Raw genomic sequence first — 144,179 nt, forward strand, 5'->3', positions numbered from 1 at the left:
TTATTGCCTTTATAATTATTATTTCTGAAGCTTGGGAGACATTGCTGGAGGTCTCCTACACATTAGGATCAAAGGCAGCCTGAGGTTAATTTTTGCACTGCGCCTTGGGAGGGAAAAAGTTGGAACCCGGAATATCTCTTGCATCAGACTGAGTCAAGATTTAGAGCAGGGAAAAGGGTGAGTGGGTGGGGAAGGCTTGCATAAATTTATTGCCACTGCAGCTTTGGTCTTCCAATAGCTTTTGGCTTCTAATCAGTTAGCTGAGGAGGAGAGAGGAGCACTCACAAGAAAGGTGCAGAAGGCAGAATGATCTCTCTGGTGGTTCTGCTTCTACTTTTGCTGCTAATTCCTCGTGGAATCTGTGGGCACCTGAAGACAAAATGCCCCTTGAATCTGATCAGGGATCAAAATGATGTAAACAGTTACTACCGCCCTGGAGACTTCCTCATCAGTGGAAACACATCTCCAAATAAAATTCTTCTACACCCATACAACTTTTCCCAACCCCCATTAATGAAGGTTAAGAGGTAAGTTAGTAGGTGCAGGTGGATGTCTTTGTTTCTGCAGCCTCTGCTCCAGGTGTTCCTATTTACAAGGGAAACAGTCCCTATTTCAGCTTTCTCCATGATCACCAGCATTACTACCTAATACAAAGGTTGCAAGTGTGGTTGAATGTGTGCAGACCCTCCGAGTGTCTCTGTTTTCCAGGGAAAGTCCTGGATTTACACAAGACATCTCAGTTTCTGTTTTGACCCAGGAGTGTCCCACTTTTCCTTAGGATGTCCCAATTTTCATCGGAGAAATGCTAGAGGGTATGGAATTATCTGACCCCGAGCCAAGGAGATAAGTAACTATACAACCTTTAGAAGACATCTGAAGGCAACCCCGTATAGGGAAGTTTAAAAACTTTTGCCGTGTTTTTATATAGGTTGAAAGCTGCCTGGAGTAGCTGGGGCAACCCAGTCATTTTATAAATATAATGATACTAAAACTAATACTAATAATACTACTAATAATGGTCGTCCCTATTTTCATTGGAGAAATGTTGTTAGGTATGTGTGTGTGGATTATATGTATTCTATAGCAAGAAGATCTGCATGCATTGTACAACTGAACATTTGGAGAGAGGGGAAGGGAGTGTGAGAGTTCAGCCAGTGCTCATTGATGTTCCTCAGTCTGAAATAGTCCTGGATCAGCCAACGGGGGCCCATATATTCCATATATTCCAGTATCCTGCTCTCACCAGTGTGGTGTAGTGGTTAAGAGTGGTGGACTCGTAATCTGGTGAACCGGGTTCGATTCCCCGCTCCTCCACCTGCAGCTGCTGGGTGACCTTGGGCCAGTCACACTTCTCTGAAGTCTCTCAGCCCCACTCACCTCACAGAGTGTTTGTTGTGGGGGAGGAAGGGAAAGGAGAATGTTAGCCGCTTTGAGACTCCTTAGGGTAGTGATAAAGCGGGATATCAAATCCAAACTCTTCACAATGGCCAACCAGATGGGAGCAACCAGAAAGCAGGATTTGAGCAGAAGAGCTCCGTGAATTTGTCTAATTCTCTTTTAAGGCCATCCAGGTTGGTGTGAGTTCCATAGCTTATCCATGCGTGTTGCACAAAGTTTTCTCCTTCTACCGATCTCTCCATTATAGCTGGGTGCAATGTCAGTTTGAGAGAACATTCCCCCCCCCCCCCATTGCATGCTTAGGCAAGTGCAATGCATCTGGTGAATATATTTGGGTCTGAGCATCAGCCCACTTTATGCTCACTGTTGACTTCACTTGCACAAAGGAGACTCAAAGTGAGAGCAAAAGTAGTCCTTCTGGCCTCGTGATATCTTTTTATTTTTAAACCAAAGGACTCAATCGCCCACAATTTGCTGGGCTGAAAGTGATATTTACCGACTTACAGTGCAATCAACCCATGAAAAATAAGTCTGAATGATTGAACAGGGTTTCCTGCCATGCAAGTAGGTTTGGGATTGCATCCTTATTCCCTTTCTAGAACACAAACTGAGCACTCAAAGGGGCATTTTTGTGCCCACATTGTTCAGAGTTATATATTGCCCAGAAAAGCCCTTAGATTGATAAAGCAAAAGATGTGACATTTTGTTTTCATGTACTGGCGAATAGCAGCTTTACACTTTTTAACGTATCTTTTTATTACAGCGCAACGAGAAAGTTCTACTGGCACATCTTGTCCTTCCTGTTCACCATCCAGGAGATCAACAGTGATCCCAGGCTCTTACCCAACATCACCCTGGGCTACAACCTCTATGATAACTATTTTGATGCCAGGATCACTTCTGATGCCTTGCTAGACCTGGTCGCAGGCGGGGAAAGCAATATTCCCAACTACCGCTGTGGAAGACAGAATAACCTTTTGGCTGTTCTTGAAGGGGGCAATTCTGTAAACTCAAAACAGATTTCAGCCTTGTCAGGCGTCTACAAAATCCCACAGGTATGAAGGGTGGGGCCTGGAGGGGCAGAGAAGTTCAACTGCAGAAAATTCCACTTTCTTTCCAGTGAAGTCGAGACAGAACCCCCCAAATTAGATAATGCTTAGCTATAGCCAGTGCTATTTTTCTAGAAAAGAGGTGTTGGAGCTCACCATCAACTTCTCCCTTGTTTTCTTAGAATGGCAATGGCACCCACCTGAGAGGTGCTGGAGATGAGCTCTGATGAGTTCTGGCGGGGGGGGGGGGAGCCCTGGCTATATAGCATAAGATGACTGCAAGAAGATCAAACCTCTCCATTCTGAAGGAAATCAGCCCTGAGTGCTCACTGGAAGGACAGATCCTGAAGCTGAGGCTCCAATACTTTGGCCACCTCATGAGAAGAGAAGACTCCCTGGAAAAGACCCTGATGTTGGGAAAGATGGAGGGCACAAGGAGAAGGGGACGACAGAGGACGAGATGGTTGGACAGTGTTCTCGAAGCTACCAGCATGAGTCTGACCAAACTGCGGGAAGCAGTGGAAGACAGGAGTGCCTGGCGTGCTCTGGTCCACGGGGTCATGAAGAGTTGGACGTGACTAAACAACTAAACAATAGCATGACTGGATCCAGGGATCTTACTTTCAACCTTCACCCACCTGGTGAGAGCCAGTGTGGTGTTGTGGTTAAGAGCGGTAGTCTTGTAATCTGGTGAACAGGGTTCAAGTCTCCGCTCTTCCACATGCAGCTGCTGGGTGACCTTGGGCCAGTCACACTTCTTTGAAGTCTCTCAGCCCCACTCACCTCACAGAGTGTTTGTTGTGGGGGAGGAAGGGAAAGGAGAATGTTAGCTGCTCTGAGACTCCTTAAAGGGAGTCTTCTTCTGGTGCCCTCCAGAACTTTCTTTTTTTTAATATAATTTTTTAAATTCAGTTTTACACTAGGCATTTGAATTCAAACATTAATCATAATCATCAACATTTAGGATTCCCTGAATCCTTAGACTTTCCTCTACCCCTCCATGGTTTTCATGGAGGTACCACTGTGCATTACAATCCTGTCAAAGTTTTTAGTTGTTTACAGTATTCTCTTAAGTAACTTCTATCCCCCCATTCCTTATTAAAGTTTCTATCTTCCTGGTTTCTGATTTTCCTGTCATTTTCACTATTTCGGCATAGTCCATCATCTTCACCAACCATTCGTCTCTGGTCGGGTCAGGTGTCATTTCCCAGAATGCTTTTGTTATTTTGCACGTCCAAATCTTTCAGCCTACAACTCCAGCCAGACCAACCAGGACAAATTGTGTATTACAATGATAATAATAATTTCAGGTTACTAAATATCTGTTCATTATCCTGGAAGCAATATAAAACACCAATCTCTTCCATTCCTCACTAGATCAGTTTTGGCTTGGTTACTCAACTTCTTGACGATAAAAGAGAGTTCCCGTTTCTCTACCAGATACTCCCCAGAGAAGAAACTCAGTGCTGGGGGATTGTCAAGTTCCTCCTCTATTTCGGATGGACGTGGATTGGCCTCTTTGTTTCAGACAATGACAACGGTGAAAGGTTCTTGAGTGCCTTGACTCCTCTGCTGATCAGCCATGAAATTTGCATTGCCTTGTTAAAAAGACTACCAGAAAAATATACAATAGACATGCTCATCCAGAGTGAACCCTTTGCCAAATGGAGACAAGTCAATGTATTTGTTTACTATGAAAACACTCACTTGGCATGGATAACCATCACGATACTACAAAGAAAACTGGAGGAACAAATTGGGGCAAAAGTCTGGATCTCAACAAATTTTCAGGACATTAATTTGAATTTTTCTCTTCCTCCTGATTACTTCCAGTACATCCATGGCTCTTTTGCCTTTGTCATGAAGCCCCCAATAAAGAAAGAATATCAATTCTATAAACCAGATTCTGTCCTTCTTAAACAGTTTTGGAGTGAAGCATTCCATTGTTTCTATTCAAAGCATTTGTTGGCTGTAAGAGGTTGGAGAAGATGCACAGAGAATGAGAAACTGGAGATGGTGCCTGAAGAGGAGCTGGAGAGAGTCCTGTCTCAAGACAGCTACATCACTTACTTCAGTGTCCAAGCTGTGGCTCAGGCTTTGAATGCTGCATATTCATCCAGATCTAAGGTCATGCTGATGGCAAGTGGAGGAGACAGGTTGGAACATCTAAGGCTGCAGCCATGGCAGGTATTTCCTCCCCCACTTAATTTATTTATTATTAATGTTGCAATACATATATGAAACCTTTACATATTGATACATATACATTATATTTGTAAATTCACATTTTCACATTTCATTATGTACCAACATTTATCCATTTCTTATTTCTTGCCCTATGTCTTCCCTCCACCCGTGCATGACTTCCTTGTTATTATTTTGTAACTTTATTATTGAGATTGTAATTCTGTATCTTAATAATTAAGCATTCAATCTTATGTATCTGCTTAGCTTAACTTGACTTAACTTTGTGAACTCAGTCTATACATATCAATAAGTTCTTGTTGGAGCATCTTTTGGTCATGTATTCTTCTAGACATTTCCATTCTTCTTTGAGATTTTGATTAGATTGCATACTAATTGTTGCCATCATTTTTGCTAATTCAATCATTTCAAAAAATTATATTGCCAATCTTTCAATGTTGGTACTTCTTCTGATTTCCAATTTTTTGCAATCCATAACCTTGTGGCAGCTGTTGCATATAAAAAAGATTCACTTCATGTCTTTTGGGATGTCATTCGTTATAATTCCTAAAAGGAATGTTTCCGGCTTCTTACCAAGTGTTGTTTTAAACATTTTTTTTCCAGTTCCTCGTGTATATTTCCCCATTTTTAAATTTTTTTATCACATCCCCACCATACATGATATAAGGATCCCTCTGATACCTTACATCTCCAACACAGATTCAATTTTAGTTTATAAATTTTAGCCAGTTTTACAGGGCAGGTATTTCCTTTCCTTTGTTGTTTCCCTTGTTTCCCATTGCAACCTATTTTCCCATCTCCGGAATCAAATTTGGTAGTCAGATATTCTTTTTTTGTTTTGCCCATTTTGGACGAAAATCTAAATAGTGACACTCTTGGTGGAGGTAAATCTTCCTGCCTATTCTGGTTATGACAGAACACTCCCCTACCATAAAGTTCTTGCGCTCTGGTGCCCTGAGAGAGATGCAAGTTGTAAATGGCCTCAGCCTAGTATACCTGAAGGAGCATCTCCACTCCCATTGTGAGATGCAGCACCAAGGGCCTTCTCACTGCGAGAAGTGAAGCTGCAGGGAACCAGGCAGAGGGCCTTCTTGGTAGTGGCACCCACTCTGTGGAATGCCCTCCCGTCAGATGCCAAAGAAATGAGTAACCATATAACCTTTAGAAGACATCTGAAGGCAGTTCTGTATAGCGAAATTTAACATGTAATTTTTATTATGTTTGTATGTTTTTAGGGCATCCTAGTCAGATGGGATAAATAATAAGATTTTTATTCAAAATAAAAAAAATTCCTTCCAGTAGCACCTTAAAGACCAACTAAGTTAGTTCTTGGTATGAGCTTTCGTGTGCATGCACACTTCTTCAGATACACTGAAACAGAAGTTGCCAGAACCTTCTATATAGTGAGAAGGTGGGAAGGGGTGTTACTCAGAAGGGTGGTGGGAATGGGGGATAGGCAGATAGCTGAGAGAGCCTGTTGACGACTCTTAACGACTGTAATAGGTCTTACAGGAAGAGGCAAGGGGTGAGAAGGTGAGAAATGGTTTAGTCATGTATAGTGAGATTTTTATTTTTATTATTATATTATTATATTATTATATTATTATATTATTATATTATTATATTATTATATTATTATATTATTATATTATTATATTATTATATTATTATATTATTAAGATTTTTATTATTATTATGCAGCCTTCATGTATGACAGTCTACAGGGCTGAGATATTCAACACGGTTTTCTATTTCCTTAATGCTGGTGTTTTTCCTGCCATTTCAGCTTCATCCTTCCTTAAGAGAAATCCAGTTTTTGAACACTTCCATGGGCAGCCTCAGACTGGACGAGAATGGGGAGCTGCCAGGCAACTATGATATTGAGAACTGGGTCATGCTTCCCAATAAGTCTTGTTTTAGAGTGAAAGTTGGGAGTATAGAGAAAGAGACACCTACTTATTTCAAGTTCACCATTAATTCAGAAGCCATTGTGTGGCCCAAGGGTAGTAACAAGGTAGGAGACAACTTAAGCCACATGGTAAGTGTTGAGCTTGAATAACCTGTCGAGTAGTTCCAAGGGAACTTCAACTGTAACCCGGGGCACAGTTATCCAGGCGTAAGTCCTTTTGAATAGGTAGAGCAGTGGTTGGAACCTGCAGGCCCCCTCATATAGCAAATCAGAACTCTTTTGTATAATAATGATATTATTATTATTATTATTATTATTATTATTATTATTAATAATTCAGAAGGCATTTTAAAGTCAACTTCTTCAGGTGATGGCTTGTTTAGCTGCTGCTCTTCGTAAGTGTGTTTGCTTATTGCAGTCTTGGATTGCTATATTGTTTTTGTATCTTTTGTTCTCTACTTTGATGCAAATAGGGACATGTCTCACTCCCCTCCAACAGGCCCTTCTCAACCGCCCTATCTTTGTATCCACCCAACAGGACACAGCACACACCCTCCACCGTCATGAGAAAACCCCTTAATCCATGTTTTAGTTTATTTTACTCTTTGGTAGATTTACAAAAAGAAACACACACCCACACCAATAAATACATTTTAGAAAGGGGCAAGATTAGACATGGACGCACAAAGCATTTCTTTTTGACTACTGCAATGCGCTCTTTGTGGGGCTTTGAAGGTGACCCAGAAACTACAACTAATCCAGAATGCGGCAGCTAGACTGGTGACTGGGAGTGGCCGCCGAGACCATATAACACCGGTCTTGAAAGACCTACATTGGCTCCCAGTACGTTTCCGAGCACAATTCAAAGTGTTGGTGCTGACCTTTAAAGCCCTAAACGGCTTCGGTCCAGTATACCTGAAGGAGCGTCTCCACCCCCATTGTTCTGCCCGGACACTAAGGTCCAGCTCTGAGGGCCTTCTGGCGGTTTCCTCCCTGTGAGAAGTGAGGTTACAGGGAATGTTCTCGGTAGTGGCGCCTGCCCTGTGGAATGCCCTCCCATCAGATGTCAAGGAAATAAACAACTATCTAACTGTTAGAAGACATCTGACGATAGCCCTGTTTAGGAAAGTTTTTAATGTTTGATGTTTTATCGTGTTTTTAATATTCTGTTGGGAGCTGCCCACAGATGGGTGGGGTACAAATTTATTATTATTATTATTATTATTATTATTATTATTATTATTATTATTATTATTATTATTCAAGAGTATTTGTGCTCCTCTCCACTTCCACTTCCTTCCTTCCCAGGGCACCTCCGCCCTCTACCTGCAGCAAGAGCCAGCACATCACACAGGACTGGGCCTCAGTGGTGGCAGCCTTTCCTCCTCCTCGCCTGCTCTTCAGAAGCCACTATGAGCTGCCAAAGGGAGGATGCTGGCAGAGGCAGCCATGGAAAGGCCACAGAGAGGCAGCAGGATGCTCCCTCACTGCCCCCGCCACTCAGAATAAGCACCGACTCATCCTCTTCCCTGAGATCGGCAGCGGTGGCACTGGCAGGGAAAATTAGGACATTCCAGGATTAAATCAGACTTTTGTAATTTTGGCACTGTCCTTGGAAAATCGGGACACTTGGAGGTTGTGATAGGAAGGTCAGATACAGTGGTACCTCAGGTTAAGTACTTAATTCGTTCCGGAGGTCCGTTCTTAACCCGCAACTGTTCTTTTTTATAATTTTTTAAAATTAATTTTACAACAAAACAAAATGTACATACTAATTTCACATCCAATTTTTCACAAAATGTTTCTTTTCTGGACTTCCTTCAGCTTTTCCGTAAATCATCCATAGTCATTATTTTAATTGTGCATTCCCTAGTTTGTATTCTCATTGTTTATACCCTTCATTTCCTTTAACTTTAGACAATACTTCTCAGTTTTTCACAGTGCTTTTTAAAACCCCTCTAGCGTTACCTGTCCCTCACTTATGCTTTCCAGATATTCCACAAATTTCCCCCAGTCCTTGATGAACTTTTGGTCTCTTAAGTATCTAATCTTCCCAGTCAATTTGTCCAACTCAGCATCGTCTAACAACTTTATTCTCCATTCTTCCACCGTCGGTATTTCCTGTTGTTTCCATTTCTGAGCCAGCAACACCCTTGCTGCTGTCACTGCATATTGGAAAAATTTACAATCCTTTCTCTTTATCTCATTTCCTAGTATTCCTAACAGAAAGGCCTCAGGTTTCTTTGTAAATGTATATTTTAAAATATTCTTCAACTCACTGTATATCCTTTCCCAGAAGCCTTTCACTTTCTTACATTCCCACCACATATGATAAAAAGAACCTTCTTTATCTTTACATTTCCAACACTTATTACATGTCTTATACATTTTCGCTAATTTCACCGGTGTTATATACCATCTATAAAACATTTTCATAACATTCTCTTTTAACGTCATACATGCTGTAAATTTTAAATTTTCTTTCCATAATTTTTCCCAATCCTCAAATTGTATATTATAGCCGACATCTCTGGCCCAATGTATCATTACTGACTTGACTTCCTCATCTTTCAGATTCCATTCTAACAACAACTTGTACATTTTGGATAGAATTTTGTGGTCATTATTTATTATTTCAATCTGAAATTTTGAATCTTTGTCGGCATAACCGCCATCTTTGATATCTTTCCTAAACATTTCATTTATTTGAAAATAATGCAACCAATCATATACATATTCTTTAACCTGTTCATATGGTTAATTTTCCATTTCCCCCTTCTTTAAATAACAATTGACCATATGTGATCCAATTGCCTCTCATATTAATTTTCTTTATGCTCATAACTTCTAACGGAGATAACTAGTGTGGTACTTTAGGTTCTAATAGGTTTTTATACCTATCCCATACTTCAATTAAAGGACCTAACATGAAAATGTTCTTAACCTGAAACTGTTCTTAACCTGAAGCACCACTTTAGCTAATGGGCCTCCTGCTGCTGCCGCCGTGTGATTTCTGTTCTCATCCTGAAGCAAAGTTCTTAACCCGAGGTACTATGTCTGGGTTAGGGGAGTCTGTAACCTGAAGTGTATGTAACCTGAAGCGTCTGTAACCCAAGGTACCACTGTATATAATTTTGGAACAAGCAAGCAAACGTAACCAGGAGGTTTCCCTACCATGTCATTCTGCATCAAAAGTGCTTCCCTGAAAAAAGTGCATGTGAGAAGAAGGACAAGAGATCCTGTAGGGTCATTTCCAAACTCTGTAAGTGAACTCTGTAGACACAGATACTCCCTTTATTGTCCCTTTAATGCAGCATCTTCTCTTTATGATTAGACCAGGCCTCGCTCCAGGTGCACTGAAAGCTGTCGCCCGGGATACGCCAAGGTAGTTCAAGAAGGAGAGGCAGTTTGCTGCTATGGTTGTGCTCCATGTATGGAAGGGACCATCTCCACTTGGGAAGGTGGGTGACTCCAAGGGAGAAGTAGAAAGAGGTCAGCGATTAATTCAGAGGCATTTTCTGATAGAGATATTTTTAAATGTGGATCATTTCTTGACATCTCTATTTTTAATCACCTTCATAAATTACAGGAAGTAGGTTGAAACAAATGACCTCAAGGAAACGAACTGTGGGCTATTCCCCTGTTTTAAAATTCAGTGGCCAGATATATAATTTATATTAAATGAATCCATTTCAGGTGGAACAGGGCATAACAACAACAACAACAACAACAACAACAACAACAACAACAACAACAACAACAACAATTTATTATTTGTACCCCGCCCATCTGGCTGGGTTTCCTCAGCTGCTCTGGGCAGCTTCCAACAAAACACTAAAATACAATAACCTATTAAACATTAAAAGCTTCCCCAAATAGGGCTGCCTTCAGATGTCTTCTAAAAGTTTGGTAGTTATTTTTCTCTTTGACATCTTGTGGGAGGGCGTTCCACAGGGAGGGCGCCACTACCGAGAAGGCCCTCTGCCCGGTTCCCTGTAACTTGGCTTCTCGCAGTGAGGAAACTGCCAGAAGGCCCTCGGTGCTGGACCTCAGCGTCCGGGCAGAATGATGGGGGTGGAGACGCTCCTTCAGGTATACTGGACCGAGGCCGTTTAGGGCTTTAAAGGTCAGCACCAACACTTTGAATTGTTTAGTAGAACAGTTACGCCCCACAAAATAAAACACCATAAATGTCAAGGGTCAAGGTAAAGAGGCGTGTATTCAGGATTTGCAAAAGCTGTACAATCAAGACACCAGAAGCATCTCTGGCGGACAGTCACTGCCTTTCATCTTTATCTACGTCACAAGAAATTTCTGGCAATAAAATTTGAGGAAAAAATTATGTGCCACCCCTGTCACCTGAGGGGAAAGGAATGGTACAATACGCAAATTAAGAAACCAATGTTGTTCATTCCTTATTGCACATTCTTACCTCCTGACTTCAGCATATTTTTTCAAAATGCAATAGAACATAGATTGTTATGGATTTAAATGACGCTTAAGCACTCCTTTTCCCTCCTTAGATGCAAAACACTGTACCAAATGTCCAGAAGATCAGTATCCAAACAAGGGTCAAGTTCAATGTGTTCCCAAAGTTATCACTTTCCTGGCCTATGAAGAATCTTTGGGGATCCTCCTGGCTTCCTTTGCCGCCTTCTTTTCCATCACCACAGGCTGTGTGCTAGGAATCTTCCTTAAATTCCTAGAAACTCCAATAGTCAAAGCCAACAACTGGGACCTCTCTTTCATCCTTCTCATCTCCCTCCTGCTTTCCTTTTTGTCCTCCTTCCTGTTCATTGGCCGGCCAAGGAAAGTGACCTGCCTTCTCCAACAAACAGCCTTCAGCATCATTTTCTCAGTTGCCGTCTCTTCTGTGTTGGCTAAAACAATCACTGTGGTCCTGGCCTTCATGGCCACAAAGCCAGGGAACAGAGTGAGGACATGGCTGGGGAAGAGTCTGGCCAACTCCATTGTCATTTCCTGTTCCAGTGTCCAAGTGATCATCTGCACCATCTGGTTGGGAATCTCTCCCCCATTCCCAGACTCTGACATGCACTCCCAGGCTGGAGAGATCATCGTACGATGCAATGAAGGATCTGCTGCCATGTTTTACACTGTCCTTGGCTACATGGGCTTCCTGGCTGCCATCTCCTTCACGGTGGCTTTCCTAGCCAGGAAGCTGCCTGGGGCCTTCAATGAAGCCAAGCTGATCACCTTCAGCATGCTGGTCTTCTGCAGCGTTTGGGTCTCCTTTGTGCCCACCTACCTGAGCACAAAGGGGAAATACATGGTAGCTGTGCAGATCTTCTCTATCTTGGCTTCTAGTGCTGGGCTTCTGGGCTGCATCTTCATTCCCAAGTGCTACATTATTGTGCTGAGGCCTGATCTGAATACAAAGGAGCACCTGATAACAAAAACCAAACAGTGAAACAAAACACCAGGAGGTTTTATTTCATTCAGCTACTCTTTTGCAAGTGACACCTGTTGAGGGGCACAACAGTGCAGGAGGAAATCTTAGGAAACTGGGTTGATGCTGCAGATGAGAGATCTCCCCAGAACCTAATTGATCACCCAGATACATTATACCTGCCTAACCATGCAATTGCCAATACCAACTGGGTATCTGGGATCTGGGGGGTAGGTGGGGATTTTTGTGTATTTCTAGTTGGGAATGTTCTCTCAAACTAACATTGCATCCAGTTATAAAGCAGAGAAAATGAGTTCCTGTCATTATCTCACCTGTGTGATCTGTTGTCTCCTCAATTTCATTGCAATGACAATTGCAGTTTGTGGAATAACTAGTCACATATAACTGACCTAAACACTTTGTTCATCATCTGAGGCCATTCTTTGTTTTCCCACTCCATGAGAGATCTGGTAGTTGGCAGCAGGAGAACAGGTATTTTCTGCAGTGACCCCCCATTTGTGGAATGCTGTCCCCAGGGAGACTTGCCTGGTGCCATCACTATATATCTTTACGTTCCAGGCAAAAACATTCTTCTATAACCTGGCCTCATTTCTTTAACTATCTTTTAAATGTCGGTGGGATGTTTTAATGTATTTATTTTTCCTCTTGGTTTTAATGTATTTATGCGGGGTTTCTTCACTCGTTTGTTTGGTTGTAAGTTGTTTTGGGTTGTCCTGAGCAAGATAAAGTGACTAACAAATTTAATAAATCATAAAAATCGCAACACTGGCTGTGGTTGATGATGGTTGCAATCCAAATCTACCATCAGCATCATAGCCCCTCCTGGTCTTCTCTTCCTAATGGTTCAGCTTGCTCAGAGCTAACCACCAATTCTGGTACACTATGAACCACTGATGCAGTTGCTGTGGATACTGGCATATCTTGTATCAAATCCTGGCCGCACTCTGAACACAAGCCTTTCATAACAACAGGATGGCTGCATCCTCCTAGCCACACCAGAACACTTCTGATTCTCCCCTTTCCTGAATTCAGTGCCAGATCCATTGGATTTCCTAATGTGCTTCAGTGGAGACCCAAGGAGGGCAGGTGGGCTGAAGGGCCGGTGGAGACCATATTGCATTGGGGCCTTTTTAAAACTGGGGCTGCAATTGGGGTAGAGGAGGGATCTGGGCTGTCACAGGAACCACAGTGGAAGAGAGTGAGGAAGGGACCGACTCCTCTTCATATTATTTCCTGCCTCTCTTCATCTTGTCCTGCAATCCAGACCTTTGGAGGACAAGGGCAGGGTGGGCGCTGGTGCGCTTCAAGCTGTCATCCCAGATACAGGAGGCACCTCCCAAGTCCAGGTGGAGAAGTTAGAGGCAGAGGTCATCATCACTTTGAGGAACCAAAGGTGGAGCTTTCCCCTGCCCAACCCAAGAGCCAGCTGTCCCCTCTGCCACCACCGCCTTCTCACTTTGTAATCCAAATGTTATATGTAGGGTCACCACTAAAGATGTGGTGGAAACTGGGAGATTTTTCAGTCAGACCTAACAGTGCATGTCTATGCTAGTTAGTAAATGAAAGGGTTAAGGACCACAGAGCTGTAAATTTATAGAGGAGGCATGGCCTGGACACCCCCACCTCCTTTGGGGAGGGAGGGAGGGAGGCATTACAGTGGTACCTTGGTTCCCGAACAGCTTTGATCCTGAATAAATCGGCCCCCAAACACCGCAAACCTGGAAGTAAGTGTTCTGGTTTGCGAACGATTTCTGGAAGTTGAATGTCTGTTTCGGCTGTTGGCATTGTTTCCCGGGCCAATTAGCCAATCAGAAGCTGCACCTTGGTTTTCAAACAGATTGAGTTCGAGAACCAAGGTACCACTGTATTTGTTTCCTGTTCCTCTCTTTTTCTTCTTTTTGACCCATGTAAGCTGAGCTGGCATGTGAGGCAGGGGCTCCAGACTCTAGACTCAGGCTGAGACTAACTTCTGTATTTTGCAGCAAAATTATCTTCTTGTTTCTGCTGTAGCATTGAACTGTGTTGTTTCTGCTGTAGCATTGAACAATGTGTGAGTGAGACTTCTGATTACTGTAAGTAAAGCATTTAAATTTACTTAGGTTTGCAGAAAAAGAAGAAGAAGAGTTTGGATTTGATATCCCGCCTTTCACTCCCCCTTCAGGAGTCTCAAAGCGGCTAACATTCTCCTTTCCCTTCCTCCCCCACAACAGACACTCTGTGAGGTGAGTGGGGCTGAGAGACTTCAGAGAAGTGTGACTGGCCCAAGGTCACCCAGCAGCTGCATGTGGAGGAGCGGAGACGCGAACCCGGTTTCCCAGATTACGTGACTACCGCTCTTAACCACTACACCACACTGGCTCCAACGAATTACCAACGATTGAGGAGTGGCAGACGAAGATGATGGACTATGCGGAATTGGCCAAACTGACAGGCAGGATCCAGAATCAAGACAACCAAAAGTTTCAAAGAGATTGGAGTAAATTTATTTGGTATATTGAATAACTATTGTAAAAATGTGAAGACACAAGTGGGATTGATATAAATTCTGCAACGAAAAAACTGCAATCTCAAAACTTTATAGACCATTGAGACAGTTGATCATAAGGATATAAAGATCTGAAGCAGAGGATATAAAGTGCGACACAAAGATTCGAAAATTAAAAACCGGTTGAAGGGATGGAGGGAAGTCACGAGCTCAGTGGAGCAAAGAATTTATTTGTTTTGTTATTGGTATGCTGAAATATTGTGTAAAAAAGAAATTAATGAAAATCATATTAAAAGAAAGAAAGAAAAGAAATGTCAAGTGAAGGGTTGTTGGGGTGACACAGATTGACCATAACAGCCATACAGGTCTAAAGGGGAGGGGGATATGATGGGCCTAATCAAACCTATAGAGCAGAGTTTCCTCCCCACTGTCTGAAAACCAAATGTTGACCCTGACTCTTGTGAATGTGCTTTCCCACAAAGTTTAGATATGTTCAGCTGCCCCTTCTCTTCGCCAGCTCAGAGTCTAGAGTGATATCTGAGGGCTGTTGCAAAACATGTTTTTCTCCAGCCCTGCACCTGCGCATGGAGCCATGTAAAGATTGCAGGATGTTGCAGAGCCAATGCTTATCTGGCTTATGATTATCAAAATCGTAGTGACCCTCATTTCTACACACCAAAACTCCTGGGATTTGTCCAAAGATCATATCTGATGCCATTAAAATAAAAACCAAAAACAAGAGCTACGTGAGGTGACATTGTGCATTCAAGGTGGAAAGGACAGGGACATAAATGTCATCAACAGCTTGGACAGAGGTTTAGGGCAGGTGAGTCAGAATATATAGTCATGAGCTTGTCTTCTATACCTTCAGATGTGAAGTCTTGTTTGGACTCCATCAGCTTTACAAGAAGGGTTTGGCTTTATTTAATGAACTGAGGGGAGCATTCACAAGGGAGAGGGCTGTTCCAGGCAGTTCCAGAATGACAGTGATTCTTCTTCTTGTTGTTCTTCTTCTGCTGCTGCTACTGCCTTATGCAGACTGTGAGATGCAGAAAGCAAAATGCTCATTAACTTTGGAGAGGAGTCAGATAGACCCATTCAACTATTACAGGCCAGGAGACCACCTCATTAGTGGGATCATCTCTCCCACAAAAGCCGTATTTCATGAACAAACCTTCAACAGGACTCCCTCTACCAGCTTTAAAGAGTAAGATATTTTATGGGGAAGGAGTTATTTTCCCCACAATCATACATTCGAGCTACATTTGATTTTAGACTGTAGGTCCATAAACATACTAAAAATCAAAGAAGAGTCAGATGACTGCCAACCAAGATTTGTCCTAGAAAACAAATCAACCCCAAATGTCCCAAAATAAAATAAATACAATACGTTTATTCCTTTTTAGCAGTGCAGTTCCTTCACAAAGGCTATCCTCTCTCTCATCCAATGATATATAATTAGGTGAGCTTTTGAGCTGCTGGCTTTGTTTCTGAATCAGTGTAAGCACAAGTAAAGTTCTGGAAATAAAATCCAGGTTTTTATATCACCGGTTAAAGCTTGCCTTAAAAATCCCTCAGATAAATCTGCTACTTCACTAACTGCAGGATGACGACACAATCTGTATATTTTTGCAGGAAGGGAAACACAAAGTACTGGGAGGTGCTCTCCTTCTTGCTTGCCATTCAAGAGTTCAACCGGAATGCCAGGCTCTCTTTCAACATCACCCTGGGCTACAGCATCCATGAGAACTTTTTTGATGGAAGGGTGACCTATGACGCTTTGCTAGACCTGCTGTCTACCGGGAAGGCAAATATTCCAAACTACAAATGTGGAAGACGGAATGATTTACTGACTGTTCAGGAAATGGCTGGCTCTCAAAACTCCTTCTTGCTTTCAGGCACATTGGGCATCTATAAAATCCCACAGGTAGGAATGGAGAGGGATATGGCATTTTCTGGCTGAGCCTCATTACAGAGAACTAAAAGGGGGGGGGGGTTAAAAGAGATGCGCAAAGTGAGACAGAAGAGTGATTTGGGAGGGATTTCCCTTGGTGGACAGACACATATCTAGATTCTCTTGGATGATCACCTCTTCTCAAAGGAGTTCTTTCAGAATTTGTAGCAGAACCACAATGCTGACTTTATTAAAATAAACAAGATGATATCCCACTGGCGATAGTTGTGCTGCAGACTCCTTTGGAGACAATCCTCTTCAGTGGCTTTGAGGTTCCTGCTACATTCATTTCCTCTCGCCTATTTTCCCTATGTTTTTAGCTGTTTGTATCCATTAAAAATGAAGCTACAAGACAATCAATCTCATTAGTTTGAATTATTATGGGTTCCTTGGGCCCCATTAAAGGCTTAGTTATATTCTTTAAAAATTCTATTAAATCCAACTTCTACTTCAAATCAAAATCATAGGTACAGTGGTACCTCTGGTTAAATACTTAATTCATTCTGGAGGTCCATTCTTAATCTGAAACTGTTCTTAACCTGAAGCACCACTTTAGCTAATGGGGCCTCCTGCTGCCACTGCACGACTGGAGTACAATTTCTGTTCTCATCCTGAAGCAAAGTTCTTAACCCGAGGTACTATTTCTGGGTTAGCGGAGTCTGTAACCTAAAGCATATGCAACCTGAAGCATATGTAACCTGAGGTACCACTGTATGGTTTTAATGATTTTTTCCTATGTTTTTAGCTGTTCTTATTTTATCTGGAAACCACCTTAAGTTCTCATCAGTGAAAAAGATGGATAATTAAAATAGTAGTAGTCATACTAAGAACACAACTGAGGAGTTCATGTAGAAGAAGCAATTTAGAGTAAGCTCTGCTTCAAGGCATTCTTTGGTTCAAACTAGGGAACACTCCATGAAAAGAATACATGGCTGGTACAGTGGTGCCTCGCAAGACGAAAAAAATCCGTTCCGCGAGTCTCTTCGTCTAGCGGTTTTTTCGTCTTGCGAAGCAACCCTATTAGCGGCTTAGCGCTATTAGCGGTTTAGCGGATTAGCGGCTATTAAAGGCTTAGCGGCTTAGCGGCTAAAAGGCTATTAGCGGCTTAGCGGCTTAGAAAAAGGGGGGGAAAGCGGAAAAAAAATCGGAACACTCGCAAGACGTTTTCGTCTTGCGAAGCAAGCCCATAGGGAAATTCGTCTTGCGAAGCAGCTCAAAAATGGAAAACCCTTTCGTCTAGCGGGTTTTCCGTTTTGCGAGGCTTTCATCTTGCGGGGCACCACTGTACTTCACACCACAATTGATACCTTTTGCATAAAGGAGTGCTTCCCCCTCATGCTGGAGGGGCTGTCAAAACATTATAACCTAGTGGCATACGTGGCAGGACTGCTCCAAAGTAAAAGAATTCTGGACAAAAGTATTTTCTGTGATCTCCTTCATAACTAGACACCCCACCGCTTCTCTGGGTCTTCTGAACTTGTTTGCAGATTTAGATGGATACCTAGAAACATTGTGGTACAGGTGTCTGTGTTTCTAAATACTAAGGAAAGTAGACTGGCTTCCTCTGAGTGAAACACTGAATTTTTATTCATTTAAAACTTTTATAACCCACTTCATTTTTTTAAAAAAACCATTCACTTCATATTTGAAAAATATCTATGTGTTGCCCAACATCAAAACGGTAACAATGTCATTAAATTAGAAATGCAAGATGAAAGTAGTATAAAAAGCATATAAAAACAGAAATTCAAGAAATCCATACAGATAAAAGCGGGCTTCTGTTTTCTGGGTCTGGGAAGATTTATCTCTACATGGGAAGTGTTTGTTATCTGGGGTAGGAAATATGTGGGCTTTGAGCCAAAACAAGCCAACCATCTTTCTTTTCTTGCCAGGTCAGCTATGCTTTTGTCTCTCATGGTGTGAATGATAAGAGGCAGTTTCCTTTTTTCTACCGGATGGTCCCCAAAGAAGAAGCCCTGTACCCAGGGATTGTCAAGCTGCTCCAGCACTTCCGATGGACGTTCATTGGTCTCCTTGTGCCAGAAACTGACAATGGAGAGAGGTTCAAGAAGACCTTGATGCCTGTTCTCATTGAAAGGGGGATTTGTGTTGCCATCCTACAAAATATCCCACTGTGGAATAAGAATGGGGCAGTGATCAATTATCTTTCCTTCTTCAAGTGGAGTCAAGTCCATGTATTTGTTTACTACGTGGACACGAATTATATCTTAATTGGAATACAAATGATACAATTTGTATTTGGCATGTTAATAAAACCTCTTGCAGGGAAAGTCTTGATCACAACAGCTATGGGGGAACTCACTTTGGACTTAATGCACAGTAGCATATCTTTCCAGCATATCCATGGTTTTCTTTCCTTCCCTATTATGAGAAAAGAATGGAGAAACTACAATATTTTCCCTCACCTTTTCCCTGTAATTAAAAAGATTGTGGAGACAGATTATAATTGTTTCTATTTAAGGCATGCACCATCAGTGAAAGGCTGGACCAGATGCAGAGAGAGAGAGAAACTGGAGATGCTGCCACAAGATGTTCTGCAAAGAATCCTCTCTCTAGACAGCGGCAAGATTTACAATACTGTCCAAACTGTGGCATATGCCATAAATGCTGCGTATTCTCAGCAGAGGGCGATGAAGCTGGAAGCTCAAAGGCTACAGCCATGGCAGGTATTCCCTTTTCCAATATTGACACTAGTCACTTTTTTCCAAGATGACAAGGAGCCATTAGTGAGCTCTCTTTCAGTACAGTCAGCCAACCAGCTCCAATCACACCTAACAGTTAGCTCAGCCAGCCCACATTTAATGCTGAAGGAAGGAAGAGAGTTGTGTCTTGCTGTGTAATAAAATTACAGGTTTTCCTTCATATACAGGACGGCAGCCTTAGTCTTTCTTACCTGTATGTTCCCTTGAATTAATGTAGCCAACTTTTTAAGGACACACAACTCTCAGCCACTGGTCAAAGGAGAGCCAAGCAAGAAATGGGCGAAATGGAGTAGCCATGGTGGGTTCCTGTCTTCCAAATGCTGCTGTTCTCTTTGCCATTCTAGCTCCACCCTTTCATGGGAAACTCCCAGTTCTACAATTCTTCCATGGACAGAGTGTACTTGGATGAGAATGAAGAGTTGGCAGCTGACCTGGACATTGTGAACTGGATGAAGTCTACCAATAAGTCCATTTCTAAATTGAAGCTTGGGAGTATCAGCAGACAGGGATCCTCAGATGTACAGTTCACCATCGATCAGAACGCCATTGCATGGCTCAATTGGAACAATAAGGTGGGACAAATTATCTCTTTCATTTCACAGTTTTTCCAGTTCTTCAAGGTCTAATAAGTGTACCAGGTTGTTTGTTTGTTTGTGTGTGCGTGTTCCTTCAAATGCTTTCCAATGCCAACATTCAAGATCTAACAGTGAGGCTTGGGGCGGGGTATGTGTTTATTTAGGATGCGTGTAAAATAGGTAATGAAATATTCTATTGAATGCAAACTTGAAAATAGCAGTTTCCACTGTGTTCACCCTGACCACATCTATTTTGACCTTAGAGGACAGGTATGCACTATAAAATTGGACCCAGGAGAATCAAGAGAAGTAGGGAAGTGGACACAGGAATGAACAGGGAAGCAGTATAATTATTTATTATACTTTTAGCTTGCCCTTCCTTAGAATTCCCACATCCAAGATGCCACAGAAGACAAGGCCCTGTTGTGTGTTAGCATGCAGATTGTTCTGCTAGTCTGCTGGTCTGCAAGCAAGGCTTCTCTTATACATCTCATTTAAGTCCTTGGGTCCTGAACATTTAAGGACCTTTCATACAAGTTCCAGCAACATGGATTGGGTTCCATACCAAACAGGCAGCCAGTGCAGCTCTTGGAGGAATGGGGCCATGTGACCCCATTTGGCTGCACTGCACTGAACAGACCTCAAGTGGCAATGGAGTTGTTATAGTTTTGCACATTTACAGGATTATAGGTAAACCATGGTTGTGGAGTCCGCATTGAATCCCTCCCAACCCTGTGCCTTATTTCAATAGATAAATTAGCTCTAACACATTTCCCTTGGCACTCCTTGTTTTTTTGTCTAGCCTCTGCCACCTTCCAGGTGTGTGGAAAGATGTCACCCTGGGTTCCTCAGGATGGTTCAGGAAGGAAAGCCACTTTGCTGCTATGACTGCATTCCCTGCCCAGAAGGGACCATCTCCACTCAGGAAGGTGGGTGGCTTCAGTAAAGGACCACCCTTCAGGAAGAGGGCATAGGTCTGAGGTTACTTATGTCTATTTTCATGATCTCTTCTGAGTTGGATTAACATTGGATAGCCACCATCTATAGGAAGAGTTTTCTTATGGACTTGGGTTGCAGTCCACTTCTTTACAGATTAGTATTTTATTTGTTTGCTAATATTACAATCTGCTTGAAAAGCAGGATAGAAACACATAAATCAATAAATGCCTGTCCATCGAGAAGCAGGAATGAATGCATAAATTCACAAAAGCCTACGTTTCTCACTATAAATCATCTGATGGAGTTATTGAGAGGTGTGCAGAAGAATCCTCTCAATTGTGATACCATTATGCATGCCCCGCCCCAAGATTTCCTTCTTTAAAGTAAAAAAGGTCCTGTTAGATATAAGGCTGTTATTAGTCTTGTTTTTTGCAGATGCAGAGCGTTGTGTCAAATGTCCAAACTATCAACATCCAAACAAGGCCCGAGATCTATGTGTCCACAAGATCATCACCTTCTTGACTTATGAAGAAAACGTGGGGATTGTCCTATCTTCCTTTGCCCTCTTCTTGTCCTTAACCATAGGCTTTGTGTTAGGGATCTTCATAAAATACCAGGAAACTCCCATAGTCAAAGCCAACAACCGGGACCTCTCCTACATCCTCCTCCTCTCACTCCTGCTTTCTTTTTTGTCCTCCTTCCTATTCATTGGCCGACCAAAGAAAGCCACCTGCCTTCTCCAGCAATCTGCCTTCAGCATCATCTTCTCAGTTGCTGTCTCTTCTGTGTTGGCCAAAACCATCACTGTGGTGCTGGCCTTTCTGGCCACAAAGCCAGGGAACAAAGTGAGGAGATGGCTGGGGAAGAGTCTGGCCAACTCCATTGTCCTTTCCTGTTCTAGTGTCCAAGTGATCATCTGTGCTATCTGGTTGGGAACCTCTCCCCCATTCCCAGACTCTGACATGAGCTCCCAACCTGGGCAGATCATCCTGCAATGTAATGAAGGGTCTGTTGCCATATTTTATGGTTCCCTTGGCTACATGGGCTTCCTGGCTGCTATCTGCTTCACGGTGGCTTTCCTAGCCAGGAAGCTTCCTGGAGCCTTCAATGAAGCTAAGCTGATCACCTTCAGCATGCTGGTCTTCTGCAGTGTTTGGGTGTCCTTTGTGCCCACCTACCTGAGCACCAAGGGGAAGTACATGGTAGCCGTGCAGGTCTTCTCTATGTTGGCCTCCAGTGCTGGGCTTCTGGGCTGCATCTTCCTTCCCAAGTGCTACATTATTGTACTCAGGCCTAGTCTGAATACAAAAGATTACCTGACAAGAACATCTAAAGATGGTACCTGAGTCTTAAAGTATTCAGTTTTAACCCTTTATGTTCAGCATAGTAATAATAATAATAATAATAATAATAATAATAATAATAATAATAATAATAATTTATTATTTATACCCCGCCCATCTGGCTGGGTTTCCCCAGCCACTCTGGGCGACTTCCAAAAGAATATTAAAATACTATGATACATCAAGCATTAAAAGCTTCCCTAAACAGGGCTGCCTTCAGATGTCTTCTAAAAGTCTGTTAGTTTTTGTTCTCTTTGACATCTGGTGGGAGGGCGTTCCACAGGGAGGGCGCCACTACCGAGAAGGCCCTCTGCCTGGTTCCCTGTAACTTGGCTTCTCGCAGTGAGGGAACCGCCAGAAGGCCCTCGGTGCTGGACCTCAGTGTCCGGGTAGAACGATGGAGGTGGAGACGCTCCTTCAGGTATACTGGACCGAGGCCGTTTAGGGCTTTAAAGGTCAGCACCAACACTTTGAATTGTGCTCGGAAACATACTGGGAGCCAATGTAGGTCTTTCAAGACCGGTGTTATATGGTCTCGGCGGCTGTTCCCAGTCACCAGTCTGGCTGCTGCATTCTGGATTAGTTGTAGTTTCCGGGTCACCTTCAAAGGTAGCCCCACGTAGAGTGCATTGCAGTAGTCCAAGCGGGAGATAACCAGAGCACGCACCACTCTGGCGAGGCAGTCCGCGGGCAGATAGGGTCTCAGCCTACGTACCAGATGGAGCTGGTACACAGCTGCCCTGGACACGGATTTAACCTGTGCCTCCATGGACAGCTGTGAGTCCAAAATGACTCCCAGGCTGCACACCTGGTCCTTCAGGGGCACGGTTACCCCATTCAGGACCAGGGAATCCTATAAATAAATAAATAATCCTATAAATAAAGCTCACATACTTGTCCAGAGTCAGACAAAAATAAAATAAATTGGAAATATTCATTTAGATGAAAGCACAGAAATAATGACACCAGAAATCTTCCTGCTGGGATGTATATATATAATTACGAAAAGACTATACAACCTTGTTGTAATATATGCGTCTGTGAGACTTTTATATGCACACAGATAGAAGGACACGTCATTACCAACAATGGAAGAATGACTATTAAAACCAACAGACTTATCTGAGATGGTAAACTGACATGTTTAATCAAAGGAAAATTAATGTTAACAGTGGTTAAAGATTGGTAACTTCTCATAGACATTTTACGAGAAAAAAATACATCTGGATTTGAGGATTGAACATAATGTTTGTTTATAAAAATGGCTTTGTGGGGTTTATAGTCAATTGGATGAAGTAAATATTGTTTTGTATGACGAAGCGATGAAGAATCAGAAGTTTTCTTTCTGAATCTTATTCATCGATCTTTCTTTTAAAACTTCTTTTCTATTCTTTAAAACATTTCTTTCTTTTTCCTTCTTTATTCCTCCTCCCTTTCTGTGTCTTTATTGTATCTATATAAAAGTCGGCTTGGTAAAGAAATGTGAATATATATCAGGTTTTGTATTTTCTTCTATAAACCTTAATAAAACTTACAGAAAATGAAAAAAAGCACAGAAATAATGTAACCATATGGACTTGGCAATCACTGAAATGTAAGAAAGTGTTCATGAATATAAAGGAGCGATTTATAAATGGAAAACTGTATTTGATTGGCATATAAAAACAATTAACCAACGGTACTGAATGAAACATTATCATTCCTAAGCTCAGATTGCATCTTGCTGAAATTTCCACAAGCTCTAACTATTTAAAAGCTTAATAAATGCCCTCCGTTTTCACAATTTAACCTAAATATTAAGTGGGGCGTCGGGACTATGAGTCAAGGAAACTGCTTCTGGGGATTAAGGTGGGAAGTTTTGGAAGATGAATGCAGGATCCAGAGTGATCCAAATGAGAAGGAAGTTCAAATAAGAATAACAGGTAATGTGAAAAATTAGAATAGGAAGTCTGAAACTCACAAGGGAATAAACAGCAAGCAAAACATCAGGTAGATGCCTTCACTGCACTCTTTTTGGTGCCTTATGAAAACATTGATCCCAGTGAAGAGACAATTCAGATGGTTCTCTAATGCAATTGCCCACCCAGACATGCAGAATGTTGACATGTTGTTTTTCAGTGTTGTTTTCATCTGCCCTTGAACTTAATTAATTTCACCATTTTACTCTTTTGTAACCTACTTTAATTTTATTACAATCAAGTGGTATATGAATCCAGTGAAATAAATAAAATATCCCAGAATAAAACATATTTGGTAGATATGTATATATATATTCTGGAGTGTGGGATACTTCAATTATTCTTTCACACCGATTCTTTCACACCTTCCCTGTACCTTCCAAAGTTGATGAACCGCATCTGCCCTGTTTCCCTCTATAGCAATTGCAGTAACCGCCTTTTTGACGGTCTTGTCAGCTCAATGCACCAGAGTCCCTAACTCAGAGTGGCTCATAGAATATGTCAAATTTGTGCCCCCCAGTGCCCCGCATCTTAGTCAACCAAATCATATCTCTTCTTGAGAAAGATCTGTGTCTTTCAGAGAAATATGTAATTCCCCTTACAACCTCATTTTTATATTTCCAGATGCCAACAAGTTCCAAAGTGTCCATCATTTACAGAAAAAAAACTTTATTTAGTTTATCCTGGTTTGTTTTAATATTTTTATGTGAAGTTCTTTCTTGCACTGAAGAGTCCTCTCCATTTCTGTCTTCCATGAGGCACCAATTTTCAGATGCAAAATCCGTCAACCTATCCATAAGTCCCTTATACTGATTTGTCTTCATTGGGAGCATATATGCCTACAACCAAAATTTAATTTCCTTGGATATTAACTTCCATCTCAACATATCTACTTTGTTCATCAGAGAATATCCATTTGGGGCAGAATTGGGAATGTGTATATAGAGAACAACTCCATTTACCCCCTTCAGTCCTGCAAAGATAAATTCCTCTCCTAATCTATTTTAATCAAATATCTGATACCCTTTTTCCTAATGTGTGTTTCTTTGATCCAATTTCAGTGTTTCCCCCCAATAACGAAATATCTCTTTTCTCTTTTGAGGAGCATTTGCATCATTTATATTCCATGTTGAGTATTGGTAATCCATAGCTGAGCAGATTATTTTGTGACACCTGTACCTGCACCCCCATTTGTGATTTGAAAGTGAAATCTGTTCATCCAGAAATGGAGGTGTAATTGAGGAGGTCAAGTATGGGAGAGAAGTTGGGGGAGATCCTTCTCAGCTTGAGATGTCAGGTACCTCCTGTTCGTCAGAGCAGACAATATTGATTCTTGATGGTTCCATGTTCTGACTTGAGAAAGCAGGGCTGTGGAACCACTGGCCAAGGTGGTCCTCTCTATCTGGTCCTCTGTAGGCCACATACACCTCCCTAGCCATACCCCTTACTGGTCCTGCTTTGTGACATTCTTGTGTGTTTTTGCATGACTGAAGTGCTGCCTTGAACTCTTATATTGCTCCTTGCTTGTCTGGATAGAGGATAGAGAGGGGTGTGCATATGTATGCAGGAACTAGGCTGCAGCAAAAAAGGTCAAAGGGGGGTTTTCATTGTGCTTTCCACTTTTGCCTCTAGCAATACCCGCCATTGGCATATGTTCCCATCATAAGGTTGCCCAGAAGGGACTGTGGCCTGGTTTCATGAGCTCAAAGTAGCTACTCCATGTTGTGTGTGTCTGTGTGTTCACTTACATCCTAAAGGAATATCTTGGTCCTGGCGCTTATGAAGGTACTTGGTTAGTTCAAGGCCAAGATGACCTTTTCCCCACACTGACCCATGTCAAAACCAGGGAGCTACTTCTGTGAATTCTCATAAACATGTTTTCCTTCACCTCTGCACCTGCGCCTCAAGCCACATAGAAAATCTATGGTGTTGCCAAGGTGACATTTCCTCTCGTATAATTATCCTTACTCTAGCCAAAGCTCTAGGGATTGAGCCAAAGACTGCCTGTGAGAAAAACCAGCCCAATATCAGAATCAAAGGCAAGGTAAGATAATTCATGGTGTGTTAAATAGCCCCTATGCTGCTGAGTGTCTTGTCCATTCCCTAGTGCCATGAATTATCATGTTTGAGCATCTGAGGTCTAGACTTTTGAGTTTTGATATTTCTTTTCAGATGCATTGGGATGAGAAGTTTTCTTTATTTCCGAATTTTGTCCCATCATATTCTAAGTAGTTTTACTAGTAAGAAAAATAAAGTATATGCTCTGTATCACAAACAAAAAGCAAGCAGTGCTCCTCACTGCAAGTCTCACCCCTTGTTAGGATTGTGCTTGTCTTTAGGAATCCTCAAATGGGCTATTTTAGGGTGTCAACACAAACATTTTTGTGAGGATCCATGAAGAAGGGGAGCTGGGTCATTCAAATTGTCAGATCACCCACATCCACAGAGGGAAGCAGCACATCTAAGGAATGTCCACAGCGATGACACAGGCCAGATTTATTCAGGGACAGCCCCATGGAGGCCATGCTTTCCAAGAAGTCTGAGCAGTCCCTTGTAAGATCATGTCAGCATGCATGTTAGAATTCTCTTGGACCTCCAGATGAGGTGTTTCCAGAAGAACATCTGGCACAACCTGAAGCATCTCAAGTAGGGAGTCCTTGGTGCAGCAGGGAGGCTGGTACACCAACAGGAATCCTGCACTGCCCCTATTGCCAGAGTTCCAGAACATGCACTCAGAAAACTGTGTCCCTCTAATAGGTCGCTTGGTGAAAACTAAAGACTTCCTAAAAACTCACTGCAACCCCACTCCCCACCAACATGACCTGAGTTGCTGTGCATAAGAGAAACCTGCTGGACAAGCAGTGGCAAGAACAGGGCAAGCTGCTGTGTCCAACCAAACCTGGGTTACTCATGCCAGGTCAATTCCCCCATCCATGATCAAGTCACAGATGGCACTGGTTTTATTGGTCATTGACCTGGCAGTTAAAAGTTAATTTATTAATTTAAGTTGCCACTAGTTATATTCTAAGAGCAATTCACTGAAGTCTTATGCAGCAGGAACACAGAGCATAAAGCAGTTACACTTTCAGTATTGGACCATGACACAGATGTCCAGGGAGGCCTTTTCGGGTTGCCATTGTCGGGATCTCCGCTCGGCCAAGCTGATTAAGCTCATCTTCCGGAATCGCCCTCCCGACGACCTGAGCCTTTGATGAGGCTCCTAGGCACATTCCCCCCTTCAGCAGAGTTTCCAGCACAGGAAAGAGACGAGAGGTTTGGACTACATTGCAAAGACTTTTATTTCTAAGCTACACAGACAGCAAAGAAATCTACATCCTCTCTCTATGAAAGCAGAGAGCAACTCAAACAAAGGAACAAAGGAAACATGAAACCAGTAAACATCACATCCGTCTCCTGCCTCCGTGAGACTTCCAACAGCCTGGAAGGTCTCTGGAATGTAAACAGAGTCCTGTGACTCCAAGCAGCTGCTCAGTGGCAAACAGAAACTAGCAGCCATAGGTCCTCTTTTTCCAGAGCATGTCCACTTTTAAAAAATGAGAGTTGTCATAGCGATAAAAGTAGAAGTTGGCAAATGTCCCCTCTATTTTGCTCTTCAATCTATGGCAGAGGGGAGAACTAGATCTAAGGAAAACTTTGAAAAATATTGGGTTTGACTCATTCCCTAGCTAAAAGAGCCCCAGTGGAGTAACTGCAGCTTTTGCAAAGTGTGGGAAACATAGGTTGTTGGACTTTTAAACACCCTGGCATTAAGCACCAAAAATGTGCTCCCCATGTCTCTACCCCTCTGGCAGTGAATAGACCACAAACTGAAGTAAGAGCACCAGCAGCGGACCTCCCTTGTTGGGTTGTGGTGGCAGTGCTGCGGAGCCATACAAGCGACTCAGCATCTTTGGATGATCTCTTTGGATTTTTTTTAAAAAGTATCATCTTATAACTCAAGGATCGTCTCCATCGCCTTCATTCAGCCTGGACACTGAGGTTCAGCTCCAAGGGTCTTCTGGCGGTTCCATCACTGCAAGAAGTGAGGTTAAAGGGAACCAGGCAGAGGGCCTTCTCGGTTGTGGCGCCCGCCCTCTAAATTATTACAGTTATACCTTGAGTTATAGACGCTTCGGGTTGCGCGATTTCGGGTGCAAACCCAGAAATACTGGAACAGGTTACTTCTGGGTTTTGGTGCTTGCGCATGCTCAGAAGCACTAAATCCCTCTTCGCATGCGCAGAAGCACCAAATCACAACCCACGTGTGCAGGCGTGAGTTTATTTTAAAGAAAATAAAGCGACATAAACCAATGAGATGTAACTTTCAAAAACTTATTGATGATAGTCACACTGCTTTAATAATGTATTCATGTTTCAAAGGTGAAAGTCACTTCAGGTTTAGCTCAAGTGTTACTTTTCATCAGAAAATCCTCATGGAAGAAAAACCTGATAAAAGCTTGAACTCTGAAAAGAGCATTTGGTGGAACCCACACTTTGCATCCCACCAATGAATGTTTATTGGGAAAGAAACAGGAAAATATCACGACATGTTAGAAGTACTTATATTACTTCAAGCCTTGCTGCCCTTTTAATAATCCAGAAAGGATAAAATAGTGTCCCTCTTTTATATTGCAATAAAGCTCAGAAGTTTCTCCTCCTTGGGTAGCCACATTGCATCTTGACTCATCCAAGAATCTAAGCTCTCAAAAGCCACCAGGGAAGCATCTTCAGGCAGCTCAAGCAACATCAAAGCATCATCACTAACTTTTAGCAAGTAAAGAAGCTTTAATATATATATATATATATATAGTGAACCTTCTCCTGGCAAAAAAGAAGAGGATAAAGGCTATGTAAAAGTATGTACCGGTAAGTACCTATTGTAGAATAATAACAGGGAACCTGAAGCTGACTACATGTCCCAAGGTCCTATATCACACCTGAATTAAGTTCACACCCAGGTCGGAGTGAAACGATACAAACTGAAAGCTTTTGCAGATGACTTGGTTTTAACACTACAGGAGCCAGAACCCAGTACAAAGAGAGTTTTAGAACTGATTCATGAGTTTGGTCGGGTGGCGGGATTTAAGTTGAATAAGCAAAAAACTAAAGTTTTGGGGGAAAACTTGACACCTTTAGAAACAGATGGGTTTCAGAAGGAAACAGAATTAAATGTGGTTAAAAAAGTGAAATACCTAGGGGTTAATTTGTCTTCCAAAAACTTGAATTTATTTAAGGATAATTACGAAAAATGTTGGTCAGAAGTTAAAAAGGATTTAGAAACTTGGTCAAGATTGAAACTTTCCTTGTTGGGTCGAATTGCAGCTATAAAGATGAATGTATTGCCAAAGATGTTGTTTTTGTTTCAAACCCTACAGATTGTGGACAGAGTGGAATGTTTTGGTAAATGGCAGAAGGATATTTCTAAGTTTGTTTGGCAGGGCAAAAAGCCCCGAATAAAATTTAAAATACTAACTGATGCAAAAGAAAGAGGGGGGTTTGCCCTGCCAGACTTAAGGTTATATTACGAAGCTGCAGCCTTCTGCTGGATGAAGGATTGGCTACTCTTAGAGAACACTGATGTCCTAGATCTGGAAGGGTTTAATAATTCTTTAGGATGGCATGCATATTTGTGGTACGACAAGGTAAAGACTCATAAAATGTTCAAAAACCATATTGTCAGAAAAGCAATATTTATGGTCTGGACAAAATACAAAGACTTATTAGAAGGTAAGACCCCGAGGTGGTTATCACCAGTGGAGGCCAAGGCTCGAAAAAAACCCAATATGGAGGCCGGCTGGCCGAAATATGGGGAAATAATAGAAAAAATTGGAGACAATTGGAGGTTGCAGAGCTATAAAAAACTAAAGAATAAGGTGCAAGATTGGTTTCATTATGCCCAAATTCAAGAGGTTTTTAAGTTGGACAAAAAAACAGGATTCCAGGCGGAAAAATCGAAACTAGAGACAGAACTGTTAGAACCAAAGATTAAGGTACTTTCGAGAATGTATAACCTGCTGCTTAAATGGAATACTCAGGACGAGACAGTCAAATCAGCCATGATAAAATGGGCTCAGGACATTGGGTACAACATTATGTTTGAAGACTGGGAAAGGTTATGGACCACTGGTATGAAATTCACGGCATGTAATGCCTTGAAAGAAAATATTATGAAAATGATATACAGGTGGTACATGACCCCAGTCAAGCTTGCTAAGATATATCATCTGTCTGATAATAAATGTTGGAAATGTAAGGAGGCTGAAGGGACATTCTTTCACCTCTGGTGGACCTGTCCAAAAGTGAAGGCCTTCTGGGAAATGATCTATAATGAGTTAAAAAAGGTGTTTAAGTACACCTTCCCTAAGAAACCAGAGGCCTTCCTCCTGGGCATTGTCGGCCAGAAGGTGTCAAAAAAGGATAGAACTTTTTTTATGTATGCAACTACAGCAGCAAGAATTCTCATCGCAAAATACTGGAAGACACAAGATTTACCCATACTGGAAGAGGGGCAGACGCAATTGATGGACTATATGGAACTGGCTGAAATGACTGGCAGAATCCGAGATTTGGGAGAAGAAACAACGGAGGAGGATTGGAAAAAATTTAAGGACTATTTACAAAAATTTTATAAGTTATATGAATGTTAAGAATTTGCATGATTTGGAAAATTTAGCTTCAGCAATAAGATTTGATGGTATGGGAAATTAAGTTATATTAATGAAAGGACTAATGTTTAAAACAACACTACATTTGTTTTAGAGCAAAAGTAAATTGATAATAAGTATTTTAAACCTAAAATATAATTATTTGAAAGAACAAAAGAACGCACGAAACAAGGTGATAATTTGCTGATATATTTATTGTAAAGAATGCAGGGTGAGGGAGACGTGGGGAAGTCCGGTTGGTTATGGAAAAATGTTTTTGGAAGGATGACTTTCTTTTTCTTTCTTCTTTTCTTTTTCTATTACCTCTTTATATATCTGACTTAGTATCTGTATTTGGAAAAAAATGCAATAAAAATATTTTTTTAAAAAAAAGTTCACACCAACTGTTTCTGATTAATATTCTGTTTTAAGCAGAACCAATCCCTTTATATAGCCTGGAGAATCAGATGCCATCTTTAGGTTTTTGCTGTCAAGTGCTCCTTTGTGTTCAGATCAGGTCTCAGTATAATGATGTAGCACTTTGGGATGAAGATGCAGCCCAGGAGACCAGCACTGGAGGCCAACATAGAAAAGACCTGCACGGCTACCATGTATTTCCCCTTGGTGCTCAGGTAGGTGGGAACAAAGGACACCCAAACACTGCAGAAGACCAGCATGCTGAAGGTGATCAGCTTGGCCTCATTGAAGGCCCCAGGCAGCTTTCTGGCTAGGAAAGCCACCACGAAGCAGATAGCAGCCAGGAAGCCCATGTAGCCCAGGGCACCATAGAACATGGCCACAGACCCTTCATTGCATTGCATGATAATCTCTGCAGGCTGGGAATGCATGTCAGAGTCTGGGAATGGGGGAGATGCACTCAGCCAGATGGTGCAGATGACAACTTGGATACTGGAACAGGAAATGACAACAGCGTTGGCCAGACTCTTCCCCAGCCATCTCCTCACCTTGTTCCCTGGCTTGGTGGCCATGAAGGCCAGCACCACAGTGATGGTTTTAGCCAGCAAAGAAGAGACGGCAACTGAGAAGATGATGCTGAAGACCATTTGTTGGAGAAGGCAAGTCTCTTTCCTTGGCCGGCCAATGAATAGGAAGGAGGACGAAAAAGAGAGCAGGAGGGAGACAAGGAGGATGTAGGAGAGGTCCCGGTTATTGGCTTTGACTATGGACGTTTCTTTGTATTTAAGGAAGATTCCTAAAACAATGCTTGTCATTAATAGCAGCAAGATAGTAATGGAAACTAGAACGCTCCCCAAAGTTTCTTCATAGGTCAGGAAGGCGATACGTTTGGGAACACATTGAACTTGACCCTTGTTTGGATGGTGATCTTCTAGACATTTGGTGCAATGTTTTGCATCTAAGGAGGAAAAAGGAGTGCTTTAGCATCATTTAAATCCATAACCATCTATGTTCTATTACATTTTAGGGGGAACGGTGTCCATATAAGGGAGTGTCAGGAAAAAAGAATGTCTAAAAAGGGAGTGGACAAAATTGGTTATTTCATTTGCTTATTTAATATTTCTGCTTATACTGTTGCCTTCCTCCATGATGATAGAAGTGGTTTTCAAAAGTTTCTCAGTTTTATCACCCAAACAACCTTGTGATATAGGTAAAGCTGAGAGGCAGTGACCTCCCACAGAGGTGCTGAGGATGCCCTCACAGTTATCGTTGATTTGTAGTCCACAAATTGCTTCCTTTTCATTCTTTGTTTCAACCCACTTCCTAGAATTAAAGTAGGTGAATAAAAATAGAGAAGCCAAAAAAGGAGACACAATCAAAAATGTATTTTGACTCTTCACAGAAAGTGTCTCTAAGTGAATGTTTCCACAAAGGGCTCCCGTTTATATTCACCCACCTTCCTGAGCAGAGATGGTCCCTTCTGCACATGGGGCACAAGCATAGCAGCAAACGGGCTTTCCTTCTTGAACCACTTTGGCATATCCAGGTTGACAGCTCTTGGTACACCTAGAGCTAGGTACAGTCTAAACATAGAGAATATGCATCAAACAGAATCAGGACTATTTGTGTCTCTGTAATTCACTTATGGAGTTTGGAATGGACCTAACAAGGGTCCCTATTCCCACTGACCCCAGGCACTTTTCCAGGGAAGCATTTGGATGCAGGACAACATGGCAGGGAAACCTCTTTGGTGTGTTTCTTTTCTTATTCAGCCAATTACATCTGCATATTCTATACAAAAGTATTCAAAAAGCAAATGACAAATCCTAGAATGACAGTGATAACAAAACAGCAGCAATAAAACATACTCATGAAGTTAAAATCAAAGGACCCCTAGATGGTTAAGTCCAGTGAAATTTGACTATGGGATGTGGCGCTCATCTCCACTTTCAGGCCAAGGGAGCCGGCATTCGTTCTCAGGCAGCTTTCTGGGTCATGTGGCAGCATGACTAAACCGCTTCTGGAGCAATAGGACACTGTGATGAGTGCCAGAGTGCACAGAAACACTATTTACATTCCCACTGCAATGGTACTTATTAATCTACTTGCACTCATATGCTTTTGAACTGCTAGGTTGGCAGCAGCTGGGACAGAGCCATGGGAAAAGCAGTTAAACATACCACCACCTGAAGACTCCAACTTCAAAAACTGCCTCCTAAATTATGGTTACTTTATTATTCTTTTTCCAAAGCTAACACCATGCTTGTTAACTGTCCAAGCACTGAGGTCAGGAGATGCCATCAATATCCAGGGAGCAAAAGCTCTCCTTTCCACTCTTTACTTCCTGAAGTCTGGACGTGATTCTCAATCACCCCCTGGGCTGACTTTTGTAAACCTTGCATTACACTAATTAGGGCTTATCCACACTTCCTTTTGGGCCATCTTTCTAGTCACAGGTCCATGCTTTAAAGCTCCATGTCAAAGCAGTCCTTCCTTCCTTCCTTCCTTCCTTCCTTCCTTCCTTCCTTCCTTCCTTCCTTCCTTCCTGTCTGTCTCAGTGCTTCCCCTAAGAAAGCCCACATTTTAGCAGTGAATCAAAGCAAATGGCACCACAGGAAAGTGCTGGCAGAAAAAAACACCATAAGACAAAAATCCTGCTCAGACACAGATCAGGACTTGTAAGTCGCATTGTGGCACAAATGGAAGTGTCAATGAGCCCTTACTCCCCAGCAGGTGTGCAAGGGGCTGTAGTCAAAGTGCCCTTGGAATTATTCAGTAAGTGATTAGACCATTACAGATGTAATGTGGGATAAAGTAGCATGCCATACCTTCTCAGACCACTTGGGCCACACAATGGCTTGTGAGTTGATTGTGAAATTCATGTCAGTGGATCCATCTCTCCTTATACTCCCAACCAGCACTCTTACACGAGACTTATTGGGAAACATCACCCAGTTCTCAATGTCATAGTAGAATGGAATCTCCCCATTCTCATCCAATCTGAGGCTGCCCATGGAAGTATTCAAAAACTGGAGTCCTCCTAAGAAAGGGTGGAGCTGGAAGAGCAGTTAAAGAACACCAGCATTTATAAAATAGAAAAGTTGAATATCAGACCTCTACACTTTGAGCTCTAATCTCCTAGGAATTGGGGTCTGTGCATATTTCATCTGGACTTGTGAGCCTTTTGCAGCCATTCCTTTTTCTTTATTAGAACATTTGTAGGCAACTCATTGTATAAAATAACAAGGTTTCTGGAGAATAAGATAAATACAAAAGACAATAAAAATACTTCTTAAAAAAATAAAAATAGCACAAATACCAAACTTTTAAAGCATAGATGGTCCTACAAATAGATGCCAACTCCCTGTGGCCGTGGGTGCCCAAGCACCCACAAAATTCCCCATGAAGGGGTCGGGCATCCAGAAATTTTGGTGCCAGAGTGATGCACGCTGCATGACACCTACAGGCCCAGGCATAGGGGCCATATTGGCACTCCTAGTGCACAGTTAGACCCTTATGAATAGAACACCATTTCCTCAGCTGCTCACTGTATCACCAGGGAAGGTTATTTGTCAATAGGGGCCACTCAGGTCTGCTCACAGCCAAGAGCATATGTGTGGGATGTGTGGCTGTTCAGAGTAGTCCCCCTGCCTGGTAAAATTATCTGAAAGTAGGGGGAATTTGCACATACATACTCCCATGAGACTGAAACTTTTGTTGCTCAGTATTCTAGATAATGTGGAAGCCTGCAAACTGAAGACTTCTTTCCATTGAAAGTGTAGCCGCTTTCAAGTAGAATTTGCACAATGCCACAAAGGAGGACATCATCTCCCATTATCATTTGGTTGTGCTAATTTATTGGCATAGAGGTAAATTTCTTAACAGTTAATATAATTTAAATATAAATAATTTTTAAAAAAATCTGTTTCTTTGAACAGCTTTTCCAACAAGCTGAGAAGCTCTTTGCTTTTCATGTTCTTTCTGTAGTTTTACAGTGTGTTTCATACTATCCAAGTTGTTAAACCGCCCTGCACTCTTTTGACAAAGGCCAATTTTATCATGTAAAAGTTTAGATATTAATATATTAAAAATTCCTTCTGTTTTACACTTGATGGGCAATTTCAAGTCCCAGCAGAGACACAGTGGAAGATGAGGAGGAACCAACTTCTGCTATGATGGCTGCATCTCTCGCCAGAGAGGAAGGACTAGATGGTGGGGGACTGTTCTGACATAACCAGAATAGGCAGAAAGGTCTGCTTCTGCCACAAGACTCACTAATGAGATTTTCCGCCAAAAGGAGCAAAAAGAAATAAAAATCTCAGTCCTAAATCTGATTCCAGTGGTGGGGAAATGATAGCAACTTGCAACAAGGAAAAGGAAATACCTGCCATGGCTGTAGCCTTTGACGTTCCAGCCTGTCTCCTCCACTCGCCATCAGCATGACCTTTGATCTGGATGAATATGCAGCTTTTAAAGCCTGAGCCACAGCTTGGACACTGAAATAAGTGACGTAGCTGTCTTGAGACAGGGTTCTCTCCAGCTCCTCTTCAGGCAGCAACTCCAGTTTCTCATTCTCTGTGCATCTTGTCCGACCTTTCACAGCCAATGTGTCCTTTCTATATAAACAGTGAAATGCTTTATCCCAAAACTGTTCAAGAATTTCGGAAACTGGCACATAGGATTGGTATTTTTTCCTTAGTTGGGGCTTCATTATGAAGGACAAAGATCCATGGATGTACTGGAAGAGATCAGGAGCACTATGAAAACCAAAATTAATGTCTAGAAGACCTGTTGAGATCCAGACTTTCCTCCCAATTTGTTTCTCAAGAAATTGTTGTATTATCATGAGTTCAGTCCATGCCCCTTGACTGCTTTTATAGTAAACAAATATTTTGACTTTGTCCCATATGGTAAATGGTTCACTTGGGATGAGATATGGATCTGGGTTATATTCTGGTATTCTTTTTAATAAGGCAATGCAAATTCCATTGTTGGTCATCAGAGGTGTCAAGGCACTCAAGAACCTTTCTCCGTTATCATTGTCTGAAACCAAGAGGCCAGTCCATGTCCATCCAAAATTCAGGAGCAACTTGACAATCCCCCAATACTGAGTTTCCCTCTTGGACACCATATGGTAGACAAAGGGGACTTCAATTTTCTCATCCAGTGTCTGAGTCATAATGCCATAACTGATCTAGTGAAAGGAAGAGATTAGTGATTTGTTTGATTTTCAGGAAAAGGAATAGATACTGTATTTATTGTCTGTTGTTACTTATTATCTGTTATTGTCTGAAAAAAATGTGCTTGCTGCGGTTGATTGCAGTTTTAGTCTGAAATATTTGGAGAGTGCCAGATTGGTGGATGCTGGAAGAAAGATCTACTATCACTAAGGGTTTTCTCACTTTTTCATTTCCCATATTGACTCTCCTGGAAAGAAAGTGGAATTTATTTCTTGTCCCTTCCCTTCATACCTGTGGGATTTTGTAGATGCCAGACATGGCTGAAATCTCTTTCGAGATGGCAGAATTGCCCCCTTCAAAAACAGACAGCAGGTTATTCCATTCTCCACAGTTATAGTTTGGAGTATTGCTTTGCCCTCCTGCAAGCAGGTCTAGCATGGCAGCAGAAGTCATCCTTCCATCAAAAAAGTTCTCAAAGAGGTTGTAGGCCAAGGAGATGTTGGGTAAGAACCTGGAATTCTGGTTGATCTCCTGAATGGAGAACAAGAAGGACAAGATGTGCCAGTAGAACCTAGGTGTAAAACTGCAATGAAACATCAAATAAAAAATGTCAGAAACCTATTCACCATGTAAAGAAAGCAAATGTTATTTCTAGGCATTCTCAAAGTAGCTCATCACCAAACAATGATATGTATGTTTGCAGTCTGGGCTGAGACAAGGAATATATTTTTATTATTATTTATGTAATAAATTTATATACTGCTCTTCATCTGAGGATCACCCAGTTACAAGGTGTAAATCTATTTACCACTTAAAAATAAAAACTAGGAGATTGCAAATTCCATTGCAAAGAATGAAAGAAAACACACAGCCTTCAAAGTGGAAAATTGCCTTTATTATTTTGAATTAAGTAGAAACTGTTGGAGTGGTGTTGGAGAAGCATGACATCCAGTGGCATCTAATTACTCACCATGCAAGTCTCTTTGAGGGAATCTGGGAAAAAATGTATGGTTCTTCTACAGTCAACATACTTGGAGATATGATCCCAGCAATCATGAAGTCTCCGGGCCGGTAGTAATTCTGTGTTACACTTTCTTCCCAGATCAGATTCAAGGGACATACTTTTCCTTGATATTCGCAGTCCCCATGTGTCATTAGCAGGAACAGCAGGAGGGAAATCATTTTGCCTGTACCTCCTACATGCGGGTGGTGCTGTGGTCTAAACCACAGAGCCTAGGGCTTGCCTATCAAAAGGTTGGCGGTTCGAATCCCCGTGACGGTGTAAGTTCCGTTGCTCAGTTCCTGCTACTGCCAACCTAGCAGTTTGAAAGCATATCAAAGTGCAAGTAGATAAATAGGTACTGCTCCAGCAGGAAGGTAAACTGCGTTTCCGTGCACTGCTCTGGTTCGCCAGAAGTGGCTTAGTCCTGCGGACATATTCCGACTCCCTCGGCCAATAAAGCGAGATGAGCACCGCAACCCCAGAGTTGTTTGTGACCGGACCTAATGGTCAGGGGTCCCTTTACCTTTACCTACACTTCTCTTGTGGCTGCTCCTTTCTCTTGCCCAGCCAGGTAATCAGAAGTCAAAAACGCTTGCCAGAGGAATGCTGCAGTGACTTTCCCAGGATGGGTAACATTCAGGTTTGCCTCAGCTGTTCATTCAGACTGTCTCTGACATATCAGCTATTCTCTGCATCAGCCTTTCTCCCCAGGCACTGAGCTAGATATAACCTCCTGCTGTCCTTGATTGCGCTGTCTTGGCAACCTCCAGAAATATATCTTCATCTTGGCAGGAATAAATAGCTATGATTTTGATAATTATAAGGAGAATAAATTTGACACTGCAACAAACTTTAGTCATTGCGAAGTTTGGGTGGCAGGTGCAGAGCTGGGAAAAACCATGTTTATAAGAAATCACAGGTGAATTGCCAAAGTTTGATGTGTCTGTATGTGTCTGTGTGTGCAAGTTTGGCCTCAACAGCATTAGGAAAGCTCTGCAGCCAGATGAGACGAAGTCCCATCTAGTCCAGGATCCCATATATTGAAGTGTCTGATCATACACCTTTGGGAAGCTCACAAGCAGGGCATGGGGATAAGAGCCCTTTGGTGGTCTTGCTCTGCAACAAATGGTATTCAGAGACAGTGCCGGATTTACGTATAAGCTAAACAAGCCATAGCTTAGGGCCCACTCTCTTAGGGTCCCCCAAAAAAGGTTAAAGGGGAAAAAACTGCACGTACATTTCCAAAATATAGGATAAAAAACAAATAATATAAACATACAGCAACAGTGTTTTGTGTGTTGGAATCAAGCCTTTATCAAGAGAAAACTGGCCACTCTCCAGGCACCTGGCTTGATCTCTGGTTGACCTTCCTGTCTGCACCTATTAGGTCCATAAATTACAGTATAGCCTATATTCAACACAAAATCCAGTGACAATTTGTTGTTGACAAAGGACAGGTGGACATATAAAGGGCCCCATTATCTTCAGTCGCTCGGGGCCTCATCAAACCTAAATTCAGCCCTGTTCAGAGACATGCAAGCCTCTGATCCCCACAAAAACCAACCCACAGTTAGATCATTAAGAATTATCAACTGCTTGTTTCTTTAAGGCATATGCCCCATGGGGCTTACTCCCAGGTAAATAAGTCCAGGTTCTGTGTGTCCCATTGAACTTAATGGGAATTCTGGCTAACAAGGCATAGGGTACTGCAGGAAAATAGATCTTTCTTATGGAGTTGAGAGATGCCTTCTTGGCTCAGCATCAAATTGTGCAGGTTCATAGAAACAGATTCCCAGCACACAGGTATTAACTGATCTTTAGAAAAAAGAAATAAAAGAAACTGCAAAAAGAAAGCGAAGAAGAAATACAATAAATGCTGGCGTGTATAAAAGGTTGAATAGATTGGTTTAAAGTGTATCAATGGGACAAAAACATTACAAATCTGCATATAAATCAAAGAGTAGCATCAGCCACCCAGACACTTCATTCAGGCTCCAGCAATACACAAAGATCCTTCAACCAGGAGCTTAGTGGAGCTTGGTAGATGCCAAATTAGCACTCCAACTAAGAAGGAGGAAGTGTTAGGGGGAGCCTCTGCAACACCACCCTCCCTGTTCATGAGTGAGAGGTGAGCAGGTCTTACTTGAAATGGGCCACTATAGACAAAACAGGGTTAGGCTAGTGATGGTGGTTGTTAGTAGAGGTGCTGTGTTCTCTGAGATCAATATTAGGCAGCAGAACCAGCTTAGAAGTAAGTTGGAATGGCAGCCATTTGACTAAATGAAGAAGTTTGACTGGATCTTTTAACATTATCTGTAAGTTTACAACCATGGCTCACATGAACAGTAGTGCCATTTTGCCCGCACAATAGGAGGTGCCCGGTGCCATGGGTGCCACGCAGCATGCAGGGCCCTGGCACCAAAATTTGTGGGTGCTCGGCCACCGACCTTCCTTGGGCTCTAGGGATGCTAAAAGAACTGTGTTGTACATCGTTGTTCTACTACGTGCCAGTACAATATACTATTGCTGACCTTAGTTAACTGTCTGACATATTTTCTTCTACAATGCTGTGGCTTCAGTTACGCGAGCTGACTGCACACTGCACACACCCCAACGTTACAAATATATTTTCTTTTCTTTTTTATAATAATTTTTATGAAGTTTTCCATTTAACAAACCAATCATATCACATTAATTATTCCAAATTATACCAATGCATATCATAAAGTCCAAATATTTTGCCGAATTATAAATTTTTGTTGGGGGTTCCCATGCTTCGAGTTCAGTAGGGTCTAGTCATCTCATATTTCTGCTGCTTTTAGTGTTCACCAGTCCCATCTTTCAATCTTCTTGTTTTTATCCTTTTTCTTCTTAATAACCTCTGAGTTGTTTCCACAGGCAAGTTAAAGTAAGCAATAATATGTTTCTGTGTGCACTTTGTAAGGCTCTCCCTTTTTTTTAAAGCTGGTAAATCTTTTGTTTGCAATAAATCACACGCTGATCCAAAAGTCCTCCTCGAGCGGCAGACACCATCTTTCTCAGTTCCAATGAAATAAAATCTAGGCGTTTGCTCATTAATTTTCCCAGACAAGTTGCTCCATAAATTAGCCTTTCCAGAGAAGATTTGCCAAGTCAAACTTAGAATACAAACATGATAACAGAGTAATGGCTCGCCTCCCCCTATGAACATTAATCTCGCAACATAGTCTGTCTCATAATGGCGGATCCCGATTAAAAACTGCGTCACAAGAGAGCCTTTTATTTTCATTCCAGATATTTCAAAAAACAAAAGGTTTAGTTGATATTTTTATTTCCACACAGTTTATTTTCCAATCTCACTTGCTATAGGTCGTATTGACGGTTCTTCGGGGGGTGGGTGGGTTGTTAGATAATATCGTAATAAGAAAAGAAAAAGTCTTTCCATTCCATTTCAACATACCGGCATACCGGTTATTCTTTGATGTTATCTTCTTTCCAGTCCAATCCATCACTTTTAACTTCTCAGTAGCAGGCTTAATTAGCAGCTAACGTACCCTTTTCTTCGCTCGAAGCATGTGCAATAACTTATATCAATTTTTTTATCTTAAGAAATGCAACCAGGGTCGCTCTCAGAGACAGCGTCTGAGAGATCTGAGCTCGCTCGAGGGCTTTCTGTCCAGTGCCCTCACCCCCTCCTTCTTTCGAACTTGGGGATGATTTATGGGCAACTGCGGATGAGGCTGCATCTTCCCTTACACCGGGAAGAAAAATGGGAGGCTGATTTACTCCTATCTCAGCCCCTTAAGTATCTTGTGTGAGCTGGAGAGATGGTATTGTCGGCCATCTTCCAAGGCGCCCCTAGCGGAGCCCCAACATTACAAATACAGTGGTGCCTCGCAAGACGAAAATAATCCATTCCGCGAGTCTCTTCGTCTAGCGGTTTTTTCGGCTTGCGAAGCAACCCTATTAGCGGCTTAGCGGATTAGCGCTATTAGCGGTTTAGCAGTTTAGCGGCTATTAAAGGCTTAGCGGCTTAGCGGCTAAAAGGCTATTAGCGGCTTAGAAAAAGGGGGAAGAAAGCGAAAAAATTTGCAAGACTCGCAAGACATTTTAGTATTGCGAAGCAAGCCCGTAGGGAAATTCGTCTTGCGAAGCGCATCAAAAAACGGAAAACCCTTTCGTTTAGCGGGTTTTTCGTCTTGTGAGGCATTCGTCTTGTGGGGCACCACTGTACATTTTCATCATTCTTATTTATGGGAAAGGAAGCGAAAAAACTTTTTGAAAAATACATTGAATTTTGCATAGCTCGCTGTTGTCATCTGCTGTCACATTTGTAAATTGAACTTCAAAACACATTTAAAATGTTTTATTTGCAGCTATTTAGCTGAGTCTTTAGGGAATCACATGACATATTTAATTTTTGTGGTTAGGTGCTCCTTTGTATTCAGATCAGGCCTCAGTACAATAATGTAGCACGGATTGGCGTAACAAGGTACAAGAATTTGCTGAAATGGCGCAGTTGACAAATAGCCTGAGAGGCAACTCAAAACAAAAATTTATGCAAAACTGGGATAGATATAAGATATATGTTCAAAAATACAGTAAAGGGTCACTATCTATGCTAGCGTTCAATTGACGTTGGAGACGTTGAGAAATAAGACCAATATTGGAATGTATTAGATAAAATAGGAATGTATTAGATAAAATGTAAAGAAATATACAATAAAAGAGTACAATCATTTGTAAAAAAAAAGAATATACAACAGGATAGACAGGAAGTCCAATGTGTTGGTACATATATGATTTTGGAAAAAAATGTTGTTTTTCCTTCTTCTTCTAGTATATAAACTTTTAGTATATAAACTTTGTATACATGTTGCAAATTATAGTACAATAGTATAATAATTGTGATGTAATATGATTATGTTTACCGATGAAACATAAGAACTTTAATAAATAAATAAAATTCAAAAATAAATAAATAAAATGTTTTATTTGCAGCTGTGTAGCTGAGAATCATATGGCATCTTTAATTTGAGTTGTTAGGTGCTCCTTTGTATTCAGATCAGGCCTTAGTACAATAATGTAGCACTTAGGGAGAAAGATACAACCGAGAAGCCCAGCACTGTATGCTAAAGTAGAGAAGACCTGCACGGCTACCATGTATTTCCCCTTGCTGCTCAGGTAGGTGGGCACAAAGGACACCCAAACACTGCAGAAGACCAGCATGCTGAAGGTGATCAGCTTGGCCTCATTGAAGGCCCCAGGCAGCTTCCTGGCTAAGAAAGCCACCACGAAGCAGATGGCAGCCAGGAAGCCCATGTAGCCAAGGGCACCATAAAACATAGCAACAGACCCTTCATTACATTGCACAATGATCTGTCCAGCCTGGGAGTGCATGTCAGACTCTGGGAATGGAGAAGAGATCCCTAGCCAGATGGTGCAGATAACCACTTGGACACTGGAACAGGAAATGACAATGGAGTTCATCAGACTTTTCCCCAGCCATCTCCTGACTCTGTTTCCTGGCTTAGTAGCAAGAAAGGCCAGCACCACAGCGATGGTTTTTGCCAACACAGAAGAAACTGCAGTGGAGAAGATGATGCTGAAAGCTGTTTGCCGGAGAAGGCAAGTCGCTTTCTTTGGCTCCCCAATGAACAGCAAGGAAGACAAAAAGGAAAGCAGAAGAGAAATGAGGAGGATGTAAGAGAGGTCCCTGTTGTTGGCTTTGACTATGGGTGTTTCCTTGTATTTAATGAAGATTCCTAAGGCAAAGCCTGTTGTTAAAGACAGGAATAGGGAAAGGAAAGCTAAAACGATTCCCAAGTAGTCTTCATAAGCCAGGAAGGTGATAATCTTGTGGATACATTGATCTCGGTCTTTATTTGGATGTTGATCTTCTGGACATTTGATGCAATGATCTGCATCTAAGGAGAAGGAGAAAAGAGTGTCCAAACATCATCCATATGAATTACCATCTGTATTCTATAATACCAGGAAGAATAATTCTGATGCAAGGGTGATCAGGGAAGGAGGCATTGTAGGGAGGGAGAGGCAAAAGTTTGTTTATTTCCTTTTTCAATGTTTACCATAGCATCCTGACTTTCCTTCAAGGAGAGAGAGGGTTTCCTTGCTTTTTATCACCCAAACAACCTTGGGATATAGGAATAGCTTAGAAACTCTCACCTCCATAGACATGTGTCTGGTGTCGACATTGTACAGCTTTCACCACATACCAAAGACATGCCTCTTTACCTTGAGCTTTTACCGTTCATATTTTGTCTTCTGGGGCCCATATCATTTGGGGTTTCCCCCCCTTTTACACTTCTGACCTATTTGCAGTTATTTACTTTTATATAAGTAATATTTATCCAACATCTTCAGCAACATTTCAGTTAGCTGCATTAGAGAAAATTTGTTAGAAGGATAATTGCTCACTATTAAGTTTGTACATATGTCTTTAAATAGGTAGCACAAACATTTTTGTATTTCTTGTATTTCTTCCATGTAATAATTTTAATATGATTTATTTTATTTTGTATTGTGCTTTCACTAAGTGAACATTTACTATTGTATTTTTAATATATATATTTTTAAAAAACCTCATTTTTTACTCACTGAGTGCACCGTTTAATATCCCAAATAAATGCATTGTGGGCAGTGCATCCAAAGTTCTCCACTTCGCTCTCCACTTTTTGGCCAGAGATTCCTATTCCTATTCTCCTTCTAACTTGGAGTCACCCACCTTCACAAGTAGAGATTGTCCCTTCTGCACATGGAGCACAAGAATAGCAGCAAATCGGCTTTCCTTCTTGAACCACTTTGGTGTATCCAGGTAGACAGATTTTGGTACACCTGGAGAAAGGCACAGTCTAGCCATAAAGAGAAAAAGGAACATCAAGGGGGAATTGTTAGGAGTTTTGGGGTCTATAGAGGTTATTCATAGAGTTAGAAACAAACCATCTGGATCTCTGGTTCCACTGGCTCTGAATCCTTTGTTCACAAGAGCGCTTCTGTTGCAGATCAACATGGCAGGGAAATCTCTTTGGTGTGTTTCCTTCAACATTCATATCCCAGATAAGTATATTTAAGGCAAAAGATACAGGAACAATCTCTGAACAGCATCAACAACAAAACAAAAGCAATTAAACAGGCAATAAAACATACCAGCTACTGAAGATGCTAGCTTAAAAAAAATGATTCTAGATTCAGGTAGGTAGCTGTGTTGGTCTGACGCACTCGAAATAAATAAATAAAATCAAAAAAATGTCCAGTAGCACCTTAGAGACAAACTAAGTTTGTTCTGGGTATAAGCTGAAGTGTGCATGCACACAAAAGCTTATACCCAGAGCAAACTTAATTGGTCTCTAAGGTGCTACTGGATAATTTTTTAATTTTATTATTTTTTTAAAAATGCTTCCTGATTTGTTTTTGTTTTTTGCCCAATCATGGAATCAAGTGTCCCTTACCTGGTTAAACCGTTTTGGCCACACAATGGCTTCTGGGCTAATGGTGAAGTTGATATCAGCAGATGCCTTTCTCTGTATATTCCCTATTTTCACTCTGACACGAGACTTATTGGGAAACATCACCCAGTTCTCAATATCAAACTCAGCTGGCAGCTTCCCATTTTCATCCAAATGCAGTCCATCGATGGAGCCATTTGAAAACTGGATTTCTCTTAAGAAAGGGTGAAGCTGCAGTGACAGGGAAACATCAGATATCCTGCCTGTATTCTGTATGGTGTTTTATACTATATTCAGTTCTTTTGTGTCATTTTTAAAAACTGTTTTGTTTTGTTTTACTGTATTGTAAGCTGGCCTGGCAGCTTTTGAGAAATGGCAGTATATAAATGCTGAGATAAAAATGAAAAGAGAGCCCATCTCAACCAAGTGTAGAATCCTATGGCCAGGAGACCTTGTGGCTGTGCAGTCTGCTTTCTAGGTGCTGCTAACTGTTGATGGGCATCTTCAAGACTCAGCAGGGACAGAGGAAGAGGTGAGAAGGGTCCAACTCCAGCTGAGAAGGCTGGATCTCTCCAAGGAGGAACCACCAGAAAGTGTGGGGGTCTTCTGACAAAACATTGACCTCTGCCAGAAGCCTCACAAAATTGGATTTGCTTCAGTAACGGACAGACATTTTGTCTCACTACTCAATTTGATTCCAGTTGGTTTTGGGGGTTTTCCCAGTTGCTTTTGGGGGATGTCATAAAGTTGGAATGCTGCATTTAAGAGACAGTCAATGTTAGGGACAGTATGTACACAAATTGTATAAGGGTAGAATGCACAGGGATGTATGGGGTGTTAGGGAAGGTATTTTGTCCACCTTTGATCCTCAGCTCTCCCTCGTGGCTCCTAGAAGCTGTCACCATGTGACAGAAGCCACACTCTGAGACATGGCTTTGACTAAACCAGGTGAGGGGGGCTGATGGGTCTCAAGCTCTTGGTGAGTTAGGGACTTCCTCTGCATACAAAAAACCAGGCTCTGGAGGATTGAGCAGGTGAGACCAAGAGGGGGTCCTATGGTCAAGAAGGTGGTTACTGCCTGTGCTATAGAGGGAAATGAAAGCTGGATGGGGTTTTTGCAAGCTGAGAAACTAGCCAGGGCCGTCTTAAGTATATCTGGCGCCGTGGTGCAAAGATCCCTCTGGCGCCCCCATCACCCCATATCCCAGAGTTGCTGACCTTTTTACGGCGCTGCCAGTAGCTTTGTGGGGCTGGGGGGAAGGGGGCAGCGGCTGGAGGGGGCTCCTCCGGCGGGGAAGAGATGGAGGCTTTGGGCGCGGCGCTGCTTCAGCGAGACAGGTGAGGGGAGCAAGGTGATGCCGGGAGGCCCAAAGAACCTCCACCTCTTCCTTGACGCCCTGGTGCCCCACACCACTTTCCTCTATGGGCAAGACGCCCCTGAAGCCAGCCCTTCTAGGAGAAGGGAAGCTTGGATGCAGCCTTGCAGCCATGCACATTGGTGAGAAATGTTTCAGGAGTAAACCCCGAGGAACAACCCATAACTGCTGCCCTGTAAGGCATCTTCAGGAGAAGGAAAGGCTAAGGAGTAAACCCTACACAAATCTGGAGTCCCAAAGCAGGTTAGGGGGCATCTTGTGTTCCTCCTTCCGCCAACTCCTGCATCCATCCTAGTGCCCAACATATTGTTTTCCTTTCCTTTGGACCATACCAATGAGGCTGAGGGGGGTTTTCTTGTGCTCTAGGCGTCCTAGGACCTCCCAACACACTGTCCAGGCTTGCATAATAGAAGTCAACCAGGAACTCCTACTGATAAAGGGTGTAAGTAAGCAGAAACAATGCTTTCCATTCATTTGGCTTTTGTTTTCTATGTATGTTGAGATGGGGAACTTGTGCAGGTGGAATTTATTATTGTAGTTATTAGTAGTATTTCATTATTTCATTTCATTTCATTTCATTGTACCTTGCCCATCAGACTGGGTTGCCACAACTTCCAATATACAAAAACACAACAGAACATCACACATTTTGTAAAAAAACAAAAACCTGGCTGAGACAATGAAGTTCGGTGTGAAAAAATGGGGAAAGAATTACCTGCCATGGCTGCAGCCTTTGATGTTCCAACCTGTCTCTTCCACCTCCCATCACCATCCACTTTGATTTAGATGAATAGGCAGCATTTAAGGCATGTGCAACAACTTGGACATTGAAGTAAGTGTTGTAGCTATCTTGAGACAGGGCTGTCTCCATCTCTTCTTTAGGCAGTATCTCCAGTTTCTCCTCCTCTGTGCATCTTGTCTCACCTTTTGCAGCCAACACATGCTTTGAATATGAACAATGAAATGCTGTGTTCCAAAATTGTTGTATAGCAGATGAGTATGGACTATTGTAGCCACAGCTGATCCTTCTTTGAGCCTTCATTACAAAGGATAATGAACCATGGATGTACTGGAACAGAACAGGAGGAGAGGACATATAGGTATTGGTGTCCTGAAAAGCTGCCGCAATCCAGATTTTTGCCCCAATTTCTTTCCCAAATGTCCCTTGTAGTGTCATGATTGGAATCCATCCCATTCGATTTATTTCGTGGTAAACAATGACACTGACTTGTGTCCAGGTAATGAATGGTTCAATTAGACCAAGCATTTGATGACCATTCTTTTCTGGAAATCTTTTTGATAATGCAATGCAAATTCCTTTCTTGATCATTAAAGACCTCAAGGCACTTGTGAACCTTTCTCCATTGTCATTGTCTGGAGCAATGAGGCCAACCCACGTCCATCCAAAACGCAGGAGCAACTCAACAATCCCATGGTACTGAGTTTCTTCTTTGGGGACGATCCGGTAGACAAAAGGGAAATGAACTTCTTCAAGTGCCTGAGCAATAAAGCCATAACTGATCTAGTGGGGAATGGAAGAGTTGGGTGTTTTACTTTGCTTTCAGAAGAAAAGACCAGATACTAACCTGGAATGATCAATATCTAACAAAATGTGTGCTGGCTGAAGCTGAGAGTTTTATTCTGAAGCATTGGGAGTGTGTGAGGTGGTGGGGGCTTGGTTTTATTAAATCAATCAATCAATCAATCAATCAATCAAGCTTTGAAGAAAAACCCATGGAGCCACGGCTCAGGATTTTCTTGCTCCTGTTATATTGCTGAACTTCTCCACTATCCCTCCATTCCAGCACCCCACCCCTGCAAATACCTGAGGGATTTTGTAGATGCCTGACAAGACTGAAATCTCTTTCGAGATGACAGAATTTGCTCCTTCAAGAACAGCCAGGAGTTTGCTTTGTTTTCCACAGTGATAGTTGGGAATATTGCCTTCCCGGCCAGCAAGCAGGTCTAGCATGGCCTCAGATGTCCTCCGGGCATCAAAATAGTTCTCATAGAGGTTGTAGCCCAGGGTGATGTTGGGTAAGAGCCTAGGATCCTGGTTGATCTCTTGAATGGTGAACAAGAAGGACAAGGCATACCAGTAGGAAACAGGGGTGAACCTGCAATTCAATAATAATCATTAATCATCAAACTGCTGTTCAGCATTTAATAAAACTAAACACTATTTGAACCCCAAATAATGGTCTGTATGCTTGTGTGAGACATATCCTTGTTGCAAATGTGAAAACCCATTTGCTGCTTAAGAATAAAAATGGGCAAATTCACACTTCATTGCAGAATAGAAGCACACAGCCTTCAAATAACTAAACACAACACACACACACACCCAAAGGCTGTGATTGCTGCAGTAGTCTTGGCCTGCTTCAAAGGGAGTAGGGAAATACCCCTTTCCAGAAACAGAGAACTCTTGTCTGTGGAATAGGGGATATAAGGCTGCAATCCCCACCCTGCTTATCTACTGCATCCTTAGCATTTTCTTTTCAGCAGGCATGGATTGCGCTGTCAACAAAAGTCACTTTTAGCCCCACCAGTGATGGGCAGGGCAGCTCTTTTCTGAAGCAAGCCGTCAAGATGCACTTCTTGTTCCCGTTCTCTGAGACTGTCTTGGGTCCATGAGATTACGGGGCAGACACAGCAGTGAGGAAGGATCCTTAGGAATATGGGTCCATGCCCAGAGCCAAATTGAGCCCCAAGATGCATTGCACTTGACTGCATACATTACTTTGTATCGGGGATTGGGGGGGTTGTGTCATTCCAATGGGGGGGGGGTTCTTTTAGATTTGATAATGCTTTAAGAGCACATTTCTAGTAGCTGTGTAACCAGCAGATTCCTGCAGCAGAACTTCAACAATCATTACTCTTTACCATTCCCGGCCATTTCTGGGTTGACAATGAAGAAAATTCCTTTCCCATACAGTTCTATTTACATGGTTTTTTTTATTGCCTCAGGTGATAATTCCTGCATTGCAGGGGATTGGACCAGATGACGCTTGGGGTCCCTTCTAACTCTACAATCCGATGTTTCTATGATTCTAAGAAGACAACTATTAACAGTATATGCATACAGTTAGAAGCTACTGGCGTATCATGAGCTACACACTATAAACTAACTAAGTAAAGTAGATTAAAACTTGTCTCAGTCTGTATCAGAGTCTGCAATCAATGAGGTTGTTGTAGTCAAACTGGCAGCTTGACTCAGTCTGAAGGCTGAAAGGCTAATGGATGCAGAAGACTATAAATTAGCCAACACACACACACACACAGAGAGAGAGAGAGAGAGAGAGAGAGAGAGAGAGAGAGAGAGAGAGAGAGAGTTTTCTCCTTCAGCGAGAAAAAACTGGGGGGGGACGGACCCTTTCATAACGAGTCATGACAGATGTCTATAGCCTTGACCTGTTTTCAGGAGGTCCACCTCAGCTGGCCTTCTAACCCTGAACAGAAATCAGAGGATAGGCAAGAGACAGGCCCAAGCACGATTAATGCAATTAACACCCATATTTAAATGACACTAACACGACTAACATTGCTTTCAGCTATAAAGCAGAGACCCACAGAAGGAGAGTTGCCTTGTCATTCATTTTTTTATCCCTGAGGAAACTGCTCTCTTCTCAATCTCATTATACTTTGACACCAATTATGCCAACATCTTCCAGGAGTAAGCTCCAGAAGGCGGAAGGGGAAAAGAATGACAAAGAATCTAATTTTCACCTAAATATCAGGAGGAAATATTTGTAACTGTCACCCAAGTTCTTACACCTACCAACGCTGTCTGGGTACCTGAGGGAACTTGATCTATTTTGTTTCCACCTATATTCCTATTAAACTTGGGGGTACATTTGCCAAAAATGGTCACCTTTGATTTTGCGTAATTAATTCTGAGTTGCTCTGATTGGCAAAATTCGTATCGTTTGTTCAAGTTTGTTACAATACTATTAATATAGAGGTTGAATAGGGGTGATTCTAGCAGACAACCTTGTCTGACTCCTTTATTAGTCCTGATTTGCTTCGTCAGACCTCCTTCTGTACTGATCCTTACCCTTATGAACGTATTACTGTGTAACTCTTGCACATGTTACTTTTATATTCAGCACTTTTCCTGAAGACAGAAGGGAAACTTCGCAGTATAATTTTTGGAAGGCCACAGGCTCTTCAGCCCTGAAATAGGGGCTATTTCCCTAGTAAATAGGAAGCAATGGTGTGGAGACGCAGAAACATGAGATCCACCAGCAAATACTTACTTACCCCTCAAGTCTGGTTAGCGGGGTGTCGGAAAAGACATATGGAAGTTGCCTATGATAATTTCTTGGGGATATGATTCCGCTGATGAGGAAGTCTCCAGGCCGGTAATAATTGTGTGCTTTATTTTCATCCTTGATCAGATTCAAGGGGCATTTTGCCTTTGGGTTCTCACAGACTCGAAAGGGCATCAGCAGAAGAAGCAGCAGCAGCAGAAGTAGCAGCAGGACTCTCATTTTGGCTCTGCCTCCTAGACCTCCCTTGTGAGTGGCTCCTCTCTCCTCTAGAGCTAGCCAATCAGCAAAAGAGAAAAGGAGTTCTTACACCACCCAATCTGCTGTGGTTTCACCAATGCGCTTCTCAATCAGAACCATTAAAGTACATGCATATCTATCTTGACTCAATCACACTCTTATTCTGGGCACTAATCTTCCCACTCCCACCGGTTCAGTGCAATAAATAACCTTGTGCTACCTTGCTCCTGATGTTTGTGCAATCCCTAGAAATATCTCTTGAGCTTTGGCAAGAATAAGGATAAATTACCATGATTTTGATAATTATAAAGGTGGAAGTTCACTTCTGCAACATCTTGGAGTAGTTGTGTGACTCAAGGGGCTGGGGCAGAGCTGGGAGGTGGGGGGAAACATGTTTGTGAGAAATCAGAGGTGTAGCTCCCAAGTTTAACAAGAGTCAATTGGAGTGGGGTGACTTTGGGCTGACTTTAGTGTGGGAATGTTCAGGGTGGAAGAAGAGGACATACTGTTTATTAATATCCTTCCTAACTTGTACTGACAAGTTCCTTTACTTATCAGAGTTTACATTCCCATTCTCAGGCATAGCAAAAATCTGGTTGCAGGCTCGTTAGAACCTCTTACTATTATGCAATTCAATCTCCTTCAGATTGAATTGTATGTTACTGGTAAGATCTCTTTTCAAATCCTTCCCAAAAAAATAAAGACACCACGGATGTCAGGGAACTGCTTCAGCTCAGAGGCGAGAGGTGGAAGGGCAGTTGGGTTACAGGGAGCCTCCAAAGATCGTGAGAAGCTGCACTTCCTCCGCAGAGGGAAGCCACGACTCCAGTGGGGAAGGGGTGCAGGGCTCGGAAGATGCAAGGGAGAGCCAGAGCATGAACAAAGCGGGGGGGGGGCAGGTCCCTCTCTGCCCACGCCCTCTCTGCACAGTCGGTTTACATTCAGAGACGGGAGGTGTAGGATGGGGGTCAAGAGGCTACTCTGCTGGGGAAAGTTTAAGGACCGCCCACTCCCAGATTCTGCTAGTGAGTGAGCAGACATGGAATTGAGTCGATCTGCATTGTGAACGTTTTGGACAGACAATAAAGCCTTGAAAAGACCACGGGGAGTCTTGCCTGTTTGCTCTCGAGCAACCACGCCAGCACACATAACAACAGTCTTATTCGTAAGCAATAAAAAGAAAGTTTATTTTATTTTTATTTTTTTAATAAATATTTTATTCAATTTTCAAACATAGAATAAGAGATCACATAGTAAACACACAGAGTCCCTTCACCAAAGAAATAACCAACAGAAAAAGACAAATACAATTACATCAATGAACGATATAAAAGAGAAAAAAAGAAAAAACGAAAACAAATCACAACTATTCATAACATTCCTTATATAACTAACTGGACTTCCTCACATCTCCCTTACCCTGCATTCTCTGTAATAAAAATACCAGCAAATTATTACCTTGTTTCATTTCTTATTTTATGCTTCTCAAATATTATATTTCTAAACTTAAAGTAATTTTTGTCAATTAATTGTAACTTAGATTAAACATATTATTGCTTTAAGTTTCGACCTTTTCTTACATATCACTTAATTTTCTATATCTCACAGTCGAGTTACTGGAACCATACTTTTCTAGATCGTGCAATTTCTTAGCATTCATACAGTTTGTACTGTTTTTGTAGATAGTCCTTGAACTTTTTCCAATCCTCTTCCATTGTCTCTTCTCCCAAGTCTCGGATTCTGCCAGTCATTTCAGCCAGTTCCATATAGTCCATCAATTGCGTCTGCCACTCTTCCAGCGTGGGCAAATCTTGCGTCTTCCAATATTTTGCAATGAGTATTCTTGCTGTTGTAGTCGCATACATAAAAAAAGTTCTGTCCTTCTTTAACACTTTCTGGCCGACAATGCCCAAGAGGAAGGCTTCTGGTTTCTTAGTAAAGGTATATTTAAATACCTTTTTTAGCTCATTGTAGATCATTTCCCAGAAAGCCTTCACCTTTGGACAAGTCCACCAGAGGTGAAAGAATGTCCCTTCAGCCTCCTTACATTTCCAACATTTATTATCAGACAGGTGATATATTTTTGCAAGCTTGACTGGGGTCATGTACCACCTATATATCATTTTCATAATATTTTCCTTCAAGGCATTACATGCCGTGAATTTCATTCCGGTGGTCCATAACTTTTCCCAGTCTTCAAACATGATGTGGTAGCCAATATCCTGAGCCCATTTTATCATGGCTGATTTAACTGTCTCATCCTGAGTGTTCCATTTAAGCAGCAAGTTATACATTCTTGAAAGTACCTTAGTCTTTGGTTCTAACAATTCTGTTTCTAATTTCTATTTTTCCTCCTGGAATCCTTTCTTTTTGTCCAAATTAAAAACCTCTTTAATTTGAGCGTAATGTAACCAGTCTCGCACCTTATTCTTTAGTTTCTCCAAGCTTTGCAACCTCCAATTGTCTCCTGTTTTTTCTATTATTTCCCAATATTTCAGCCAACCAGCCTCCATATTGAGTCTTTTCCGGGCCTTAGCCTCCATTGGTGATAACCATCTTGGGGTCTTATTTTCTAATAAGTCTTTGTACTTTGTCCAGACAATAAATATTGCTTTCCTGACAACATGGTTTTTAAACACTTTATGAACCTTTACCTTGTCGTACCACAAATATGCATGCCATCCAAAGGCATTATTGAACCCTTCCAGATCTAGGACATCAGTGTTCTGTAAAAGTAACCAATCCTTCATCCAACAGAAAGCTGCAGCTTCATAATATAATCTTAAGTCCGGCAGGGCAAATCCCCCTCTTTCCTTTGCATCAGTTAGAATTTTAAATTTTATTCTGGGCTTTTTGCCCTGCCAGACAAATTTAGAGATATCTTTCTGCCACTTTCCAAAACATTCCACTCTGTCCACAATCTGTAGGGTTTGGAACAAGAACAACATCTTCGGCAATACATTCATCTTTATAGATGCAATTCGACCCAACAAGGAAAGTTTCAATCTTGACCAAATTTCTAAATCCTTTTTAATCTCTGACCAACACTTTTCATAGTTGTCTTTGAATAAATTCAGATTTTTCGCAGTCAGGTTAACCCCTAGGTATTTCACTTTTTTAACCACATTTAAGTCTGTCTCTTTCTGAAACCTTTCTGATTCCAAAGGTGTCAAATTTTTCTCCAAAACCTTAGTTTTTTGCTTGTTCAATTTAAATCCCGCCACCCGACCAAACTCATAAATCAATTCTAAAACTCTTTTCGTACTAGATTCCGGCTCCTGTAATGTTAAAACCAAATCATCTGCAAAAGCTTTAAGTTTATACTGTTTCGCTCCAACCTGTATTCCTTCCACCAACCGGTCCTTCCTAATCATATTCAAAAGCACCTCCAGGACTGAAATAAATAACAAAGGGGATATAGGGCAACCTTGTCGTGTTCCTTTTTCAATTTTAAACTCTTCTGTCACCACATTGTTAACTATCAATTTAGCTTTTTGTTCTGAATAGATTGCCTCTATCCCATTTTCGAACCCCTGTCCCACTCCCATCCCTTCAAGATTTTTCTTCATAAACTTCCAAGATATGTTGTCAAAGGCCTTCTCCGCATCTATAAAAATTAACACTGCTTTAGTATTAATATTTGTTTGCAAAAGCTCCAAAATGTCAATAATGTTCCTAGTATTGTCAGATAAATGTCTACCTGGGAGAAAGCCTGCCTGATCCTTATGAATTACTTCATTCAACACTTTTTTAAGTCTACCTGCCAAAATATCTGCAAAAATTTTGTAATCCACATTTAGGAGTGAGATGGGACGGTAGTTCTTGAGTTGAGTCTTTTCAGTTTCCAGTTTAGGTATCAATGTGATGAATGCTTCTTTCCACGATTCCGGTGCCTTCTTCCCCTCCATGATCTGATTACAAACCTCCATTAATGGTTGTATCAAAAATTCTTTCAATATCTTGTAGTACTTGGAGGTAAGTCCGTCAGGCCCTGGAGATTTGCCTAGTTGCATGTTCTGAATGGCACCTTCTATTTCTTGTTGTGTTATTTTATAATTCAGGGTTGCTCTCTTTTCCTGGGATAATTTAGGTAATCCATTAATTTTTAAAAATCGGTCTATCTCAGTCTCTTTTTGCGGCCCTTGCGTGTAAAGTTGTTTAAAGTATCTCTGGAAGCATTTTCTAATTTCCTCGGGGTTCTGGATGTTTCTCCCTTCAATCTCTAAGTTTGTAACTGTATTTAATTTTTGTCTCTTTTTCAACTGCCATGCTAGCAGTTTCCCACATTTGTTTGCTGATTCAAATGATCTTTGTTTCATTAATTTAATTTTCCACTCAACTTCTTGGTTTATCAATTTAGCATATTGTGCTTGGTGAAATTTAATTTCTCTCAGGATCTCCTGTTGTCAGGGAACTGACATCAGAGCAGAGGGGAGAGGCGGTGCTTCCCGATTCTGTGGAAGAAGGAACGAGTAAGGGTAGAGAGAGAAGGTCATCTGGGGAAGAATGTTCCGGTGACACCAGGAAGAAGGAAGAGGGAGGAAGCACCTCGGAGGAGAGGCTCCGAGATGCTGGCACTGAAGGTAGTGAAGAGAGTGGAGGGGCACCTCTGGGCACGCCCACTCTGCGCAGAAGGGTTACGCGCAGAGAGGCGAGGCGAAGGGTGTCAGTCAAGGAGCTTTTAAGTTGGAGGAAATTTAGGAAACACCCACTCACGGATTCGTCCAGCGACTGAGCAGCAGCAGCACCCAGGCTGCTCAGTCAGGGAAAGACACCACCAACTTCTAAGCAGTTTGGAACAGCTGGAGGTTTACACACAAGCAACCCCATTTCCCGTGACACCTGTGATTTTGGTTTTGATCTTAATTTTTTCTCACCATCTCTTATCTTCTCCAAGATTTTATCCTTTCTCTCATTCCAAAGTTTTTTCTTTATCGTATTCTGTTGTATCAGAAACCCCCTCATAACAGCTTTACTCGCGTCCCAGATTACTCTTTTTTCCACAGTAGTATTCAAATTTATTTCAAAATAATCTTTTAAAGTCTTTTGGGCCTTCTTCACAATCTCCTGATCTCTTAACAAGGTGTCATTCATTTTCCATCTGAAGGAGCCGATTGGAGTTAGTCTCATTTCCACTTTCATAGCGTTATGGTCGGAGCAGGTTTTGGGGCAGATTTCCACTTTTCTAGTCTTAGGTGCCAGTCCTCTAGTTATCCATATTTGGTCGATTCTTGTCCATGTCAGATGGGCTTCAGAAAAGAATGTTCCTTCTTTTCCTAGGGGGTTCTTTGTCCTCCAAATATCAACCAAGTCCATGTTGTCAGTTAGTTCAAAGAAAGTTTTAGGTAGTCTGCTGTCTTTTGTTAAATTCTGATTTTGTGACTTATCCATGTTTGTGGAGACCACCCCATTCATATCTCCCATCATAATGATGTTACTATAGTCCAGATAGTCCAGCATAGTCTCATGCAGTTTCTTGTAAAATTCTGATTTCCCCTCATTCGGTGCATATATTCCTAATATCAAAAACTTTTCTCCTTGAGTCTGAATCTCAATTGCCAAAATTCTTCCTTGCTCATCTTTAAATAAAAACTTTGGTGACAGGCTCTCCTTTGCATAGATTACCACTCCTCTTTTTTTAACTCTGTCCGATGAAATGAATTCTTGGCCTAATCTTTTGTTAATTAACACCTTTCTGTGGAGCCTAGTCACATGGGTTTCCTGCAAGCAAATAATGTCCAATTGTTCTTTCTTCAATATGTGAAATATTCTTTTCCTTTTTTCCGGGGAGTTTCCTCCATTTATATTCCAACTAAGAAGCTGCAGAGACATCCTGGATCAGTCTGTTAGTCTTGTGGTGGCGTCTCCTTCTTTTGGTCTTCTGGACCCAAGGGTGTAGGTATAGGCTGTGGTGGTGGCCAAGACCCAGGTCCTGCAATCCCTTTCTGAAGGTCCTCTCCGTGGTCGTTCACAAACTTTTGTTGATCTTCTGCTGTTTTAATTTTGACTTTCTTTCCTTTGAAGTTGAAGGATAGTCCTTGAGGAAATTCCCACCTAAAGGGAATTGAGTTGCCTTTCAGTAACCTTGTTAAATCTGTATATATAGATCTAAGGTCCAAAAGTTGCTTCGGTATATGTTTGTAAATTTCTGCTCTGATGCCTTGAATAACAAGTGATTTTTCAAAGTGAAGGCTTAGTATTTTGTCTCTCTCTTGCTTGGATCTCAAAATGATCAAACAATCTCTGGATCTGTCTTTCCTCAGCACTCTTCCCAATCTAAAAGCACTTACAATTTTAAAGTCCTTGTCTTCTTCAATAGCCCAGAACTTTGAAAATTCTGATGTCAGATAGCCAGTCAAGTCCCCCTGTTCAAGTTCTGGAATGGCTCTCAATCTAAGGTTATTTCCCCTATTTCTCAGTTCAATCATAGACAGGTAGGCCTGCTGTTCACTTATCTGTTTGTGCAAAGGTTTTACCTCCACCTGTATTGCTTCTGCCTTTCGGTTGGCTTCCGCGGCTTTTTGATTGGCTTCCTCAGCCAATTTGTGGTTTTCTGCAGTTACTTCCTGAAGATTCCCAATTGTTTGTGTATGTTGAGCAACTTGTTCAGTCAATTTACTAATACTGGCTGTAGCTTGGTCAATTTTAGCTGAGTGCTCGTCTGCTTTTTTATTTAAGCTTTCCAATTGTCCCAAAATTTGTTCTAAAACTGCTGCAATTCTTCCTGTGGCCATATCCTCTAATGATGTCTGCTCAGTTTCTCCTTCCTGTATCTCTAAAACAGCTGGGACAGATGATCTGCGTGGCTGAGAGGTCAAAGTTGTTTGTACCAGTTGTTTAGCTTTCGCTTTAGCCAATCTTGTTTTCCCCGTACCACTCATTCCAATCCTGCCTACGGGCCAAGGTCAGGCTGTGTAAAGTCCCATGGGAAAGACAATTCCAGAGAGTAAACAACAAGGCAGCAGAGAATTAAAACAAAAGGCAAGTCCCGGATAGTTGTAAATCCAAAGTCCTCTAGGGGGAGTGTAGTGATGCCTCAGAAGAAAGAATAAAGTTGTTCCGCCATTAAAATCCCAGCAGCTTAAAACGCATTGAAAGGATCCTTCAGCTCCCTTTTGACGTGCAGAACTTTCCCAAAGTTGAAACAAAGTCTCTAGAGAGGTGCGAGAAACAGTTTCCCCATTTATATCCAAACTATAGCGCTCCAATGTAACGCTTTCAGTAGTTAAACAGTCTCAGCAATTTGACAGTTCTTTTTTAACTTGGCAGCCTGTGACTTTGGGCTTCTCCGTCTTTACTAAATCCACAAAGAAGGGGGAAAGTCCAGTCCAAAACGAACGAAAGTAGAACGGAATTGTCTCTCTTAGTCTCTTAAAGGCAAATTCAATTGTTACACAAAAATCCAAACTTCCAGAACAACTTTAAAACGATTCCAGCTTGTCACAGTCTTTACTTTAATTCTTTAAGCACAGCCGGGAGACGGACTTCCTGGTTACGTCTCCCGCTTTCACCAAATTTAATAACTTTAGTCCCAAAATTCTTAAATTCCCTTACTCACGGGTTTGTAGTTTTAAATCCAATGTTCCAGGAAAAAAGGTCGGCGCTCATCGGCAGCAGCTGCGCGGCTTCACTTCCGCAGAAAGAGCGATCGACTCACAGTACCGCGCCAGCCCTTCCACGTTCCGGAGCCCCTTACGGGGTTCCTTCTTCGTTTCGGGGGCGCTTCTGGTACCCGCCGAGTCCCACGGCCACAGGCTCACTCTACCTGTGGTTTTCCGATGTGGGTCTCCGCTTCGCCGTAGTGGACGACCCGTTTCTGCGGAGCTCCCCTTCACAGCGCAAAGGGGACCGCCATTACCATTTTGCGCCGCCTCCGGAAGTCCATAAAAAAGAAAGTTTACTCACGATCAGGCAGAGCACAGTGTGCTTCCTGAAGGCAGGGTTGAAGCTTAATGTTACAAGCCTATACAAACAGGTTTACCCCATATGTGGGTTGACCTAGTGACTGCAGTTAGCAGTCCGGGAAGTTTGCAGGACAAAAGGAAGATCAAAAAGAGAGTGGCAGCATTCCTTGGCCTTTTACCAGGTCTGGAAAGGTCATGCCCACCCACTAGTCACATACAAGGAAGAATGCTCCAGGTGAGGAGGAACAGGAAGTTTTGACTGGCTGGACCAATCATTCCCTTGCATGTCCACTCTAGCAAAACAAGGAATGTTGTATTTGACTGCTCCCAGTAGATTTCTTTATTTTATCCTGGGAAGTTTTGATATTTTTATGTGAAGTTCTGTCCTGCATTGAAGTGTCCACTCCATTCCTGACTTCCACGAGGGACCAATTTTCACATGCAAAATCCGTCCACCTTTCCATAAGTCCCTTATAAAATATTGGTTTGTCTTCCTTGGGGGCATATACGCCTACAACCAAACTTTGTAGAATATCCATTTGGGGCAGAACTGGGAATGTGTATATAAAGAACAACTCCATTTACCCCCTTCAGTCCTGCAAAGATAAATTCCTCACCTAATCTATTTTAATCAAATATCTGATACCCTTTTTCCTAAAATGTGTTTCTTGTAAACAAATTTGATCCAATTTCAGTGTTTTCCCCCCAATAACGAAATATCTCTTTTCTCTTTTGAGGAGCATTTGCATCATTTATATTCCATGTTGAGTATTGGTAATCCATAGTTGAGCAGATTATTTTGTCACACCTGTACCTGCACCCCCCATTTTTGATTGGCTAGTGAAATCTGTTCATCCAGTAATGGAGGTGTAATTGAGGAGGTCAGCTATGGGAGAGAAGTTGGGGAAAATCCTTCTCAGCTTGAGATCTCAGGTACCTCCTGTTGGTCAGAGCAGACAATATTGATTCTTGAGGGTTCCATGTTCTGACTTGAGAAAGCAGGGCTGTGGAACCACTGGCCAAGGTGGTCCTCTGTATCTGCTCCTCTGTAGGCCACAAACCCCTCCCTAGCCATGCCCCTTACTGGTCCTGCTTTGTGACATTCTTGTGTGTTTTTGCATGACTGAAGTGCTGCCTTGAACTCTTATATTGCTCCTTGCTTGTCTGGATAGAGGATAGAGAGGGGTGTGCATATGTATGTAGGAACTAGGCAGCAGCAGAAAAGGGCAAATGTGGGGGTGTATTCATTGTGCTTTCCACTTTTACCTCTAGCAATACCTGCCATTGGCAGATCCCCCCCCAATAAGGTTGCCCAGAAGGGACTGTGGCCTGGTTTCATGAGCTCAAAGTAGCTACTTCATGTTGTGTGTGTCTGTGTGTTCACTTACATCCTAAAGGAATATCTTGGTCCTGGCGCTTATGAAGGTACTTGGTTAGTTAAAGACCAAGCTGACCTTTCACCCACACTGACCCATGTCAAAACCAGGGAGCAACTTCTGTGAATTCTCATAAACATGTTTTCCTTCACCTCTGCACCTGCGCCTCAAGCCACATAGAAAATCAATGGTGTTGCCAAGGTGACGTTTCTTCTCATATAATTATCCTTACTCTAAGCAAAGCTCTAGGGACTGAGCCAAAGATTGCCTGTGAGACAAATCAGCCCAATATCAGAATCAAAGGCAAGGTAAGATAATTCATTGTAATAATAATAATAATAATAATAATAATAATAATAATAATAATAATTTATTATTTATACCCCACCCATCTGGCTGGGCCTCCCCAGCCACTCTGGGCGGCTTCCATAAAAACCCAAAATACAATAAAATATCACACGTTAAAAACTTCCCTGAACAGGGCTGCCTTAAGATGTCTCCTGAATGTCAGGTAGTTGTTTATCGCTTTGACATCTGCTGGAAGGGCGTTCCACAGGGCGGGCGCCACTACCGAGAAGGCCCTCTGCCTGGTTCCCTGTAGCTTTGCTTCTCGCAATGAGGGAACCGCCAGAAGGCCCTTGGCGCTGGACCTCAGCGTCCGGGCAGAATGATGGGGGTGGAGACGCTCCTTCAGGTATACTGGACCAAGGCCGTTTAGGGCTTTAAAGGTCAGCACCAACACTTTGAATTGTGCTCGGAAACGTACTGGGAGCCAATGCAGGTCTTTCAAGACCGGTGTTATATGGTCTCGGCGGCCGCTCCCAGTCACCAGTCTAGCTGCCGCATTCTGGATTAGTTGTAGTTTCCGAGTCACCTTCAAAGGTAGCCCCACGTAGAGTGCATTGCAGTAGTCCAAGCGGGAGATAACCAGAGCATGCACCACTCTGGCGAGACAGTCCGCAGGCAGATAGGGTCTCAGCCTACGTACCAGATGGAGCTGGTAAACAGCTGCCCTGGACACAGATTTGACCTGTGCCTCCATGGACAGCTGTGAGTCCAAAATGACTCCCAGGCTGCGCACCTGGTCCTTCAGGGGCACAGTTACCCCATTCAGGACCAGGGAATCCTCCACACCTGCCCGCCTCCTGTCCCCCAAAAACAGTACTTCTGTCTTGTCAGGATTCAACCTCAATCTGTTAGCCGCCATCCATCCTCCAACCACCTCCAGACACTCACACAGGACCGTCACCGCCTTCACTGGTTCTGATTTAAAAGAGAGGTAGAGCTGGGTATCATCCGCATACTGATGAACACCCAGCCCAAACCTCCTGATGATCTCTCCCAGCGGCCGCATGTAGATGTTGAAAAGCATGGGGGAGAGGACAGAACCCTGAGGCACCCCACAAGTGAGAGCCCAGGGGTCTGAACACTCATCCCCCACCACCACTTTCTGAACACGGCCCAGGAGGAAGGAGCGGAACCACTGTATGACAGTGCCCCCAGCCCCCAGCCCCTCAAGATGGTCCAGAAGGATGCTATGGTCGATGGTATCGAACGCCGCTGAGAGATCCAGCAGAACTAGGAAACAGCTCTCACCTTTGTCCCTAGCCCGCCGGAGATCATCAACCAGTGCGACCAAGGCAGTTTCAGTCCCATGATGAGGCCTGAATCCCGACTGGAAGGGATCCAAATGATCCAATTGTATTGTGTCTGAATTTCCTGGTGTGTTAAATAGCCCCTATGCTGCTGAGAGTCTGTCTTGTCCATTCCCCAGTGCCATGAATGATCATGTTTGAGCGTCTGAGGTCTAGACTTTGAGCTTTGATATTTCTTTTCAGATGCATTGGGATGAGAAGTTTTCTTTATGTCCGAATTTTGTCCCATCATATCCTAAGTAGTTTTGCTAGTAAGAAAAATAAAGTATATGCTCTGTATCACAAACAAAAAGCAAGCAGTGCTCCTCACTGCAAGTCTCACCCCTTGTTAGGATTGTGCTTGTCTTTAGGAATCCTCAAATGGGCTATTTTAGGGTGTCAACACAAACATTTTGTGAGGTTCCATTAAGAAGGGGAGCTGGGTCATTCGAATTGTCAGATCACCCACATCCACAGAGGGAAGCACCACATCTAAGGAATGTCCACAGCTATGACACAGGCCAGATTTATTCAGGGACAGGCTCATGGAGGCCATGTTTTCCGCGAAGTCCAGAGCAGTCCCTTGTAAGATCGTGTCGGCATGCATGTTAAAATTCCTTTGGACCTCCAGATGAGGTGTTTCCAGGAGAACATCTGGCACAACCTGAAGCAGCTGAAGCAGGGAGTCCTTGGTGCAGCAGGGAGGCGGGTACACCAACAGGAATCCTGCACTGCCCCTATTGCCAGAGTTCCAGAACATGCACTCAGAAAACTGTGTCCTCCTAATAGGTGGCTTGGTGAAAACTAAAGACTTCCTAAAATATCTCTGCAACCCCACTCCCTGCCAACATGGCCTGAGTTGCTGAGCGTAAGAGAAACCTGCCGGACAAGCAGTGACAAGAACAGGACAAGCTGCTGTGTCCAACCAAACCTGGGTTACTCATGCCAGGTCATTTCCCCCATCCATGATCAAGTCATAGATAGCACCGGTCTTATTGGAGGAGAAAAGGTTAACCTGCAGAAGAAGTCTTAACTGAGGGTGGGTAGGCTGGGAGAAGCTCTGGAGCCAACTGATGATTCCCAGATAAGATCCTCCCCCTATTGTGTGGGCAGGTAGTCCCTCCCCCTACATGGCCTGATCACCTTGGCAACGCCTCCCCAGGTGGGATTGGGCAACTGACTGAGGTAGGTGGAGACCTCTAGGTATCCCATCTGGGGGGAGGCGAAGCCAGGCCTGTGCTAATGGTGCCATATAGGGTCCAGGGGGCTACATGTGACCACCCAAAGGGCGCCCCCCCATTTAATGTGGGGAGCGGTCATTGGGGTTTTCACAAACCCTGTAGCCCTAACACATGTACTTTTATTCAGGTTTATTTCCCAAATCGTTCCCTAAATATATAAGTTAAGCAGGACAATCAGCCTCTATAAATTTCAGATAGGCTAACTTTTGTCACCTTGCCGATAAAGACCCATATAGTTAAAGCTATGGTTTTCCCAGTAGTGATGTATGGAGATGTATGGTAGTGATGTATGGAGTAATGAGAGCTGGACCATAAAGAAGGCTGATCGCCAAAGAATTGATGCTTTTGAATTATGGTGCTGGAGGAGACTCTTGAGAGTCCCATGAACTGCAAGAAGATCAAACCTATCCATTCTTAAGGAAATCAGCCCTGAGTGCTCACTGGAAGGACAGATCCTGAAGCTGAGACTCCAATACTTTGGCCACCTCATGAGAAGAGAAGACTCCCTGGAAAAGACCCTGATGTTGGGAAAGATTGAGGGCACAAGGAGAAGGGGACGACAGAGGACGAGATGGTTGGACAGTGTTCTCGAAGCTACCAGCATGAGTTTGACCAAACAGTGGGAGGCAGTGGAAGACAGGAGTGCCTGGTGTGCTCTGGTCCAGGGGGTCACGAAGAGTCAGACACAACTAAACAACTAAACAACAACAAACTTTTGTCACAGAGCATCTGGTTGTTCTTTGACAATTATCTCACAGGATCTGAAAGATTCCCCACCAGAGATTCATAATAATGATGATGGTGATCATAACTGCGAGTCTCTGTTTTCCCCACAAATGTTTGGATATGACCAGCTTCCTGCTCCAGTGCCCTGCTCAAAATTTAAAGCCACAGCTGGGAGCTTTTTGCAAAGATGTTTTTCTCCAGCCCTGCACCTGTGCATGAAGAGTTCAGGATGCTGTGAAGGCAATGCGTCTTTCCCTTATAATTTTCAAAATCACAGTTATCATTTTCATCTTCTCAACTAAACTCCAGGTGTTTGTCCAAAGAGCACCTTTGAGTCCATTAAAATGAACCTCAAAATTGAGAGCAATAATTGCATCTGAGCTGGAAATGCCTTCTGCACCTCTGGGATTTTGGGCTGAGATTTAGGTAGGTTGGACTACGTGGGTGTGAGGCTTCAGATGTGAAGTCTTGGTTGGGCTCCATCCACATTAAGAATGCTACTGATCATTGAAGAAAGAGTTTGGCTTCATCTAATGATTCTTTGAGAGGAGCAGTCACAAGGGAAGGGGCTGTTCCAGGAAGACACAGAATGGCACTGCTCCTGCGGCTGCTGCTGCTGCTGCCTTTTGCAGATTGTGGGATGGAGATGAAATGCCCCTTAACTTTGGAGAGAGATTGCCTAGACACATTCAATTATTACAGGCCAGGAGACCACCTCATCGGTGGGGTCATCTCTGCCACAAGGGCTTTATTCAATCCACACAAATTCAATGAGCCTCCCTCAACCAGCTTTTACCAGTAAGTCATTTTATAGGCATGGGTTTACTGCTGCTCCACTAGCCACCAATTTCATGAGCCCCAAATACCAGGCTCTCTCCAGCTTCTCTTAAATCCCTGTACTTCTTTGGTGGATGCTACGACACCATCAGCCGCCAGCCTTTTCAGAAACTGCTGCTAGTAAAGTCCCTTTTCAACTGTAAAGCATAGTAGCATAGGACAATGACATAAATTTCATCTGCAGAACAAACACCCAATTCATTGTTTTTCAGCCCAGTGAGACAGAGCCATGTGTCTAAATCCATTTTATATTGCTTTTGAGAGTAGAAAAATTCAGGGCACCCTAGCCTTTACTGCTGTCCCTTCCTCCCCCAAATGCAATCCTTCCATGTACCACCTATGTAAACAGTAAACTTTGCTCAATTCCAGCTTTTCTGTAGTAAAATAGGATCAGATTCACTATGAACCTCAGCAACCTAACAGCTGCTGGTACATTTTCAAAGAAACTCTTGTAAGTCACTTTTAGATTACATATTTATTGCATGTGCATTCTGTTTTGTTTCCACAGAGCTTGAAGGGAAGGTATGTGATACCTGCTGTTTATTGAGCATTCTTACCTGTACTTATCTGTTTGCCTTATATGACATCGCACAACTAACAAACAATACAAGCAACACGCAGACCAGTATATTAGATAGCACTGTAATTCTTATTGTATAATATACATGATTTAGTAACAAAAACAAAATGTGTGCACTTGTAAATTCTCTAATATATTTGAAATCAATTGAGCACACATCTGTCAATCTTTGAAAGTCCGCAGAAGTATAATAAGTCTATGGTTGAAACAAAGTAATAGATGCTACCCTGTGGGCTAAGGGGTAAAACTTTTTTTAGGCGTTCATGGTGCCGAAGTAGTAGGTGAATAACAACAGACAGTGATCCCAGTTAATCTGACTGTTTCACTGGAATCTTCTTCAGCACAACCCATAGATTAGAAAAATGACCACTGAATAACCGGGATCACTGCCTGTTGTTATTCACCTACTACTTCAGCACCGTGAACGCCTAAAAAAAGTTTACCCCTTAGCCCACAGGGTAGCATCTATTACTTTGTTTCAACCATAGACTTATTATACTTCTGTGGACTTTCAAAGATTGGCAGACGTGTGTTCAATTGATTTCAAATATATTAGAGAATTTACAAGTGCACACATTTTGTTTTTGTTACTAAACCATGTATATTATGCAATAAGAATTACAGTGCTGTCTAGTATACTGGTCTGCGTGTTGCTTGTATTGTTTGTTGTGTCAAGTTTGCAACACGGGTTTGTTGCTCTGTATGATATGACATTGCATCAAGCAATTGGGGAGTGATCCTTTCCTTCTGGAGGCATCACTAGCTTGATTTTTTTTAAAAAGCAACACACCTGTACCTGGTCAACTCCTTAGACATGTAAAAAGGATGCTTAAGAGGCTGGGCTAGGATTACCAACTTAACCAAGCTACTGTTTTGACATCTTCAGCACTGTCCTCTGCTACAGTTTCCCATCTTACAGAAAAGAAACACAGGCTTGGAAGCAGCCCTGTTTAGAAAAGTTTTTAAGGTTTGATGTTTTATCGTGTTTTATTCTGTTGGGAGCCACCCAGAATGGCTGGGGAAACCCAGCCAGATGGGTGGGGTATTAATAATAATAATAATAATAATAATAATAATAATAATGACCAAAATTTATTTTACGAACCAACTAACCTCCTGTCCCTGCCATCTCATGACATTGCAAAATAAAAATATAAAATAATTAAAAATAGGAAAACTAGAGAAATACTAGCCAGAACGATCATCTGCCTTAGCTTTGTTTTCCGATGGATAATGACTATTGATTAGAAAAGGCTATCTGATCTCCCAAACATTAAGTGAGGATTGGCTTTCACGTTTACAGCTTTGTCTCTGGATCAGTAATATTCTTGAACTTGAATCCAGAAATTTATATTATCCGTAAAAGCTTGTAAAAAAAGAAAGAAAAAAGCCAGAGTAGAAACTTATCTGTTCACTGAATGTTGGATGCTTAATATGTTGGAATATGTATGCTTTTGCAGGAAAGCATCCACAAAATATTGGCAACTCCTGTCCTTCTTGTTTGCTATTCAAGATATCAACCAGAACCCCAGGCTTTTACCCAACATCACTCTGGGGTACAGCATCCATGAGAACTTCTTTGATGGGAGGGTAACGTGCGAATCTTTGCTAGACCTGCTCTCCACTGGGCAGGCAAATGTTCCAAACTACAACTTTGGAGGGCAGAATAACCTGCTTGCTGTTCTTGAAGGGGCTGACACTCAAAACTCCATCCAGATTTCGAACATGTTGGGCACCTATAAAATCCCTCAGGTAGGGACGGAGAGGGTGAGACATCTTCTGGCTGAGTGTGTGGTGTGGATGTTAAATGAAAATGGAGACAGACACTTGCTTCTAAAACAGTATTGCAAAAGTAAATAAATTTATTTACTTATTTGTATTGCAAAAGTGATTTGAGAGAGCTTTCACTGCTCCTGGAGGACAGCATACATCTTCCTTTTATCACATACTCATCATTACTCAAATGGGATACTCAGAATTTGAAAACAACACAAGGGAGCCTTCCACGTACCAGTTTACTGTGGACTTGATGCTTCTTATGCGTGAAAGATTTGTGTGCTCTTGTCGTCCGGTTGTCCTCATCAAAATGATGAAGACCTGGGATGTCAAGGCTCTGAATAACACCAGGTGGTTATGAGAATCAAAGGAAACTTATGAAACAACTATTATGAATATTGTAATGAAATAATCTGTGTTCCATTTCAGATAGAATCTGGAATAATAATAATAATAATAATAATAATAATAATAATAATAATAATAATAATAATAATTCTCAAGCAAAGACAGACATTGACAGTTTTATTTTCGTCCCATTTCTTAATGATCCCTAGCATGGAATTTGCTTTTTTGCAGTTGCCATATGTTGAGTCAATATGAGCTACCTGCTAGGACCTCATGGTCTCATTCTGTCAATGCTAGTTCAGACCCCATGAGTGTATATAGCAGATATTGGGTTTGGGATTGCAGCCTTGAGCCACATTGGCTTTTTTCACTGAATAAGAAAGGGAATGGTGAGCAATGCTGACGAAAGGCCAGCAGGGCTGTTCCCTTTGGGCAAAACAGCAGAATGGGAATGGTGATGGCTCTAGGTATGCTGTGTGTTTGTCAAAGAGTAGAGGAGACCAGCCATAGTCCTGGTGGTTGTATCCCTAATATTGGGGGAAACTGATACATTAAGTGAAACACAGAAAGTTTTGTTTTATTAATAAAATAATAATAATAATAATAATAATAATAATAATAATAATACACTAGATATTTTAGAAATCTCTGAATTATGTACAACATTAAAATAGTAACAAAATCATAAAAACAAAGGTACAATATAAATCCAGTGAAACAGTAGTATAAAAGTATGCAAAAATAAGTAAGAATAGGGATTTGAGGAACATGGTCCTGCTGAAGAAATGCCTAGGCAAAAGAATTTGTTATTTTGGGCTATGAAATCAGCTTTGATTCGAAATGTAACAAGCCAACAATCTTCCTTTCCTTGCTAGGTCAGTTATGCTTTTGTCTCTCATGTTCTGAATGATAAGAGGCAGTTTCCTTTTTTCTACCGGATGGTCCCCAAAGAAGAAGCCCTGTACCCAGGGATTGTCAAGCTGCTCCATCACTTCCGATGGACCTTCATTGGCCTCCTTGCACCAGACACCGACAACGGAGTGAGGTTCATGAAGACCTTGACGCCTGTGCTCATTGAGAGTGGGATTTGTGTTGCCATCTCACAAATCGTCAAAGGAGGACTGAATTTTGCACCAATAAATTTTCTTTCATTCTCTAAGTGGAAACAAGTTAATCTATTTGTTTACTACGTAGACAATATTTATGTCTTAAATGGAATTTTTTTTATAGAACTGATGTACAAGTTGATAAAACCCATTGAGGGGAAAGTCTTGATCACAACAGCAATGTGGGACATCTCATTGGAGTTGATGTATGGAGGCTTATCTTTCAAACCTATCCATGGTATTTTTTCTTTCTTAATTGAGACAAATAAACAGACAAACTATGGTGATTTCCCAGCCCTATTGTTTGCTATTGATGAGTTTGTGGAGGAAGGTTTCAATTGTTCATATTTAAAGCATGCATTGGCAGTGAAAGGCTGGACAAGATGCAGAGAGAGAGACAATCTGGAGATGCTGTCACAAGATGATCGGGCGGGAATCCTCTCTCTCGACAACCACAGGATCTACAACACGGTCCAAGCTGTGGCACACGCCTTAAATGCTGCAGATTCATCAAGATCTAGGCAAAGAGTGATGGACAGTCTGAAAATTCAAAAGCTACAGCCATGGCAGGTATTTCCTTTCTCATCTCAGATATCTCTACCAAATATGGAGATGGACTGTAAAGTCAATTGACTGTGGGGAGGTGAAATTTTGGAAACCCCTTTGTGAAGTGTCCTGAATTGGTCCCTCTTTATGCCCCCTTACACTGCCGTCTAAGGATGTGACCCCTCTGGTAACAATGCCAAACATTGGCCTAACCACCTGCTTTGTCTTCTGTGACTCATTTTAATTAAGACCCTTGCCTTTTACATATATGTTCCTTTGTGAATGGAATATCATACCCTCCAACATTTCTCTGAGGAAAATAGGGAGCCCTAAATAATAATAATAATAATAATAGTAATAGTAATAATAATAATAATAATAATAATAATAATAATAATAATAATAATAATAATACTCTGCCCATCTAACTGGGTTCCCCCAGCAGCTCTGAACAATTTCCAACATATATGAAAACATAATAAAACATTAAATATTAAAAAGCTCCCCTATACTTGGGTTCATTCATATGTCTTCTAAAGGTTGTGTAGTTGTGTAGTTGCTTAGCTCCTTGGCTCCAGGGTCACATTCATCCATACCCTCCAACATTTCTCTGATGAAAACAAGTACGTTCTAAGGGAAAGCAGGACATGCGGGGATCAAATAAAAAACCCAGGACAGCTTCTGTAAATCCAGGACTGTGCCTGGAAAATAGGGACACTTGGAGGGTCTGGGATATGTCATTTCACAGGCTCTCCCTGAGCGATCTTCCCTCCTGACTGATGTGCTACTTAGGCACCTACCAAGCTCCACTAAGCTCCATCCTTTCTCCTAATGGGCTGTGTGTTGCTGGAGCCTGAATCAAGCAAGTGTCTGGTTAGCTTAGGGTCTCATTAGCTAAAGTGGTGCTCCAGGTTAAGAACGGACCTCCAGAACGAATTAAGTTCTTAACCTGAGGTACCACTGTAATATTTCTGGTGTCTTTACATTGTTGACCCATTAATATGCATTGAACTAACCTATCCCTCCTTTTATATATCAAAATTTATTGTATTTGGTTTCATACAAAGCAGATAATAACTATGTGCAGGGAATATGTTTCGATCAAGGAGCACAAATTAATGTTGAAGCAAGAATGTCTGTTCCAACTATATAATGAGGACATCATATTTTACAGTGCTACCCTAAGACTTGCTCTCCAGAAGTCCCATTAAGTTCAATGGGTTATATTCTCAGATAAGCATGCACAGGATGGGAGCCTAGGCTTTTTGACTTGGGTGTAAGACCCATTGGGCGAAAACAGTAAAAAAGACACAGAGCTACTTGAGTCTGCACAGTGTTGTTTCACATATTCTAAGCATTGCCTTTTTCTTGGCTATTCTAGTTCCACCCTTTCCTGGGAAACGGTCAGTTTTACAATTCTTCCAAGGAGGGAGTGTATTTGGATGAGAATGGGGAATTGGCAGCCGATTTGGACATTGTGAATTGGGTGAGGTTTCCCAATAAGTCCGTGCTCGGAGTCAAGTTTGGGAATATCAAGAGACAGGGATCCCCACTCCTACAGTTGACCATCGACCAGGATGCCATTATGTGGCCCAAATTGTTCAACCAGGTGGGTGAAATAATCTCTTTCATTTTATTGCATCTCCCAGCTCATAAGCTTTTATAATGACGCCATTTTTTTGTGGGGCTACCTTCAAAGGCTTGTCAACATCAAAATGCCATATTTCTTAATTATCTAAAGGTGGGTCCCTGTGAAACTCTATATAATTTGGGGTGCAATTTTATGCGGGTTGTTTAATTTGGTAACTAGATGAGGTTTCCCAAAGCTTCCGCACACCCTCTTCTATTTATACTGTAAAGAAAATATCACACACACACACACACACACACACACACACACACACACACAAAAAAAAACCCAACCCTTTCCTCAAACACAGGTTGTGGGGGAAGTGGAACCACTTCACTTTATACTATTTATTCTTTTTAAGCGTGGCTAGCCCAATACCCTCATCCAGACTTTTAGAAAGTTTCATGTGGCTCCCAAGAGGCCCCTCCTCCTTTTTAAAATAACATTTATTGAAAAGGTCTTTATTGACTTCTCCAGTAGAACTACTGTTGCTATACTGCCCAAATGTTTTGTGATCCACGCCCAGCAAATAAAATTCCCTGGGTGAGTGATAAGGAAAGTAGAAAAAATAATTCCCATATTGGTGCCAATGCAACAGAGAAGGCCCTTCTCCATGTTTCAAGAGAAAATGCTATCCTATCCTACGTAGCTCAAAGTTCATCTTTGCAGATATTGGGGAGGTCCTCCTCTAAGAATTGCGTTCTGGGCCACTGAGATCTTTATACACACATGCCAACATGCTAAACTAGACCGCAAACATACAGTCTTTATTTCTCACTGGGTTCAGTTCTCCCCATTTCTCCATCAGCTTTACGTTTTTTGTTTGCTGACTTGTTTGCCTGTTTGTTTTTAGAAAACTTGTCTTCACCATAATTTTGGCACAACTTCCTCCTAACTTGCATGTTTTTATGGGCAATCCTAAAATCTCTTGGAGGATTGGTGAGACGTAATCCCATTTGGCTGCTTCCTCATTGAACAGCCCAGCAGCTGCATTTTGTACCAGCTGCATTTTCCAAACTGTCTTCAAAGGTATCCTGATTATGGGACAGCCAGACAGTTGTCAGAGCTTGGATAACAGAGACTGGACCTATCCTGTCCTGGAACAGCCATGGCAAGAGAATCTGCCAGGCCCGGAAAGAGCCACTGTTTCCCTCTGATACCATCTGGGTCTCAAGCAACTATGCAGCATAGGTACCATTTCACGCCAAAGATTGTGGGTGCCCATAACAAAGGGCTTCAGCTTTGCCCATTGACTTTGTGGTGGCCCAGCCCCACAAATATATTATTGTGGTTGCTGAAGTGTCAGGAATGAGCCAGCTCCTAGTGGAACTTTACAGCCAGCTGCAGAACAGAGAGGATTAGTTTTGATGCAGGCTGAACAGTGGTCAGTGCCCAGTGCTACTCAACTGCCCCTTGGAATTCCAGTTGCCGAGGGAACTACTGAGAGCATCAAAGCTCTCAGGAAGCTCAAACAGGTGGGAACAGACACAGAGATAGTCTGTCAGAACAGGAAGAGGTTGGAGCTAATCCAATAAGTCCAAAGAGCCGGCAAATGGGAGGGCTGCTATATAGGAAGCAAAACAAGAGACACAAGGGGTGACGGTTCAATATATTCTGCAGACACCGGAAGGAGTCTTCACAAGGGTCATCTTGAGTGATAATTCCGGCGGCTGCGTTAGAGCTGTCCGGAGCTATTTGTTTCTTTTTGTAATAACACCTCCTTTTTAATTACCTATGCTTACTGTGTGATCAAGCTGGGAACCTGGACTCCTGACACGAAGCACCAATGGCCCCCTGGAGTTGGCTCCAGTGCTATGCAGTTGTAGTTTTTAGTAACAAGCTTCAAATTAAAATTGTGCCCTTCCCAACCCTGTGCCTCATTTCCATAGAAAAATTAGGCCTAACACATTTTCCTCGACATTCCTTGTTCTTATGTTCAGACCCTGCCTCCTTCCAGGTGTGTGGAAAGTTGTCGCCCTGGATTTGTCAAGATGGTTCAGGAAGGAAAGCCACTCTGCTGCTACGACTGCAATCCCTGCCCAGAAGGAACCATCTCCTCTCAAGAAGGTGGGTGACTCCAGTGGCTTTTTATAGGGGAAATTTAGAACTGGCTATAATCCGTGCACAGAGTGTGACCCTCTACAACACACCTGTGCATTTTCCACCTGTGTGTGCATACATGCTTTCTTATTTAGAGTCACATTCCATGACCTTTAGAAATCTACACAGAGTTGGAGAGAATAATCAGAACTGGGAAATCGACAGCAAGGATGCAGAAGACTGTTCATCAAGCTTTTCACAGGAGGCATCATGCACTCCGACATGTGGTGTTATTTTCAGGCACAAATGTTTCATGGAATTCTGCCCCTTCCAGAGTGTCATATTGGATATTTTTGGGATCAGGAGCCTATTCATGATATGGACATATTCTCAAGAAAGTTGTCTTGGTGTTATATAATCATATCTCTCATATTAGAAACATTGGTGAATGCTGTGTGGAGAGTGGCAGTGGAGTCCACAGAAACTCAAGTTTTGATCTTCAACTTGGGAAAGCTGAGTTCTGCCCAAAGTTTCACGAGTTTCATAACTGTTCCATATTTTAAATTGCTGTCCTGATGATGATTTATGGTATTTCTTTGAAAATTGCTTGGAATGACAAGATAGAAATACATCAATATATAAATACCTGCTAAGCAAGGAACAGGGATGACTAGAAGACTTTAAGCTCGTCCATTTTCCTTCCCTGAAACCACATGACAGTGTTATTGTGACTTTAAAGGAGGGCCTTCCACATTGTGGTGCCTAGCGGGTGGAATGTCCTCCCTGTTGACCTCAAAACTAATGCAAGACACACCTGTGGTCTGAGGTTTTACCTGACACGTAATATTCGTAATATTGTTTCCTGATCCCATTCATCACATACGATTGTATTGGATTTTTTTAATGTTTTCTAATAGTGTGAATAAGTTTGGCATTACTTTCTGAAAATGGAAGGCAATTTAGGAGGATCTAAGTTTGATAATACTCTTGTTTTTGCAGATGCAGAGCATTGTATCAAGTGTCCAGAGAATCAATGTCAAAACAATGACAAAGATCAATGTGACCCTAAGGTTATCACCTTCCTGACTTATGAAGAACACATGGGGATTGTCCTATCTTCCTTTGCCCTCTTCTTATCCATAACCACAGGTTTTGTGTTAGGGATCTTCATTACATACAAGAAAACTCCGATAGTCAAAGCCAACAACCGGGACCTCTCCTACATCCTCCTTTTCTCACTCCTGCTTTCATTTTTGTCTTCCTTCCTCTTCATTGGCCGGCCAAGGAAATTGAACTGCCTTCTCCAGCAAACTGCCTTCAGCATCATTTTCTCGGTTGCTGTCTCTTCTGTGTTGGCCAAAACCATCACTGTGGTGTTGGCCTTCCTGGCCACAAAGCCAGGGAACAGTGTGAGGAGATGGCTGGGGAAGACTCTCACCAACTCCATTGTCATTGCCTGCTCCAGTGTCCAAGTTGTCATCTGCACCATCTGGCTAGGCATGTCTCCCCCTTTTCCGGAGTCTGACATGCACTCCCAGCCCCGAGAGATCATCCTGCAATGTAATGAAGGATCTGTCACCATGTTTTACGGTTCCCTTGGCTACATGGGCTTCTTGGCGGCCATCTGCTTCACAGTGGCTTTCCTAGCCAGGAAGCTCCCAGGGTCCTTCAATGAAGCCAAGCTGATCACCTTCAGCATGCTGGTCTTCTGCAGTGTTTGGGTGTCCTTTGTGCCTACCTACCTGAGCACCAAGGGGAAGTACATGGTAGCCGTGCAGGTCTTCTCCATCTTGACCTCTAGTGCTGGGCTTCTGGGCTGCATCTTCCTTCCTAAGTGCTACATTATTTTATTGCGGTCTGATCTGAATACAAAGGCATATATAACAACTACTAAATTAGAAATCTGATTACTCGAAGACTTTTTCCCCCAAAGGTGTCATTTCGTAAATTTAATGCCAAACCTCAGTGTTGTTGTTGCTGTTGTTTTACGTTAGAGAAATATCCTCCATCTTACCACTGTGTTCATACACTGTTCAAGGGCCTTTCCAGGAATTCATGGTTATGCCGAGAAATAAGAGCTGAGTATCTTCAGCATGCTGATGGCACCTTGTTCCAAAATTCTTTTTCTTTTTTTGCACAAATCTTTTATTAAATCTTTTTTATAATACAACAAAATAAAAAACAAAGTTATATAAAAACAAAAGTAGAAAAAGAAATGGAAAGAGAAAGATGTACATGTTTAGGGAGAGAAGGGGAGAAGGAAAAAGAGAGAGAGAGAAGTAAAGCAAGATAATTTCTGATTCTCCACCTGCCAGTTACATAAAAATAATTATTCAAACCATTTGCTTCACAATAACATCCCACTACAAACCATAGAATCATAGAGTTGGAAGAGACCACAAGGGCCATCGAGTCCAACCCCCTGCCAAGCAGGAAACACCATCAGAGCACTCCTGACATATGGTTGTCAAGCCTCTGCTTAAAGACCTCCAAAGTAGGAGACTCCACCACACTCCTTGGCAACAAATTCCACTGTCAAACAGCTCTTACTGTGAGGAAGTTCTTCCTAATGTTTAGGTGGAATCTTCTTTCTTGTAGTTTGGATCCATTGCTCCGTGTCCACTTCTCTGGAGCAGCAGAAAACAACCTTTCTCCCTCCTCTATGTGACATCCTTTTATATATTTGAACATGGCTATCATATCACCCCTTAACCTCCTCTTCTCCAGGCTAAACATGCCCAGCTCCCTTAGCCGTTCCTCATAAGGCATCGTTTCCAGGCCTTTGACCATTTTGGTTGCCCTCCTCTGGACACGTTCCAGTATTGTTCAAACCTAAATCCCAAATACCACAAGTTCATTTTCCAGGCCTTTGACCATTTTGGTTGCCCTCCTCTGGACACGTTCCAGTATTGTTCAAACCTAAATCCCAAATACCACAAGTTCATTTTCCTTTTCACACAAAAAGTCCAAAAGGTGGTTTCTTTTAACAAATGTCAGCAATAGTTTTTCCCTGATTGAATGCATCAACTTTGTCTCCAATGATTTTAGCAACCATGCCTCAATATTAAATAATGGTGATTCTTTCCCTCTTTGGACATAAGAGTCTCTCCGCTGTGATCATATATTGAGACAATATTCCATAATCCTTTTCTTCTTATGTATCTATTGGTCCTCACCCAGAAAGCATCTTCAGTTTCCACTTCCTGTTGTATTTGTGTGGTAAAAAACTACCATTCTGTATCCAAGCCTTTTTGTATAAATACTGGTCTCTGATCTGGGCCTAATAGCCCCTATTTGAATGAAGTATCATGCATCACAAGAACCAAATGTGTCTGGCTGCAGCTCACTGGTTCACTGTCCGTGACTCTAACAATTGGTTTTAGGGTGGGGCATGCTATTCTTTACACCGTTAACTTTCCTTGACTGTCTTTTATTGGTGAAAGATTCTTATTCTATGCCGCAATCTCCTTAATAAAGCGTTGCATGTATTCCTTGTGCAGTTTCTTTAAATACAATTGGCTTTGAATTTGGTTCCTGAATACAGTGGTACCTCGGGTTAAGTACTTAATTTGTTCCGGAGGTCCGTACTTAACCTGAAACTGTTCTTAACCTGAAGCACCACTTTAGCTAATGGGGCCTCCTGCTGCCAGAGCCCGATTTCTGTTCTCATCCTGAAGCAAAGTTCTTAACCTGAAGCACTATTCTGGGTTAGCAGAGTCTGTAACCTGAAGCGTATGTAAGCTGAAGCGTATGTAACCTGAGGTACCACTGTACTTGGAAATATGCCACTAAGTAATCCAGGCATAGGCAAACTTGGCCCTCCAGCTGTTTTGGGATGACAACTCCCATCATCTCTAGCTAACAGGACCAGTGGTCAGGAATGGTGGGAGTTGTAGTCCCAAAAAAGCTGGCCGGCCGAATTTGCCTATGCCTGAAGTAATGTATGAACTTGGGACTTGAAAAGCAGGGAGTGGGCTGTTTTGCTCTTGTCTTTGCCAATTCCAAGGATGTCAGGAAAAAATCTGAAATTCTCCCTCCTCAGGACTCAGGGACAATAGAGGTGGTAGCAGTATTACTGGGCAGAGTTGATTTTTCTTGGTTCATTTTAAGACATCTGCAGGAAAAGGAAATTCTTCACATTCTGGCAGTGGTGAGATGAAAAAATCAACCACAACTTCTTTACAAAGTGGCAGTGTAGAATGACAAACTTTTAATGCTGCATAATTGGGATATAGGGGACGCGGGTGGCGCTGTGGGTAAAATCTCAGTGCCTAGGGCTTGCCGATCACATGGTCGGCGGTTGGAATCCCCGCTGCGGGGTGAGCTCCCGTCTTTCGGTCCCAGCTCCTGCCCACCTAGCAGTTCGAAAGCACTCTTAAGTGCAAGTAGATAAATAGGTACCGCTTTATAGCGGGAAGGTAAACGGCGTTTCCGTGTGCTGCGCTGGTGCTGGCTCGCCAGAGCAGCTTCCTCATGCTGGCCACGTGACCCGGAAGTGTCTCCGGACAGCGCTGGCCCCCGGCCTCTTAAGTGAGATGGGCGCACAACCCTAGAGTCGGACATGACTGGCCCGTACAGGCAGGGGTACCTTTACCTTTAATTGGGATATAACAGATATCAGTTCTATTATACCAGGCACGTCCAACTTCAAGTAGGCTCTAGATTCAGGTAGGTAGCCATGTTGGTCTGACACAGTCGAAATAAATAAATAAAATTTTAAAAATGTCGAGTAGCACCTTAGAAACTAACTAATTTTTTTTCTGCGTGTGCATGCTTTCGTGTGCATGCACACTTCTTCAGATACCTACTTGAATCTTAAATATTAACTGTAAGAGCTCAAGGTAAAGAGGCTTGTGGAGGTTTTAGGCAGATGCAATTTGGGGCTTAGGAATGCCCATGTTTTATTTGGTACTGTTGAGCAATTGTTTTTATATGCCAATCTAATACAGTTTTCTATTTATAAATGGCTCTCTTATACAGTGGTGCCTCGCAAGACGAAATCAATCCGTTCCGTGAGTCTCTTCATCTTGCGGTTTTTTCATCTTACGAAGCATGGCTATTAGCGGCTTAGCGGCTATTAACGGCTTAGCGGCTTTAAGAAAAAGGAAACAAACTCGCAAGAACTCGCAAGACTTTTCGTCTTGCGAAGCAAGCCCATAGGGAAATTCGTCTTGCGGAATGACTAAAAAAACACAAAACCCTTTCGTCTAGCGAGTTTTTCGTCTTGCGAGGCATTCGTCTTGCGGGGCACCACTGTATATCTTCAGATATCTCAAGGGCTGTCACATGGAAGAGGGAACAAGCTGGTTTTCTCCTGCTCTAGAAGGTAGGACTCAAACCAATGGCTTCAAGTTACAGGAGGGGAGATTCCAGCTGTCAGAAAAAGCTTTCTGACAGTAAGAGCTGTTCAGCAGTGTAACAGATTCCTACAAGAGGTGTAGGAGGTTTTTCAGCAAAGGTTGGATGGCCATCTGTCATGGATGCATTGCAGGGGTTTGGTTTATACCATCGGGTCCCTTCCAACTCTATGATTCTATGATGAGCACACTCTTACATTTCAATTATTTCCAAGTTCATCCAGTTCATAATGTCCAGGTCAGCTGCCAACTCTCCATTCTCATCCAAGTACACTCTGTCCATGGAAGAATTGTAGAACTGGGAGTTTCCCATGAAAGGGTGGAGCTAGAATGGCAAAGAGAACAGCAGCATTTGGAAGGCAGGAACCCACCATGGCTACTCCATTTTGCCCATTTCTTGCTTGGCTCTCCTTTGAACAGTGGCTGAGAGTTGTGTGTTCTAATGGAAATTTGTTTAAGGATAATTATGAAAAATGTTGGACGGAAGTTAAAAAAGATCTAGAAATTTGGTCAAATTTGAAGCTTTCCTTGTTAGGCCGAATTGTTGTTATAAAGATGAATGTATTGCCAAGAATGTTATTTTTGTTTCAATCATTGCAAATTTTGGACAAAATAGACTGTTTCAAGAAGTGGCAGAGAGACATTTCTAGATTTGTCTGGCAGGGCAAGAAGCCCAGAATAAAACTTAAAATATTAACTGATGCAAAGGATAGAGGTGGATTCGCCCTGCCAGACCTTAAACTCTATTATGAATCCGTGGCATTTTGCTGGCTGAAAAAATGGCTGCTTCTTGAGAATACAGATATTTTGGATTTAGAAGGTTTTAATAACGTTTTTGGGTGGCATGCATATTTGTGGTATGACAAGTTTAAAGCTCATAAAGCATTTAAAAATCATATTGTCAGAAGAGCATTGTTTAATGTCTGGATGAGATATAAGGATTTATTGGAAAACAAAACCCCAAGGTGGCTGTCACCGATGGAAGCAAAGGCCCAGAAAAAGCTCAATATGGAGGTCAAATGGCCAAAGTATTGGGAAATCTTGGAACAAGAAGGAGATAAATTGAAATTGCAGAGTTTTGAGAAATTAAAAAATAAAGTGAGGGATTGGCTCCATTATTACCAGATAATGGAGGCTTACAACCAGGATAAAAGAATTGGCTTCCAAGTTGAAAAATCTAAATTGGAAACAGAACTGTTAGAACCTAAAGCTAAGATTTTGTCAAAAATGTATAACTTGCTGTTGAAATGGAATACTCAGGATGAAACGGTTAAATCAGTCATGATTAAATGGGCACAAGATGTTGGTTACAATATTATGTTTGCTGACTGGGAACAGTTGTGGACCACCGGAATGAAATTTACGGCATGTAATGCCTTGAGAGAAAATATTATGAAAATGATATATAGGTGGTACATGACTCCAGTCAAGCTTGCAAAAATCTATCATTTGCCCAATAATAAGTGTTGGAAATGTAAAGAAATTGAAGGTACTTTTTTTCACCTTTGGTGGGCGTGCCCAAGGATTAAGGCTTTCTGGGAGATGATTTATAATGAAATGAAAAGGGTATTTAAATATACCTTTCTTAAGAAACCAGAGGCCTTTCTCCTGGGCATGGTCGGCCAAATGGTGCTAAAGAAGGACAGAACTTTCTTTATGTATGCCACAACAGCAGCAAGAATACTTATTGCAAAGTATTGGAAGACACAAGATCTACCCACTCTGGTGGAATGGCAGATGAGGGTGATGGACTACATGGAATTGGCGGAAATGACTGGCAGAATCCGAGACCAGGGAGAAGAGTCGATGGGAGAAGATTGGAAGAAATTTAAAGACTATTTACAGAAATACTGTAAAATTAATGAATGTTAGAATGATGTCAGAATGAAGTTAAGTGGTTTTAGCAGCAATTTTATAAAGGTGCATGTAAAAATGGATTGTTAACAGGTGAGACCCTAAAGCTATAATATATTAAGTTAAAGGATTAAGATAAAAACAAAGAGGGAAAGGAATTGCTGAATTAATTAACTGAACTGGAATACAAAAAAGGGAGGCGTGAGGAGGTCAGTGAAACAAGTAAATGAAATGTAAGGCATGGAAAGATTGATTTGTTTTTTAAGTCTCTTTTATTTTTTCTGTATTTTGTATTTTGTATTTTTTCTATTTTTTTTTCTTATATATGTAACTCCCCCCCCCCTTGGAAACCTTAATAAATATCATTTTTTAAAAAAATGAAATATACAGCATGCTGGACTAGATGGGACTTGGTCTGACCTGCCTGTAGAGCTTTCCTAATGCTGTTGAGGCCAAACTTGCTGTTGAGACGCACACACACGTCAAACTTTGGCACTGCACCTGTGATTTCTTGTAAACATGTTTTTGTTCATCTCTGCACCTGCCACCCAAGTTGCGCAAGGACTTCAGGTTGTTACAGTGGTCAATTTTCTTCTCCTTATAATTGTCAAAATCATAGCTATTCTTGCCAAGATCAGGATATATTTCTAGACATCACAATCAAGGGCAGCATGAGGTTATTCCTAGCTCTGTGCCTCGGGAGAAAAGTGGATGCACAAAATAGCTGATATGTCAGACACAGTCTGAATGAACAGCTGAGGGATACCTGAACGCTACCCATACTGGGAAAGTCACTGCAGTTTTGCTCTTGGAAGAGCTGTTGACTTCTGATTATCTGGCTGGGGAGGAGAGAGGAGCAGCCACAAGAGAAGTGTAGGAGGTACAGGCAAAATGATTTCCCTCCTGCTTCTCCTGCTCATGCCACATGGAGACTGCGAAAATCAAGGGAAAAGATGTCCCAAGAATCTGATCTGGGAAGAAAGTCAAACACTCAATTACTACCGGCCTGGAGACTTCTTAATTGCTGGGATCATATCTCCAAGTTTATTGACTGACGAAGACCCATACATTTTTTCCAATACTCCCTCAAAGAGACTTGCATGGTAAGTAATTAGATGCCACTGGATGTCATGCTTCTCCAACACCACTCCAATAGTTTCTGTTTAATTAATCATAATAAACAATTTTCCACTTTGAAGGCTGTGTGTCTCTCTGCTTTCTTTCTTTTTTTGCTATGGAATTTGCAGTCTCCCAGTTTTTATTTTTAAATGGCCAATAAATTTTCACCTTGTAACAAAGTGATCCTCAGATGAAGAGCGGTATATAATCTTATTAAATAAAAAATAAAATAAAATATGTCTTGTCCCAGCCCAAACTACAAACATACATATCATTGTTTGTGGATGAGATACTTTGATATTGATATTGATTAGAAATAACATTCATTTTCTTTACATGGTGAGTAGGTTTCTGACATTTTTTATTTGATGTTTCATTGCAGTTTTATGCCTAGGTTCTACTGGCACATCTTGTCCTTCTTGTTCTCCATTCAGGAGATCAACCAGAATTCCAGGTTCTTACCCAACCTCTCCTTGGGCTACAACCTCTTTGAGAACTTTTTGGATGCAAGGATGACTTCTGATGCCATGCTAGACCTGCTTGCAGGTGGTGAAAACAATATTCCAAACTATAGCTGTGGAGAATGGAATAATCTTCTGGCTGTTCTTGAACGGGCCAATTCTGCCATCTCACAAGTGATTTCAGTCATGTCAGGTATCTACAAAATTCCACAGGTATGCAGGGAAGGGACAAGAAGGGTCTATGAAAAAGTGAGAAAATCCTTAGCTGTAATAGATCTTTCTTCCACCATCCACCAATCTGGCACTCTCCAAATGTTTCAGACTAAAACTGCAATCAACTCCTGCCAGCACTCTCCCCCCCCCAGATAATAACAGATAATAAGTACAGTGGTACCTCGGGTTACATACGCTTCAGGTTACAGATTCTGCTAACCCAGAAAAAGTACCTTGGGTTAAGAACCTTGCTTCAGGATGAGAACAGAAATCGTGCAGCAGCAGGAGGCCCCATTAGCTAAAGTGGTGCTTCAGGTTAAGAACAGTTTCAGGTTAGGAATGGACCTCTGGAACGAATTAAGTACTTAACCCGAGGTACTACATTAATAACAGACAATAAATACAGTATCTATTCCTTTTCCTGAAAGTCAAACAAATCACTAATCTCTTCCTTTCTGCACTAGATGAGTTATGGCGTTATGACTCAGACACTGGATGAGAAAACTGAAGTCCCCTTTGTCTACCAAATGGTCCCCAAGGGGGAAAGTCAGTATTGGGGGATTGTCAAGTTGCTGCTGAATTTTGGATGGACATGGATTGGCCTCTTGGTTTCAGACAATGATAATGGAGAAAGGTTCTTGAGTACCTTGACACCTCTGATGATCAACAATGGAATTTGCATTGCCTTATTAAAAAGAATGCCAGACCATAACCTAAATCCATATCTCATCCCAAGTGAACCATTTATCATATGGGACAAAGTCAAAATATTTGTTTACTATAGAAGCAGTCAAGCGGCATGGATTGATCTCATGATAATACAACAATTTCTTGAGAAACAAATTGGGGGGAAAGTCTGGATCTCAACAGGTCTTCTAGACATTAATGTGAAATTGAATAGTGATTCTGATCTTCTCCAGTACATCCATGGATCTTTGTCCTTCATAATGAAGCCCCAACTAAGGAAAAGATACAAACCCTATGATCCATCTTCCAAACTTCTTATGCAGTTTTGGTATAAAGCATTTCATTGTTTATATAGAAAGAACTCATTGGCTGGAAAAAGTCGGACAAGATGCACAGAGAATGAGAAACTGGAGATGGTGCCTGAAGAGGAGCTGGAGAGAGTCCTGTCTCAAGACAGCTACATCCCTTACTTCAGTGTCCAAGCTGTGGCTCAGGCTTTGAATGCTGCCTATTCATCCAGATCAAAGGTCATGCTGATGGCGAGTGGAGGAGACAGGCTGGAACGTCAAAGGCTACAGCCATGGCAGGTATTTCCTTTTTCTTGTTGCAAATTGCAACTCATTTTCCCACCACTGGAATCAAATTTAGGGCTGAGGATTCCACCCCCGACCTTTTCCTCCTTTTGGTGGAAAATCTCCTTAGTGAGTCTTGTGGCAGAATCAGACCTTTCTGCCTATTGTGGTTATGTCAGAACAGTCCCCCACCATCTAGCTCTTCCTCTCTGGTGCCCTGAGAGAGATGCAGCCACCATAGCAGAAGTTGGTTCCTCCTCATCTCCCATTGTGTCTCATGGGACTTGAAATTGCCCATCAACTGTAAAAAAGAAGGAATTTTTAATTCTATATTAATATCTAAACTTTTACATGATAAAATTGGAGTTTGTCAAAAGCTGTTGAAATAAACGTATTTTTTAAAAATGATTTATATTTAAATTATAGAATCATAGAATCATAGAATCAAAGAGTTGGAAGAGACCACAAGGGCCATCGAGTCCAACCCCCTGCCAAGCAGGAAACACCATCAGAGCACTCCTGACATATGGTTGTCAAGCCTCTGCTTAAAGACCTCCAAAGAAGGAGACTCCACCACACTCCTTGGCAGCAAATTCCAGCATTTCTCATAATTGTCTTTGATCAAGTTCACATTTTTAGCTGTCATATTAATCCTCAAGCATTTCACCTTCTTAACCACAGTTAAACCCGTTTCATTCTGGAACCTCTCCCTTTCAGTAGCTGTTAAGTTTTTCTCTAGTACCTTAGTCTTTAATTTATTCAATTGAATCCTGCAACTTGACCAAACTCTTGAATTAATTCTAAAACTCTTTTAGTACTAGTGTCTGGCTCTTGTAATGTAAGTACCAAGTCATCTGCAAATGCTCTAAGTTTGTACTGTTTAACTCCAACCTGTACCCCTTTAACCAGCTGGTCCCTTCTAATCATGTTCAGCAAAACCTTCAGGACCGATATAAAAAGCAAAGGGGAAATTGGGCACCCCTGTCGTGTCCCTTTTTCTATTTTAAATTCTTCTGTAACCACATTGTTTACAATTAGCTTAGCCTTTTGTTCAGAATATATTGCACCCATACCATTCTCAAATCCTTGGCCTACCCCCATCCCATGTAGATTCTTCTTCATAAAACTCCAAGAAATATTGTCAAAGGCTTTCTCCGCATCCACAAATATCAGTACTGCTTTAGTATTTATATTCACTTCTAGTTTCTCCAAAATATCTATTATATTCCTCACATTGTCTGACAAATGTCTTCCTGGGAGAAAGCCTGCTTGGTCCTTATGAATCTCTTCCATCAATACTTTCTTCATCCTTTTAGCCAAAATGTCAGCAAAAATTTTGTAATCCACATTAAGTAACGATATAGGGCGGTAGTTCCTCAGGAGAGACTTCAATTTGCAGGCTTCAGCATTATCTAGAATTCTGAGAAACCAAAGTTTCAATCTCATGGGAGTATGTATGTGCAAATTCCCCCTACATTCAGATAATTTTACCAGGCAGGGGGACTACTCTGAACAGCCACACATCCCACACATATGCTCTTGGCTGTGAGCAGACCTGAGTGACCCCTATTGACAAATAACCTTCCCTGGTGATACAGTGAGCAGCTGAGGAAATGGTGTTCTGTTCATAAGGTAAGGGTCTAACTGTGCACTAGGAGTGCCTGTTGTTGGGATACTGCCAGGGAGACAAAATCCATCATGCCCCCCCGCCGATGCCGGATTATCCTTCGATCTCCCGTAGATCAGTCAATTAGCGACACAAAGCCTCAGATATAGCTTGCCACATTCCAGAGCTCGTGCACGCTCTATCAGCAGAGTTCGCACAGCGAAAGATGCACTCAGGAGAGCATATTTATAACTTTATTCAGCGTTGGTCAGAACAAAGAAAAAAACATGACTGCCTGCTTCGATGTCTCAGGCACAGAGAGAGAAACGAAAGCAATAGACAAACAGAAACTTCCTGTGAGCAGGAAATACGTAGGCTGTGACTCACAACAGCCTGTCCCCTTTTTAAGGTGGAACGGAAATATCCTAACACCAATATGGCCCCTATGCCTGGGCCTGTAGGTGTCATGAAGCATGCATGGCTTTGGCACCAAAATTTGTGGATGCCCGACCCCTTCATGGGGAATTTGGTCGGTCCTTGGGCACCCAGGGCCCCATGGAGTTGGCATCTATGCTGTGCACTGATTTGTAGGACCATCTATGTTTAAAAAGTTTTGTATTTGTGCTTTTTTATTTTTTAAGAAGTATTTTATTGTCTTTTGTATTTATCTTATTCTCTGGAAACCTTGTTATTTTATACAATGAGTTGCCTACAAATGTTCTAATAAAGAAAAAAGGAATGGCTGCAAGATTATGACTCTGGATGAAATGTGCACAGACCCCAATTCCTAGGAGATTAGAGCTCAAAGTGTAGATGGCTTATATTCAACTTTTCATTTTCATAAATGCTGGTGTTTTTTCCTGCTGTTCCAGCTTCACCCTTTCTTAAGAGGACTCCAGTTTTTGAATACTTCCATGGGCAGCCTCAGATTGGATGAGAATGGGAAGATACCAGCCTACTATGACATTGAGAACTGGGTGATGTTTCCCAATAAGTCTCGTACAAGAGTGCCGGTTGGGAGTATAGGAAGAGACGGATCCACTGACATGAAGTTCACAATCAACTCACAAGCCATTGTGTGGCCCAAGTGGTCTGAGAAGGTATGGCAATCTACTTTATCCCACATGACATCTGTAAAGCTCTAATCACTAACTGAATAATTCCAAGGGCACTTTGACTACCGCCCTTTGCACGCCTCCTGCGAATAAGGGCTCATTGACACTTCCATTTGTGCCACAATGCGACTTACAGGTCCTGATCTGTGGTCAGAGCAGGGTTTTGTTGAAGGAAGGAAGGAAGGAAGGAAGGAAGGAAGGAAGGAAGGAAGGAAGGAAGGAAGGAAGGGACTGCTTTGACATGGAGCTTTAATGCATGGACCTGTGACTAGAAAGATGACCCAAAAGGAAGTGTGGATAAGCCCTAATCAGTGGAGTGCAGGATTTCCAAAGTCAGCCCAGGGGGTGAATGAGATTCATGTCCAGATTTCAGGAAGCAACGAGTGGAAAGGAGAGCTCTTGCTACCTGGAATTTTGATGGCATCTCCTGGCCTGTGTTAACAACATGGTGGCAGCATATTACTGTGCGGGGAGGGGATGATTGGAAACTGAATGCCACACTCTTAACAGCAAGGATTCCACCTTAAGCAATTAGCATTATTATTAGCAGCAACGGCATTAATAGAGGGATGGGAGACAGAAGGTCTAAGTGGAAGAAGCTGTCGCAAGAGGCTCATCTCCCCATTCTTTGCCAAGACTCAAAACACTTTGGAAATAGAATAATAATGTAACCATAATTCAGGAGGCACTTTTTGAAACTGGAGTCTTCAGGTGGTGGAATGTTTAACTACTGCTCCCGTTGCTGTGTCCCAGCTGCTGCCAACCTAGCAGTTCAAAAGCATACCAGTGTGAGAAGATAAATCAGTACTGCTACAGCAGGAAGGTAAACAGAGTTTCTGTGCACTCTGGCACTCATCACAATGTCCCATTGCACCAGAAGGGGTTTGGTCATGCTGGACACATGACCCGGAAAGCTGTCTGAGGATGAACGCCAGCTCCCTTGGCCTGAAAGTGGGGATGAGCACTGCATGCCACAGTCAAGTTTCACTGGATTTAACCATCTAGGGTTCCTTTGCCTTTACCTTCATGTATGTTTTATTGCTGCTGTTTTGTTATCACTGTCATTCTAGGGTTTTAAAATTGCTTTTTTAATATATACTTTTGCGTAGAATAAAGGTAAAGGTAAAGGAAACCCTGACCATTAGGTCCAGTCATGACTGACTCTGGAGTTGCGGCGCTCATCTCGCTTTATTGGCCGAGGGAGCCAGCGTACAGCTTCCGGGTCACGTGGCCAGCATGACTAAGCCATTTCTGGCGAATCAGAGCAGTGCACGGAAATGCCCTTTACCTTTACGCTGGAGCGGTACCTATTTATCTACTTGCACTTTGACGTGCTTTCGAACTGCTAGGTTGGCAGGAGCAGGGACTGAGCAATGGGAGCTCACCCCGTTGTGGGGATTCGAACTGTCAACCTTCTGATCGGCAAGTCCTAGGTTCTGTGGTTTAAGCCACAGAGCCACCCGCGTCCCAACTTGCTTAGAATAGTCAGATATAATTCTCCGAACAAAAAATGAAACACACCAAAGACGTCTCCCTGCCATGTTGTCCTGCATCAAAATGCTTCCATGGAAAAGTGCCTGGGGTCACTGGGAATAGGGACCCTGTTAGGTCCATTCTAAACTCCATAAATGAATGACATAGACACAGATAGTCCTGACACTTTCTGTTTGATGCATGTTCTCTATGTTTAGACTGTACCTAGCTCCAGGTGTACCAAAAGCTGTCAACCTGGATACGCCAAAGTGGTTCAGGAAGGAAAGCCCATTTGCTGCTATGCTTGTGCCCCATGTGCAGAAGGGACCATCTCTGCTCAGGAAGGTGGGTGAATATAAACGGGAGCCCTTTTGAGAATATAAATTGTGTAAATTCAGGAACACTTTCTTTGAGGAGTCAAAAGACATTTTTGATTGTGTCTCCTTTTTTGGCTTCTCTATTTTTCTAAATAAAGCAGTTGGTGGACTACAAATCAATGATCATTGTGAGGGCATCCTCAGTAATCAGATATATTATTTATATAAGGTAAAACAATTTCACATGGGACAGGACAGTATAAATTCAGCAAAAGCTGTACAAGAAGCACCTCTGAGGAGGTCACTACCTCTCAGCTTTAGCTATATCCCGAGTTTGTTTTGGTGATAAAATTGAGAAACTTTTCAAAACCACCTCCATTGTCATGGAGGAAGGCAACAGTATAAACATAAATAAGCAAATGAAATAACCAATTTTGTCCACTCCTTTTTTAGACATTTTTTCCCTGACCCTCCCTTATATGGACACCTTTCCCCCTAAAACATAATAGAACATAGATTGTTATGGATTTAAATGACGCTTAAGCACTCCTTTTCCCTCCTTAGATGCAAAGCATTGCACCAAATGTCCCGAAGATCAGCATCCAAACAAGGGTCAAGTTCAATGTGTTCCCAAAAGTATCTCCTTCCTGACCTATGAAGAAACTTTGGGGAGTGTTCTAGTTTCCATTACTATCTTGCTGCTATTAATGACAAGCATTATTTTAGGAATCTTCCTTAAGTACAAAGAAACGTCCATAGTCAAAGCCAATAACCGGGACCTCTCCTACATCCTCCTTGTCTCCCTCCTGCTCTCTTTTTCGTCCTCCTTCCTATTCATTGGCTGGCCAAGGAAGGAGACCTGCCTTCTCCGACAAATGGTCTTCAGCATCATCTTCTCTGTTGCCGTCTCTTCTTTGCTGGCTAAAACCATCACTGTGGTGCTGGCCTTCATGGCCACCAAGCCAGGGAACAGAGTGAGGAGATGGCTGGGGAAAAGTCTGGCCAACGCTGTTGTCATTTTCTGTTCCAGTGTCCAAGTTCTCATCTGCACCACCTGGCTGAGTACCTCTCCCCCATTCCCAGAGTCTGACATGCACTCCCAGCCTGCAGAGATTATCCTGCAATGCAATGAAGGGTCTGTGGCCATGTTTTATGGTGCCCTGGGCTACATGGGCTTCCTGGCTGCTATCTGCTTTGTGGTGGCTTTCTTAGCGAGGAAACTGCCTGGGGCCTTCAATGAGGCCAAGCTGATCACCTTCAGCATGCTGGTCTTCTGCAGTGTTTGGGTGTCCTTTGTACCCACTTACCTGAGCACCAAGGGGAAATACATGGTAGCCGTGCAGGTCTTCTCTATCTTGGCCTCCAGTGCTGGGCTTCTGGGCTGCATCTTCATCCCAAAGTGCTACATCATTATACTGAGACCTGATCTGAACACAAAGGAGCACTTGACAGCAAAATCCTAAAGATGGCATCTGATTCTCCAGGCTTTATAAAGGGATGGGTTCTGCTTAAAACAGAATATTAATCAGAAACAGTTGGTGTGAACTTAATTCAGGTGTGATGTAGGACCTTGGGACATGTAGTCGGCTTCAGGTTCCCTGTTATTATTCTACAATAGGTACTTACCGGTACATACTTTTACATAGCCTTTATCCTTTTTCTTTTTTGCCAGGAGAAGGTTCACTATATATATATATATATATATATATATATATATATATATATATATATATATATATGTTAAAGCTTGTTTACTTGCTAAAAGCTAGTGATGATGCTTTGATGTTGCTCGAGCTGCCTGAAGATGCTTCCCTGGTGGCTTTTGAGGGCTTAGATTCTTGGATGAGTCAAGATGCAATGTAGCCACCCAAGGAGGAGAAACTTCTGAGCTTTATTGCAATATAAAAGATGGACACTATTTTATCCTTTCTGGATTATTAAAAGGGCAGCAAGGCTTGAAGTAATATAAATACTTGTAACATGGTGTGATATTTTCCTCTTTCTTTCAATAAACATTCATTGGTGGGATGCAAAGTGTGGGTTCCACCAAATGCTCTTTTCAGATTTGAAGCATTTATCAGGTTTTTCTTCCATGAGGCTTTTCTGATGAAAAGTAACACTTGAGCTAAACCTGAAGTGACTTTCACCTTTGAAACGTGAATACATTATTAAAGCAGTGTGACTATAATCAATAAGTTTTTGAAAGTTACATCTCATTGGTTTATGTCGCTTTATTTTCTTTAAAATAAACCCACGCCTGCACACGTGGGTTGCGATTTGGTGCTTCTGCGCATGCGAAAAGAGTGATTTAGCGCTTCTGCGCATGCGCAAGCATCAAAACCCAGAAGTAACCTGTTCCAGTATTTCTGGGTTTGCACGGTGCGCAACCTGAAATCGTGCAACCCGAAGTGTCTGTAACCCAAGGTATGACTGTAATAATTTAGAGGGCGGGCTGTACTGAATAGGCCCTCTGCCTGGTTCCCTTTAACCTCACTTCTTGCAGTGATGGAACTGCCAGAAGACCCTTGGAGCTGAACCTCAGTGTCCAGGCTGAATGAAGGGGATGGAGACAATCTTTCACTTATAAGATGATACTTTTAAAAAAAAATCCAAAGAGATCACCCAAAGTTGTTGAGTCGCTTGTATGGCTCCGCAGCACTGCCACCACAACCCAACAAGGGAAGTCCGCTGCTGGTGCTCTTACTTCAGTTTGTGGTCTATTCACTGCCAGAGGGGTAGAGGCATGGGGAGCACATTGTTGGTGCTTAATGCCAGGGTGTTTAAAAGTTCATCAACCTATGTTTCCCACACTTTGCAAAAGCTGCAGTTACTCCACTGGGGCTCTTCTAGCTAGGGAATGAGTCAAACCCAATACTTTTCAAAGTTTTCCTTGGATCTATTTCCCCCCTCTGCCATATTTTGGAGAGCAAAATAGAGGACACATTTGCCGACTTCTACTTTTATCGCTATGACAACTGTCATTTTTTAAAAGTGGACATGCTCTGGAAAAAGAGGACATGTGACAACCCTAACAGGGCTCCCTGGACATCTGCACCATGGTCCAATCCTGAAGGTGTAACTGCTTTATGTTCTGTGTTCCTGCTGCATAGGGCTTCAGTGAATTGGTCTTAGAACACAACTAGTGGTAACTTAAATTAATAAATTAACTTTTAACTGCCATGTCAATCACCAATAAAACCAGTGCCATCTATGACTTGATCATGGACAGGGCATGAGTAACCCAGGTTTGGTTGGACACAGCAGCTTGCCCTGTTCTTGCCACTGCTTGTCCGGCAGGTTTCTCAAATGCACAGCAACTCAGGTCATGTTGGTGGGGAGTGGTGTTGCAGTGATTTTTTTAGGAAGTCTTTAGTTTTCACCAAGCGACCTATTAGGAGGACACAGTTTTCTGAGTGCATGTTCTGGAACTCTGGCAATAGGGGCAGTGCAAGATTCCTGTTGGTGTACCAGCCTCCCTGCTGCACCAAGGACTCCCTGCTTGAGATGCTTCAGGTTGTGCCAGATGTTCTCCTGGAAACACTTCATCTAGAGGTCCAAGGGAATTTTAACATGCATGCCGACACGATCTTACAAGGGACTGCTCAGGACTTCGTGGAAAGCATGGCCCCCATGAGGCTGTCCCTGAATAAATCTGGCCTGTGTCATCGCTGTGGACATTGCTTAGATGTGGTGTTTCCCTCTGTGGATGTGGGTGAGCTGACAATTCGAATGACCCAGCTCCCCTTCTTCATGGATCCCCACAAAAATGTTGGTGTTGACACCCTAAAATAGCCCATTTGAGGCTTCCTAAAGACAAGCACAATCCTAACAAGGGGTGAGACTTGCAGTGAGGAGCACTGCTTGCTTTTTGTGATACAGAGCATGTACTTTATTTTTCTTACTAGCAAAACTACTTAGGATATGATGGGACAAAATTCAGAAAGAAAGAAAACTTCTCATCCCAATGTATCTGAAAAGAAATATTAAAACTCAAAGTCTAGACCCCAGGTGTTCAAACATGATTATTCATGGCACTGGGAAATGGACAAGAAAGACTCTCAGCAGCATAGGACACCAGGAGTTTCAGACACAATGCAATGAATTACCGGTATCTTACCTTGCCTTTGATTCTGATATTGGGCTGGTTTGTCTCACAGGAAATCTCTGGCTCAATCCCTAGAGCTTTGGTTAGAGTGAGGATAATTATACAAGAGAAAACATCACCTTGGCAACACCATAGATTTTCTATGTGGCTTGAGGCGCAGGTGCAAAGGTGAAGGAAAACATGTTTATGAGAATTCACAGAGGTAGCTCCCTGGTTTTGACTTTGGTCAGTGTGAGGAAAAGGTCAGCTTGGCCTTTAACTCACCAAGTACCTTCATAAGCGCCAGGACCAAGATATTCCTTTAGGATGTAAGTGAACACACAGACACACACAACATGGAGTAGAATCATATAGTTGGAAAAGACCACAAGGGCCATCGAGTCCAACGCCCTGCCAAGCAGGAAACACCATCAGAGCACTCCTGACATATGGTTGTCAAGCCTCTGCTTAAAGACCTCCAAAGTAGGAGACTCCACCACACTCCTTGGCAGCAAATTCCACTGTCGAACAGCTCTTACTGTCAGGAAGTTCTTCCTAATGTTTAGGTGGAATCTTCTTTCTTGTAGTTTGGATCCATTGCTCCGTGTCCGCTTCTCTGGAGCAGCAGAAAACAACCTTTCTCCCTCCTCTATGTGACATCCTTTTATATATTTGAACATGGCTATCATATCACCCCTTAACCTCCTCTTCTCCAGGCTAAACATGCCCAGCTCCCTTAGCTGTTCCTCATAAGGCATCGTTTCCATGCCTTTGACCATTTTGGTTGCCCTCCTCTGTTTTTTTTTTAAAAAAACATTTTTATTGCTTTTTTTCCAGATATCAACAAAAGATAAACAACGAAAGAAAAAAGAAGAAAAGAAAAACAAAAGAAATCCAACTTTCAATTACATTTTTCCATAACTTACTGGACTTCCCCACGTCTCCCTCACCCTGCTTTCTTAACAATAAAATATCAGCAAATTAATGGCTTGTTTCGTGTGTTATTAATACTTTCAAGTATTTCTCTTTTAGGTTCAAAATGCTTATTATCAATTTACTTTTACTTTAAACTAAACACAATATTATTTTAAACTTTAGTCCTTTCCTAATCATGTCTTAGTTTCCAATATACAAAATCTTATTGCTGGAGCTTAATTTTTCAGTTCATGCAAATTATTGACATTCATATAACTTATAATGTTTTTGTAAATAGTCCTTGAATTTTTTCCAGTCCTCCTCCGTTGTCTCTTCTCCCAAATCCCGGATTCTGCCAGTCATTTCGTCCAGTTCCATATAGTCCATCAATTGCATATGCCATTCTTCCAGTGTGGGCAAATCTTGTGTCTTCCAATGCTTTGCGATAAGTATTCTTGCTGCTGTTGTTGCATACATAAAAAAGGTTCTATCCTTCTTTGACACTTTCTGGCCGACAATGCCCAAAAGGAAGGCCTCTGGTTTCTTGGGAAAGGTATACTTAAATACCTTTTTTAACTCATTGTAAATCATTTCCCAGAAAGCCTTTACCCTTGGACAGGTCCACCAGAGGTGAAAGAATGTCCCTTCCGCCTCCTTACATTTCCAACATTTATTGTCAGACAAATGGTATATTTTAGCAAGCTTGACTGGGGTCATGTACCACCTATATATCATTTTCAAAATATTTTCTTTCAGGGCACTACATGCCGTGAATTTCATACCGGTGGTCCATAACCTTTCCCAGTCTTCAAACATGATGTTGTACCCAATGTCTTGAGCCCATTTTATCATGGCGGATTTAACTGTCTCATCCTGAGTGTTCCATTTAAGCAGCAAGTTATACATTCTCGAAAGTACCTTTGTCTTTGGTTCTAACAGTTCTGTCTCTAGTTTCGATTTTTCCACCTGGAATCCTGTTTTTTTGTCCAACTTAAAAATCTCTTGAATTTGAGCATAATGAAACCAGTCTTGCACCATATGCTTTACTTTTTCATAGCTCTGTAACCTCCAATTGTCGCCTATTTTTTCTAACATTTCCCCATATTTCAACCAACCAGTCTCCATATTGGGTTTTTTCCGGGCCTTGGCCTCCACTGGTGATAGCCACCTCGGGGTCTTACTTTCTAATAAGTCTTTGTATTTTATCCAGACCATAAATATTGCTTTTCTGACAATATGGTTTTTGAATGTTTTGTGGATCTTAACCTTGTCGTACCACAGATATGCATGCCACCCAAAAGCGTTGTCAAACCCTTCCAGATCTAGGACATCGGTATTTTCTAATAAAAACCAATCTTTCATCCAGCAGAAGGCTGCAGCTTCATAGTATAACCTTAAATATGGCAGGGCAAACCCCCCTCTTTCTTTTGCATCAGTTAGTATTTTAAATTTTATTCGGGGCTTTTTGCCCTGCCAAACAAACTTCGAAATATCCTTCTGCCATTTACCAAAACATTCCGCTCTGTCCACAATCTGAAGGGTTTGAAACAAAAACAGCATCTTTGGCAATACATTCATTTTTACTGCTGCAATTCTACCCAACAAGGAAAGTTTCAGTCTTGACCAAATTTCTAAATCCTTTTTAACTTCTAACCAACATTTTTCATAATTGTCTTTAAACAAATTCAGATTTCTGGAAGACAAATTGACCCCCAGGTATTTCACTTTTTTAACCACAGTTAATTCTGTTTCCTTCTGGAACTCATCTGTTTCTAAGCGTGTCAAGTTTTTAACCAGAACCTTGGTCTTTTGCTTATTCAACTTGAATCCCGCCACCCGACCAAACTCATAAATCAGTTCTAAAACTCTTTTTGTACTAGATTCTGGCTCCTGTAATGTTAAAACCAAATCATCTGCAAAGGCTTTCAGTTTATATTGTTTCGCTCCGACCTGTATTCCTTGTATCAACCGGTCCTCCCTTATCATGCTCAAAAGCACCTCCAGGACTGAAATAAATAAAAGAGGGGATAAGGGACACCCCTGTCGTGTTCCTTTTTCAATTTTAAACTCATCTGTCACCACATTGTTTACTATCAGTTTAGCTTTTTGTTCTGAGTAAATTGCTTCTATACCATTCTCGAACCCCTGTCCCACTCCCATCCCTTCCAAATTTTTCTTCATAAACTTCCAAGAAATGTTGTCAAAGGCTTTCTCCGCGTCAATAAAAATTAACACTGCTTTTGTATTGATATTTGTTTGCAAAAGTTCCAAAATATCAATAATATTCCTAGTGTTATCAAACAAATGTCTGCCTGGGAGAAAGCCTGCCTGGTCCTTGTGAATTACTTCATTTAGCACTCTTTTAAACCTGCTTGCCAAAATGTCTGCAAAAATTTTGTAATCCACATTTAGGAGTGAGATGGGACGGTAGTTCTTTAGTTGAGTCTTTTCAGTTTCCAGTTTAGGAATCAATGTGATGAAAGCTTCTTTCCACGTTTCCGGTGTCTTCTTCCCCTCCATAATCTGGTTGCAAACCTCCATTAATGGTTGTATCAAGTAGTCTTTTAAAGTCTTATAATACTTGGAGGTAAGTCCATCTGGGCCTGGAGATTTGCCAAGTTGCATATTCTGAATGGCACTCTCAATTTCCTGTTGTGTTATTCGATAGTTCAAGATTGTTCTCTTTTCTTGAGAAAGTTTTGGTAATCCATTTGCTTTTAAAAATTGGTCTATCTCAGTCACTTCCTGAGGCCCTTGCGTATAAAGTTTTTTGAAATATTTCTGGAAACACTTTCTTATTTCTTCCGGTTTCTGTATATTTTTCCCTTCAACCTCCAGATTGGTAACAAAGTTCAATTTTTGTCTCCTTTTCAACTGCCATGCTAGCAGTTTTCCACATTTATTCGCCGATTCAAAGGATCTTTGTTTCATTTGTTTAATTTTCCATTCCACTTCTTGATTTATTAATTTCGCATATTGTGCTTGATAAAACTTAATTTCTCTCAGAGTCTCTTTAGATTTTGGTTTTAATCTCAGTTTTTTCTCTCCATCTCTTATCTTCTCTAATATCTTATCCTTTTTTCCATTCCAGAGTTTTTTCTTGATCGTATTCTGTTGTATCAGAAACCCTCTCATTACTGCTTTACTTGCGTCCCAGATTATTCTCTTTTCCACCGAAGTGTTCAAGTTTATTTTAAAGTAGTCTTTTAAAGTTTTTTGGGCCTTTTTCACAATCTCTTGATCTCTTAGCAGTGTGTCATTCATTCTCCATCTGAAGGAACCGGCTGGAGTAAGTCTCAATTTCACTTTCAAAGCGTTATGGTCGGAGCAGGTTTTTGGGCAGATTTCCACTTTAATAGTCTTAGGTGCCAGTCCTCTAGATGTCCAAATTTGGTCTATTCTTGTCCATGACAAGTGAGCCTCAGAAAAGAATGTTCCTTCTTTACCTAGGGGGTTCTTTGTCCTCCAAATGTCAATCAAATCCATACTGTCAGTCAGTTCAAAGAAAGTCTTAGGTAGCCTGCCGTCTCTGGTTAGATTTTGGTTTTGCGACTTATCCATGTAGGTAGAGACCACCCCATTCATATCTCCCATCAAAATGATGTTAGAATAGTCCAAATAGTCCAGCAATATCTCATGCAGCTTCTTGTAAAATTCTGACTTCCCTTCATTTGGTGCATAAATTCCTACTATCAAAAACTTTTCTCCTTGTGTTTGTATCTCGATTGCCAAAATTCTTCCATGTTCATCTTTAAATAGAAATTTCGGTGACAGGTTCTCCTTTGCATAAATCACAACGCCTCTTTTCTTAACTTTGTCTGATGAAATAAATTCTTGGCCTAATCTTTTATTGATTAGTACTTTCCTATGGAGCCTAGTCACATGGGTTTCCTGCAAACAGATAATGTCCAATTTTTCTTTTTTCAATATGTGAAAGATCCTCCTTCTTTTTTCCGGAGAATTCCCGCCATTTATGTTCCAACTTAGGAGCTGCAGAGACATCCCGGATCAATTTAAGAGTCCTCTTGAGGTGTGTCTTCTTCGTCCAAGCCCGAAGGTAGGACAGGTGTTGGTTCAGGTAGAGGTGCTGGCCCGGCTCCTGCTACTCCCTTCCGAAGGTCCTCTCCGTAGTCGTTCAAGAATTTTAGTTGGTCTTCTGCTGTTCTAATTTTTACTTTTTTCCCTTTGATAGTAAAAGATAGTCCTTGAGGGAATTCCCACCTATAAGGAATTGTGTTATTTCTCAGTAATCCTGTTAGGTCCTTGTATGTAGTTCTTAAGTCCAATAGTTGTTTCGGGATATCTCTGTAGATTTCTGCTTTTTTACCTTGAATCACCAGTGCTTTTTTGAAGTGTAGGCCAAGTATTTTGTCACTTTCTTGCCTAGATCTCAAAATGATCAGGCAATCTCTAGCTCTATCCTTCCTCACCACTCTTCCCAATCTGAAAGCGGTGACAATTTTAAAGTCCTTATCTTCTTCTATATCCCAGAACTTTGATAATTCTGATGTCAGAAAGCCAATCAAATTGTCTTGTTCAAGTTCTGGTATTGATCGTAGCCTAAGATTATTTTCCCGATTTTTCAGTTCCACCATAGACAGATTGGCCTGCTGTTCACTGATTTGCCTGCAAAGTGGCCTTACTTCCCTTCTTACTTCCTCTGCTTTCTTATTGGCTTCCTCTGCTTTCTGATTTGCTTGTTCAGCCAGTTTCCGATTTTCTAGAGTTGTTGTTTGGAGGTTCCCAATTACTTGTGTATTTTGGGAGACTTGGTCAGTCAGCTTGTTGATAGTAGTTGTGACTTGATCAAACTTTGTGTTTAAAGCAGCAAGCTGATCCAAAATTTTCTGAGAAACTGGGTCAACCCCTCCTGAAGCCATATCTTTTGAAACTGGCTCTTGTGCTGGTTGAGCACCTTGTCCTTCTTTCAGTGTTAGAACCGTAGGGACAGATGATCTACGTGACTGTACGGGTTGTACAGGCAATGTTGTTTGTAGCAGTAGCTGTTCTGCTTTTGTTTTAGCTGCCCTTTTCCTTGTGCCACTCATTCCACAGCTGTCTATGCGTCAAGGTCAAATTGTAAGTCCCATGGGAAAAATAATCCAGGAAAAAGAAAACAACCACCAAGAAGATAGTCCAAATAGTAAGCAGTTCCCAGAGATTAGTTAGTCCTAAATCCACTAGAGGGAGCTTCCCTGTAGTTCAGTGAGAAAATAAACTTTTCCCACCCTTAAGCAGAAGCCCAAAATGAGAAAATTAAAGAGGTACCTTCAGTGTCCCTTTATACTTGAAGAGCTTTCCCAAAGTACCAACAAAGTTTCAATCATAGGTGCAAGAAACAGTTTCTTTCTTATTTGTATCCAATCATGCTTAGCAATAGCACATCCACTTTTAGTTACAGTTTCTGCAATTTGACAGTTCCTAATGTCCTGGCAACCCCAGCATTTGGTTATTTTGTAATCCACTTAAAAAAGAAGAGGAAAGGTTTCCGTTCAAATCAGTCACTTCCCAACCTCTTGATCTTTTCCCCCTTCAAATAAATAAGTTCCAATTCGCACAGTTCTGACAGCTTCCTTTTAAAATCCTTTCCGCAGCGCTCTCAGCTTGCGAAGATTTTTTGCTTTGATCTTAGCAAAGTCGGAAGGCGGACTTCCTGTTTTCACCTCCCGTTTTCAGCCGAATTTTCTTTTAAAATTTAGACTCAAATGGGTACTTGTAAATCCTTACTCACGAGTATAAAGTTCTGTAGCCAAATGTTCCAGGAAGAAAGGACAGCGCTCAGCAGCAGCAGCCGCGCGGCTTCACTTCCGCAGAAAGAGCGATGAACTCACAGCACCTTACGAGGCTCCTTCCCCGCTTCTGGGGTCGCTCCTGGTGCCCGCCGAGTCCCACGGCCACGGGCTCACTCTACCCGTGGTTTTTCTTGATGGGTCGTCGCTGTGCCGCAGCAGACGTCCCTTTTCCGCGGAGCCCCTCTTCAGAGACCGAAGAGGACCGCCATTGCTGTTTCGCGCCGCCTCCGGAAGCCCGTTTTGGTTGCCCTCCTCTGGACACGTTCCAGTTTGTCAGAGTAGCTACTTTGAGCTTATGAAACCAGGCCACAGTCCCTTCTGGGCAATGTTATGGGGGGCATATACCAATGGTGGGTATTGCTACAGGCAAAAGTGGAAAGCACAGTGAATAATCCCCCTTTGACCTTTTCTGCTGCAGCCTAGTTCCTACATAAATATGCACACCCCTCTCTATCCTCTATCCAGACAAGCAAGGAGCAGTATAAGAGTTGAAGGCAACACTTCAGTCATGCAATAACACACAAGAATGTCACAAAACAGGACCAGTAAGGGGCATGGCTAGGGAGGGGTATGCTTGCACACTTCAGCTTATACCCAGAACAAACTTAGTTGGTCTCTAAGGTGCTACTGGACAATTTTTTGATTTTATTTATTTATTTTGACTGCGTCAGACCAACACAGCTGAATCTAGAATCATTTTTTTACGCTAGCATCTTCAGTAGCTGGTATGTTTTATTGCCTGTTTAATTGCTGTTGTTTTGTTGTTGCTGTTGTTCAGAGATTGTTACTATATCTTTTGCCTTAAATACACTTATCTGGGATATGAATGTTGAAGGAAACACACCAAAGAGATTTCCCTGCCATGTTGTTCTGCAACAGAAGCGCTCTTGTGAACAAAGGGTTTGTAGCCAGTGGAAACAGAGATCCAGTTGGTTTGTTTCCAAACTCTATGAATAACCTCTATAGACCCCAAAACTCCTAACAATTCCCCCTTGATGTTCCCTTTTCTCTTTATGGCTAGACTGTGCCTTTCTCCAGGTGTACCAAAATCTGTCTACCTGGATACACCAAAGTGGTTCAAGAAGGGGGACTTCCGGAGGCGGCACGTTCAGCAATGGCGGTCCTCTTCAGCTGCTGAAGAGGGGCTCCGCGGAAAAGGGTCGTGCGCTGCGGCACAGCGACGACCCATTCAGATAAACCACGGGTAGAGTGAGCTCGTGGCCGTGGGATACGGCGGGCACCAGAAGCGACCTCGGAAACGCAGAAGAGACCCCGTAAGGGGTATCGGAACGTGGAGGGGGTAGCGGTGCTGTGAATCCATCGCTCTTTCCGCGGAAGCGAAGCCGCGCGGCTGCTGCTGATCAGCGCTGACCTTTCTTCCTTCAACAACTGAATTGAAACAACTTACTCGTGAGTAAGAAACCTAAGGCTCTATTTGAACTAAATTTGGCGAAATTTGGCTGAAAGCGGGAGACGCTAAAAAGGAAGTCAGTCTTCCGGCTCTGCTTAAAGTGTCAAGCAAAGACTCTTCTAAAGCGGAAGCATCGAAAGGAGCTTAAAAGAAGTTGGAATTTACTTTGCAAACTCGATCTAGACTGTCTAAATTTTAAAAAGAGTTATAACAGCTTTGTAAGTGGATTAAGACTGTGGTTCCCCTCTCTATTTACCTGTGGATTACAAAGTTACGAAACCTGGCTCCCGATCTGCCTGGATACAAGTTGTATCGGACTGCGGTAATTGTATATAAAATATAAAGTTATATTGGGCTACTTTGTATTTGGAAAAAAGGAAGGAACTGTTGCATGCATCTTTGTTAAGAACTTTTACTCTCTGCAGTTAAAATTGAATGGAGGATTCCCCTGTTTTGGACGTTATTTAACTTAATGGTAGGAACTTTTTATCCTTCCTTTCCAAATTTTTCTTTTTGGGGAGCTCCCCCTACTGGATTGCAGGATTATTAGTCTCTGAGAACTGCCGGGTTTTTGTTTTTTTTTAATCTGGATGTTTACTTTTTCTGGATTGTTTCCCATGGGATTTACAATTTGACCTTGATCCTGGGACAGCTGTGGAATGAGTGGAGCACCAAAAACAAGGGCTCGAAAGAAAGCAAAACAATCTGAACTTGTGCAAACAACTTTGCCTGGGCAGCTACGCAGATCGTCTGTTCCAATTGTGACAGGTCTGCAAGAAGGACAAATTATACAGCCACCTCTGGGGGAGATGGCTGCTGGAGGGATAGACCCTGTCTCTAAAGAAATATTGGACCAACTGGCAGCATTGAATAAGAAAGCTGACGAACAAGCAGCTAGATTTGATGAACAATCTGCTAAATTTGACCAGGTGACAGCTTCTATTAATAAATTGACAGACCAGGTCACTAAGAATACACAGGCAATAGGTGATATTGAAAAGACTACAACAGAAAACCGAAAATTAGTTGAAGAAGTAAATACAAAAACAGACGAAAACAAAAAGAGGATAGAGGAATTAAGAGGGGAGGTGAGACCACTGAGTAGACAGGTAACCGAACAGCAAGCGTACCTGTCCCTGGCAGAATTGAAAAACAGGGAAAATAATCTCAGATTGAGAAATATCCCAGAATCAGAAAAAGAGGACTTGATTGGCTTTCTGACAACAGAAATATCTAAATTCTGGGGATTGGCAGAAGAGAAGGACTTCAAAATTGTCACCGCCTTCAGACTAGGAAGAGTGGTCAAGAAGGACAAACCAAGAGATTGCTTGATCATTTTGAGATCTAAGCAAGAAAAAGACAACATACTCGGCCTACATTTTAAAAATTCATTGGTGATTCAGGGAAAGACGGCAGAAATCTTCAAAGATATACCAAAACAGCTTTTGGATTTAAGAACTACGTATAAAGACCTAGCAAGCTTATTGAGAAACAATAAAATCCCTTATAGGTGGGAATTCCCTCAAGGACTATCCTTTACCTTGAAAGAGAGGAAGGTAAGAATCAGAACAGCAGAGGAGCAAGAAAAGTTCCTAAACGATCACGGGGAGGACCTTCGGAAAGGAGTAGCAGGAGCCTGGCCACCTCCTTCGTTTGGCTTCAACCCGGTTCCACCTCCAGGTGAAGAAGATAAAGGAGACACCCCCACTGACAAATAAACTGACCCAGGATGTCTCTGCAGCTTCTCAGCTGGAATATTAATGGCGCGAATTCCCCCGAAAAAAGGAAGAAGATTTTTCATATTTTAAGAAAAGAATTGGACGTCATCTGTCTTCAAGAAACGCATGTGACTAGGCTCCACAGGAGAGTGTTAATTAACAAGAAACTAGGCCAAGAGTTTATTTCATCAGACAAGGTAAAAAAAAGAGGAGTAGTGATTTATGCAAAGGAGAGCCTGGCACCAAAATTGGTATTTAAAGATGAACAAGGAAGAATTTTGGCGATTGAAATACAATCACAAGGAGAAAAATTTTTGATAGTTGGAATATATGCACCAAACGATGGGAAATCGGAATTTTATAAGAGGCTGCATGAGACAATGCTGGATCATATTGACTATACTAACATCATTTTGATGGGAGATATGAATGGGGTAGCTTCTACTTACATGGATAAGTCACAAAATCAAAACCTGAACAAGGATGGCAGACTTCCAAAGACTTTTTTTGAACTTACAGACAATATGGATTTGATTGACATTTGGAGGACAAAGAACCCTCTAGGTATGGAGGGAACTTTCTTTTCTGAGGCCCACCTATCATGGACAAGAATCGACCAAATCTGGATATCAAGAGGACTGGCACCTAAGACAAAAAAAATAGAGATCTGCCCTAAAACTTGCTCCGACCATAATGCTTTGAAAATGGACTTGAGACTTACACCAGCTGGATCCTTCAGATGGAGAATGAATGACTACTTGTTTAGAGATCAGGAGATTGTGAAGAAGGCCCAAAAAACGTTGAAAGACTATTTTGAAATAAACCTGAACACCTTGGTGGAAAAGAAGACAATCTGGGATGCGAGCAAAGCCGTTATGAGAGGGTTTCTGATACAACAGAACACTATTAAAAAGAAACTCTGGAATGGTAAAAAGGATAAGATTCTGGATAAAATAAGAGATGGAGAAAGAAAATTGAGACTAAATCCAAAATCAAAAGAAGTCTTAAGAGAAATAAAATTTTACCAAGTACAATATACAAAATTGATAAACCAAGAAATTGAATGGAAAATTAAACAGATGAAACAAAGATCATTTGAATCGGAGAATAAATGTGGGAAGCTGCTGGCATGGCAGCTGAAGAAGAGACAAAAATTGAACTTTGTTACCAATCTGGAGGTTGAAGGAGAATGTATCCAGAAACCAGAAGAAATTAGAAAGTGCTTCCAGAGATACTTTAAAAAGTTGTACACACAAGGACCACAAGCAGAGACTGAAATAAATAATTTCTTAAAAAGTCACGGCCTGCAAAAGTTAACACAAGACAAACAAACAACCCTGAACTGTAGAATAACACAACAGGAAATTGAAAGAGCCATTCAGAATATGCAAATAGGCAAATACCCAGGCCCAGACGGGCTTACCTCCAAATATTACAAGACATTGATGGAATATTTGACACAGCCATTAATGGAGGTATGCAATCAGATTATGGAAGGGAAGGGGGCACCAGAATCGTGGAAAGAAGCATTCATTACTCTGATACCAAAATTGGAATCTGAAAAGACTCAACTTAAAAATTATCGTCCCATCTCACTCCTAAATGTGGATTACAAAATTTTTGCTGATATTTTAGCAAACAGACTGAAAAAAGTTTTGAATGAAGTAATTCATAAGGACCAAGCAGGCTTTCTCCCTGGTAGGCATTTGTCTGATAATACCAGGAACATTATTGATGTTTTGGAGTTACTACAGACAAACATGAATACGAAAGCAGTCTTGATTTTTATAGACGCGGAGAAGGCCTTTGATAATATATCCTGGAAATTTATGAAGAAAAATTTGGAAGGGATGGGAGTGGGAAGGGCGTTTCAAAATAGTATTGAAGCAATCTATTCAGAACAAAAGGCCAAATTGATAGTAAACAGTGTGGTGACAGAGGAGTTTAAGATTGAAAAAGGGACACGACAGGGGTGCCCCCTATCACCCTTGCTATTTATTTCTGTCCTGGAGGTGTTGCTGAACTTGATTAGGAGGGATCAACTGGTGGAGGGAATACAGGTCGGAGAAAAGCAATATAAACTTAAGGCCTTCGCAGACGATTTGGTTCTGACACTACAGGAGCCAGAAACCAGTACAAAAAGAGCTCTTGAACTAATTTCTGAGTTTGGTCGGGTGGCGGGATTCAAGTTGAACAAACAAAAAACTAAGGTTTTGGCAAAAAATCTGATATCTTCAGAAATAGATGGGTTCCAGAAGGAAACAGAATTAAATGTGGTCACAAAAGTGAAATACCTGGGGGTTAACTTGACTGGTAGAAATTTGAATTTATTTAAGGATAATTATGAAAAATGTTGGTCAGAAATTAAAAAGGATTTGGAAACTTGGTCAAGATTGAAACTCTCCTTGTCGGGAAGAATTGCAGCAGTAAAGATGAATGTATTGCCAAGAATGTTGTTCTTGTTTCAAACCCTTCAGATCGTGGACAGAGTGGAATGTTTTGGAAAGTGGCAGAGAGATATTGCGAAGTTTGTCTGGCAGGGCAAAAAGCCCCGAATAAAATTTAAGATATTAACAGATGCAAAGGAAAGAGGGGGGTTTGCCCTGCCGGACTTAAGATTGTACTATGAAGCTGCATCTCTCTGCTGGATGAAAGATTGGTTTCTGTTGGAAAACACTGATGTCCTAGATCTAGAAGGGCATAGTAACGCTTTTGGGTGGCATGCATATTTGTGGTACGACAAGGCAAAGTCTCATAAATTGTTTAAAAACCATATTGTCAGGAAAGCTTTATTCATCGTCTGGACTAAATACAAGGACTTACTTGAAAGCAAGACCCCGAGGTGGCTATCACCGACGGAGGCCAAGGCCATAAAATTACGTAATATGGAGAGTGGCTGGTTGAGATATTGTGAGATAATTGAGAGAGATGGTGACACTTGGAGGTTGCAGAGTTTTGAAAAATTGAAAGGAAAGGTGCGAGACTGGTTTCATTATGCCCAAATCTTAGAGACTTTTAAAAAGGACAAAAAAATGGTTTCCAGATGGAAAAATCAAAATTAGAGACAGAATTACTCGAACCTAAGACGAAAGTGCTTTCAAGAATGTATAACTTGCTGCTTAAATGGAATACTCAAGATGAGATAGTTAAATCAGCTATGATAAAATGGGCACAAGACATTGGGTACAACATTATGTCTGAAGACTGGGAAAGGTTGTGGACCACCGGTATGAAATTTACGGCATGTAGTGCCTTAAAGGAAAACATTATGAAAATGGTATACAGGTGGTACATGACCCCAGTCAAACTTGCAAAGATATATCATTTGTCTGATAATAAATGTTGGAAATGTAAGGAGGCTGAAGGAACTTTTTTTCACCTCTGGTGGACATGCCCGAGGGTGAAGGCTTTTTGGGAAATGATTTATAATGAGTTGAAAAAGGTGTTTAAATACACCTTTCACAAGAAACCAGAGGCCTTCCTCCTGGGCATTGTGGGCCAGAGAGTGTTAAAAAAAGATAGAACTTTCTTTTTATATGCAACTACAGCAGCAAGAATTCTTATAGCCAAATACTGGAAGGCACAAGAATTACCCACGCTGGAAGAATAGCATTCGCAGCTGATCGATTACATGGAATTAGCCGAAATGACAGGCAGAATCCGAGATCTGGGAGAAGATGCAGTGGAAGAGGATTGGAAAAAATTTAAGGACTATTTACAAAAACATTATAAGTTATATGAATGCTGAGAGTTTGCTAAGTGCTCTGGAAAAACATGCTTCAGTATTGAAATTGGTAAATGACGGAAATTAAGTTTAAGATTTAGAAATGCATAAATTAGGGATTACATAACTAAATGAAAACACAAAAACAACTGAAATAAGGTATCAATTTGCTGTTCATTTATATTGTAAAGAAAGCAGGGGATGGAGGACGTGGGGAAGTCTGGTTGATTATGAAAATTGATTTGAAAAAGTGAACTTCTTTTTTCTTCTTATAATTTCTTTTCCTTTCTGTAAAATCGCTTTTGTTGTGTCATTGATGATGTATTTTTACCCTGGAAAAAAGCAAATAAAAAAACTATTATAAAAACAAAACAAAACAAAGTGGTTCAAGAAGGAAAGCCAATTTGCTGCTATGCTTGTGCTCCATGTGCAGAAGGGACAATCTCTACTTATGAAGGTGGGTGACTCCAAGTTAGAAGGAGAATAGGAATAGGAATCTCTGGCCAAAAAGTGGAGAGCGAAGTGGAGAACTTTGGATGCACTGCCCACAATGCATTTATTTAGGGATATTAAAGGGTGCCCTCAGTGAGCAAAGAACCAAAACCACACCAAAAAGAAAATGAGTTTATTTAAATATATATATATTAAAAATACAATAGTAAATGTTCACTTAGTGAAAGCACAATACAAAATAAAATAAATCATATTAAAATTATTACATGGAAGAAATACAAGAAATACAAAAATGTTTGTGCTACCTATTTAAAGACATATGTACAAACTTAAGAGTGAACAATTATCCTTCTAACAAATTTTCTCCAATCCAGCTAACTGAAATGTTGCTGGAGATGTTGGATAAATATATAAAAGTAAATAATTGCAAATAGACCAGAAGAATAAAAGAAAAAAACACACCCAAATGATATGGGCCCCAGAAGACAAAATATGAACGGTAAAAGCTCAAGGTAAAGAGGCATGTCGTTGGTATTTGGTGAAAGCTGTACAATGTTGACACCAGACACGTGTCTGTGGAGGTGAGAGTTTCTCAGCTATTCCTATATCCCAAGGTTGTTTGGGTGATGAAAGGCAAGGAAACCCTCTCTGTCCTTGAAAGAAAGTCAGGATGCTATGGTAAACATTGAAAAAGGAAATAAACAAACTTTTGCCTCTCCCTCCCTACAATGCCTCCTTCCCTGATCACCCTTGCATCAGCATTATTCTTCCTGGTATTATAGAACACAGACGGTTATTCATATGGATGATGTTTGGACACTCTTTTCTCCTTCTCCTTAGATGCAGATCATTGCATCAAATGTCCAGAAGATCAACATCCAAATAAAGACCGAGATCAATGTATCCACAAGATTATCACCTTCCTGGCTTATGAAGACTACTTGGGAATCGTTTTAGCTTTCCTTTCCTTATTCCTGTCTTTAACAACAGGCTTTGCCTTAGGAATCTTCATTAAATACAAGGAAACACCCATAGTCAAAGCCAACAACAGGGACCTCTCTTACATCCTCCTCATTTCTCTCCTGCTTTCCTTTTTGTCTTCCTTCCTGTTCATTGGAGAGCCAAAGAAAGCGACTTGCCTTCTCTGGCAAACAGCTTTCAGCATCATCTTCTCCACTGCAGTTTCTTCTGTGTTGGCAAAAACCATCGCTGTGGTGCTGGCCTTTCTTGCTACTAAGCCAGGAAACAGAGTCAGGAGATGGCTGGGGAAAAGTCTGATGAACTCCATTGTCATTTCCTGTTCCAGTGTCCAAGTGGTTATCTGCACCATCTGGCTAGGAATCTCTTCTCCATTTCCAGAGTCTGACATGCACTCCCAGGCTGGACAGATCATTGTGCAATGTAATGAAGGGTCTGTTGCTATGTTTTACAGTGCCCTTGGCTACATGGGCTTCCTGGCTGCCATCTGCTTCATGGTGGCTTTCTTAGCCAGGAAGCTGCCTGGGGCCTTCAATGAGGCTAAGCTGGTCACCTTCAGCATGCTGGTCTTCTGCAGTGTTTGGGTGTCCTTTGTGCCCACCTACCTGAGCACCAAGGGAAAATACATGGTAGCCGTGCAGGTCTTCTCTATGTTGGCCTCCAGTGCTGGGCTTCTGGGCTGCATCTTCATCCCAAAGTGCTACATCATTATACTGAGACCTGATCTGAATACAAAGGAGCACCTAACCACAAAAATTAAATATGTCATGTGATTCCCTAATGACTCAGCTAAATAGCTGCAAATAAAACATTTTAAATGTGTTTTGAAGTGCAATTTCCAAATGTGACAGCAGATGACAACAGCGAGCTATGCAAAATTCAATGTATTTTTCAAAAAGTTTTTTCTCTTCCTTTCCCATAAATAAGAATGATGAAAATGTACAGTGGTGCCCCGCAAGACGAATGCCTCGCAAGACGAAAAACCCGCTAGACGAAAGGGTTTTCCGTTTTTTGATGTGCTTCGCAAGACGAATTTCCCTACGGGCTTGCTTCGCAAGACGAAAACGTCTTGCGAGTCTTGCAATTATTTCGCTATCTTCCCCCTTTTTCTAAGCCGCTAAGCCGCTAATAGCCTTTTAGCCGCTAAGCCTTTAATAGCCGCTAAACCGCTAATAGCGCTAATCCGCTAAGCCGCTAATAGGGTTGCTTCGCAAGACGAAAAAACCGCTAGACGAAGAGACTCGCGGAATGGATTATTTTCGTCTTGCGAGGCACCACTGTATTTGTAATGTTGGGGCTCCGCTAGGAGTGCCTTGGAAGATGGCCAACAATACCATCTCTCCAGCTCACACAAGATACTTAAGGGGCTGAGATAGGAGTAAATCAGCCTCCCATTTTTCTTCCCGGTGTGAGGGAAGATGCAGCCTCGTCCGCAGTTGCCCATAAATCATCCCCGAGTTCGAAAGAAGGAGGGGGTGAGGGCACTGGACAGAAAGCCCTCGAGCGAGCTCAGATCTCTCAGACGCTGTCTCTGAGAGCGACCCTGGTTGCATTTCTTAAGATAAAAAAATTGATATAAGTTATTGCACATGCTTCGAGCGAAGAAAAGGGTACATTAGCTGCTAATTAAGCCTGCTACTGAGAAGTTAAAAGTGATGGATTGGACTGGAAAGAAGATAACATGAAAGAATAACATCTATGCCGGTATGTTGAAAGTTGGAAAGACTTTTTCTTTTCTTTTCTTATTACGATATTATCTAACAACCCACCCACCCACGCCCCTGAAGAACCGTCAATACGACCTACAGCAAGTGAGATTGGAAAATAAACTGTGTGGAAATAAAAATATCAACTAAAGCTTTTGTTTTTTGAAATATCTGGAAAGAAAATAAAAGGCTCTCTTGTGACGCAGTATTTAATCGGGACCCGCCATTATGACTCAGATTATGTTGCGAGATTAATAGTCATAGGGGGAGGCGAGCCATTACTCTGTTATCATGTTTGTATTCTAAGTTTGACTTGGCAAATCTTCTCTGGAAAGGCTAATTTATGGAGCAACTTGTCTGGGAAAATTAATGAGCAAACGCCTAGATTTTATTTCATCAGAACTGAGAAAGATGGTGTCTGCCGCTCAAGGAGGACTTTTGGATCAGCGTGTGATTTATTGCAAACAAAAGATTTACCAGCTTTTAAAAAAGGGAGAGCCTTACAAAGTTCACACAGAAACATATTATTGCTTACTTTAACTTGCTTGTGGAAACAACTCAGAGGTTATTAAGAAGAAAAAGGATAAAAACAAGAAGATTGAAAGATGGGACTGGTGAACACTAAAAGCAGCAGAAATATGAGATGATTGGACCCTACTGAACTAGAAGCATGGGAACCCCAACAAAAATATATAATTCGGCAAAATATTTGGACTTTATGATATGTATTGGTATAATTTGAAATAATTAATGTGATATGATTGTTTTGTTAAATTATTATAAAAAAGAAAAGAAAATATATTTGTAACGTTGGGGTGTGTGCAGTGTGCAGTCAGCTCGCCAGTGGATTGCGTAACTGAAGCCACAGCATTGTAGAAGAAAATATGTCAGACAGTTAACTAAGGTCAGCAATAGTATATTGTACTGGCACGCAGTAGAACAACTATGTACAACACAGTTCTTTTAGCATCCCTAGCGCCCAAGGAAGGTCGGTGGCCGAGCACCCACAAATTTTGGTGCCAGGGCCATGCATGCTGCATCGCACCCATGGCACCGGGCACCCCCTATTGTGCAGGCAAAATGGCACTACTGTTCATGTGAGCCATGGTTGTAAACTTACAGATAATGTTAAAAGATGCCGTCAAACTTCTTCATTTAGTCAAATGGTTGCCATTCAAACTTCCTTCTAAGCTTGTTCTGCTGCCTAATATTGATCTCAAAGAACACAGCATCTCTACTAACAACCACCATCACTAGCCTAACCCTGTTTTGTCTATAGTGGCCCATTTCAAGTAAGACCTGCTCACCTCTCACTCATGAACAGGGAAGGTGGTGTTGCAGAGGCTCCCCCTAAGACTTCCTCCCTCTTACTTGGAGTGCTAATTTGGCATCTACCAAGCTCCACTAAGCTCCTGGTTGAAGGGTCTTTGTGTATTGCTGGAGCCTGAATGAAGTGTCTGGGTGGCTGATGTTACTCTTTGATTTATATGGGGATTTGTAATGTTTTTGTCCCATTGATACACTTTAAACCAATCTATTCAACCTTTTATACACGCCAGCATTTATTGTATTTCTTCTTCACTTTCTTTTTTCAGTTTCTTTTATTTCTTTTTTCTAAAGATCAGTTAATAGCTGTGTGCTGGGAATCTGTTTCTATGAACCTGCACAATTTGATGCTGAGCCAAGAAGGCATCTCTCAACTCCATAAGAAAGATCTATTTTCCTGCAGTACCCTATGCCTTGTTAGCCAGAATTCCCATTAAGTTCAATGGGACACACAGAACCTGGACTTATTTACCTGGGAGTAAGCCCCATGGAGCATATGCCTTAAAGAAACAAGCAGTTGATAATTCTTAATGATCTAACTGTGGGTTGGTTTCTGTGGGGATCAGAGGCTTGCATGTCTCTGAACAGGGCTGAATTTAGGTTTGATGAGGCCCCAAGCTACTGAAGATAATGGGGCCCTTTATATGTCCACCTGTCCTTTGTCAACAACAAATTGTCGCTGGATTTTGTGTTGAATATAGGCTATACTGTAATTTATGGACCTAGTAGGTCCATGCACAACACAAAACACTGTTGCTGTATGTTTATATTATTTGTTTTTTATCCTATATTTTGGAAATGTACATACAGTTTTTTCCCCTTTAACCTTTTTGGGGGGACCCTAAGAGAGTGGGCCGTAAGCTATGGCTTGTTTAGCTTATACGTAAATCTGGCACTGTTTCTGAATACCATTTGTTGCAGAACAAGACCACCAAAGGGCTCTTATCCCCATGCCCTGCTTGTGAGCTTCCCAAAGGTGTATGATCAGACACTTCAATATATGGGATGCTGGACTAGATGGGACTTCATCTCATCTGGCTGCAGAGCTTTCCTAATGCTGTTGAGGCCAAACTTGCACATGCACACACACACATCAAACATTGGCAATTCACCTTATAAACATGTTTTTCCCCAGCTCTGCACCTGCCACCCAAACTTCGCAATGACCAAAGTTTGTTGCAGTGTCAAATTTATTCTCCTTATAATTATCAAAATCATAACTATTAATTCCTGCCAAGATCAAGATCTATTTCTGGAGGTTGCCAAGACAGCGCAATCAAGGACAGCAGGAGGTTATATCTAGCTCAGTGCCTGGGGAGAAAGGCTGATGCAGAGAATAGCTGATATGTCAGAGACAGTCTGAATGAACAGCTGAGGCAAACCTGAATGTTACCCATACTGGGAAAGTCACTGCAGCATTCCTCTTGCAAGTGTTTTTGACTTCTGATTACCTGGCTGGGCAAGAGAAAGGAGCAGCCACAAGAGAAGTGTAGGTAAAGGTAAAGGGACCCCTGACCATTAGGTCCAGTCACAAACAACTCTGGGGTTGCGGTGCTCATCTCGCTTTATTGGCCGAGGGAGTCGGAATATGTCCGCAGGACTAAGCCACTTCTGGCGAACCAGAGCAGTGCACGGAAACGCAGTTTACCTTCCTGTTGGAGCGGTACCTATTTATCTACTTGCACTCTGATATGCTTTCGAACTGCTAGGTTGGCAGTAGCAGGAAATGAGCAACGGAACTTACACCGTCACGGGGATTCGAACCGCCGACCTTTTGATAGGCAAGCCCTAGGCTCTGTGGTTTAGAGCACAGCACCACCCGCATGTAGGAGGTACAGGCAAAATGATTTCCCTCCTGCTTTTCCTGCTAATGACACATGGAGACTGTGAAAATCAAGGAAATGTATGTCCCTTGAATCTGATCTGGGAAGAAAGTGAAACACAGAATTACTACCGGCCCGGAGACTTCATAATTGCTGGGATCATATCTCCAAGTATGTTGACTATAGAAGAACCATACATTTTTTCCCAGATTCCCTCAAAAAGGCTTGGATGGTAAGTAATTAGATGCCACTGGATGTCATGCTTCTCCAACACCATCCAACAGTTTCTACTTAATTCAAAATAATAAAGGCAATTTTCCACTTCGAAGGCTGTGTGTTTTCTTTCTTTCTTTGCAATGGAATTTGCAATCTCCTAGTTTTTATTTTTAAGTGGTAAATAGATTTACACCTTGTAACTAGATGATCCTCAGATGAAGAGTGGTATATAAATTTATTACATAAATAATAATAAAAATATATTCCTTGTCTCAGCCCAAACTGCAAACATACATATCATTGTTTGGTGATGAGCTACTTTGAGAATGCCTAGAAATAACATTTGCTTTCTTTACATGGTGAATAGGTTTCTGACATTTTTTATTTGATGTTTCATTGCAGTTTTACACCTAGGTTCTACTGGCACATCTTGTCCTTCTTGTTCTCCATTCAGGAGATCAACCAGAATTCCAGGTTCTTACCCAACATCTCCTTGGCCTACAACCTCTTTGAGAACTTTTTTGATGGAAGGATGACTTCTGCTGCCATGCTAGACCTGCTTGCAGGAGGGCAAAGCAATACTCCAAACTATAACTGTGGAGAATGGAATAACCTGCTGTCTGTTCTTGAAGGGGGCAATTCTGCCATCTCGAAAGAGATTTCAGCCATGTCTGGCATCTACAAAATCCCACAGGTATGAAGGATAGGGACAAGAAATAAATTCCACTTTCTTTCCAGGAGAGTCAATATGGGAAATGAAAAAGTGAGAAAACCCTTAGTGATAGTAGATCTTTCTTCCAGCATCCACCAATCTGGCACTCTCCAAATATTTCAGACTAAAACTGCAATCAACCGCAGCAAGCACATTTTTTTTCAGACAATAACAGATAATAAGTAATAACAGACAATAAATACAGTATCTATTCCTTTTCCTGAAAATCAAACAAATCACTAATCTCTTCCTTTCCTCACTAGATCAGTTATGGCGTTATGACTCAGACACTGGATGAGAAAACTGAAGTCCCCTTTGTCTACCAAATGGTGTCCAAGAGGGAAACTCAGTATTGGGGGATTGTCAAGTTGCTCCTGAATTTTGGATGGACATGGACTGGCCTCTTGGTTTCAGACAATGATAACGGAGAAAGGTTCTTGAGTGCCTTGAAACCTCTGATGACCAACAATGGAATTTGCATTGCCTTATTAAAAAGAATACCAGAATATAACCCAGATCCATTTCTCATCCCAAGTGAACCATTTACCATATGGGACAAAGTCAAAATATTTGTTTACTATAAAAGCAGTCAAGGGGCATGGACTGAACTCATGATAATACAACAATTTCTTGAGAAACAAATTGGGAGGAAAGTCTGGATCTCAACAGGTCTTCTAGACATTAATTTTGGTTTTCATAGTGCTCCTGATCTCTTCCAGTACATCCATGGATCTTTGTCCTTCATAATGAAGCCCCAACTAAGGAAAAAATACCAATCCTATGTGCCAGTTTCCGAAATTCTTGAACAGTTTTGGGATAAAGCATTTCATTGTTTATATAGAAAGGACACATTTGCTGTGAAAGGTCGGACAAGATGCACAGAGAATGAGAAACTGGAGTTGCTGCCTGAAGAGGAGCTGGAGAGAGTCCTGTCTCAAGACAGCTACGTCACTTACTTCAGTGTCCAAGCTGTGGCTCAGGCTTTAAAAGCTGCATATTCATCCAGATCAAGGGTCATGCTGATGGCGAGTGTTGGAGACAGCCTGGAACGTCAAAGACTACAGCCATGGCAGGTATTTCCTTTTCCTTGTTGCAAGTTGCTACTCATTTCCCCACCACTGGAATCAGACTTAGGACTGAGATTTTTATTTCTTTTTGCTCCTTTTGGCGGATAATCTCATTAGTGAGTCTTGTGGCAGAAGCAGACCTTTCTGCCTATTCTGGTTATGTCAGAACAGTCCCCCACCATCTAGTCCTTCCTCTATGGCGAGAGATGCAGCCATCATAGCAGAAGTTGGTTCCTCCTCATCTTCCACTGTGTCTCTGCTGGGACTTGAAATTGCCCATCAACTGTAAAACAGAAGGAATTTTTAATTATATATTAATATCTAAACTTTTACATGATAAAATTGGCCTTTGTCAAAAGAGTGCAGGGCGGTTTAACAACTTGGATAGTATGAAACACACTGTAAAACTACAGAAAGAACATGAAAAGCAAAGAGCTTCTCAGATTGTTGGAAAAGCTGTTGAAAGAAACAGATTTTTTTAAAAAAGGATTTATATTTAAATTATATTAACTGTTAAGAAATTTATGTCTATGCCAATAAATTAGCACAACCAAATGATAATGGGAGATGATGTCCTCCTTTGTGGCATTGTGCAAGTTCTACTGAGAGCGGCTACACTTTGAATGGAAAGGAGAAGTCTTCAATTTGCAGGCTTCCACATTATCTAGAGTCCTGAGGAACCAAGGTTTCAATCTCATGGGAGTATGTATGTGCAAATTCCCCCTACTTTCAGATAATTTTACCAGGCAGGGGGACTACTCTGAACAGCCACACATCCCACTCCTACACTCTTGACTGTGAGCAGACCTGAGCAGCCCCTATTGACAAATAACCTTCCCTGGTGATACAGTGAGCAGCTGAGGAAATGGTGTTCTATTCATAAGGGTCTAACTGTGCACTAGGAGTGCCTGTTGTTGGGATACTGCCAGGGAGACAAAGTCCATCATGCCCCCACGCCGATGCCGGATGATCCATCGATCTCCCGTAGATACAGTATCAGTCAATTAGCGACACGAAGCCTCAGAAATAGCTTGCCACATTCCAGAGCTCATGCACGCTCTATCAGCAGAGTTCGCACAGCGAAAGATGCACTCAGGAGAGCATATTTATAACTTTATTCAGCGTTGGTCAGAACAAAGAAAAAAACATGACTGCCTGCTTCGATGTCTCAGGCATAGAGAGAGAAACGAAAGCAATAGACAAACAGAAACTTCCTGTGAGCAGGAAATACGTAGGCTGTGACTCACAACAGCCTGTCCCCTTTTTAAGGTGGAACGGAAATATCCTAACACCAATATGGCCCCTATGCCTGGGCCTGTAGGTGTCATGAAGCATGCATGGCTTTGGCACCAAAATTTGTGGATGCCTGACCCCTTCATGGGGAATTTGGTCGGTCCTTGGGCACCCAGGGCCCCATGGAGTTGGCATCTATGCTGTGCACTGATTTGTAGGACCATCTATGTTTAAAAAGTTTTGTATTTGTGCTTTTTTATTTTTTTTAAGAAGTATTTTATTGTCTTTTGTATTTATCTTATTCTCTGGAAACCTTGTTATTTTATACAATGACTTGCCTACAAATGTTCTAATAAAGAAAAAGGAATGGCTGCAAGGTTATGACTCCAGATGAAATTCGCACAGACCCCAATTCCTAGGAGATTAGAGCTCAAAGTGTAGAGGGCTTATATTCAACTTTTCTGTTTCATAAATGCTGGTGTTTTTTCCTGCTGTTCCAGCTTCACCCTTTCTTAAGAGGACTCCAGTTTTTGAATACTTCCATGTGCAGCCTCAGATTGGATGAGAATGGGGAGATTCCATTCTACTATGACATTGAGAACTGGGTGATGTTTCCCAATAAGACTCGTGTAAGAGTGCCGGTTGGGAGTATAGGGAGAGACGGATCCACTGGCATGAAGTTCACAATCAACTCACAAGCCATTGTGTGGCCCAAGTGGTCTGAGAAGGTATGGCATACTACTTTATCCCACATTACATCTGTAATGGTCTAATCACTTACTGAATAATTCCAAGGGCACTTTGACTACAGCCCCTTGCACACCTGCTGGGGAGTAACGGCTCATTGACACTTCCATTTGTGCCGCAATGCGACTTACAAGTCCTGATCTGTGTCTGAGCAGGATTTTTGTTTTATGGTGTGTTTTTTTCTGCCAGCACTTTGCTGTGGTGCCATTTGCTTTGATTCACTGCTAAAATGTGGCTGTTCTTAGGGGGAGCACTGAGACAGACAGGAAGGAAGGAAGGAAGGAAGGAAGGAAGGAAGGAAGGAAGGAAGGAAGGAAGGACTGCTTTGACATGGAGCTTTAAAGCATGGACCTGTGACTAGAAAGATGGCCCAAAAGGAAGTGTGGATAAGCCCTAATCAGTGTAATGCAAGGTTTACAAAAGTCAGCCCAGGGGATGAATGAGAATCACGTCCAGACTTCAGGAAGTAAAGAGTGGAAAGGAGAGCTTTTGCTCCCTGGATATTGATGGCATCTCCTGACCTCAGTGCTTGGACAGTTAACAAGCATGGTATTAGCTTTGGGAAAAGAATAATAAAGTAACCATAATTTAGGAGGCAGTTTTTGAAGTTGGAGTCTTCAGGTGGTGGTATGTTTAACTGCTTTTCCCATTGCTCTGTCCCAGCTGCTGCCAACCTAGCAGTTCAAAAGCATATGAGTGCAAGTAGATTAATAAGTACCATTGCAGTGGGAATGTAAATAGTGTTTCTGTGCACTCTGGCACTCATCACAGTGTCCTATTGCTCCAGAAGCGGTTTAGTCATGCTGCCACATGACCCAGAAAGCTGCCTGAGAACGAATGCCGGCTCCCTTGGCCTGAAAGTGGAGATGAGCGCCACATCCCATAGTCAAATTTCACTGGACTTAACCATCTAGGGGTCCTTTGAATTTAACTTCATGAGTATGTTTTATTGCTGCTGTTTTGTTATCACTGTCATTCTAGGATTTGTCATTTGTTTTTTGAATACTTTTGTATAGAATATGCAGATATAATTCTCCAAACAAAAAAGGAAATACACCAAAGAGGTTTCCCTGCCATGTTGTCCTGCATCAAAATGCTTCCATGGAAAAGTGCCTGGGGTCACTGGGAATAGGGACCCTGTTAGGTCCATTCTAAACTCCATAAATGAATGACATAGACACAGGTAGTCCTGACACTTTCTGTTTGATGCATGTTCTCTATGTTTAGACTGTACCTAGCTCCAGGTGTACCAAAAGCTGTCAACCTGGATACGCCAAAGTGGTTCAAGAAGGAAAGCCCGTTTGCTGCTATGCTTGTGCCCCATGTGCAGAAGGGACCATCTCTGCTCAGGAAGGTGGGTGAATATAAATGGGAGCCCTTTTGAGAATATAAATTGTGTAAACATTCACTTAGGAACACTTTCTTTGAAGAGTCAAAAGACATTTTTGATTGTGTCTCCTTTTTTGGCTTCTCTATTTTTCTAAATGAAGCAGTTGGTGGACTACAAATCAACGATCATTGTGAGGGCATCCTCAGTAATCAGATATATTATTTATATAAGGTAAAACCATTTCACATAGAACAGGACAGTATGAATTCAGCAAAAACTGCACAAGAAGCACCTCTGTGGGAGATCACTACCTCTCAGCTTTAGCTATATCCCAAGTTTGTTTTGGTGATAAAATTGAGAAACTTTTCAAAACCACCTTTATTGTCATGGAGGAAGGCAACAGTATAAACATAAATAAGCAAATGAAATAACCAGTTTTGTCCACTCCTTTTTTAGACATTTCCCCCCCCTGACCCTCCCTTATATGGACACCTTTCCCCCTAAAATGTAATAGAACATAGATTGTTATGGATTTACATGATGCTAAAGCACTCCTTTTCCCTCCATAGATGCAAAGCATTGCACCAAATGTCCAGAAGATCAGCATCCAAACAAGGGTCAAGTTCAATGTGTTCCCAAAAGTATAACCTTCCTGACCTATGCAGAAACTTTGGGGAGCGTTCTAGCTTCCATTGCTATCTTCCTGCTATTAATGACAAGCATTGTTTTAGGAACCTTCCTTAAATACAAACAAACGTCCATAGTCAAAGCCAATAACCGGGACCTCTCCTACATCCTCCTTGTATCCCTCCTGCTCTCTTTTTCGTCCTCCTTCCTATTCATTAGCCGGCCAAGGAAGGAGACCTGCCTTCTCCGACAAATGGTCTTCAGCATCATCTTCTCAGTTGCTGTCTCTTCTTTGTTGGCTAAAACCATCACTGTGGTGCTGGCCTTCACGGCCACCAAGCCAGGGAACAGAGTGAGGAGATGGCTGGGGAAAAGTCTGGCCAACGCTGTTGTCATTTCCTGTTCCAGTGTCCAAGTTCTCATTTGCACCACCTGGCTGAGTACCTCTCCCCCATTCCCAGAGTCTGACATGCACTCCCAGCCTGCAGAGATTATCCTGCAATGCAATGAAGGGTCTGTGGCCATGTTTTATGGTGCCCTGGGTTACATGGGCTTCCTGGCTGCTATCTGCTTCGTGGTGGCTTTCTTAGCCAGGAAGCTGCCTGGGGCCTTCAATGAGGCCAAGCTGATCACCTTCAGCATGCTGGTCTTCTGCAGTGTTTGGGTGTCCTTTGTGCCCACCTACCTGAGCACCAAGGGGAAATACATGGTAGCCGTGCAGGTCTTCTCTATCTTGGCCTCCAGTGCTGGGCTTCTGGGCTGCATCTTCATCCCAAAGTGCTACATCATTATACTGAGACCTGATCTGAACACAAAGGAGCACTTGACAACAAAAACCTAAAGATGGCATCTGATTCTCCAGGCTATATAAAGGGATGGGTTCTGCTTAAAACAGAATATTAATCAGAAACAGTTGGTGTGAACTTAATTCAGGTGTGATACAGGACCTTGGGACATGTAGTGGGCTTCAGGGTCCCTGTTATTATTCTACAATAGGTACTTACATATTTTACATAGCCTTTATCCTTTTGTTTTTTGCCAGGACTAGGCTCACTATATATATATTTTAAAGCTTGTTTACTAGCTAAAAATTGGTCATGATCCGTTGCTGTTGCTTGAGCTGCCTGAAGATGCTTCCCTGGTGAGTTTTGAGGGCTTAGATTCTTGGGTGAGTTAAGATGCAATGTGGCCACCTAAGGAGGAGAAACATCTGAGCTTTATTGCAATATATAAGAGGGACACTATTTTATCCTTTCTGGATTCTTAAAAGGGCCGCAAGGCTTGAAATAATATAAATACTTCTAACATGGTGTGGTATTTTCCTGTTTCTTTCCCATTAAACATTCATTGGTGGGATGCAAAGTGTGGGTTCCACCAAATGCTCTTTTCAGAGTTCAAGCATTTATCAGGTTTTCTTCCATGAGGATTTTCTGATGAAAAGTAACACTTGCGCTAAACCTGAAGGGACTTTCACCTTTGAAACATGAATACATTATTAAAGCAGTGTGACTATCATGAATAATTTTTTGCAATTTACATCTCATTGGTTTATGTTGCTTTATTTCCTTTAACTGTACCATATTTTTGTTAGGATATTTCCGTTCAACCTTAAAAAGGGAGTAGGTTGTTGTGTCACAGCCTGTGTATTTCCTGTTCACAGGAAGTTTATGTTTTGTATATGCTTTCGTTTTCTCTCTGTGCCTGAGACATCGAAGCAGGAGTCATGTTTTTTCTTTGTTCTGACCAACGCTGAATAAAGTTGTAAATAATGCTCTCCTGAGTGCATCTTTCACTGTGCGAACTCTGCTGATAGAGCGTGCATCAGTTCTTGGAATGTGGAAAGCTATTTCCGAGGCTTTTGTCGCTAATTGATTGATACTGCGTTTCTACGGGAGGTCGATGGATCGTCCGGCATCGGCGTGGGGCCATGATGGCTTTTGTCTCCCTGGCAGTATCCCAACAATTTTCTCATGTATAAGATGCTCCCATGTAGTAGTAGTAGTAGTAGTAGTAGTAGTAGTAGTAGTAATTTTATTATTTATACCCCACCCATCTGGCTGGGTTTCCCCTGCTACTCTGGGTAGCTTAAAGCACTTAATAAATTGTAAAACACCAAACGTTAAAAACGTTCCTGTCTTCAAAAAGTCAGGTAGTTGGATCACTGAAATATGTGTGGCCTTTTCTCATTGTAAAGACATCAGTCATATCAATAGGACTGCTCATGAATTCTTTAGGAACAGTGTGGAAATATGTGGAAAGTCACGCTCCATATTTGCACTCTGGAAAGGGAGTTTGTAAACCTGCACAAACAACTTTCCCCTTTTGTTCTATTTTGATTATGTATTTTGAGGTTTTATATCTGATTTTATTCTGAGGACGCCCTGACACCTGGGTGTGTAGGACGGTATATAACTTCAAATATAATACCACAATAGTAATAACTTCTTGTTAATAACTTATAATAAGTTATTAATTTTCATTACCCGTGTGGGAATGAACCTCTGTTCTCCAGCACATGGTTTCTCTGTTTATTATTTTTCAATACTGCCTTTTATCCAAGGCACCCAAAATATTAACACCAATAGTACTGGAACTCAGCGGGTCTCAATTAGCACCCTCCCACCAAATTTGGGATGATAACATGGGATCAAGGAGAGGTTACGGTCTGTGCCTTTACTGAATTTATTTTAGCACTCCTAATCATTTTTCACAATGAAAAAAAAATATTATATTTTAAAAAATGGCACAGCCATCAGTATAGGCAATAAAGTAGCCTAACAAATCCAAGCATCAAAAAAGAGAGCAGGAGGGAGATAATCATAGAATCATAGAGTTGGAAGAGACCACAAGGGCCATCGAGTCCAACCCCCTGCCAAGCAGGAAATCCTCAGAATAGAGGAGAGGTTCTTTTTGTTGGCTTTGACTATGGGAATGTCAAGGTATTAGAAGAAGATTCCTAACACAATCTCTGTGGTTAAGGACAACAAGAGCGCAAAGGACATCAGGAGGATCCCTAAATACTCTCCATAAGTGAGGAAGCTGATTACCTTGGGTATATATTTATACTGAGCCTTGTTTGGATGCTAATTTTCTAGACACTTGGTGCAATGCCCTGCATCTGCAACGAACAGGAGTAATGTTTAATAGAGTTTTCCAGCTTTTTTAGCCAGGCAGCTGCCTGGGGCCTTCAATGAAGCCAAGCTGATCACCTTCAGCATGCTAGTCTTCTGCAGTGTTTGGGTGTCCTTTGTGCCCACCTACCTGAGCACCAAGGGGAAGTACATGGTAGCCGTGCAGATCTTCTCTATTTTAGCATCCAGTGCTGGGCTTTTTGGTTGTATCTTCCTACCTGAGTGCTACATTGTTGTACTGAGGCCTGATCTGAATACAAAGGAGCACCTAACAACAAAAATTAAATATGTCACGTGATTCTCTAAGGACTCAGCTAAACAGCTGCAAATAAAATGTTATAAATGTGTTGTAAAGTGCAATATACAAATGTGACACTAGAAAGCAACAGTGATCTATACTAAATTCAATGTATTTGTAAAAAAGGTTTTTTTATTTTAAAAAGGCATTTTCACAGCATTTTTTATTTGTTTAGATTTCACCTATGGATTCTTTTCAGTTTTGATGTCCAGCACAACAGTTATGAAAACTACATACTTGTCATGTGACTGCAGCTTTTTCAATGTAATTTTCTCTTCCACTCAAGTAAATAATAATAATAATAATAAATAAACAAATAAATAAACAAACAAACAAATAAAAAAAAATTATTTATACCCTGCCCTCCCTGGCCAGAGCCAGACTCAGGGTGGCTAACACCAGTAAAATAAAAACAAAATGGGGGGGGGCAATTTAAAATAGAGGTTAAAATGCAATTTAAAATGCAGTCTCATTTTAAAAGTAGCCCATAGATCAAAACCATAAGGGGAGGGAAACAAAAGGGTCAGACTGAGTCCAAACCAAAGGCAAGGTGGAACAGCTCCATCCTGCAGGCCCTGCGGAAAGATGTCAAGCCCCGCAGGGCCCTTGTCTCTTGTGAGAGAGCGTTCCACCAAGTCAGGGCCTGTACTGAAAAAGCCCTGGCCCTAGTTAAGACCAATCTAACCACTGTGCAACTTGGGGCCTCCAAAATGTTGTCAGGAATGATGGAAATGTATTTATAATTTTGGGGTGATTTTGATAGCCATAAGGGAGATAAGCACTGGCTCTGCAACATCCTGCAATCTTTACATAGCTCCATGCTCAGGTGCAGGGCTGGAGAAAAACATGTTTTGCAACAGCCCTCAGATGTCACTCTAGACTCTGAGATGGTGAAGGGAAGGGGCAGCTGAACATATCTCAACTTTGTGGAAAAGCACATTCACATGAGTCATGGTCAACATTCGGTTTTCAGACAGTGGGGAGGAAATTCTGCTCTATAGGCCAGATTAGACCCAGCAGATCGCCCTCCCCTTTTGATCTGCATGGCTGTTATGGTCAACCTGTGTCGCTCCAACAACCCTTCACTTGACATTTCTTTTCAAGGGGTGCTCAAGGAAGTAATGAAGGTGAATCTTACTCAGTATGTCTTCTGAGAAGACCTACCAAGGCTTTCTACCATATATACCTTGGTCAAGAAACCAGTCCTAAAGCTCACCCAAGTTCTGGTTGGTGCCAGGAGTGCCCAGAGGTTCTGCTGTCAATGTGAGCAGCAAAGATTGGCAATGCTGCTTGAAGCTCCTCTTTGCCAAAGAAGAGTCTTCTGGGACTGGCCAGAGATTCATCTAGTCCAGCATCCTGTTCCCACGTTGGCCAAGCAGACACATCTGGGATGTCCACAGACAGGTCCTGAGCACAACAGTGCTGTCCCTTCCTACAGTTTCCATCAAAGGGAATTCAGAAGCATGCTGCCCGCAACAGTGGAAAAGCAGGGAAGTGGGGAGGAAGTTTCATACCTGCACAGGGGTCTTGCCCAGCCCTATAGGACACACTACTCTAGGTCCCAGATTTTTCACTTTTGGTCCCTTTGATTTCCCTCTGAACTTCAATGTTGGTTTTGAACCCCCTTATTATGGAAGTGAGAGCTGGACCATAAAGAAGGCTTATAGCCGAAGAATGGATGATTTTGAATTACTGTGCTGGAGGAGACTCTTGAGAGTCCCATGGACTGCAAGAAGATCAAACCTACCCATTCTGAAGAAAATCAGCCCTGAGGGCTCACTGGAAGGACAGATCCTGAAGCTGAGGCTCCAATACTTTGCAAGCAAGTACTCTGAATTAACCCTGCCTTGGCTTTTTATCTGCAAGGATAAACTGACACACTCTGGCACATTCTGACTCTGCAGTGGCCACAGGTCCCCTGTGCATAATGTACTGCTTTCTCAGAGACAAGTCACAGAAAATACCTGATCAACCAAACCATTGCTACTAATGCTCCTCTGGGGTCACCTTGACTTGTCTTATTTGCTAGCAGATGATAAACTGAGGGACAGTTTTGCCATTGCAATATTCAGTCACATAGATGCACCCAAAATATGTTAGGATATACTTCCATTCCACCTTAAAAGGGTACAGGCATGATGTGTGTGTATCACATGCCTGTTTACTCCCAGCACTGTCTCCTGGGAACTTCCGTTGTATGTTGCTTTTGTATTTCGGCTGTTTTTCCTGGAGACGAAGGGATGCAGTCATGTTTTCCTTTGTTCCTGACAAAAATTGATCAAAATACCACTAGTATTAACAATTTGGGACAGAAGGTAAATACTAATACAGAAGCTATTGAGAAATTGCTACAGGAATCTACTTTGACCCGAAAGACAGCTGATGAAGCAAAGGAAATAGCAGTTGCTGTAGAAGAGAAGATACCACCGATACACAGGCAACTTGAAGACCACAGGTCAATATTGTCTATGATTGAATTGAAGGAGAAACAAACGAATTTGAGGATCAGGACCGTACCTGAACTTGAGAAAGACAACCTGACTGACTTTCTTATGCAAGAATTTGCAGACTTTTGGAACCCAGACTTGGAGAAGGAAGATTTTAAGATAGTGAGTGCTTTCAGGCTTGGAAGAGGAGGGAAGAAGAACAGGGTGAGAGACTGTTTGATCACCCTCTGAACAAAAGAGGAGAGAGACAAAATCTTGAGTCTGCACTTCCAGAAGACTTTGGAAATACATCAATCGAAAGTGGAGATATTTAAAGACATTCCGAAATATCTTTTGGACCTTAGGTCCAATTATAGAGATTTGGTTGCCCTGTTGAGAAGCAACAGAATTATCCTTAGGTGGGAATTTCCTCAAGGCCTATCCTTGGAGCCAGTGTGGTGTAGTGGTTAAGAGCGGTAGTCTCGTAATCTGTGGAACCGGGTTCGCGTCTCCACTCCTCCACATGCAGCTGCTGGGTGACCTTGGGCCAGTCACACTTCTTTGAAGTCTCTCAGCCCCACTCACCTCACAGAGTGTTTGTTGTGGGGGAGGAAGGGAAAGGAGAATGTTAGCCGCTTTGAGACTCATGAAGGGGAGTGAAAGGCGGGATATCAAATCAAAACTCTTCTTCTTCTTCTTCTTCTTCTTCTTCTTCTTCTTCTTCTTCTTCTTCTTTAGCTTTAAAGGAAGAAAGATAAAAATAAGATCAGTGGACAACAAAGAAAGATTTTTGAAAGACCACGGAGAAGACCTGCAGAAAGAATCTGGAGAAGAGTCAAGAGCACTAGAAGTAATAATAGACATAGCAAAACTACCTTTTGGATTAAAAGACTGCCCAGAGAAGGTGATACCACCGACAGAGCAGGAACAGGCACTTGGTGCAGTTGGAGGAAAGTAAAGTAACTACATCATGGCTCTGCAACTATTAAGTTGGAATTGTAATGGTCTCAACTCCCCCCAGAAAAGGAAAACAGTGTTTCATTTATTAAAAAAGGAAAATTGGATTTGATTTGTCTACAGGAAACACATGTGACAAGACTACATAGAAAAGTATTGATCAATAAAAGACTGGGCCAGGAGTTTATTTCATTGGATAAAGTTAAAAAAAGAGGAGTAGTGATTTATGCAAAGGAGAGACTATCACCAAAATTTATCTTTAAAGATGACCAAGGAAGATTTGTGGCAATTGAAATTCAAATACAATCCCCCCCAATAAATATCATTAAACAAAAATATTCAAATACAAGGAGAGAAATTCTTAATAGTAGGAGTTTACACACCAAATGAGGGGAAATCCGAATTCTTTAAAAAGTTGCATGAGACCTTGATGGACTATTTGGACTATAATGTGATTTTGATGGGAGATATGAATGGAGTGGTATCTACACTTATGGACAAGGCACAAAGACAGGTAGTCACTAAGGATAGTAGACTACCGAAAACCTTTTTTTGAGATGACAGACAACCTGGACTTAGTTGATATCTGGAGAACAAAGAATCCCTTGGCTAGAGGGGGAACCTTCTTCTCTGAAGCCAAAATGACTTGGACAAGAATTGACCAAATATGGGTAAGTAGAGGAATGTGGGAAAATGATTGCTTGTATATGAGAGCATGAGCAAAGTTCTTATTGTTGCAGGGTGATCTCATAGCTAGAAGCATCCTTGGAGCATGAATAGCGCGTGAACAGCTCGTGCTGTCCTATATGATTGGCTAACGTAGCATGGCCTGATCGCTCGCACGGTCTAGTGCGAATGTTCTTTATCTGCTGGCTAGAACAAATTGCTTGGCTTGTATTTTGTATCTTTCCTTGGCTTGTATCTTTCTGATTTCACACAATAAAAGCTGTGCTGCATTAGCCCTAGAGAGCTGCCATATTAGCCCTAGGAGCAGCCATATTTCGGAACCCCTCATGGTGTGAGACTGATTTTTCCCTGGATGCCGAGCTGCAACTCGACATTTGGTGCCCCGTGTGACTGCCTTCGGACTTCACGTTGTTTTTCCTTATTCAGCACTCACCAACACGTCGTTCATCCACGCAGTGGATCCCTGGTGAGTGCTCCCGTGTGACTGCCTGTTTTTCATTATTCAGCACTCACCAACACGTCGTTCATCCATGTAGTGGATCCCTGGTGAGTGCTCCCGTGTGATTTCTTTCGGATTTCATGCTGTTTTACAACGTTCAGCTCTCACCTCGCCCCGCAAGGGCTGCAGACGCGTCGTTCATCCACGTAGTGGATCCCTGGTGAGAGCTCCCGTGTGAATGTGATTCTGGACTACGTTACGGACTTATCAGCACTTATCTCCGCCCGGACAGGGCAAATAGGCGCCTTCCTCATCCTCCTACGGATCTCTCGGTAAGTGCTCCCTGCTCTTTTTGCAACTTTGCAATCATGGGAAAATCTCTCTCTGCACCACAGAAAAAATTTTATAAAGACCTTAAATTCCTTTTGGCCAGTAACAACCTTGCTGTTCGGAAAGCTGACCTTAAGTCCCTTATAATAGCCTTGGACACTCACTGTCCGTGGTTCCCCCAGGACGGAACTTGGGGGTTAGATGATTGGAAAAAAATTGGACATTTCTTTCAAAATCATCCACAAATTGATGTCAAGGTTTTGCATGCCTGGAGTAACGTCTACAAAGCTATGTCGTGTTTAACTCCTTCAAACATTCTTCTGGCTGCTGCGACAGCTTCTTCGCCCGCCCTTCAGGTACCTGTTTTGCCTGCCTCAAACCTACCTCCTAAACCGCCGGACATTTTCCCTTCGGCTCCTCCTGTCACTCCCCTGCATTCTTCGCATTCAGCACCCCCCATTTCCACTCCTCTCCAAGAAGAGACTCTTTGTATTGCTGCTCCGTTGCTGCCTTTTGATTCTGATACTCCAAATCTCTTCCCTGTGATTGCTCCTGCCGCGCCAGGGGGAGGCCCAGCCCGGCACGAACAGTTTGATTTGAGATTCATAAAGGAACTGCATTCCTCTGTCAAGGACAATGGTTTACAATCTCCTTACACCCTGGGCTTGTTTGGCACTATTTTTCAACAAAATTTGATACCAGAGGATGTTAAGCTGTTGGCCCGCACTGTAATGCAGCCTCATCAAATGATTTTGTTTATACAAGCTTGGCACTGGGCCTGCCAACGTCGTGTTGATGGGATTCGGAATAATCTTAATAATGTTGCATTGGCTAATCATCAGGCTGCTTTGGCTGCTGCCGCTGCTGGTGCCGCCCCACCCCCAGCCCCCGTCATGTTAACCCAAGCTGATGTCTTCGATGGGTTGACGGGAGGAGGCAATTTTCTTACTATTGCCCAACAGCTAACTCTCGATCCTCAATATTGGGAGGCCACCACGGCCGCTGCCCAAGAGGCTCTGGCCTCTGTCCCTGATGACAAGAATGAGCGCGATGGCCTATTGGGAAGCATCAGACAGGACCCTGCAAAGCCCTATGGACAATTTGTTGATCGCTTGTACAATACCTTCAAGCGGCAAGTTCAGGACCTGGCAGCACAAGAACTGACTGTACGCCAGCTTGCAAATGAGGACTGTAAGCAAGCGCTGCGCCTTCTAATGGCAACATCAAATATAGCCATTGCTGATATGCTTAAAGCCTGCCAGTCAGTGGGCACTGCTAGCCACGGCCTGCTAGCCACGGCCTTGTCCTCCGCCGTGTCCCAAAATCCTGCAAAGGCTACAACCTGTTGGCTTGACAGTGGCTAAGGAAAAAATCCAGCGGACTTTACCTATTACGTACCTGGGACACAAGCTGACAGCATCTGCAGCCATTCCAGTTACGCCTCAACTACAGTTTCCTGGTTATCTTAGATTGGTGGATTTACAACAAATCCTTGGACAGCTGAATCGGATAAAGAGTTATTTGGACCTGCCCACCTCTACTTTGTCTCCACTATTTTCTGCCCTTAAAGAACACAAGAATCCAGCGGACAAAATCACAATCACCTCTGCAATGGAAGAGGCTCTTCCACAGCTGTTCCAGTGTTTCCTGGCACGCTGAAAGGCCATCTTCATTCACCCCTACTGCATTGGCCCCCCTTTTCCCTGGGAAGCCACTTCAACCACCAAACATCATTACAGTTTTGCTGCCTCTTGTTTGGGAAGTGAGCCTGGCTTTGAAGGATGCCCTCGCTGGATTGGCATCGCTTGGATTTTACCCCCCCAGATCTCTTCTTTTTTTTCTCCTCCCTCAGGAGTCCTGCCCTATGATGTGTTCCCCTGAGCATGTACAGAGGGCTGTCTTGGAACTATTGTGGACTCTTGGCAAGGGAGGGGGTGAGGGGATTTTAGTGTGTTCCAGTTGTTTCATTTTTGTGCTTTGGCATGGTTCCCGGACAGAGAGCGGGTTGCAATGTGGTTCTTTAACAGGGCCTGGGAAGACAATGGGCTCTGTTCTCGACCTTGTTGCAATTTTTTTAGTTACAGCAAGTGGAATATGCTTGAAGCGAAAAAAATATGCTTGGCTCCTGCCTTTTTGCTGCTGAGAAAAATGATTTTAAAAAGCTTCTCAAAGCTTTGAGTTTTTTTTGGTGATGGTATTCTAGCATTCCAGTAAATGCTTTATATAAGATTAGCAATAATATGAAGGACAATCGTATAAGTTTATCATCTGTGTTTTGTTGCTTGCAAAAATAGTGCCTTATTGTTTTCGTTTTAATCATAATAGCAAAAAAAAAAAAAAAAAAAAAAAATTTAGGTCATTATCCATATTGTAATTGGACCTATGAGTATGTTAATGGATCTTCTTTTTTTTAATATTACCACTGTGAGTGATAAGCCTACAAAGAAATAACCTTTGCCTTTTCTGGAACCTACACTCTAGGAATATTGGTACCCTTGGTGTATAAAATAGATAAGCTCCCAGCGGTCCGTTTGCGTAACAGAAGGGAAGCACAATCACCTATTTCTCAATATACAGGGACAGCTATCTCTAGGTCTCTTCTGCCTTCTTTAGGTGCAGCCATGAATTACCGTGATTTGCATAAATTGGCAAACTGGACAGAAAATTTGTTCAATTCCACCATCTTGGCTTTAAAAATGATTAACAAAGAAATGTCAGAAATAAGAAATGTAGTTCTTCAACATCGTTATGCTTTAGATGTGATCCTTGCTTCTAAAGGTGGAATTTGTGCCTTAATTCATTCTCATTGCTGCATGTATATAACTGATCAATCGACCAATATCTCTGCTACTATTGATTATATGGAACAAATGATAGCTCATAATCCTTTGAATCCACCTGAAGGTTTTGATCCATGGGAGTGGTTGTCTTCTTGGTTGCCTAATGGATTATGGTTAAGAAAAATATTATTGATTGTAATTGCATGTATTGTTGGCTTCATTATGGTGTGTTGTTGCATTCAATGCATACCCTCTTTGATTTCCCAATGCACTGCATGGTGGTACCGACCACGGCCCACCACAGGGGTTACAAGAGGAATTTATGTTGCAAAGTGTAGACGCTTAGGCAGTGAAGTGTACTAATGGTCCCTCTTTTTTCCTCTAACAATATAATAAGAAAAGAGGACATGTGGGAAAATGATTGCTTGTATATGAGAGCATGAGCAAAGTTCTTATTGTTGCAGGGTGATCTCATAGCTAGAAGCATCCTTGGAGCATGAATAGCGCGTGAACAGCTCGTGCTGTCCTATATGATTGGCTAACGTAGCATGGCCTGATCGCTCGCACGGTCTAGTGCGAATGTTCTTTATCTGCTGGCTAGAACAAATTGCTTGGCTTGTATTTTGTATCTTTCCTTGGCTTGTATCTTTCTGATTTCACACAATAAAAGCTGTGCTGCATTAGCCCTAGAGAGCTGCCATATTAGCCCTAGGAGCAGCCATATTTCGGAACCCCTCATGGTGTGAGACTGATTTTTCCCTGGATGCCGAGCTGCAACTCGACAGAGGAATGGCACCAAAGACAAGAAAAGTGGAAATTTGCCCAAAAACCTGCTCCGACCACAATGCTGTGAAGATGAAGATGAAACTAACATCAACTGGCTCCTTCAGATGGAGGATGAATGACACCTTATTTAGAGATGAAGAAGTGACTAAGAAGGCCCAAAAAACCTTCAGAGACTATTTTGAGATAAATATGAACACCAATGTTGAAAAAAGAGTAATCTGGGACGCAAGCAAAGCTGTTATGAGAGGGTTCTTGATACAACAGAATGCAATAAAGAAGAGAATTCAAAATGAGAAGAAAGATAAAATATTGGAGAAAATAAAGGAAAGTGAAAAGAAATTGAGAGCAAAACCAAAGTCGCAAGAGATCTTGAGAGAAATAAAGTTATATCAAGTACAATATATGAAAATAATGAATCGGGAGATAGAATGGAAAATTAAACAAATGAGACAAAAGACATTTGAGTCGGCTAATAAATGTGGAAAATTGTTGGCTTGGCAAATGAAAAAAAGACAAAAACTAAATACTATTATAAATTTAGAAGTGGAAGGAAAGAACATACAGAACCCAGTTGAGATTAGAAACTGTTTCCGGAGGTATTTTAAACAACTATATACACAAGGGCCACAGAAAGAAATCGATGTATTCTGATTTTTGAAAATAAATGGATTACAAAAAATCTCTCAAGAAAATAAATTAATGCTGAACTATAAAATAACTGAACAGGAGGTAGAAGGTGCCATCCAGAATATGCAATTAGGTAAATCTCCAGGACCGGATGGACTGACTTCTAGATACTACAGATCTTTAAGAGAATGGTTAGTACAACCTTTAAAGGAAGTCTGCAACGAAATAATGGATGGGAAAAGGGCACCAGAGTCATGGAAAGAAGCGTATATTACAGTGTGGTGTAGTGGTTAAGAGCGGTAGTCTCGTAATCTGTGGAACCGGGTTCGCGTCTCCACTCCTCCACATGCAGCTGCTGGGTGACCTTGGGCCAGTCACACTTCTTTGAAGTCTCTCAGCCCCACTCACCTCACAGAGTGTTTGTTGTGGGGGAGGAAGGGAAAGGAGAATGTTAGCCGCTTTGAGACTCCTGAAGGGGAGTGAAAGGCAGGATATCAAATCCAAACTCTTCTTCTTCTTCTACTTGTACCGAAGACAGAGACTGAAAAGACGCAGCTTAAGAACTCCCGCCCCATATCACTGCTTAATGTGGATTATAAAATCTTTGCAGACATTTTGGCTAAAAGACTAAAAAAAGTGTTAGTGGAAGAGATTCATAAAGATCAAGCAGGCTTTCTCCCAGGTAGACACTTGTCCGATAATATGAGAAACATAATCAATATTTTAGAAAAATTACAAGTGAATATTAACACCAAGGCAGTTTTGATATTTGTGGACACGGAGAAAGCTTTTGACAACATTTCTTGGAGTTTCATGAAGAAGAATCTACAGGGGATGGGGGTAGGCCAAGGCTTTGGAAATGGTATAAGTGCAATTTATTCAGAACAAAAGGCTAAATTAATTGTTAATAACGTGGTGACAGAAGAATTTAAGATAGAAAAAGGGACATGACAAGGTTGCCCAATCTCCCCATTGCTTTTTATATCGGTCCTGGAGGTCCTGCTGAACATGATTAGAAGGGACCAATTGGTTAAAGGTATACAAGTCGGAGCTTTCCAGGTGGAAAAATCAAAATTGGAAACAGAACTGTTAGAACCCAAAACCAAGATTTTGTCAAAGATGTATAAATTGCTGTTGAAATGGAATACTCAGGATGAAACGGTGAACTCTGCTATGATTAAATGGGCACAAGATGTTGGACATAACATAATGATGGCTGACTGGGAACAGTTATGGACCACAGGTATGAAGTAATGCCTTAAGAGAGAATATTATGAAAATGATATACAGGTGGTACATGACCCCAGTCAAGCTTGCAAAAATCTACCATTTGTCCGATAACAAATGTTGGAAATGTAAAGAAACTGAAGGTACATTCTTTCACCTTTGGTTGACGTGCCCAAGGATTAAGGCTTTCTGGGAGATGATTTATAATGAAATGAAAAGGGTATTTAAATATACCTTTCTTAAGAAACCAGAGGCCTTTCTCCTGGGCATGGTCGGCCAAATGGTGCTAAAGAAGGACAGAACTTTCTTTATGTATGCCACAACAGCAGCAGGAATACTTATTGCAAAGTATTGGAAGACACAAGATCTACCCACTCTGGAAAAATGGCAGATGAGGGTGATGGACTACATGGAATTGGCGGAAAAGACTGGCAGAATCCGAGACCAGGGAGAAGAGTCGGTGGAAGAAGATTGGAAGAAATTTAAAGACTATTTACAGAAATACTGTAAAATTAATGAATGTTAGAATGATGTCAGAATGAAGTTAAGTGGTTTTAGCAGCAATGTTATAAAGGTGTATGTAAAAATGGATTGTTAACAGGTGAGACCCTAAAGCTATAATATATTAAGTTAAAGGATTAAGATAAAAACAAAGAGGGAAAGGAATTGCTGAATTAATTAACTGAACTGGAATACAAAAAAGGGAGGCGTGAGGAGGTCAGGGAAACAAGTAAATGAAATGTAAAGCATGGAAAGATTGATTTGTTTTTTAAGTCTCTTTTATTTTTTCTGTATTTTGTATTTTGTATTTTTTCTATTTTTCTTTTTCTTACATATGTAACTCCCCCCCCCCCTTGGAAACCTTAATAAATATCATTTTTTTAAAAAAAGAAATATACAGCATGCTGGACTAGATGGGACTTGGTCTGACCTGCCTGTAGAGCTTTCCTAATGCTGTTGAGGCCAAACTTGATGTTGAGACGCACAAACACGTCAAACTTTGGCACTGCACCTGTGATTTCTTGTAAACATGTTTTTGTTCATCTCTGCACCTGCCACCCAAGTTGCGCAAGGACTTCAGGTTGTTACAGTGGTCAATTTTCTTATAATTGTCAAAATCATAGCTATTCATTCTTGCCACGATCAGGATATATTTTTAGACATCACAATCAAGGGCAGGATGGCGTTATTCCTAGCTCTGTGCCTGGGGAGAAAAGTGGATGCACAAAATAGCTGACACAGTCTGAATGAACAGCTGAGGGATACCTGAACGCTATCCATACTGGGAAAGTCACTGCAGTTTTGCTCTTAGAAGAGCTGTTGACTTCTGATTATCTAGTTGGGGAGGAGAAAGGAGCAGCCACAAGAGAAGTGTAGGAGGTACAGGCAAAATGATTTCCCTCCTGCTTCTCCTGCTCATGCCGCATGGAGACTGCAAAAATCAAGGGAGAAGATGTCCCACGAATCTGATCTGGGATGAAAGTCAAACACTCAATTACTACCGGCCCGGAGACTTCCTAATTGCTGGGATCATATCTCCACGTTCCTTCAGTGAAGAAGACCCATACACTTTTTCCCAGACTCCCTCAAAGAGGCTCACATGGTAAGTAATTAGAGGCTACTGAATGTCATGCTTCTCCAACACCACTCCAATAGTTTCTACTTACCGGTAATTTATAATAATAAATGGCCAATAAATTTTTACCTTGTAACAAAGTGATCCTCAGATGTAGAGCGGTATATAACTTTATTAAATAAGAAATAAAATAAAATATGTCTTGTCTCAGCCGAAACTACAAACATACATATCATTGTTTGGGGATGAGATACTTTGAGATTGATATCGATTAGAAATAACATTTGTTTTCTTTACATGGTGAATAGGTTTCTGACATTTTTTATTTGATGTTTCATTGCAGTCTTACACCTAGGTTCTACTGGCACATCTTGTCCTTCTTGTTCTCTGTTCAGGAGGTCAACCAGAATTCCAGGTTCTTACCCAACATTTCCTTGGGCTACAACCTCTTTGAGAACTTTTTGGATGCAAGAATGACTTCTGATGGCATGATAGACTTGATTGCAGGTGGTGAAAGCAATATTCCAAACTATAGCTGTGGAAGATGGAATAATCTTCTGGCTGTTCTTGAACGGGCCAATTCTGCCATCTCAAAAGTGATTTCAGTCATGTCAGGTATCTACAAAATTGCACAGGTATGAAGGGAAGGGACAAGAAGGGTCTATGAAAAAGTGAGAAAAACCTTAGCCATAGAAGAAGACTGGATCCAGAGATGTTTCTTCCAACATCCACCAATCTGGCACTCTCCAATTTTTTCAGACTAAAACTCCAATCAACTCCAACCATAACAGACAATAAGTACAGTGGTACCTCGGGTTACATACGCTTCAGGTTACATACGCTTCAGGCTACAGACTCTGCTAACCCAGAAATAGTACCTCGGGTTAAAAACTTTGCTTCAGGATGGGAACAGAAATCGTGCTCGAGCGGTGCGGCAGCAGCAGGAGGCCCCATTAGCTAAAGTGGTGCTTCAGGTTAAGAACAGACCTCTGGAACGAATTAAGTACTTAACCCGAGGTACCACAGTAATAACAGACAATAAATACAGTATCTATTCCTTTTATTCAAAGTCAAACAAATCACTAATCCATTCCTTTTCTCACCAGATCAGTTATGGCTTTATGACTCAGACACTGGATAAGAAAACTGAAGTCCCCTTTGTCTACCAAATGGTCCCCAAGAGGGAAATCCAGTATTGGGGGATTGTCAAGTTGCTCCTGAATTTTGGATGGACATGGATTGGCCTCTTGGTTTCAGACAATGATAATGGAGAAAGGTTCTTGAGTGCCTTGACACCTCTGATGATCAACAATGGAATTTGCATTGCCTTATTAAAAAGAATGCCAGAACATAACTTAAATCCATTTCTCATTCCAAGTGAACCATTTATCATATGGGACAAAGTCAAAATATTTGTTTACTATAGAAGCAGTCAAGCGGCATGGATTGATCTCATGATAATACAACAATTTCTTGAGAAACAAATTGGGGGGAAAGTCTGGATCTCAACAGGTCTTCAAGACATTAATGTTAATTTGAATAGTGATTCTGATCTTCTCCAGTACATCCATGGATCTTTGTCCTTCATAATGAAGCCCCAACTAAGGAAAAGATACCAACCCTATGATCCACTTTCCAAACTCCTTATACAGTTTTGGGATAAAGTATTTCATTGTTTATATAGAAAGGACACATTGGCTGGAAAAAGTCGGATAAGATGCACAGAGAATGAAAAACTGGAGATGGTGCCAGAAGAGGAGCTGGAGAGAGTCCTGTCTCAAGACAACTACATCACTTACTTCAGTGTCCAAGTTGTGGCTCAGGCTTTGAATGCTGCATATTCATCCAGATCAAAGTTCATGATGATGGCAAATGGTGGAGACAGGCTGGAACGTCAAAGGCTACAGCCATGGCAGGTATTTCCTTTTCCTTGTTGCAAATGGCAACCCCTTTCCCCACCACTGGAATCAAATTTATGGCTGAGGATTCCCCCACCCCCCTTTTTGCTCATTTTGGCGGAAAATCTCATTAGTGAGTCTTGTGACGGAAGAAAACGTTTGTGCCTATTCTGGTTATGTCAGAACAGTCCCCCACCATCTAGTTCTTCCTCTCTGGCGCCCTGAGAGAGATGCAGCCATCATAGCAGAAGTTGTTTCCTCCTCATCTCCCATTGTGTCTCTGCTGGGACTTGAAATTGCCCATCAAGTGTAAAACAGAAGGAATTTTTAATTCTATATTAATATCTAAACTTTTACATGATAAAATTGGCCTTTGTCAAAAGAGTGCAGGGCGGTTTAACAACTTGGATAGTATGAAACACATTGTGCAAGTTCTACTGAAAGCGGCTACACTTTGAAGGGAAAGGAGAGAGTTCAATTTGCAGGCTTCCACATTATCTAGAATTCTGAGCAACCAAAGTTTCAATCACATGGGAGTATGTATGTGCAAATTCCCCCTACTTTCAGATAATTTTACCAGGCAGGGGGACTACTCTGAACAGCCACACATCCCTCTCCTATGCTCTTGGCTGTGAGCAGACCTGAGTTTCCCCTATTGACAAATAACCTTCCCTGGTGATACAGTGAGCAGCTGAGGAAATGGTGTTCTATTCATAAGGGTCTAACTGTGCACTAGGAGTGCCAATATGGCCCCTATGCCTGGGCCTGTAGGTGTCATGCCGCGTGCATCACTCTGGCACCAAAATTTGTGGATGCCTGACCCCTTCATGGGGAATTTTGTCAGTGCTTGGGCACCCACGGCCACAGGGTGTTGGCATCCTATGCTGTGCACTGATTTGTAGGACCATCTCTACTTAAAAACTTTGGTATTTGACTATTTTCATTTTTTAAGAAGGTTTTTTTATTGTCTTATATATTTATCTTATTCTCCAGAAACCTTGTTATTTTATACAATGAGTTGCCTACAAATGTTCTGATAAAGAAAAAAGAATGTCTGCAAAAGGCTCATGAGTCCAGATGAACTGTGCACAGACCCCAATTCCTTGGAGAATTAGAGCTCAAAGTGTAGAGGGCTTATATTCAACTTTTCTATTTCATAAATGCCGGTGTTTTTTCCTGCCGTTCCAGCTCCACCCTTTCTTAAGAGGACTCCAGTTTTTGAATACTTCCATGGGCAGCCTCAGATTGGATGAGAACGGGGAGATTCCATTCTACTATGACATTGAGAACTGGGTGATGTTTCCCAATAAGACTCGAGAAAGAGTGCCGGTTGGGAGTATAAGGAGAGACGGATCCACTGGCATGAAGTTCACAATCAACTCACAAGCCATTGTGTGGCCCAAGTGGTCTGAGAAGGTATGGCAATCTACTTTATCCCACATGACATCTGTAAAGCTCTAATCACTAACTGAATAATTCCAAGGGCACTTTGACTACAGCCCTTTGCACACCTCCTGCGAATAAGGGCTCATTGACACTTCCATTTGTGCCACAATGCGATTTACAGGTCCTGATCTGTGTCGGAGCAGGGTTTTGTTTTTGGAAGGAAGGGAGGGAGGGAGGGAGGGAGGAAGGAAGGAAGGAAGGAAGGAAGGAAGGAAGGAAGGAAGGAAGGAAGGAGGGAGGGAGGGAGGGAGGGAGGGAGGGAAGGAAGGAAGGAAGGAAGGAAGGAAGGAAGGAAGGAAGGAAGGAAGGAAGGAAGGAAGGAAGGGACTGCTTTGACATGGAGCTTTAATGCATGGACCTGTGACTAGAAAGTGTGGATAAGCCCTAATCAGTGGAGTGCAGGATTTCCAAAGTCAGCCCAGGGGGTGAATGAGATTCATGTCCAGATTTCAGGAAGCAACGAGTGGAAAGGAGACCTCTTGCTACCTGGAATTTTGATGGCATCTCCTGGCCTGTTTTAACAACATGGTGCCAGCATACTACCGTGCGGGCAGGGGTTGATTGGAAACTGAATGCCACACTCTTGACACCAAGGATTCCACTTTATGCAATTAGCATTATTAGCAGCAGCAATGGCAGTAATAGAGGGATGGGAGACAGAAGGTCTAAGTGGAAGAAGCGGTCGCAAGAGACTCATCTCTCCATTCTTTGCCAAGACTCAAAACACTTTGGAAAAAGAATAATAATGTAACCATAATTCAGGAGGCACTTTTTGAAATTGGAGTCTTCAGGTGGTGGTATGTTTAACTGCTGCTCCCGTTGCTGTGTCCCAGCTGCTGCCAACCTAGCAGTTCAAAAGCATACCAGTGCGAGTAGATAAATAAGTACCGCTGCAGCAGGAGGGTAAACAGAGTTTCTGTGCACTCTGGCACTCATCACAGTGTCCCATTGCACCAGAAGGGGTTTGGTCATGCTGCACACATGACCCGGAAAGCTGTCTGAGGATGAACGCCGGCTCCCTTGGCCTGGAAGTGGGGATGAGCACTGCATGCCACAGTCAAGTTTCACTGGATTTAACTATCTAGGGATCCTTTGCCTTTACCTTCATGTATGTTTTATTGCTGCTGTTTTGTTATCACTGTCACTCCAGGGTTTTAAAATTGCTTTTTTAATATATACTTTTGCTTAGAATGAAGGTAAAGGTAAACGAACCCCTGACCATTAGGTCCAGTCGTGACTGACTCTGGAGTTGCGGCGCTCATCTTGCTTTATTGGCCGAGGGAGCCAGTGTACAGCTTCCGGGTCATGTGGCCACCATGACTAAGCCGCTTCTGGCGAACCAGAGCAGTGCACGGAAACGCCGTTTACCTTCCCGCCAGAGCGGTACCTATTTATCTACTTGCACTTTGACGTGCTTCCTTTTTTTAAAAAAAATGATATTTATTGAAACAATTTTTTAAAAAAAAATTACACAGAAAAAAGACAAAATTACAAAAAAGAAAAAAAGAAGCATAAGAAGAAAAATAAAAAATAAAACCATCAGTTTCAAATTCTCCAATTTCCGTTACCTTCTTTCCATGACTTCCTCCTCCTACCATCTCTTGTATCTTAATTAATAATTGTCACAGCAAATCCTTTCCATAATTCATAATATTTTATCTTTACGTTACCTTACTCTGTTATCATCTTGTCTTATAAAAACGACCTCAAAGCTTAAAACTTAAATCTTTTTTACCAACTTCTCATAACCATTACCTTTTTGCCAAATTCTTTAAACATTTTTACAAGAACCAAGTTATTTCATTTCAACATTTTCCCAACATTCATAAAACATTTCTAGTAAACATAATATAAAAAAAAATACAGTAAAATAAAAACAATCCAATCTTCTTCCAGCGTCCCCTCCCCCCGGTCCCGGGATTGTCAGTCTTTTTTTTTTTTTTGTCCCATTAGTCTGGTCCATTAACCTGGTGCTCTTATATCCGAGGCCTTCAAATCTCTTCCATGTCCCTTCCGCAGCTCTTCTTCATATTTTTCTTTCACTCGCGGGAACTCCAGCTTAATAGTGTTTTTGACCCTTTTCAGCAAATCAGCCCTTTTCTCACAGTCCAGACTAAGCTCCATGTGATGTTTAAAAACATATTTCAAATTCCCTCCAACATTGAAAGTCCCAACAGCTCCAAACCTCTGACGGCCCATTACCAGACTCGGAAAGTCCAAACATCCCTGCAAAGGGGGGTCAGTCCAACCCCCATTTCCAGCTCCATCCAAACTTTATCTTTCCAAATCTGGTTTTTTCCAAGTTCAATTATCAGATCCAAAGGCTCATTTTCCTGCTGGGCCAAAAGTCCATCCATGCCTGGCGTCCCAGATTCAGCAAAATCCTCTTCTTTCTGTTGTTCTATCATGGCACGCTCCTGTTTTAGTTCCTGAATGGGCTCCATGTACTTTTTCACTACTTGATCAAAGGTTCTGACAGCATTAGTCATAAAAACCATCTTCTGACTTAACTGATCCAATAGGGCGTTTATTTTACAGAAAGCACCCAACAGTGCTTCTGAAGGCATTGTCCTGCAAGGTCACAAAACTCTTTCCCACAGTTGTAATCAGTAACAGCCGCAAGTTCCCAGGATTTAGTTACAGTTTCATAGTTCCCCTCTAGGGGGAAAAACTTCTGATTGTTCTTTTCCTTGAAAACAATAGCAACAGAGTTTCTTCTTTAGGATATTTTGTCCATATTTGTTCTTTTAAGAGACAAAAGGAAACAATGGAATCACAATATTTCCCTCCTTTTAACTATCTGGCAAAGCATTTATTTCTGGTCAATGAGCTTCAGTCGTCAAATCTGACACCCCGCTCCAGGGTCAGGACAGTGGAAAATTATTTTACTTTAACTTTATTTCCGCAGGTTTGAACAACTCAATAAAGGTCCCCCTTCTTCCCCTGCTTCCGAAGGTGGGTTCCGCAACTTTGAATGATGAAAGACTATCCTTTAAAAGTGATTTTTAAGGCTCTAGATTACGTTGTCTTTGCTTTGTTATAAATACAAGAAAATGGAAGGGTGACTTCCTGTTTAGCCCTTTCCGTTTCAGTACCAAATTAGGGTAAATTTTAGAGACCAAGTTCCTTTTATTTTGCCAATTCTTGTTTAAAATCCAGGTATTTAGCGTTCCAGTACTCACGGTTAGTTATTTTCGATGCCAAATTGTCCCAGGAAAAAGGCAGCACTCTCCGGGAATGGCTGTGTGGCTTCGCTCCGCAGAAAAAGCAATTGACTCACAGCACCGCACCACTTCCCCCTCTTCACTTCGGAGCCCGTTTCTGGGTTCCTTAGTGGGTTGGGGGGGCACTAAAGGTGCCCGCCGAGTCCCACGGTCACAGGCTTCATCCGCCTGTGATTTTCAGAAGGGTCCCCGCTACGCCGCAGCGGGAAAGACCTGTTTTGTGCGGAGCTTGTCCCTCCAGTTCAGAGGGAGTCTGCCATCACCAGAGGCGCTACCCCACCCCTTTGAAGTGTTTTCGAACTGCTAGGTTGGCAGGAGCAGGGACAGAGCAATGGGAGCTCACCCTGTTGTGGGGATTCGAACCGTCAGCCTTCTGATCGACAAGTCCTAGGCTCTGTGGTTTAACCCACATGCCACCCGTGTCCCAACTTGCTTAGAATAGTCAGATATAATTGTCCGAACAAAAAATGAAACACACCAAAGAGGTTTCCCTGCCATGTTGTCCTGCATCAAAATGCTTCCATGGAAAAGTGCCTGGGGTCACTGGGAATAGGGACCCTGTTAGGTCCATTCTAAACTCTATAAATGAATGACATAGACACAGATAGTCCTGACACTTTCTGTTTGATGCATGTTCTCAATGTTTAGACTGTACCTAGCTCCAAGTGTACCAAAAGCTGTCAACCTGGATACGCCAAAGTGGTTCAAGAAGAAAAGCCCGTTTGCTGCTATGCTTGTGCCCCATGTGCAGAAGGGACCATCTCTGCTCAGGAAGGTGGGTGAATATAAACGGGAGCCCTTTTGAGAATATAAATTGTGTAAACATTCACTTAGGGACACTTTCTGTGAAGAGTCAAAAGACATTTTTGATTGTGTCTCCTTTTTGGCTTCTCTATTTTTCTAAATGAAGCAGTTGGTGGACTACAAATCAACGATCATTGTGAGGGCATCCTCAGTAATCAGATATATTATTTATATAAGGTAAAACAATTTCACATGGGACAGGACAGTATAAATTCAGCAAAAGCTGTACAAGAAGCACCTCTGAGGAGGTCACTACCTCTCAGCTTTAGCTATATCCCAAGTTTGTTTTGGTGATAAAACTGAGAAACTTTTCAAAACCACCTTTATTGTCATGGAGGAAGGCAGCAGTATAAACATAAATAAGCAAATGAAATAACCAATTTTGTCCACTGCTTTTTAGACATTCCCCCCCCTGAACCTCCCTTATATGGACACCTTTCCCCCTAAAATGGAATAGAACATAGATTGTTATGGATTTAAATGACGCTTAAGCACTCCTTTTCCCTCCTTAGATGCAAAACATTGCACCAAATGTCCAGAAGATCAGCATCCAAACAAGGGTCAAGTTCAGTGTGTTCCCAAAAGTATCTCCTTCCTGACCTATGAAGAAACTTTGGGAAGCGTTCTAGCTTCCATTGCTATCTTCCTGCTATTAATGACAAGCATTGTTTTAGAAATCTTCCTTAAGTACAAAGAAACTTCCATAGTCAAAGCCAATAACCGGGACCTCTCCTACATCCTCCTTGTCTCCCTCCTGCTCTCTTTTTCGTCCTCCTTCCTATTCATTGGCCGGCCAAGGAAGGAGACCTGCCTTCTCCGACAAATGGTCTTCAGCATCATCTTCTCAGTTGCCGTCTCTTCTTTGCTGGCTAAAACCATCACTGTGGTGCTGGCCTTCATGGCCTCAAAGCCAGGGAACAGAGTGAGGAGATGGCTGGGGAAGAGTCTGGCCAACGCTGTTGTCATTTCCTGTTCCAGTATCCAAGTTGTCATCTGCACCATCTGGCTGAGTGCCTCTCCCCCATTCCCAGACTCTGACATGCACTCCCAGCCCCGAGAGATTATCCTGCAATGCAATGAAGGGTCTGTGGCCATGTTTTATGGTGCCCTGGGCTACATGGGCTTCCTGGCTGCTATCTGCTTCGTGGTGGCTTTCCTAGCCAGAAAGCTGCCTGGGGCCTTCAATGAGGCCAAGCTGATCACCTTCAGCATGCTGGTCTTCTGCAGTGTTTGGGTGTCCTTTGTTCCCACCTACCTGAGCACCAAAGGGAAATACATGGTAGCCGTGCAGGTCTTCTCTATCTTGGCCTCCAGTGCTGGGCTTCTGGGCTGCATCTTCCTTCCCAAAGTGCTACATTATTGTGCTGAGACCTGATCTGAACACAAAAGAGCACTTGACAACAAAATCCTAAAGATGGCATCTGATTCTCCAGGCTTTATAAAGGGATGGGTTCTGATTACAACAGACTCTCAATCAGAAACATTTAGTGTGAACTTAATTCAAGTGTGACACAGGACCGTGGGACATGTATTGGGCTTCAGGGTCCCTGTTATTATTCTACAATAGGTACTTACAGGTACATACTTTTACATAGCCTTTATCCTTTTTCTTTTTTGCCAGGAGAAGGATTGTTGTAACCAATCCTAGTATCTTATGGTGAAGGGCAGGTGGGGGGGGGGAATGAGGATGTGAGGATATCAGTGCTTCCTTTTATCCATTTTTTCCCAACATGTGGTGATGATTTCTAGTTTTTCTCCAAACAGTTCAAAATATCTAACAAAAATTCAGAATTCAGGTTGCAACAAAGGAGATTCCGACGACACATATGGAAAAGCTTTCTGCTAGTAAGAGCTGTTTGACAGTGGAGGTGGTGAACTCTCCTTCCTTGGAGGTTTTCAAGGAGAGTTTGGATGGCCAAATATCAAGGATGCTTTAGCTGAGATTCCTGCATTGCTGGTGGTTGGACTAGATGACCCTCAGGGTCCCTTCCAGCTCTACAGTTCTATGTGAACTTCTAGGTTCCCTATCCTCCTGGCCCTAACTCAAAGACCACAAGCGCTTCAGCCTCTCTCCACAGTGAACATGCTCCAGCCACAAACATGCTTCGGACTCTTTACAATTCTTTCTTGACCTCATAAAATCTTCTTTGAGAAGTGACCAGAATGACAAAGAGGATTCTAAGTGTTTCTGCAGCAGTCTCTCTCTCTCTCTCTCTCTCTCTCTCTCTCTCTCTCTGTGTGTGTGTGTGTGTAGAGTGCCAGGGCTGTTAGCTATATATTTTAAAGCTTGTTTACTTCTTGGTATGAGCTTTCGTGTGCATGCACACTTCTTCAGATGCACACGAAAGCTCATAACAAGAACTAACTTAGTTGGTCTTTAAGGTGCTACTGGAAGGAATTTTTTTATTTTGACTATGACAGACCAACACGGCTACCTATCTGTACTTGCTAAAAGTTAGTGATGATCCTTTGCTGTTGCTTGAGCTGCCTGAAGATGCTTCCCTGGTGGCTTTTGAGGGCGAAGATTCTTGGATGAATCAAGATGCAATGAGGCCACCCAGGGAGGGGAAACCTCTGAGCTTTATTGCAATATAAAAGAGGGAGGCTTGAAGTAATATAACTACTTCTAACATGGTGTGATATTTTCCTGTTTCTTTCCCAATAAACATTCATTGGTGGGATGCAAAGTTTGGGTTCCACCAAATGCTCTTTTCAGAGTTGAAGCATTTATCAGGTTTTTCTTCCATGTGGATTTTCTGATGAAAAATCACACTTGAGCTAAACCTGAAGTGACTTTCACATTTGAAACATGAATACATTATTACAGGAGTGCGACTATCATCAATAAGTTTTTGCAAGTTACATCTCATTGGTTTATGTCGCTTTATTTTCTTTAAATGTACCATATTTTCTCATGTATAAGATCCTCCCATGTAGTAGTAGTAGTAGTAGTAGTAATAATAATAATAATAATAATAATAATAATAATAATAATAGTTTTTTTATTTATACCCCACCCATCTGGCTGGGTTTCCCCAGCCACTCTGGGCGCCTTACAACACTTAAAAAATGGTAAAACATCAAACATTAAAAACTTCCGTAAACAGGATTACCATCAGATGTCTTCTAAAAGTCAGATAGTTGTTTATTTCCTTGACATCTGTGTGGGAGTCATAAAGCCAAGGCAAAGGCTTGTAATATTGCAGGGTGCCCCCTGACCTCAGCTGACCAGCACTCTGAGCTTTACAATGTATTGGAATGTATTGACCTTAAATGGAGTTGTGTTTCCTCTGGGCAGTGATGACCCTATAAGGCGATGGGTGGGTTAAAGCCATGACCGGATGTAGGTAACGTGAGACATTGGAATGCAGCCATGCGGCTGGGGTGAACAAAGGGTAATAATAAAAGTACTGGAGAGGAGAGAAGAAGCTGGAAAGGAGCTGCCCTCCATCCATGAAAATATTGCTGGCTCTTTGTGTCTTTATTTTATGCTAAACTGCACCATTTTGTAACGGCTGGCTCCGACACATCTGGTGGGAGGGAGTTCAACAGGGAGGGTGCCACTACTGAGAAGGCCCACTGCCTGGTTCCCTGTAACCTCATTTCTAGCAGTGCGGGAAATGTGAGAAGGCCCTTGGAGCTGGACCTCAGTTTCTGGGCTGAACAGTGGGTGGAGGAGACACTCCTTCAGGTATAAAACAACCCCTATTTTTCAGAACTCAAAAAGATCACCAAAAGTTGTTGAGGTTCTTGCATGGCTACGCAGCACTGCCGCCACCACCCAACAAGGGAAGCTCAATGCTGGTGCTGTTACTGCTTCCAACATCGCTCCCTTCGTATTAACATCGGCTTCAACCCAGCCCATTGTTTTATGTTGTTGTCGTTTAGTCGTTTAGTCGTGTCCGACTCTTCGTGACCCCATGGACCAGAGCACACCAGGCACTCCTGTCTTCCACTGCCTCCCGCAGTTTGGTCAGGCTCAAGCTGGTAGCTTCGAGAACACTGTCCAACCATCTTGTCCTCTGTCGTCCCCTTCTCCTTGTGCCCTCCTTCTTTCCCAACATCAGGGTCTTTTCCAGAGAGTCTTCTCTTCTCATGAGGTGGTCAAAGTATTGGAGCCTCAGCTTCACGATCTGTCCTTCCAGTGAGCACTCAGGGCTGATTTCCTTAAGAATGGATGCGTTTGATCTTCTTGCAGTCCATGGGACTCTCAAAAGTCTCCTCCAGCACCAGAATTCAAAAGCATCAATTCTTCAGCAATCAGCCTTTTTTATGGTCCAGCTCTCACTTCCATACATCACTACTGGGAAAACCACAGCTTTAACTATATGGACCTCTGTTGACAAGGCGATGTCTCTGCTTTTTAAGATGCTGTCTAGGTTTGTCATTGCTTTTTCTCCCAAGAAGCAGGCGCCTTTTAATTTCGTGACTGCTGTCACCATCTGCAGCAATCGTGGAGCCCAGGAAAGTAAAATCTCTCACTGCCTCCATTTCTTCCCCTTCTATTTGCCAGGAGCATTGTCTTAACATGGCAAAATTTGGTAATGATTTGTAACATTCTGCAGACTGCTTTATTTCATCCAAATGTTATACAGTGGAACCTTGTGTTATGGCGGGGATCAAT

General features: G+C 42.0%; 5 protein-coding genes across 5 annotated transcripts; 4 read left to right on the top strand and 1 right to left on the bottom strand.

Annotated features, from left to right (window-relative positions):
* Nucleotides 1–306: 306 nt before the first annotated feature.
* On the top strand, nucleotides 307–11,989 carry LOC308579735 (vomeronasal type-2 receptor 26-like; the record flags this gene model as incomplete). Its single annotated transcript, XM_081180668.1, has 5 exons — nucleotides 307–527; nucleotides 2,162–2,453; nucleotides 3,825–4,634; nucleotides 9,896–10,022; nucleotides 11,085–11,989. 5 exons carry the CDS (start codon nucleotides 307–309, stop codon nucleotides 11,987–11,989), a joined length of 2,355 nt encoding a protein of 784 aa, XP_081036794.1.
* Nucleotides 11,990–14,386: 2,397 nt separating this feature from the next.
* LOC308579736 (vomeronasal type-2 receptor 26-like) lies at nucleotides 14,387–22,011 on the top strand (the record flags this gene model as incomplete). Its single annotated transcript, XM_081180669.1, has 7 exons — nucleotides 14,387–14,465; nucleotides 15,513–15,681; nucleotides 16,110–16,401; nucleotides 18,321–18,623; nucleotides 19,496–19,723; nucleotides 20,529–20,655; nucleotides 21,101–22,011. 7 exons carry the CDS (start codon nucleotides 14,387–14,389, stop codon nucleotides 22,009–22,011), a joined length of 2,109 nt encoding a protein of 702 aa, XP_081036795.1.
* A 20,194-nt stretch (nucleotides 22,012–42,205) lies between these two features.
* On the bottom strand, nucleotides 42,206–50,521 carry LOC308579737 (vomeronasal type-2 receptor 26-like; the record flags this gene model as incomplete). The annotated part of the gene is made up of 6 exons (XM_081180670.1): nucleotides 42,206–43,116; nucleotides 43,935–44,061; nucleotides 44,659–44,886; nucleotides 46,747–47,553; nucleotides 47,857–48,148; nucleotides 50,292–50,521. The coding sequence occupies 6 exons, from the start codon at nucleotides 50,519–50,521 to the stop codon at nucleotides 42,206–42,208; spliced, it is 2,595 nt and encodes an 864-aa protein (XP_081036796.1).
* Nucleotides 50,522–85,066: 34,545 nt separating this feature from the next.
* On the top strand, nucleotides 85,067–88,520 carry LOC308579738 (vomeronasal type-2 receptor 26-like; the record flags this gene model as incomplete). Its single annotated transcript, XM_081180671.1, has 3 exons — nucleotides 85,067–85,252; nucleotides 86,959–87,085; nucleotides 87,622–88,520. 3 exons carry the CDS (start codon nucleotides 85,067–85,069, stop codon nucleotides 88,518–88,520), a joined length of 1,212 nt encoding a protein of 403 aa, XP_081036797.1.
* A 43,478-nt stretch (nucleotides 88,521–131,998) lies between these two features.
* LOC308579739 (vomeronasal type-2 receptor 26-like) lies at nucleotides 131,999–140,930 on the top strand (the record flags this gene model as incomplete). The annotated part of the gene is made up of 5 exons (XM_081180672.1): nucleotides 131,999–132,210; nucleotides 132,527–132,818; nucleotides 133,290–134,099; nucleotides 139,400–139,526; nucleotides 140,068–140,930. 5 exons carry the CDS (start codon nucleotides 131,999–132,001, stop codon nucleotides 140,928–140,930), a joined length of 2,304 nt encoding a protein of 767 aa, XP_081036798.1.
* Nucleotides 140,931–144,179: the final 3,249 nt, after the last annotated feature.

This window comes from Podarcis bocagei (genome assembly GCF_964188305.1).
Source record: "Podarcis bocagei genome assembly, chromosome: 2".
NCBI lineage: Eukaryota > Metazoa > Chordata > Lepidosauria > Squamata > Lacertidae > Podarcis > Podarcis bocagei.